The sequence below is a fragment of the Pipistrellus kuhlii genome, unplaced genomic scaffold, assembly GCF_014108245.1.
Source record: "Pipistrellus kuhlii isolate mPipKuh1 unplaced genomic scaffold, mPipKuh1.p scaffold_m20_p_2, whole genome shotgun sequence".
In the NCBI taxonomy this organism is placed as follows: domain Eukaryota; kingdom Metazoa; phylum Chordata; class Mammalia; order Chiroptera; family Vespertilionidae; genus Pipistrellus; species Pipistrellus kuhlii.
In genome coordinates this window covers 134,790,476-134,914,442 of record NW_023425515.1, presented here as the reverse complement: position 1 = coordinate 134,914,442, position 123,967 = coordinate 134,790,476, and the positions used below count along the sequence as shown (strand labels likewise).

Genomic DNA, 123,967 nt, shown 5'->3' with positions numbered 1-123,967 from the left:
GAAGCCTCTTGCCACCTGTACTTATTCTTAAAGTCCCATTACATTTCCCAAGTTATCTTTGAAATGCCCTACTCCAAATATTCTCCTTCAGAAATATAAGCATGAAAATAAGGTGAAAATTAAGTTTTCAAACTAAATGAGTTAGGCTTCTGTTACCTGGAAAAGTCAGTGACATTATCCTTGATTGATACCAGACAATCAAGGCCTCCATAAACCCATACAAACAATAACAAGGCATACCAGATTGGCTGAGACTGGTTATCCGAGAACAACCCACCTACCGGCCTAATGCATCTGCCAACCAGGGTGTCTTCACCTGGGACCATTTCAGGTTTTAGGAAATCATCCCCCCGGATAGTTTCTGAATCTGATCTAGATGGAAAAAGTTGCCAGTGAAACTGATCATCATTGGTTCCTGGGTAATCTGCAGTAGGACCGGTTCCTAGTTCTCTCCGGGGCCTACTTCCTGAAGGAGTAGCAGTTCAGCTGCCTCCAGTACATCTTTGGACCACATGGAAGTAGCCTTTGGCTACTCCAGTTTCATTACAATTCAAATGGATAGTTGTGGCTTTGGAAACAGTTCAGCCACATGTTCAGAAAAATGAAAGGAAAATGCTTCAACATAGACAAGAAGCCATATTCCTTAAAATTACTGTGCTACTAGAATAATAAGTCAATGAAATTGCAGGTCATGTAATAATAATAACAATCCCAGACAGTGTATTGATATCACCACAGGACTCTGCCTTAGAAGTTACCATGTTCAATGTCCAACAATTTAATAAAAATAATCTGGGGAAAACATAATGAGAGTGGGGAATAAGGAGGAAACAGGTCAGTGGTTTAGAAAATGAAAATTTCTAGGAGCTAGTAATCAGTGTTTGGGCTATGAAATAAGAATAGATAAACTTGTTATAAAATTGATGGGACAGTAAAGGAAATTGAAATGTCTATTCCCTTGCAAATGTGACAAACTATTCCAGAGAAAAATTATGCAACATTTGCTCAAAAATAAAATTCCAAAACTTTTTTAAAAAACATTATATTTTATGTTTTAAACATGTAAGATGATCTTGCAAATATTTCCTTGAAATGCTTTCTGCTACAACCTAAAACCAGGTCTAATTCTCCCAACCTCTGAAGAAATAGAGAACAATTGTCCCTGGTTAATGTGTCCCATGCTCCTCAAATTTGAGTGTGTACATAAGTCACCAGGGGTGCCAAAACTGGTTTGGCTCAGTGGATAGAGCGTCAGTCTGCGGACTGAAAGGTCCCAGGTTCGATTCCGGTCAAGGGCATGTACATTGGTTGCGGGCACATCCCCGGGGGGGGGGGGGGGTGCAAGAGGCAGCTGGTCGATGTATCTCTCTCATCGATGTTTCTAGCTCTCTATCCCTCTCCCTTCTTCTCTGTGAAAAATCAATAAAATTTATTTTAAAAAATAATAATAATAAAATAAATCACCTGGGGAACAAAATGCAGATTCTGGTTCAGTAGGTCCAGGGGCCCCAGGTTCTTAATTTCTATCAATCTCCACATGATCTGGAGGACCTCTGGGTGGCAAGGATTGAGACTGTACTCACTTCTCATGTCTTTGCTATTTGACCCTGCCCTCCTTGCTTTTGTGGATTCACCCAGGATAGGCACCTGACTCAGGCAGATCAGGGTGTTCTCCTGGCTGCAGATGACTCCTCACCTCAGGATGGCCACTTGACTCAGAACAAGCTCATCAGAGCTCTTCTCCAGGACTTTTGAACCCGAAGGAGGGAAGATGATTAACGTCTCTGTGGAAGCAAAGCTATCTGTTGTGAGGCTCATGACTGGTCTCTGTCCACCTTTTTTCCTGCTGAAAGAGGGAAGATGGTATGAGATGATGAGGCCAACAGGCCAAGAAATGAGGATATTCACATCCCTAGCATCCCTAGTTCCCAACTTCACCTTTGCAGTGTTATGTGAGGTTTGCCCTTCAAATAAATCCTTCAAATAAATAAGTAAATGAATATTTAAATAAACTTGAGTTGGTTTTCTGTCACATACAACCAGTGTTGCTTAAAATACTCATACAATACAATTAAAATTTAAAAATAATAATTTGTTTTATTTGACCCCCCCCTCCTTTTTTTTAAACTGGAAAAAAAAACAAAACACACTCATTGTAGACTTTATACACAGAACCTATGTTCTAAATTTTTGTTTCTTGCCTATTGGTCTGAATCTAGTATCGTCCAGTGCCTAGATGATATTTGTTGATATGGATGTTTAGTCATTATATTTTATTGTATCACAGGCATCATGCTGGAACCTGGGACCACATAGTTCCTGCTCTTTAGTGACATACAGTTTAGTCATGGAAACAGACAAAGTAATTTAATGTGACGTGATGAGATATGATATCCTATACATAATTATAGGAGAATAAGGGGGAAAGCACCATAGAAGAGATTACACCTTATCTAAGTCTTAACGGACAAGTAGAAAAGAAAGAAGGAAGTTCTAGTCAAAAATTGCCAATAGACCAAGCATACTGTTCAGTTTGGGAAAATGTGAACCCTTCTGTTTGCCTAAAGCAGGAATTGTTGGGGGCAGGTGCCTGTATTGGGAGGCAATGTGAAGGAAGGTCTTGAATAAAAGATTAGGACTTTACCCCATGGGGGAATGGTAGTAAAAAGTTACACCAGGACAATTTCATGCTTTATAATATATTAGGATCAATCAGAATAGAAACAAGTTCCGTAAAAACAGAGATTACAGTCTTTTAATTAGTGAGTTATTATGTAAAGTTATAATGAGGTAAAATAAAATCAGGGTCAACTGATTTTTTCTTTTTTATTACTTACTGTTACAAGTACCCTTTGTTAGATTTTCTTTTACACATACATAATGCAGGAATTGTTATAACATTACCATTTTACATGTGTCTCTGTGAATAGCATATAATTTCATCTTTTCAAAATCTAAGCTGAGAGTCTATCTTACCAAAAGAGTTTAACCAACTCACACAAGTTTAATGATTTGTTAGAAATTATTTGCCATCTTTTTCCATTTCACATACAGTATTTCTTTTTGTGTTTTCTGGTCCCCTTCTTTCCTAATTTCCATTGAATAGATTAAATTTGACACTGCTGGTTTAAAAATTATACATTATGATTTTTATCTTCTGATTATCTCAACTTATTAAGACCAATTCTTATATATACTATTCATTTATTTATTTCCCATAATAATATTCAAGCACTTATCTATATTCCCCTTATTCTCTTCACTTCCAATAGAAATGCCTTAGCAAGCTCTTATCTTTGGATTCTAACATCAACCTCCCTCAAGTTGGCATTTTCTAGTAAAAATTGTGAATTAATAAATGTTTGTTGTTTTATTTATTGCTTATTTAGATAATAAATTTTACTAACTTATTTCTTTTTCATATCTTTTTTTTTTTTTTTTTTTTTTTTTTTTTGCTTCTTGCTGGAGAATTTCCTTTAAGAGTGTTTTCAGAGTGTGCATTAGATGGTCTGAGCCTAACCTGAAATATTAAGTTTATATTTTTTCTTTCAACACTTTGAAAATATTATTCCATTTCTTCTTTCACCAAGGGTGGTTGTTGAGGAGTTTGGGCTGGATGTGTACTTGGTCATCATCAGTGTACAGAGGATAACTAAAGCCATGCTAAGAGTGAGATCCCCATATGGGACATAGAGAGAAAGAAGAGAAGGGAGCCAAAAATGAACTCTTGAGAAGAGTCAACACTCAAATAGGGGAAAAGAAAGAGGCATTGTGAACTAGACTGAGAAGGAACAGCCAGAGATTTACAAAGATGATGGGAAGTCTGTCGTGTAAACCAAGAAAAAAGACAGTTTCAAAGAAGAGGTAATGATCAACATCAAATATTACAAAGAGGTCAAGTAAGGTGAAGTACTCCAAACTGTTCACTGCAGGAACACTATATTTAAGTTACTAGATTCTCCTTTTCAAAATGAAAAAGGATTGGAGTAAGAAGGCATTAGAGAGGGAGATACAGAAAAGAGAGTGGACAAGTCACTAGTAGTAAGGAAAGAAAAACTGGTTTCCAGATCTACCTCTACAAGGCAGCACAGGAGACTTAGCACAAGGAAGCTAGGATAGATTAAACACACCATGGACAGGGAGATCCCATCAAGAAGGAGGAGGAAATGAAGTCTCACCTAATGAATCCCAACCTATTTATACCTCAGGTTCTGTATTAATAGTGAAATAAGTCAGTCAGAGAAAGACATGATCTCACTTATATGTGGAATCGAATGAACAAAATAAGTTGACGAACAAAATAGGTCCAGAGACATGAAAGCATGCAACATACTGGGGATCCTCAGAGGAAAGTGGGGGCGGGGATGGGGGGAGAAGAGATCAACTAAAGAACTTACATGCATATATGTATAACCCATGGACACAGATAACAGTGGGGTGAATGCCTGGGGAGAGGACAGAAGTGGGGGAAGGGGGGACATCTATAATACTTTAACAATAAAGACAAATTTTAAAAACTAGTTAATAACTCATAATAGAATTCAGTGTTGCCTTCAGAAAAGTATATAAGGATGAGTAACTGCTTTGCAATTCAAAATAAAGCTTTCATTTTTTAAAATGAAAATATTCCAAATACCATTTTTTTCCATGAAATCATAGACCATATTCCTGCCTCAATAATACTAATCCAAATACTTTTCTCATAAGAAAATAAAACTGGCTATTATTACTCTATTAGCATGTTACTGACCCATGATTTAAAAGTCCCATGATAAGAGCCCTCTGTGTTGTCATAGTAATCAGAAGTCTGACCGTCCCTGGAGAATTCAGTTATTCAGCTAAATTCTTTGAGTAGAGAAGAATCTGAGATGGGATGTTAAAAAGAATAAAACCAAAACATTAACTTCCAATTTTCTTGACTTGCTGTATTCATTCTCTCTGTGAGGAATACAAGATACTTCTTATGTTGATAAATTTAACAAGGGAAAGGACAAAGCTCATTTTGTGTGTGTGTGTGGCTCTTGAAAAAGTGTTACTCATTCACCTGTGAACTCTGCCCTTCCTTATCTCAGCAATAAAACATGCATTTGAGAAAAAAATATCCTCCTATTTGAATTTTTAGTTTAAAGGTATTTTCTTTCTATGATTCTATATTTTTGGTTAGTTCTCTTTTGAGTTTCTAATGAGTCCAGGCTAATTTTGCTTTAGGACTAGACATTCTTAATTCATCATCACAACTCCTATGTGATTCCCTTCCTCCTTTTTAAAAAAGTCTTATTATGTTATTTGTCATATAAAACAACATTGCCTTGTTATGAAGTAATTAAATCCATGGGTTCTGGGGTAGGAATTCTGGGTTCTGAGCCTGACTCTGCCATTTACGAGCTACCTGATCTTGGCAAGTTCCTGAAACTCTATGTGCCTCAGTTCCCCATGCTTAATGGAGATCACATTCAGGCTTAACCTTAGAGGGTTGTGGTGAGGATGAAATGAGAGAATCTCTGCCCTGCTTGGTACCAAATAAATATTAGCTATTAATGTTATTCATTCTGCTTTAAAAGAAACCAGCACACTACCAGGCTCTTTTGTTGTTGTTGTTGTTGTTTAATTATAGTCCACATTCTCCCAGACTTTTTTGACATGCTCATATGAAAGCAAATTTTATTCATTATTTTCTGGGTAGGAGTTGTTAACATTTTGCTCTGACTTTATCAAATCTTTAATTTCTCAAAGTACTTCAAGTTTTTTAACTTACATTTCAAAGACATCTTACCTAATTTAGTGTTATTTACATTTAATAATCTTACATTTTCTTCCATTATTTATACTTTTGGTAAATAATCATTAAATTGCTTTGTAAAACTGAAAAAAATACACATTAGCATTATTGCTTCTATTTGTTTCATTAATTTTATTAATTTTCACATTGTACTCTACAGAAAATACAAAGTATATGTCCATATTTAGGAAATTAAACAAAATTAGAAAATATAGAAAAAAAACTTCATTTTGTACTTTTTATACTATTGGATACTTATACTCAAAACTTTTACTAGGTTATTGAATAAATTTAGTCTTATTAGAAAATAAATTCAGAATGTATTTTATAAAATAAACTGATTACTTCTATTTTCTTATCACTTTTACAGTAATATACAATAAAATGATTACATAAATTCAGATATTTTCTCTCATATGTAAACTGATCTTTGTTCAGTCTGGAACAGAGATCAGTGTTACATATCAGCCACGCCTATAAAGACTAGGAGTAGATATATAGAGAGAAGGGGATGCTAGCAAAGCCTCTTGTGGCCAGGAACAACTGGAGAGGAACAATGGTGTTAGTCAGAAGTTCTATCTTCCTTCTACTCCTAAATCTGCTGCAGGGGTCTGATGCTTCCTTTATTCAGCTGAATAACAATGGCTATGAAGGCATTATCATAGCTATAAGCCCTGGTGTGCCAGAAAATGAAATGCTGATTGAAAAAATAAAGGTAAGAAAGAAATGGGATCTTCTTCTGTTGGAATTCTAGAAAAAGAAAAAAAAATTAGTAGTTAATAAATATTATGGAAACTTCTGAATACTCCAGAAAGTTTAAAAACAGCATGTGCAGTGAGGGTAGTGGGAATTGAAGGCTGTACCCAGGGTTCTCCACTGTCTCAATGTAAGACCAAAGACAAGGCGCAGGACCTCCCTGATCCTGCTACTTCATGTGTAGATGAGCTGTTGGACTTGTTTGTTCTGTTTATTTTTTTAACGTATTGATTTAAGAGAGAGAGAGAGAGAGAGAGAGAGAGAGAGAGAGAGAGAGAGAGAAGGAGGGAGGGAGAGGGAGGGGATGGGGAAACAAATATTCATATATTTGTTGTTCCACTTATTTATTCATTCATTGGTTGATTCTTATATGTGCACTGACTGGGGATTGAATCAGCAGCATTGGTGTATCTTGACAATGTTCTAATGAATTAAGCTACCCAGCCAGGGCTTGGAATTGTCTGTTCTTTAAACAATTATTGAATGCTTATAGCAAGACAACAGTGAATGAAAGAGCTCTTTCCCTTATGCAGTGTACATTCTTTTCAGATACAGATCATTAAACATGTAAATGGATAGCAGAACAGTTGGTGGTGAGTTGCTATGGCATAAAAATAAACCAGCAAAGTGGGGTAGGCCCTGTTGGTCGGGATGGGGTTATGGGGAGAATGTAGGGAAGACATGGAAAGCCTCACTGTTAATGTGACCTCCAAGGAGAGGCCTGAGATGAGTGGGGGAAGGAGCCCATTAAAAACCTTGGGCAGGGAATAGAGGGAGCAGCAGCATGGAGGTGGTAGCATGCTTATTTGGACCAAGGAAACAACTGTAAATGAGCAGGGGGAAGGGTGGGAAGAGATAAAGTTGGAGAGGTAGCAGGGCCCAGACCCATGGAAAAAACTTGGGCTTTTACTCTGCGTGGGATAGGAATCCATGGAAGGATTCTGAGCAGAAGAGAGGTGTGCTTTCTCATACATGTTCTAAAATCACACTGACTGTACTGTTGAGGAAACTCGGTAGAAAGCTTCCACTTATCACTAATACTATATAAGCTCTGCATAGCATGGAGGTGTAGAGGGACATAAGGTAGGAAGCTGTTGTAGGGGAGAAGTGATGGTGATTAGGAACAAGGATATTCTGGTAGAGATCTTGATATTCTGTGATGTGATGAGATTCTGAACATATTCTGATGGTGTCATAGACAAATTTGTTGATGATTTAAATGTATGTTGAGTAAAGGGAAAGTAGGAAGGAAAGATAGGAGTCAAAGAAGACTTCAAGGGTTTTGGCCTATACACTTGGAAAGATGGAATTATCATCAATAGGGAAAGAGAAGACCTCAGTGATCACCTGGCAGCTGAGATATCAGGAATTAGTTTGGGATACTTTGAACTGAGATGCTTATTAGACACCCTCATGGATGGAGATAGGAATCAGAGTTCAGGAAGAAAGGGTGCAGATAAAAATTTGGAGTCATCAGGTAGTAGGTGAGATTTAAAGCCAGGAGAACCAATGAGTTCATTAGGTAGTGTGGACAGTGAAGAGAAAGACAACAGAACTGAACCAAAAACTGTATTCCTAAAGATTCTTTCAACTGTAACATTCCTTATAATAGAGATTTGTGTTATAGCCATGTAATTTCCCCTGTCCCTGACTTCAACATCTACTAACTCCTTATATTTAATTCCTCCACTACTGTGTCCTTATGCTCACTGTTTTAGCTTTTTGTATGGGTACTGTTAACCAGCAAAAGCAGATAGGCATGACCTGAATTGTGAGTAGATGATTCTGTAGGTGCCATTTATGGCTCATTCTGTACAGACTCTTTAATCCACACTAATAAAAGAAAAATGCAAATTGACTGTACCTTCACAACGCCTACCAGCCAATCAGGACTGAGTATGCAAATTAAAACAACAAGGGTTGTGGTTCATTTGCATATGCAGGTGCCAAGTGGCCAAGAGTGGGGCAGGGGGGGGGGGGGGGGGACGACACAGGTGTTCCGAACTGCCCCAGCAGCTCTGGGCCTCTGGGCAGCATGGGAAGGCAGAAAGGTGGCTCTGGCCAGAGCGAAGACAGTGCCAGCATCCAGGAGAAGGAAGGCCCATTCTTGCATGAATCTTTGTGCTTTGGCCTCTAGTATATATATATATATATAATATTGATTTCAGAGAGGAAAGGAGAGGGAAAGAGAAATAGAAACATCAATGATACAGGCTTGAATAGCAGTTAATGCAGCTGATTCTGAATGATGGCTTCTTCATGTTCATGGACAGTAGATCAGTTTCAAATACTTCTGAACCTCAGAAATCAGTATCTGCAGGAGGCAGATGATCGATGTTTCTCTCTCATCCTTGTTTCTGATTCTCTATCCCTCTCTCTTCCTCTCTGTAAAAAATCAATAAAATGTATTTTTTTAAAAACTTTTGTTTTGTTATATAATTTCATGCCATCTTCAAATACTGATAGTTTTACATCCACCTTTCTGATTTTTATTACTTTTTCTGGCCTAACTGCTCTGGCTAGGACTTCCAATACTATGGCAAGAGTGGGCAGCCTTGTCTTGTTCCTGACCTTAGAGGGAAAGCTTTTATTTTTTCATCATTGAGTCTTATGTTAGCTGTGGACTTGTCATTCATGGCCTTTATTATTTTGAGGCACATTCCTTCTATACCACTTTGTGGGGATTTTTATCACAAATGGATGTTGAATTTTGTCAAATGCTTTATCTGCATCTATTGATATGCTTATATGATTCTTATCCTTTATTTTGTTAATCAGGTGTATCATGTTATTTGATTTGCAAATGTCAGACCACTCTTGTATCCCTGGAATAAATCCCAATTGATCATAGTGTATAATCATTTTAATGTATAGTTGTACTCAGTTTGCTAATAGTTTATTGAGAATTTTTGTATCTGTGTTCATTAGGAATATTAGCCTGTAATTTTCTTTTATGTGTGTCATCCTTATCTGGTTTCAGTATCAAAATAATGCTGGACTCATTAAAAAAGCATTCCCTCCTCCAATTCTTCTTTGAATGTTTAATATAATTTGCCAGTAAAGCTGTCTGGTCTTGGACTTCTGGGCAGAGATTCAATCTCCTTACTACTAATAGATTTTCTATTTCTTCATGATTCAGTTTTTGTATGTTGTAATTTCTAGGAATTGTTTCCATTTCTTCTAAGTAGTCCAAGTTGTTGGCATTTAATTGTCTCTATAATCCATTGTATTTTTGTGGTATCAGTTATAACATTTCCTCTTTCACTCTGGTTTTATTTCAGTCCTTTCCCTTTTCTTCCTGGTGAGTTAGACCACTACTTACACTTTTATCTCATTGGCTCAGAGAGAGCCATCACTTCAAGCAGAAGATAACAATCCATTGAGACCTAAATATCCAAAAACACAAGAAAAGCTGGGGAGGAGGGTGTTCTTAGGGAACAGGTAGAGAATTCCTTCATCTACTTTTGGCCAGTGATGAGGTAACTTCCAGCCTACTATGGGAGCTCTTCAAAGCTCTTTTCCAGACTGTCAGCTAGTCCTCTGGGCCTTCCTGAACTCATGGCTCTGGACCCAGTTTGCTATTCTTTTCAATACATATGAGTCAGCACCCTGGCCTGTCTTCCACAGAAAAGAAAATAGAGCCCTGGAATTTCTGAAGAAAGGCCGTGCTATCCTGGGCTTGTGCAAGGTCAGGAGTATCACAGAGGACACGATCCTGCCTTGAAGAAAACATCAATATAGACTGGGATGTTGCTAGCAAGATGAAGAGGTTGACATCATCATGTAACACCCAAGATTTCTTAATTATTCAATGGGTTTAATCATGCGGATTAAATTACCATAAATCCCTTTTATTCATCATCTATTTCCCCCACTATATTGTAAGCTCTAGAGTGGGGCTATTTCTCTTATTAATCACAAGAGGCCTGGTGCACAAAATTCGTGTATGGGGAGAGGGGATACCCTCAGCTCAGCCTGCACCCTCTCCAATCCTTTGGGGGATGTCTGACTGCTGGTTTGGCCCAATCCCAGGGATAAGGCTGAAACCAGCAGTCAAACATCCCTCTCACAATCCAGGACTGCTGGCTCCTAACTGCTCACCTGCCTGCCAGCCTGATCACTCCTAACTGCCCCCCACTGGTCTGGTCGCTCCTTTAGTGCCCCCCCTGCTTGCATGGTCATCCCCAACTGCCCCCCCTGCTGGCCTGGTCACCCCTCACTGCCCCCCTCTATCAGCCTGGTTGCCCCTCACAGCCTGCTGTTTGGTTGTTACTCTGAGGGTGTCATGACCAATTTGCACATTACCCTTTTAATTAGTATAGATTGCATTTTGAGGTTCAGAATACTGAACAATATGGGATGATATTATTTTCACCTTGATAACAGAGGAACAAGTTGTGTCTATGATCAAAAATCTCTACCTATAGAAAGAGTGGTTATGGGGATGGAGAGAGGAACCTAGAGAGCACAGCAGCTTGGAGAGGGTTGCCTTTGGAGGATGAATGTAGCCATGATGAATAAACACTACAACTTTATTCCACTCTGGTGCCTCAAGTGCCTCCTCCTGGCCAAATCCAACTGGAAATGAGCCATGTGAGCTTGTGGATGTGGTCTGTAGAGATACACAGATCAAGCTGGAGAAGGCTGGAGAGGGGTCAGGAGAAGCACACAGAAGATTGGCACAGAAGGCCAGTTCTCCTCCAACCAGGAATATCCACCGAAGGACATCTCTTTCCACAGAAGGACATTTCTCCTCCAACTAGAAATATCCACAAGATACTTCTCCTCAAACTAGAACCTAAGTTCCATGAGGGTTGGGATTTTTAACATTTCATTCTCTTCTGTATACTGAGCCTGGCTCATGATTGGTGCTCGATAAATATTGTTTGTGAATGAAGGAATAGCAGTTGTTTTTTAATGTTGTGTTTAACAACTCAACAAAGGTACTGCAATTATAGGCTATTTGTAATAATCATTATGGGAGACCCTTTTTAAGTTGGTTCTCTTTAAGTTGGTCTCCCCGACTTACATGAGTAATAAATGCTTGATATTTAATGAATTTTATATATAGATATTTTAGATATTTGTGTGTGTGCATACGTGTAGCCCCAAAATAATATATTTAAAATTGTTATGTTATTAACCCTTTTGAAATTATTTGCAACCAGATTTGGAGTGGTTCTACTTAGAAGACCTTCTTGCAAGGCATTTTCTGCATATTAATATTATTCAAATCATTAAATTATTTTTATTCCAAAAAAAAAAAGCTCTACCTATAAATTCTTCCATCATCCAACCCCCAGGCTCCAATTAAACCCAGCTGAATCTATAGGGGAATGGATGTCTAATGAAAAACCTTTTCTATCACTCATGCCTACACAGTGTTCTAAACTTGCATCAAATAAGGCTATTCTCTACTAGATTTATAAACAGTAATGATATCAACCAGTTTTATGACTGTGTGTAAAGCACTTATTTCATACTTATGCCAACCTAAAAGATAGGTAGTAAAAGTCTATTTGAGAGATAAGGAAACTAAGCTTCAAAGCATTATATAAGTGGTCCAAAATCGATCACCCAGAAAGTGCAAATGCCAGCATTGGAACCAAGTAGATGACCTAAAGTCTATCATAGTATGCAATTTCTTTTAACACCAAATAGAAACATTTGCCTTTCGATGCAGAATTATACTCAAAACCTTTAAATGTGCAGGATTAAGCTATAATTTTGGACTGATAGGTGGCAGGGTTGGAATTCTGAGGCAGAGACTCTGCTCACTAATCAGTGGCTTTTTCTACCCACTCTTGATCTGAGAAACCTCTGTTCATTCAGTACCTCTGTTCATTCCGTTCACTGCCATATATTCTTTTATAACAGGACATGGTAACTGCAGCTTCTACTTACCTATTTGAAGCCACAGAAAGAAGATTTTTTTTCAAAAATGTATCAATATTAATTCCTGATACTTGGAAAGAAAAGCCTGAATACAAGAGACCAAAACACGAAAGCTACACACATGTAAGAGCAAAAAAAAGTCTCTTAAAATATTATATATTCTGGTGTTCCTCCACTGAACTGCAAATTGATTGTCTTAGAGTTTTTCTGACTAAATGTTATCATTTCTATTTCTGATGTTTTAAAAATCTTTTTAAATATTCTCAGACTGATGTTTTAGTTGCACCACCTACCCTACCAGATAGAGATGAACCATACACCAACCAATTCGAACCCTGTGGAGAAAAAGGAAAATACATTCATCTCACCCCTGACTTTGTACTTGGAAAAAAAGAAAATGAATATGGACCAGCAGGTAAGAATTAGATTAACATATATTTTGCAACAATTCCAATAAGCAGATGTGTACCCAAGTTAAATGTACAAGCCCTAGAGCTAGAGTCTATAGGTTCAAATCCTGATTCCCCTATTTATCAGCTCTATGTGACCTTGGACAAGTGCTTATTTCCTGGAAAATGCTGAATAAAGGAGCTACTACTGTATAGAATTGTTGTGAATATTAAATTAGATAATCCATACAACTGTTCTCAGTAGAATGTCTACAGAAATTTGAACACATGGCAATAAAAAATAAATATTTTTCTTAAGCACACTTTTCAAATCTTAATATTCCAGTTCTCCACAGCTGGATATTAATCGACCACATGCCATCCTGGTGGAAGGCAGATGTGTGAAAAGCTGAAAAGAGACAAGATTACAGTTCCTGGCCAAAAGAAAACACTCAGGGGCTATAATTGCCGATATTATTATTTAACCTATTTGGTTGAACTAGATGTACTTGTCTGTTAGTGATCATTTTTACCTATAAAAGTGGCAGTTTCATCTAGTTCAGTCTCAAAGTTAAGGTTATTGGTTCAAATGAACTTAGAGAACATCATTTCACATGTCACTACCCAAGAAAACATTCCTGAATCCACATACCACAAGATCACCTCTCTTCCATTGTCCCTTCAATGAGCATTCATTAAGCCCCTTGTTTTTGTCAAACACTCAACCCTGATTCTCATTACCTATTTCCCAACCAGTCTTGAAAGCTCCATAATTTCATGCCATCTGAATCTTAACTCTCCCCCATACTTTATTTAGTCCAGGGGTCAGCAAACTCATTAGTCAACAGAACCAAATATCACAATACAACGACTGAAATTTCTTTTGAGAGCCAAATTTTTTAAACTTAAACTATCAATATATAGGTAGGTACATTGTTATTAACTTAATTAGGGTACTCCTAAGATGGCCTTTGCTAAAACTCAAGGGACCAAAGGGGTGCATGTGGCTCTCGAGCCACAGTTTGCCGACCACTGCTTTAGTCCAATCATGCTTGTTCTCCTTGGAACCTCTAACCTTTGCTCTCATCTAACTATATTTTTTTCTTTATATGGCAGGTCGAGCAAGGTGTAGATAGCTATAGTAAATTCACTCACCAATCTTATCCTTATGTTTCATTCAATTTGCCAAATCCTCTCTACTAAATTTCCAGCTAGTTTCCTTTTGCTCCTCTTAATGTTTTTAAGATTGTGAAAGAAAGTTACAAAGCTAACTGGTATCATTAAAAAAAAAAATACGTTTTGCAAACTCACAGCTACTCAACAATGTTGTACTTGCATCTTCCCAACTCTCTTCCTCATTCCTAAGCAGCTGTTCTAAAACTTGCACCATTTTTCTCAAGATCTCTAGCCACTTTTTTCAATCCCATTAATCAACAAATGCCTTGATTGAGAAATAGAACCCCTACCTTTTTCCCTACTTCCAAATTCATGTCTATCTGCACTTACATTAGACAAGAAGGCTTTTATCTAATTTTAAAGCTAACATCCCCACATGAGCTCTTGCTCTTTTATCATATCCCCATCTCAGTCCTATTCCGTAACTGGTATCTTTCCCCCTTGCTCTTAGACAGGAGCTTTTCCTAATGTGATACATGCGTTTGTGAAAATCTCACATGCTGAAAAACAATGTTCTAAAAACAACATGGCTCTTGAACAACAAGGTTAAGAAGAGGGTCCTCAAAATATATGCAATTTGTAATAAATATAATGACAATAATAATAATGTGTACCTGGAAATAACATTTAAATAATCTTGGCTATAGCTCACTTTGGCTGGAAGCTGCCATCATACTAGATATTAAAAGTACAGATACAAGCACACACATAAAGTGAAATGCTATTAGAAATGAGAACAGAGCTAGTAGGAACTGAGACAATGCTATAGATGTGAATGAAATTCTAAGTTAGAGGTGCTGCTTTTTTTGCAATAAAAAAAATTGTATATTAAGGTACACAGCATGTTGATTTGCTATACATATACATATTGAATGGTGAAATTATTACTATTGTCAAGCTAAGTAACATAACATCTCCTCACATAGTTGTGTGTGTGTGTGTGTGTGTGTGTAGTGAGATCTGAACTCTACTTTCTTAACAAATTAAGTGGGCTTGGGAGGCAGGACAACCTGCCATGAGCTGTGATGAAAGCAAGTGTAAGGGCCAAAACTGGTTTGGCTCAGTAGTAGAGCATCGGTCTGCAGACTGAAAGGTCCCGGGTTTGATTCCGGTCAAGGGCGTGTACCTTGGTTGCAGGCACATCCCTGGTAGGAGGTGTACAGGAGGCAGCTGGTCAATGTTTCTCTCTCATCGACATTTCTAGCTCTCTATCTCTCTCCCTTCCTCTCTGTAAAAAATCAATAAAATATATTTTAAGAAAGAAGGAAGGAAGGAAGGAAGGAAGGAAGGAAGGAAGGAAGGAAGGAAGGAGGGAAGGAGAGAGAGAGAGAGAGAGAGAGAGAGAGAGAGAGAGAGAGAGAGAGGACTGAAGGAAGGAAAGGAAGGAAGGAAGGAAGGAAGGAAGGAAGGAAGAAAGAAAGAAAGAAAGAAAGAAAGAAAGAAAGAAAGAAAGAAAGAAAGGGTAAGGAAAACATGGATGCAGGAAATTTTATGTTTTCTTAAAATTCACCAAATTTCTATGATCTGAGGAATTTAAGTGATATGAGGGATTTTTCACTCCTATACTGAAGGTTATACATAATTCCAAAATCACTAATCTGACTCCAGTTGCTTAGAAAATCTTACACCAGTGCTTTTAAAGTTTAATATGTAGAAGAATAACTTAGGGATCAGATTCTGATTCAATAGATCTAGAGTAGACCCAAGATTCTGCATTTCTTGTTAGCTTCTCCATGATGCTGATAGTGGTGGGTCAAAGAACATATTTTGAGTAGCAAAGACTTAACAAAGAAAAAATGACTTTTGCATAATACTGACATTTTGTTCTAATTTTCCGATTTCATGAATTCATTTGAGTTAGAGAAGCACATGGTAGCAGAACAGACTATATTTCCATCTTCTCCATTTCTATTTCCTTTGAAGTTTTTCTTAGTATTGATAAAGCAAAAAGTCTACTGTTTTTTCTTTCTGTATTTCAAGCTATGGGTGTACCTTTATTCTTCCATTTACCCTGAAATTATTAGAAAATTTCTTTATTATGACTCCTTCTCTCTAAGTCTATTCTAGTAAAGAAATACATCCTACTTATTTTATATTATATTTATAATTAGTGTTGAAAATATAATTAATAAAACTTAATTTCATATAATAAATTAATCACTTTATTTAGTTAGCCCCATTATATGTAATCTATAGCTATGTTTTCAATCTTTGTTTTTTCATTATCAAATCCCTAAGGAACATTTGTAGACATTTTGAAACATTTAATGTGCCCTCATGAAATTTTAGTACTGCAAATTTTACATATCTGTTTATGTTGTTAGTAGGAGTGAACTTTGTAGAACCAAAAAACTATTGTAATATGTAAAACTATTTGTTCCCCACCCCCATTAACCAAAACCTAAAGCCCAGTCTATTCTGTCCATAGCACATACATGCATACACAAAAAATGTTTCATTGATTTAATGCTGTAGAATAAAAAGATAATATACTATATATATGCCATATTATAATTCAATATAATGTTATATGCTTTTTTACAAACAAAAATATAAATATTGGCAGTTATTTAAAACATAAGTATAATTATTTTTTATTTAAAAAACCACTGCTTAAAATATTTGAAGGGCAAATTTTGTCACTTGAATTATGATCATATATTTGAAATATTTTCCCACAGGCAGACTACTTGTCCATGAATGGGCCCATCTCCGCTGGGGAGTGTTTGATGAGTACAATGACAATGAACCTTTCTACAGTGCTTCGTCTAAAAGAATTGAAGCAACAAGGTCTGATCATTTACATTTTCTTCAATTACTTCAGGCTGTAACTTCCTATTTTTCTTAGTTTGATTTATATTTGTTTGAAATGCCAATCATTCCTTTGTCCTAATGTAGATAATAAACACTATAACATAAAACAGTGTCCTTTTTAAAAAAAAGAAAATGTATCTCAAAGTGGCTGGTTTCCCATTTAAAATACACATAACTTCAAGAACATTTGGAAGCCAAGATGACATATTTTTATACCTCTCCACCATGGCCACCAGAACTCATTTACATTGAAGTTGGGCTCTGTGTAAAGGGTTGTACTATATACTGGGAGATCAAAACAAGAATGGGAAAATGGTTAATAAATAGTAATTTCAGGCTGAGTAAAAAATCAACCAGCTTCAAGGAACCATAACAGAAATTTTCAAGATTTATAAAATTCAATTTAAAAATATCAATTTAACATCACAGTTAATAACAGACAATTCTCTTGGTTCTGAGGTCAAGAGTGCAGAATGGGTGGAGAAAATCTATCTAAATTGTCTGCCATCAGTTTACTCAATCTTAAATGCCCTGCTGGGGCTTGGGACTTATCAAAAATGTATAAACTCGAAGATATTATTATTTCAGTGAAAGCCCTTTATCAGTCATAGCACAACTTTCAGGACACATATTTTAGAGAATATTACATTGACTATTTTTGTTTATATTATATTCCCCCTAAATGTCTAGTTTATACTGTGCAAAATTCATGATTGTTAGTAAAGATAACATCATTATAGTAGCATTCATATATATAGGAGACTCCCTAAATTACTGAATGAAAGCTAGTCATTGTTTCTTAAATATGAACTGGAAACACATTGAATAGATGGGATATATTCACATGCCAGTGGCACTTGTTGCCAATTCCATGCAATAAAATGTATGTATAAAATGCCTCCACTATTCTTTACTGTCCTAGGCAATACTTCGATCATTCCTTCAGGCCACATTTCACTTTGGATAAAAATGCTCCTTGAATAATCAAAATACTGATAGTTATGCCACATCCTATTGTTTCAGAGGTAGCTTTTTTGAAAAAAAAAAATCTATAAAGCACCTTAGTCTAAAGTGAAACCAAGAATAAATGGTTTCACAAGTTATCTTGCCCAGGTGCCTACAATTTACTTCCATAAGGCTACTAGGAGAGATGTTTGGAAAAGGGAAATCTCGAGTCATTAGTATTAACAGGTCAGCAGCAACTTTTTAATCTCAGCAGATAGCTCAGCCATTGCATATACAGGCAGTCTTCGGGTTACCTTGGACTTGACATATGTCATTTCATGGTTATATTGCCATTTCCCATTTATTTACATTTTAAAAATTCTGTCATTTCAATGTATGTACATATGTACTTTATGTTTTTTATTTACAGTATTTACCACAAGTAAAGGTCAGGAATTGTTATTGTTCTTTTAAAAAATTTTTATCATGTCACTTCATTACTGCTGTGTATGTGCTCCATATGAGTGACGTAGGTGCTTGTGTAGGTGGGTTCTAATTTACAGCAAAAATTGCGTTACATCGCACTGTAGGAACGGATCTCCAACGTAACCCTGGAACCTACTATACTGGGGATACCACTTAAAATTTCCCTCTGAAATTTCTTGGAGAACTGCTCTGGTAGAAATCCTTAAACTTGACTGTCAAGTAAGAATAAAAACCTTAATATAAGGATCATTGTGAATAGAAACACATTTTCAAAAAATTGTTAATGGTTAGGTCACCTCAAAGACTAACTGTCACTTATTTTCAGGTGTTCCTCAGGTATTACTGGTATGAATAGAGTTTATAAATGTCAAGGAAACAGCTGTGTATTTGATAGATGTAAAACTGATCCTAAGACAAAACTATATGAAAAAAACTGTCAATTTTTCCCTGACAAAGATCAAACTGAAGAGATATCCATAATGTTTATGCAAAGTATTACTTCTGTAAGTATGTTAATTATTTCTTCACATAGTATATTTATAACCAAAGGACATGTTATCATATTTATAAAATATCTGTGCAGATGACCTGAGGTATTAAATGTATTAATATAGAGTTCTTTGAACATTGACTAGCACATAGTAAGCACTCAACTAGTGTTATTTATTATTACTACCATTGAAAAATCTACCTTAGTATTTATGATTCCTCAATGAATCAAATTTCATTAAACAAAATGCCTTATTTACATAGATTTTTTTTATTTTTATCAAATTTTTGTTCAATGTTTAAATGTATCATATATAACACTTTTTCGTCTATTAACCTTTCAGGTTGTTAAATTCTGTAATGAAAAAAACCATAATAGAGAAGCTCCAAATCTACAAAACAAAATGTGCGAATCCAGAAGCACATGGGAGGTGATCAGCAACTCTGAGGATTTTAAAAACACCATACCTATGGTGGAATCACCCCCGTCACCTATCTTTTCATTGCTGAGGATCAGAGATAGAACTGTGTGCTTAGTTCTTGATAAATCTGGAAGCATGCAGGTATGTTCATGGGCCGATTTTTCCTGGATATAGTGACTAGTGGATGATTGAATGCCTAAGAACACTCTGAACAATACCTGGCTTGTTCTAAATTGCATGGTGGGATAAGTCCTCAGATGGGCAGTGAATATTATAATGAAAGCAGGATGACAATACAGTTAAAAAGACAACATAAAAGGCTCTTTCTTTTTTCTATAAAATGGAGGGTTTACTGAGGAGAACTTTTAGGCCCATTAGTAAAGATTTAGTTAGAAGATCAGAAGGAGAGATTGAAATATAGAAATATTTTCTGACCTGCCTCCTTTATCTACTGGAAATATTTGACAGACATGAGGATACAGTGGATTGCTGAACTCCATTCAGAGTTCATCTTATCATCTATGTAAGTGATTCTTTATGATACAAACATAAAGCATCACCATAAGGAAGTTATGTCAGATTCAGCCACTTGTTCCTTCTATGACTTAGTAAATGGTAGGCATTGTGCTAGGCTCTAGGAATAAAGATCCATATCCTTGAAAGTTCCACAAAGAAAACTTTTCCTTCCCCATTACCACATTAACTCACACTCCTCCTTTGAAATTTGGTTACAGGTGCCCACTTCCTGCAGGAGATGGACTGGTCTTCCAGGCTGGGCTAAAGGCTCTTCTGCTGGTTTCCCACAATAAACTGTGCAAACCGCTATTCTATATATTATATTGAAATTACACATTTCTCTCCCACTAAACTAGGAGCTCCTCTAGTACTTGGAACCATATCCTCTAGAAACCATGTCCTCTAGTACTTAAAACTATTTCTTATTCATCTTCATCTCCCTTTTGTCTAGAACAGGGTTTATCACATATAAATAAATAGGTGCTCAATAAATAATTATTGAAATGAATGGACTATTACAAGTAGGCATAATGTGATAAGGCATCCAGAAGAATAGCACATTTGAGACAGGACTGAGCATACTAGAGATAAAAAATAATAATAATGTATTCAAATGGGGGATTGCGTGGTTAAGGAAAGGGCAGAGAATCATGTTTAGCACAGTGTTTCAGAAAGAGCATCAGTGCTAGACACCAGCACATAGAAGTGTTCTAGGAGGTGTCATTGGGAAAAGATGACAGAGCCTGGCTTAAAGATAAAGCAAAGTAGCAAAGAGAGCCCTTAACGGTGGGGCTGAAGAAGTTTCTCACTGTGACTTGGATCTAGGGAGTTTAGAAGGAAATTTGGGCATGGGTCAAGGGGGAGGGGTGATGGTACTACAGATAAATTGGTCTTAAGGGACTGGAAAAGGCAAATGTATGAAGAGATTTACCTCCTGGGCATTCACCTAGATAAAAGGGATGTGAGTCTTAATGAGTTACCACAGAACCAATGCCAATTAATCTGTTGGTGGATAAATGTTGGGGAGAGGTTAGGAGCAGAAGAAAGAGCAGAGCCTCTCAGAAATTTGCTTTAACTCAAGAAACTTTTGAGTTGTCTAGTCTCCAGTGGGTAGGGAGATTTCAGTCTCTAGTTGGAGTCCATGACAGGCTGGTTTGATATTGTGGGACATGGGGAGTGGTTTCACGTTGATAACACCCCAGGAGTAATTAGGAAGTCTCTAAGATGTAAGTCATCACCCCTCAATTCCAACCCAAACCCCTGAACCTGCCCCTGTAATTTAAGGGCTAAGCAGCCAAGAATCACTTCTAGTTAAAAGCCTGTGTTCCTTACCATATGTTCCATAATAAATGTAACTATGTTTTTAAATTTTATCAATTAAAAAATTGCTTTCTTTAATGACACCAATTACTAATAGAAAATTCTTAATAAATTCTACTTACCCATTTTATGTAATCTACTATTATTTTCCAGTCAAAACTAATTGGTTGTTTTTCTTGTCCTTTTTCATTCAGGGTGAACGCCTAAATCGAATGAATCAAGCAGCAAAATATTTCCTGCTGCAAGCTATTGAAAATGGAACCTGGGTGGGGATGGTGCACTTTGATAGTTCTGCCTCCATTAAAAGTGAGCTAATTCAAATAATAAGCACCAGTGAAAGAAATCAGCTCTTGAACAGCTTGCCTACAGCAGCTGGTGGGGGAACTTCCATCTGTGCTGGAATTGATGTAGCATTTCAGGTGAACCTCATACTGCATTTATAGTTTGTTTTTTATCATTAGAACATTTTTCTATTAGTGCTGCTGCACATAGTTACTAATTTTAACATAACTAATTCTAAGAAATACAGAACTAAGAACTTTAAAAATTCACTTGATTTTTTTTAAATGGGTGGGTGAATCAATGAATAAACTGATATTCTATCTAATAAAAGAGCAATATGCAAATTGACCATCACTCCAAAGATGGCCACCCCAATGTGGACACAAGATGGTCACCACAAGATGGCCAGCAGAGGAGGGCAGTTGTGGGCAATCAAGCCAGCAGGAGAGGGCAGTTGGGAAAGATCAGGCCTATAAGGGAGGGCAGTTGAGGACAATCAGCCCTGCAGGGGAGGGCAGTTGGGGGGCACCAGGCCTGCAGGATAGGGCAGTTAGGGTGACCAGGCCAGCAGGAAAGGGAAGTTAGGGGCAATCGGGCCAGCAGGGGAGCAGTTACATGTCAATCAGGCTGGCAGGGGAGTGGTTAGTGGGTGATCAGGCTGGCAGACAGAAGTGGTTAGGGACAATCAGGCAGACAGGCAGGTGAGCAGTTGGGAGCCAGCAGTCTTGGATTGTGAGAGGGATATCCGGTGGAATTGGGCCTAAACGGGCAGTCAGACATCCCTTGAGGGGTCCCAGATTGGAGAGGGTGCATGCTGAGCTGAAGGATTCTTCTCCCCCCACCCCCACCCCCCGCCATGTATGATTTTGTGCACTGGGATTCTAGTATATTGATATAAAAATGCCAGTAGAATATAAGTCCAATAAAATCAGGAACTTGATGGTTTGTTTACACATTCTTTTACCTTGCAATAGTCAGTGCTCAATAAATGTTAGTTAAATAAATGAGTGATTGAGCATCAAAAGTCATCAACTTTTAAGGCAATTAAACAAGTTAAATGGTTTGATTCCACTTTGGCCAATCCTTGTTTCAGTCTCTGTGATATTCAGATAAACTGATGTTTACTTATTAATTAGATGTAGCAAAGACTGTTAGTAATAGAATAAGGAATACTGGTGAGAACATGAGTTTTGACATCAAAGTACTGACTGCTATTTACCAGTTTTGTGGTCTTAGGCAACATTTTCAGTATCTTTGGACTCTCAATGCCTTATCTATAAAATATAGGCAAATAAGAATGTCTACTTCATATAGTAATTATCATGAGAATGAAATGATATATATATATATGTGTGTGCATAGTACAATGTTCAAAATATTACATAGTAAATATATAATTTACTACTGTTATTGTGAACCTTATTTTCTTCCAAATTATATCTTTAGCTTATAATTAATATCAAATGTGTCACTTTCCTGCTTAAAAATCTATATGCTTCCCTCACAGTGTATAAAATTATATCTGAATTCCTCAGTCTGACGCTATTCAAAATGTCTATCATTCCCTCAGTAAAACTGCTCTCATTTCTTTCTCCAGCCCATATTTCTCAATTTTCTTTTCTGATACTCTATGCTTTAACCCAGTGGTTACCAACCCGTTTTTGGCCATGCGCCACCTAAGCATCTCTAAAAATCCTGATGCCCACCCTGTGACATATAATTCTTGTTCTTCAAAAAGTGAACTCATATTCATGTGGAGAAAGCTTAAATGGCCATTAACTTGGTCTAAACAAGCTTCCAAAGAATATGGCATTCATGAAAGAGAAAAATAAAAGAACAAAAGGACAGTTGAAGTACTGTGGAATAAATCACTAAGAAATTGTTTTAAAAATAATAATATGAAGTGATATGAAAAAAATAGCAAATAAAGTTTCAAAGCATATAATAGAGAACAGAAATGCATAAATCTATCACAATATATATTTACATGCCATTGGTTCAGGCAGAAAGAAAAGTGCAAAATCCCTTAAGAAAGAGGTGGAAAAAACTGGATTATCCTAAAAATTATTAGAGATAGTGGCACTGATGTTGGACAAATGAGGGCATGTGAAATGTAGTTGGCAGGTAGATAATGGCTAGATCTTTCAAAGCTTTAAAAAGTAAGACGTTTTATTTTATTTTAAGCACCACAAAATAGTTTTAAGTATCAGAAATTGATCATTGCCCTAGCCGGTTTCACTCAATGGATAGAGTGTCCGCCTGCAGACTGAAGGATCCCAGATTTGATTATGGTCAAAGGCACATGCCTGGGATGTAGTCTGGCCCAGTAAGGAGTCTACAGGAGGTGGCTGATCAATGATTCTCTCTCATCATTGATGTTTCTATTTCTCCATCCCTCTGCTTCCCTCTCTGAAATCAATAAAATTTTAAATTGGTCATCAATAATGACTTAGGAAAATTATTCTGATTGCTCTGTATAAAATGAACTGTAGGGAGTAAGAGCAATAGTAGGGTAGGTCTAATGACAGATTAGAAGCTTTGGATTAAATTACACATTATATAAAATACATTTAACACTTAGCAAATGTTCCAAAAAATGTAGCACTATAATATTGTTTTTTCTATTAACTATGGGATATATTGAGTCTTTATCAATTATCTCTATATCTCCTTAGTTGCTCATCTATGCCTCAATACGTATTTTTTTTAATTTAATTCTATTCTTTCCAGGAATGTAAGAATAATGTAGTTCCTGCTGAATCTCCAGCAGCCAGGACAGTGACTAACATACATTAAATGCTCAGTGAATAACTAATATAAGAAAGGGAGAGGTGAACAAGAGTAATCTGTTTCATCTTTGGATATTCATTTTTCAATGAAATGTGTAGGGGTAAAGTGATGAGGATGCTATATAAATATTGTAAATGTACAAAGAAAATTCCCTATTTCTCAGTTTTGTTTTAGTGCATGTCAAAGCATATTTCCCCCAAAATGCTGTGTGTGTGTATGAGTGTGTGTATGTGTGTGTGTGTGTGTGTGTGTGTGTGTGTGTGTGATTATTTGTCTTAAAACATGCAAAAATTTAAATGAGGATGTTCATATTATTCCCTGACCCCAAGTTTATTAGGGATTTCTATATTCCAAACCTTTTCTGCCAATCTACTCACATCTCCATTCCAAGTCCATGAAAGCCACTGATAAATCAGTCATATTTCTCTTGGCCTGCCCTCAGTTTCTCAAAACAGTACACCAAAAAGCCATTGCCAATTAAATGTGTCAGAGAAGATGAAATGTAGTTGCTAACCTGTGACAAATTCTCTTTATCCTTTTCTACAAGAGACTAGATTCAGAAATCTGAGTGTAAATTGATTGGCACTGTAGGAAAATGGATCAAGCTACCAAATAGAATTCCATCTCAATAAACATAATTCATGTATTCTCAGAACAACGATATACTTAGTTTTGTGTTTGTTAGATTTAGAAGTAAAATAAAAATTATATAACAAGATCCCTAATCTTGACCTGTTTAGGACTTCCTATACTCATTTTCTAAAAGTACATTAAGGGTTTCCTAATTTGAAATCATAATGTGTTGTTGTTGTTTTTAATATTGAAGTGGTTTTTTAATGCATTTAGCTGTCTATGCAACAGATTTTATACACTGAAACCTTGTGATAGGGAAGTTTAGTCAAAGAAGAGAAATATTTAATGCCACACTCTGCAATTATACTTTTGGTATCTGGTTGACCTGACTTCCCAGACTGAGATATCATTGATACTTAACCCAAGTACGATGTTCCAAAGCCCTGCTCCCTCATAGCTTCATTTGAGCAAACACTCCCTAAAGCAGAGAGACAGAAAATAGAGTAATGTTGAAGTTGCCTTGGGGGTTGCTGCCTACAGATCCCACAATTTTAAAACAGAAGCTTTCTATTCTTTTCTGGATACTTTTTTATTTTCTCTGTACACCTTTTCCTCATCTCCCATAAGTCTACTTGATTTAGGAACCTGTGGTAATTATGCTCTGATTATGCTTACAGGTAATAAGAAAAACATACTCCCAAATAGATGGATCTGAAATAGTGCTGCTGACTGATGGGGAGGATAGCTCTGCAAGAAATTGTCTTGATAAAGTAAAAGGAAGCGGGGCCATTATTCACTTCATTGCTTTGGGACCATCTGCTGATAAAGCAGTCATAGAGATGAGCAATGTAACAGGTAAAATATGACCTATATATTGTAGTTCTTTAATAGCAATGTGTAAGTGCAGAGACTGACAACTCAACCTTTCATGAGTTCTGAAGGCACTGTGCCAGGAACTAGGGAGCAGAATTAAACCAGACCTGACCTCTGTGTTCAAGATGCTCAAATTCCTGCTGACTAGAGAGACAAATAAAACTACTAATCAGGTACATATTCAGATAACATTCCTCCATAACAGGGGGAATCTATAGAACTCAAGCACTATGTGAGTTGAAGCCATTAATTCTTCCAGGGTTGTATAAAATCTGAGAAAGAAGGCATGAGAGACAAAGTGACTTCTGAGCTGGGCCTTGAACAAGTTGTTGAATTTCTCTGGAGAAAAAGGGGGTTAGAAAAGATGATCAGGTCATAGTCAAGAAATCATGTTGGGATGACAATGCAAGGCACTTGGAGGGATAGTAAGAAATCCATGAGAAGAGAGATTACTTTGGCTGCAAGGGTAGCGAGGGAATGGGATTCACAGAGGCTCAGAATGGATAGATGTTAACAAATAAGTTTTGGTTTTTTTTTATAAATCACATCCTTTATTTTATTTTTTTTAATAAATTTTTATTGTTCATATTATTACAAATGTTCCTTTCCCCCCCTTCTCACCCCACCCTCTGCCCTTTCCCCACCCCCCATTGTCCTCATCCATAGGTGCACAGTTTATGTTGTCTCTTCCCACATCCCCCTCTCCCCTTTTCCCCAAGAATAAACAGTTCATTCCCCTTCCATACCTCTGATTCTATTATATTCAACAGTTAATATTGTTCCTCAGATTTTTTTTTTTTTAGTTTCCTTGGTTTTTAGATTCACTTGTTGATAGTTACGTATTTGTTGTTCATAATTTTTATCTTTATTTACTTTCTCTTCTGAAAGAACCCCCTTCAGCAATTCATATAATTCTGGTTTGGTGGTGATGAACTCCTTTAGCTTTTTTTTATTCGTGAAGCTCTTTATCTGACCTTTGAATCTGAGTGATAGCTTTGCTGGATAGATTATCTTTGGCTGTAGGTTCTTGCTATTCATCACCTTGAATATTTCTTGCCATTCCCATCTGGCCTGCATGGTTTCTGTTGAAAAATCAGCTGACAATCATATAGGTGCTCCTTTATAGGTAACTATCTTCTTTGCTCTTGCTTCTTTTAATATTCTCTCTTTGTCTTTTGCTCTTGGAATCTTAATTATGATTTGTCTTGGTGTGGTCCTCTTTGGATTCCTTTTGTTTGGAGTTCTGTGCGCTTCCTGGACTTGTAAGTCTAATTCTTTCACCAGGTGGGGGAAGTTTTCTGTCACTATTTCTTTCAGTATGTTTTCGATATCTTGCTCTCTCTCATCTTCTGGGACTCCCATAATTCTGATGTTGGTTCGCTTGAAGTTGTCCCAGAGGTTTCTTACACTATCTTCAACTTTCTGGATTCTCTGGCCTTCTTGCGTCTGCGGAGGAGTGTCTTCTGGCTCTTTATGTTCCAAATTTTTTACTTGATTCTTGCGATCTTCCATTCTGTTTTTAGGACTCCATAAAATATTTTTTATTTCAGACAATGTATTCTTTATTTCTTGTTGATCCCTTATTATTTCTAGTTGATCCCTTTTCATATCCTCATAGGTCTTGTTTATTTTATCGGCCTTTTCTAGGAGATTCTTGAACAACCTTATAAGTGTGGTTTTGAACTCTATATCCAGTCGCTTTTTGTCCTCCATTTCTTTCGTTTGTGATCTATTTGGTTTAGGCATTTTTGCAGGCAGCTTTCCTGATGGGGCGGGGCTTCAGGGTGGAGCCTACAGCCTTGGCTTCCATCAGCCCCGCCCTATGCGACTCCTGAGACTCAGGGTCCTTCAGTACTCGCTGCAAAGCGCCTCTGAGAGAAAGGTGCCTTCGATTTTCGCCTGCTGCCAAACAGTCTATGCTCTCCCCCAATGAGCCCGGTATTGGGGTTCAGTTCAGTTGGTAGTGGGATTGGAGGTGGCATTCAGAGCAGTCTGGAGCCCCTGTCTCCTTCCCGTCAGGGCAATCCCGCGGCACAGCCGGCCGGCCCTTCTCTGCGCGGAGAAGGACCTCCTTTCGCCGCTTCCCCGGAGTCCCGCCTTACAGCCCGGCTCCCTATGGATGAGCCTGGGTCCCAGGGGTCTGGCCTAGAATTGGGGTTCAGAGCAGTTTGAGCTGGGTCCAGCACAGTCGGAGCTTTTCTCTCCTTCTTGCTTGGGACCGTCAGCCAGGCACTCGGCCTCCCTCCTCTCTGGCTCCATCCTCTCTGCGCGCGCCGCGTGTCTCCGTACCTTGGGCTTTTACAACGCCTCCACGCTTCCTTCTGGTTTTCTCCTTGCTTCTTGTTGTAGAATTTCCAGTCAGTTGACTTTCCTGTAGTTCTGGGTAATGTCCATTTTATATTTTAGTTGTATTTTATTGAAATTGTTGTGTGCGGCTGCGGCTAGTTGCCTACCCGAGCAGCCATCTTGGATTCTCCCAACAAATAAGTTTTTAGATAAACATTTACACTGGTAGCTGTCATCTTAGATACAGAGATAGCTGATGAAAATGGACTACATGTGCCTTCTTAAATATAGTAGAGAACACGTAATTTACAACTTTATGAACATCAATATTGAGTTGGCTTCTATTGTTACCAAGTACACACATGCTTTTATAAAAATTATTTATTGTTTAAAGTATTTCATGTTTCCTTCCCCCCATTAACCACTCCCCGGCCATTCCCACACACCAGCACATATCCTCACCCCTCTACTGTCTGTGTCCATTGGTTAGGCTTATGTGCATGCATATAAGTCCTTTGGTTGCTCTTTTCCTCACCTCCCGCCCCACTGACTTCCTTCTGAGGTTTGAGGGTCTGTTTGATGTTTCTTTGACTCTAGGTCAATTTGTGTTCATCAATTTATGTTGATTCATTATATTCCACAAGTGAGTGAGATCATGTGATACTTACCTTTCACTGACTGCTTTATTTTGCTTAGCGTAATGCTTTCCAGGTCCATCCATGCTGCTGCACATGGAAAAAGTTCCTTTTTTTTTTTTTTTTTTTTTTTTTTTTTTTTTTTTTTTTTTTTACTGCAGTGTAGAAATCTATTGTATAGATGTAGCACAGGTTTTTAATCCATTCATCTGCTGATGGGCACTTACCAGTAAATTGTGCTGCTATGAACATAGGGGTGCATATATCCTTTCTGACTAGTGTTTCTGATTTCTTGGGATATATTCCTGGAAGTAAAATTACTTGGTCAAATGGGAGTTCCATTTTTAGTTTTTTGAGGAAACTCCATTCTGTTTTCCACAGTGGCTGCACCAGTCTGCATTCCCACCAACAGTGCATGGGGGTTCCTTTTTCTCCACATCCTTGCCAGCACCTGTTGTTTGTTGATTTGTTGAGAATAGCCATTCTGACAGGTGTGAGATGGTATCTCATTTGTCATTTTTATTTTAATCATCTCTCAGATGATTAGTGATTTTGAGCTTGTTTTCATATGTCTCTAGGCCTTCTGTATGTCCTCTTCCTAAAAGTGTCTATTTAAGTTCTTTGCCCATTTTTTTATTGGATTGTGTTTATCTTCCATTTGTTAAGTTGTATGAGTTCCCTATAAATTTTAGAGATTAAACCCTTATCGGAGATAACATTGGCAACATGATCTCCCATGCAGTGGGCTGTCTTATTGTTTTGTTGATGGTTTCTTGTGCTGTGCAGAGGCTTTTTATTTTGATGTAGTCCCATTTGTTTATTTTCTCCTTAGTTTCCATTGTCCTAGGAGCTGTATCTGTAAAGATATTGCTATGACATATGTCTGCTATTTTGCTGCTATGAATTCTTCTAAGATTTTTATGATTCCCTGTCTTACGTTTAAGTCCTTTATCTATTATGGTGTAAGTTGGTGGTCTAGTTTCTTTTTTTTTTTTTTTTTTTTTTTTTTTTTTTTGCATGTGGCTGTCCAATTTTCTCAACACCATTTATTGAAGAGACTGTCTTCACTCCATTGTGTGCTCTTGCCGCCTTTGTCAAATATTAATTCAGCATAATGTCTTGGGTTGAACTCTGGGTTCTCTATTCTGTTCCATTGGTCTTTATGTCTGTTCTTGTGCTGATACCAGGAAGTTTTGAGCACTGTGGCTTTGTATTGAATAATATTGCTTTATATTTGATCCCTCCAACTTTGTTCTTCTTTCTCAAGATTAATGCAGTTATTGGAGTCTTTTTTTATCCCATACTAGAAGCCAAGCTTACCACTGAAATTGCGCGTGAGGAGGCGCCCCGCCTCCCGCCATGTGAAGAGACACTCCTCAGGCCACCGCTGGACAGGCACCACAGGCAGTCTGGACCCACATCTCACTTCCACCCCAGGCCTCCCTGTCCGCCCCCTCTCCCGCCGTCCTATGTCTGCTCCAGGGCTGCCCGAGACAGTTTGGCCAGCCCCAGACCCCCCCTAACTGTGTCTGCTCTGGGCTGCCAGAGCTGCCACCCTGGGCCAGGCAGGCCCCCATCTCTGTCTCCGCTCCAGTCCTCACCTGTGCATACAACCTCCTCCTGTTCGGTAGTTCTGTTATGGTGTCTTGGCCTAATTTACATGTTACCCCTTTATATATTAAGATGAATTTTTGGAAAGTTTGTTCTAGGTCTGTGAAATACTCCATTGGTATTTTCATAGGGATTACATTGAATCTATAGATGGCTTTGGGTAGTGTGGACATTTTAATGTTGTTGATTCTACCAATCCATGAACACAGTATATTCTTCCATTTGTTTATATCTTCATCTATCTCTTTTTTCAACATTCTATAGTTTTCCAAGTACATGTCTTTTACCTCCTTAGTTAAGTTTACTCCTGGTATCTTAATTTTTTTGTTGCAATGGTAAATGAGGTGGGGTTTGTTTTTTGTTTTGTTTTTCAGTTTCTCTTTCTGTGAGTTCATTATTGGTGTATAAAACAGCCATTGATTTTTGGGGTGTTAATTTTGTATCCTGCTACATTGCCAAATTCATTTATTAATTCTAATAGTTTTTTAATGGTATCTTTAGGGTTTTCTATGTATAATATCATGTCATCTGTGAATAATGACAGTTTTATTTCTTCCTTTCCAGTTTAGATGCCTTTATTTCTTCTTTTTGTCTGATTGCTATAGCTAGCACTTCCAGTACTATGTCTAACAGGAGTTTTGAAAGTGGGCATCCCATAATACTGAAAGTGCAACCATTGCGATCAGACAAGAAGAAGAAATAAAAGGCATACAAATTAGAAAAGAAAAAGTAAAACCCTAAAGACTCCATCAAAAAATATTATATTTAATAAATGAGTTTGACAATGTAGCGGGATACAAAATTAACACCAAGAAATCTATGGCATTTCTATACACCAATAGTGAATTTACAGGAAGAGAAACTAAAAAAGCAATCCCATCTACACAACAGAACACTATGCTTGGTAAAAATAAAAATAAAAATAAAAAAATAAAAAAAGAAGGAATTCTTACCATTTGCAACAGCATGGATGGAACTGGAGAGCATTATACTAAGCGAAATAAGCCAGTCAGAGAAAGATAAATATCACACGATCTCACTCATTTGTGGAATATAATGAGCAACATAAACTGATAAACAAAAACAGATCCAGAGACAGAGAAGCATTGATCAGACCATCAAACATAATGTAGAGCTAAACTAATTAAACAATTAGGAGAAGAGATAAGAGAGGAGAGAAAAAACAAAAGCATTAAAAAAATTGATTAGCAAAGAAAGAGAAAAGAGAAGGGTGCATGGACTTGGAGCAGGGAAGGGGAAATTAGATATATGAGTAATCTAACAAAGACCACAATAATAATAGCACGTCAATAAAGCAGATAAAGAAGACCAATTTTTAACAAGGGGTTAAAAGAAAGGAGAAAGGAAAAACTAAAGTGGGGACAGGAACAGAGAAAACAGGATGAAAAAGGGAGACATGAGGAAGAAAAAGGGTGGGTAAAAAACATAAAATAATTATAAAAGTTAAAATAGAATAAATAAAAAGTAATACAAAAAAAATATAACAAAACTAAAAAAAAATTAATAAAGGATAAAAAATTGAAGGGTTGTTCTCTTTGCTAAGCTTTATTGTCGTATGGGGGTTGGTTTAAGACCCCACTCTTCTATTCCGTCTGCCACTTCTCAGTTTCTTGCTGGGTAGTCAGCACCGCGTTGAATTTTCAAGAGATCCACTGCTCCTCTGTGTCTGTCTCCACAGCCTTGGTTGCAGGCAGGCAGGACCAATATGCCCGTTTTGCCTGTCTGCCTAATGTCAGTCTTAATCACTCAAGCATCTTATACACTTGCTTTTTAAATGTCTAGTTGTACAAAACTTACGTAGTTTCAAAGTGCTTTCATGGCCACTGTAAAATTTATTTCTGCCTCAAGTCCCCAAAAGTAGTAAATCTTTTAGGCTTGTCTCCATTGCTTACTGTTTTTCTGTCTCCTCATTGCCAGCTATTGTCAGGATACTTTAATATGGCATCTCTTGAACCACCCTCGTTTTCTGATTCTGGTCCACTGTGACTGGAATACCTGAAAGTCAACATTGTTAAGAACCATATCAAAAATTAAAATGAGTAATTCCCTTAAAGGGCTTTGTGAAGTCTGTGAGCTTTAATGTATGAAGTTGTAACATCTTTATTATTATTATTATTATTATTATTATTATTTGATTATTTTATGTATTTCAACCAGCTGAAATTTCTATAAGTAAGGTATAAAGTTAGCTTACACTTTCTGGTTTTAAGTTAATGTTTCAGAGTTAATCTTTACACTTATCTGGTTTGGGTCTATTTTAGTAATATACGCTGAAACTTTTATTTTGTGTACTGTTACATTAAAAATCACTAAATTGTGATAAGTACTTATTATCTATAAAGCAACCTAATAAATATATTTACATTTTAGGAGGAATGCATTTGTTTGCCTCAGATATAGCCCAGAACAATGGCCTCATTGATGCTTTCGGAGCCCTTACATCAGGAAACGCTGATATTTCCCAGAAGTCTATTCAGGTCTGAGTTCTAATTCCTCATGTTTTTGTGTTTGTATTTAGCCATACCAAGAAAAATACTTTGGTTATTATAAGTTTTGAGTTCTATATTTTCTCTAAGTTATTAATTAAAATCAAAACTAAGTATGTAATAGAAATTCATGGCCATTCTTCAGATAATTAAAATCAAATAAAATCAAATAATTAAAATCAAAACTAAGTATGTAATAGAAATTCATGGCCATTCTTCAGAATAGTAAAATAGTAATGAAATAGAAGTTTTTTTCTTTTTCTTACATAGAATTTGGCTAAAGAATAACATCAAAATGTTAAATTTTGCCCTAGTCGGTTTGGCTCAGTGAACAGAGTGTCAGCCTGCAAACTGAAGGGTCCCAGCTTCGATTCTGGTCAAGGGCACATACAGCTGATCAATGATCCTCTCATCATTTATGTTTTTATCTCTCTCTCCCTCTCCCTTCCTCTCTGAAATAAGTATATTTTTAAATGTTAAATTTTTCATAAAATATAGATTTTGCCCAATAATACAGCATCCATTTTTCTACAAATACATAAAAATGTACCATACTTTCAAGATTTCTCTCACCCTTCACTGCTGTGAAATAAATTTAGGTTAGGTGAATGAACTCAAGAACCTGGATTAGAAATGGAAGGAAAGTATCTTGGAAAGAATTTTATCTGAAATAAGAGAATGAATAATCATTACAGATCAAAAAATTAGGGTTTCCTTTATGTGTTCAACCACTTTTTTCACTGGCTTTCTATTTTATTCACCTCTCTTCTGAACTCAACTTTTTTCACCTGTGTTTAAATAACACCCTCATTTTCTGTTAATTAGATTCAAAAACTTTGACTAAATTTTGATTCTTCATTCATGTCCAATGTAAAATGTCAATGCAAATTATTTCCTTGAAAGTATTTTTTTTTATAAAATTCTGTTTTTATCCCTATCCTTTCCCACCAAATCTACATCATGTCACCTTATGTGAAAACTTGTCTTCCATCTCCCAGTTCATTAGGTGGGAAAGGATACATTCTTTCTGATCACGTGGGTAAAACAGCAGCCCATTATTTCTCTCTTATGCCTATATTAAAACTTGACATGATCAACTAAACAAACTTATTTTCCTCTGGTCTCCAATAGTGAAGAGCACATAAATTATAGGATGCAGGATTGGGATTGCATGGGCAGATTGCTGTCAAAATCTGGTTTGCAGCTTCACCTTGCAAACAGATTAAAAATTCATCTTGGATCTAGCTTGGTAATGTATGGAGAACAAACTGAAGTAGACTAAGACTAATTCCTGGAATGACACATCTGTAGGAAGCACTTTCTTGGTCAGTAGATAAAATTTGCTGTACTTTACTATGAGCCATCCTCAAAAACTTGAATAACTTCCTTTGAGGCTCCTCTCAAAGAAAGATCCTAACATGCACTTCTCAATATTCCAACCTTCATAAATATCCTTTTGCCCTATTTGCTCTCTTGTTGAACATGTTTATTGTTCGGGGCTACTAACTCTAGGTGTAAAAGAGTGTGAAAAAGTATGTGAAGTTTTCACAGCAGGAAAATATTCATGAGTGTTTGTCTCATTACTTGCTGGTCCTTACCTAACTATGTCTCTACTCAAATACTAGTACTGTAGCCACCATCATGAAGATGGGTAAACTGAGGCTCTCTCTCTCTCTCTCTCTCTCTCTCACACACACACACACACACACACACACAAATACACACTATAGCTTATTCTTCTTTGATATTGTAGCATCCTTTAAGGCTAAAACCTCAGGTAGATGCATATCAAAATGACTAGGAAAAAAATAATACAGCCACTTCTCAACTGTAAAACCCATTCTCCTGCTCTAACAGTCTTAACTCAGACCTTATATGTCCATACTTTCTGACTAACAACTGTCACATCCCAATCAGCTTTCAGAGAGATCACAAGGCTATGGAGATATGCCTTATATAAACTTGTTCTCAGGCCAGAAATTAAGAACTATGGTGTTTTGGGTTTTTTTTTTAAGAAAAAAGAATAAAATTTCTCTTTTCTCCAGTCACTAATTTTAAAATATATATTTATACAGATTGAAAGTAAGGGACTCACACTCATGAATGGTCTCTGGATGAATGGAACTGTAATAATTGATAGCACTGTGGGAAAGGATACATTCTTTCTGATCACGTGGGTAAGACAGCAGCCCATTATTTTTCTCTTGGATCCCAATGGAACACCAATGAAAAATTTCACAATGGATGCTGCTTCCAAAATGGCCTATTTCAGTGTTCCAGGAACTGCAAAGGTAAGCAATCAGCTTTTTTATTCCCACATAAATCTGTTTCATAGCTAAAAATACATTGTTTAATATCATAAATATGAGTACCAATACTTGTATCATCTTCAAAATTTAGATAAAATAAAATGTGCTTTCTATGCCTGTATGGTCCTGAAAATTATGGTGGCAGGAAAAGGAAAGAAGAATGCATGCATTAGGAGGAAGGAAGAGAAGGGGGAAATTATATAGGCTAAAAATAACTTTAAGAAGGCAATGTAGTGAATCTGTACAGCTTATTATTATTACCAGATCATAGAATAAAGAATTAAAAATCATTAAAAAAAAATGGGCAATGGAACTAAATAGAATTTTTTCAAAAGAAGACAGAAGGAAGGTCAAGAAACACATGAAAACATGCTCAAAGTCACTAATTATCCAAGAGATGCAAATCAAAACAACAATGTGGTACCATCTCACACATATCAGAATGGCTGTCATCAACAAATGACAAGTGCAGGCGAGGATGTGGAGTACACTGATGATGGGAATACAAACTGATGCAGCCACTGTGGAAAATAGTGTGGAGATTTCTAAAAATTAAAAATGGAACTCCCATTCAACCCAGTAATCCCACTTCTAGGAATATATCCCAAGAAACCAGAAAAACCAATCAGAAAGGATATATGCACCCCTACATTCATAGCAGCACAATTTACAATAGCTAAGATTTGGAAACAGCCTAGGTACCTGTCAGCAGATTACTAAATCAGAAAATTATGGTATATCTACACAATGGCATACTATGCTGCCATAAAAAAAGAAGGACTTCTTACCATTTGCAGCAACCTGGATGGAACTGGAGACCATTATGCTAAGTGAAATAAGCCAGTCAATGAAAGAAAAATACCACTTGATCTCATTAATTTGTGGATAATAAAGAATATTATAAACTGATGAACAGAAAGATAGATACAGAGGCAGTAAAGCATCAGACTGTCAAATTACAGCAGGAAGGTTAGGAAGAGGTGGAGGAGATAAGAAATAAATCGAATGACTTGTATGCATGCATATAAGCATAATCAATGGATGCAAGACACTGGGGATGAAGGCATGTATGAGAGTGGGAGGGGGGGGGCGCAATGGGAAGATATGTACACATGTAATACCTTAATTTAAAAAATAGGGGGAAAGAATTTAAAAATCTCCGAACTCCTTAAGGCCAAGACCAAGAGAAACTTTCTAAAACTTATTTTTCCCAGCTGAGTTTTCACAAAGTTTGGACACCATGCATGACACTAGCCAGGATGCCCTGTCCAAATTGCCTTGATTTTTATCCATTTACTTTAAGAAAAAAATCTCAAAAATTTCAAAGCCCTGTTTATTCTACAATATATTTCTAAGATTTATTTTAGAGTTAGATAATGGAAACACAGAAAATAGCTTGATCTGATACTCTACTTCCATTGAATTTTTAGGTGGGTGTTTGGACTTACAGTCTTCAAGCCAAAGAAAACTCAGAAACATTAACTATAACAGTTAATTCTCGAGCAGCAAATTCTTCTGTGCCCCCAATCACAGTGAATGCTAAAATGAATAAAGACACAAACAGCTTCCCCAGCCCAATGATTGTTTACGCAGAAATTCTACAAGGGTATACACCCATTATTGGAGCCAGTGTGACTGCATTCATTGAATCAAATAGTGGAAAAACAGAAGTTTTGGAACTTTTTGATAATGGTGCAGGTAATTCACAGTGTTTTTCTTCTTTAAAGAATAAGCCTATATTTTCATAATTCGGGATATGTTATGGGTTCTGTGGCAGTGTCGGGGAGTGAGAAACACCAAAAAAATTGATGCAGATTATGAACAACAGGGACAGCAGGAAATTCTATTCAGGTAAAACCTACAAAGTAATTAGCAAGTGTCTTGCACATAGTAATACTCAATAAATGTTATTTGCTGTCATTATTGTTCATCACCTAGACAACCAATGTCTATCACCAGATAGAAAGGTCTCACTCAACAGAGGACAGCATCAAGAATTCTGAACAAGTGTTTCTTTGGAGCATATCATCAAGAAAGTCTAGCCAGAAAGAGTGAAACACAGCTGCCATAAAGGGTGAAGGGGTAGAACCTGGGCCCCCAGCAGGGAAGAGGGACAGACAAGAGTAATTCCCAAGCTGCAAATACTGAAAAAGTTCCTGGGAACTGAGGCCCAAGGGCAGGCAGAAATGCCACAAGACAAGAGGGTACATTACAACAGCATCAGATACCATGTTTGACTAGCATGAAACAAGACACAGTGTGGGCCATGCTCTTTCTTGGTGTGCATGGGTGAGCAGTACTTAAAAGATCTTTTTCACAGACTCTGGGTTATTCTGGGAACTGTTCCTTCTTTTGAGAATTCAGTGAGCAAGGAAAAAAAAAACAACAACAACACCCATTTGATAGACATCTGGATTACCACGGATTTCTATCAGTATCATATGCAATGTAATTAATTCAGACTATTTATAACCTATCATCAAGAGGTGGCCCCGTGAAAAATAGGGAGCTCATTCTAAGGGATATGCTTACAAAGTATATATGCTTGCTTTGGAAAATGTATAAATTTCTCTTTTTCTTTATAATAATAATTCATTCCTTAATTTCTATAACAAGGTGCTGACACTTTCAAGGATGATGGAGTCTACTCCAGATATTTTACAGCTTATTCAGAAAATGGCAGATATAGTTTAAAAGTACGAGCTCACGGAGGAGCAAACACTGCCACACGAAACTTAAGGCTCCCATCAAATAGAGCTATGTACATACCAGGCTGGGTAGTGGATGGTGAGTAATTCATGATAACTGAAACTCAGTGCTGGCTGGAATATTTGTGAGTTGATATGGTTAAAGCTTCAAACATTTTACAACTCAGAGTTTAGCTTTTCCCATTTCTGGAATGAAGTTCTCAGTCATACTGAGATTTGCCTTTAAATTAACCTTTGCTTTGGTACAGTGTCTGGCATATGGTAAGCATTCAAAAAATGTCAGCCATTAAATTAATTTGAAGCATCTTACCTCAGCAACAATAATATGCCATATTTTCAACTAAGGGTGAAGGAAACAGGGTAATATGTAATGTACCTAAGCATAAACCAGTGAGTAAAACATTTATTTCGAATATTTTTATTAAGTCAAAAGAAAAATGTATTGAGAAAGGTGATATAAGGATTAAGAATTTATTCCTTATTAATTTTCCTGTTTTGCCTCTTCTCTTGTGGCTTTTCATGGGCTTTCTGTTGACAATTGGAATATAACCTGAAGTATTATCCCTTAGCACTTGCAACAGGGAGAAAGGGAAGAATGTGGTACAGTGGTTAGAGGAAAGCCAGAAATAATTTCCCCAGGTTTATCCCCAACTTAAAGATAAATTGAGAAACAAAGAATTCCCATTAAAAGTATATATTGAATTTTATAGTATTATTTCTATTCAGGGAAGCCTTAATTCCTTAGCAATTCATTATCCTACAATATCCTGGTCAGGATACTAAAGAAAACAAGTTCTCCCACCAATTGATGCTTATTACTTTGTCACTAAACTTAGTAAAACACAGATATAGTGGGGCAAACAACTTACAGTTGTTCTTGTGGAAAATAAGCCAATAATAAATAAGAATAAACTCTGTTTCAATTAATCAAATATATATATATGTAGTGGGGCACAAGTAGATTTACAGTTGTTCATGTGAAAAATAAGACAATAATAAATAATATAAGAACTCTGTTTCATATACTCACAACTGTAAAATTACTTTTGTCCAGTATATATACTAGAGGCCTGGTGCATGGATTCGTGCACTGGTAGAGTCCCTCAGCCTGGCCTGCACCTTCTCACAATCTGGGAGTGCTCAGCGGATGTTGGTGAGCCAGTTTTGGCTCAATCCCTGAAGGCCAGGCCGAGGGACCCTGCCTGTGCACGAATCTCTGCACCAGGCCTCTAGTATGCATATAAGATCTTTGGTTAATCCCTTCCTGCCCTCTCCCCTCCCCGCTTCCCTCTGAGATTCATCAGTCTGTTCTACATTTCCATGCCTGTGTGTTGAGTATCTTCCCCCTGGTGGTCAGTGTGTGTCATAGCTACTGGTCAAACTGTCACTTAGGCTTTTATATATACAGATAAAAGGAGAGAACAAGTAGGATGGGGATTCAATTGAAAATACTAGTAGTTCTGTGCTTGTTATAAACAAGGAAATGTTTAATGCAGGGAAAATTGAAGGGAATCCACCAAGACCTGAAAGTAATGAGGATACTCAGCCAAATTTGGAGAGTTTTACCCGAACAGCAATTGGAAGTGCATTTGTGGTTTCAAATATTCCAACACATCCCTTGCCTGACCTGTACCCACCAAGTCAAATCACAGACCTTGAGGCCACAACTGATGGGGATATGATTAATCTAACATGGACAGCACCAGGAGACAATTTTGATGTTGGAAAAGGTAAGGATGAAGTGTCATGCAGCATTGATTATGTGAAATATGCTCATTCAAAAACAAAAGTATAAGGGTGGATGGGAGAACAATTTTTATTTAATAAGTCAGAAAGTATTAATTTTATAATCTGATTAGAGGCCTGGTGCATGAAATTCATGCAAGGAGAGGTGTCCCTCAGCTCTGCCTGCACCCTCTCCAATATGGGACCCCTTGGGAGATCTCCAACTGCCAGTTTAGGCCCTATCCCACAGGCAGTTGGACATCCCTCTCACAATCTGGGACCACTGGCTCCTAACCACTCACCTGCCTGTCTGCTTGATCACCCCTAACCACCTCTGCTACCAGCCTGATCACCTCTCAACTGCCCTCCCCTGCTGGCCTGATCACCCCCAACTGCTCTCTCCTGCCAGCCTGATTGTCCACAACTTCCCTCCTCTGCCAGTCTTATCACCCCCTAACTGCTTGCTCCCTGTGCTGGCCTGATCTTGCCCCTAACTTCTTGCTCTCCTGCCGGCCTGATCACCCCTAACTGCCTCTGCCTTAGCCCCTGCCACCATGGTTTTGTCCAGAAGGAAGTCGCATGTCCGGAAGATGTCTGGTCGACTTGGTCAAATTAGCATGTTACCCTTTTATTACTATAGATATTCTAAATCAATCAAATATAACACATGTAAGTGGTCCCATTTTCAAACAAAAAAGGTAGCAATGGCAGTTTAAAGGTAAGAATTCAGTTTATATTAAAAATTATTAAAGCTTTGGATATGAGTATAACTTGGAATAACTAAACAATATTTTGAGAATGAATAAAAAGGAATTTAACATGGTATGATCTAGTTTCTAAACTGCATGTACCTTTTTTTTTTTTAGTTAAACAATATATCATAAGAATAAGTGAAAGTATCCTGGATCTAAGAGACAAATTTGATGATGCTCTGCAAGTAAACACTACTGATCTGCTACCAAATGAGGCCAATTCCAAGGAAACATTTACTTTTAAACCAGAAAATATCTCAGAAGAAAATGCAACCCACATATTCATTGCCATTCAAAGTATGGATAATAGCAGTTTGACATCAAAAATATCCAACATTGCACAAGTAGCTTTGTTTATTCCTCAAGGAGATGCTGATGAAATAGATCCAAATCCTAATCCTGGAATTAGCATTTCTTCTTTGGTGTTGATAGTGGTTGGATGTGTGGTCCTTGTTAGTATTATTTTAAGTGTCACTATTTATATCTTAAACAAGAAAAAGAATTCGAGCCGATCTAGAACAGCATTTTAAAACACATCAACAACAAAAGTGAAGGATGTTTCTGAATTTTTTAAGTTCATCTTGTGTGATCATGAACTCCTAAAAATAATTTCAGAAGTTCTAGAAGGAATAGTTTAGGTATAAACACTCAAGGGTATTTGAAAAATTGTAAGTCAGTGCTAAAGTTTAATAACTTTACTTAATCATTATTTTGTTTATCAGAAAAAGTGATAAATAATAACAGTTTTTAAATTAATGCCAGATTGTTTATTATTTGATACAACAGCTGTCTAGAATAATACTTCAAATTTCATGAAAAGGTTAAAATTGCCTGTGTGAATAGCCAAATACAAATGTAAGAAAGCAAATAAACTATATTTGAGTAAAAATGAATTTAGTCTTGGAAGTTTTAAGTGTAAATTGATGTTATTGTATTTGCCCAAAGTTTCCAATTATATTCTACTATAAACAAATGAGCCAAGACCGGTTTGGCTCAGTGGATAGAGCATCGGCCTGCGGACTGAAAGTCCCGGGTTCGATTCCGGTCAAGGGCATGTACTTTGGTTGCGGGCACATCCCCATTAGGGGGTGTGCAAGAGGCAGCTGATTGGTGACTCTCTCTCATCAATGTTTCTAACTCTCTATCCCTCTCTCTTCCTCTCTGTAATAAATCAATAAAATATATATTTTTTTAAAACCAATATGAATAAGGTCATGTTTACTGCCATTCACTGACACAGAGGATACTAAAAAAATAAGTTACCATCTGTCAAACCATAGTCTCCCTTATTTTAGTTCAGTATAATCATATATACTTCAAATAAAGAAAACTAAATTTTTAAAAATATTTAATTATTACTGCATCATAACCTAAGTTTCACAACCATAGTAATGAATGGGATCGATGAAAGAGAGAAAGTAGGTTGAGATGAGCAGGCTCACATGGTAGGCCACGGCCAACCCTGCCAGAGTTCCTAAAGATGCAAACAAAATGAAACATAACCATGGGCCTATGCTGGTACTGAAAGAATTTTCATCATGAAGTAGGTGGATTTATGAGTCCAAGTTGACAAGAATATGGTTACCTTGTTCCTCCAAATGATGATTTTTTTCACTTTGCAAATAGTTTTGCCACCAGAACAGGCACAAAGATCAGCATCTTCACTTGTATCCTTGTCTACTGTAGCCTTGGCAGGAATTTTTTGGAAGTAAAGCAAAATGAGAGCCATATAAACTGAGACGGGGGGTCACTTTTAACAATCTTTAAACATTGAACAAACTTTTTAACCTGACATAATTAATTTGGTATAATTAGCAGGGCTGACAAAAAAGGGCTGTATGGTTTAAATTGAAGTAGTAAAGCAAGGGAAGAGGAAATCAGTGGGAGACCTTTAATTATTGCACAGTTTGAATTACTCTCAAAGCAATCTTTGGAAAAGAAGCTGTGCAGTAGGGCACTGGGACACGGTGCTGATGAAGCAAAAAGTCTATTAGCCCTTTAGTTCCTTTTGTGGGCTGGCACCTACTCAGCCAGTGCTAATGGTTACAGATGTACAGATGAACCTGAAGAAAATGTAGAAAAGGGGTAAGCTTAGGACACCTGTACTTTTACTGAGAGGGGACTAAAAGCCTGTAATTCTGTGTTGGCAACAGAAATAATACACAACAGCTACACTTCCCTTGTGTCCTTCCCACCCACCCCATAGCACTAGCAAAGCTTTCCAGCCTGATTATTATTACCCTCTCATATGCTCTGGTGCAATAACTATGCTCAGATGAGTCTCAGTAGTGGGCTCTCCCCTTCCAGGTCAGGCGTTGGTTTAGATCTATTTCCAGGATTGCATCCAGTAGCTAATTGTGAATTAGTAAGATTCAGAAAAAACAATGACTATCATTGTTGTAGCCCCTGTTCAACTAAGAAACTAAGACTCCACATTCAAAAATCAGTAAGACTTTTAAGGCAGCAACAGCAAAGTATTAAACCAAGTACAGGTACCTTCTAAGCACAGGATTCTGCACAAGTGCATGGATCATGCCCACTAAGCCACCCTCGCTCACTATATCACAGGATCTCTCATTGCTAGGATGTGAGGTACATTTCAATTCCAGGAAAACCCCTTGCCACCACCCTACCCACTTCTAATTTCTACAGACACATGGGTGATACATGTTCATCCTTCAGTTCTTAGAAGAGGTATCACTTTTCTGGGAAGCATTACTTAACTCATCCAGTCCCCCTCTGCCCAGGTTAAATTTCTTTCACAATGTTGCCAGTGGAAATGGGGTCCTTTTATGGGGTTGCTAAAAAAGATTTCAGGAAACTCACACATGGGAGGTTGAGGTTTCATGGTAAGATTCATTGTAGAAGCTAAATCAAAGGACTACCCCTGGGTTCCAGTGTCTCATCTCTGTCTCACCATGGAAAAAGTTCATCCTTGTCTTCATCAGGCCCAGAAATAGGGCCAGTGTCCAGACATTTTACGCCCAGAAATAAATCTAAGCTTACATAATTAATATTTGACAAAGAAAACAAGAATATACAATGGAATAAAGACAGTCTAGTCAATAAACAGTATTGGGAAAACTTGACAGATACATGTAAAAATAAAACTATACCATCTTCTTATACAAAAATAAACTTAAAATGGATTAAAGACTTAACTGCATAGTTAATGGAAATATAACTCTGGAAAAGGCAGACATGCTCATGAAGGTTGATGGAAAAGAGCACTGAATACACCACTTTATTGTATACAGTGTTTTGTGTGCTTATATCAGGCAGAAGTAACCTAACCTAAGGGTCATAGAAAGTCTCTCTGGGAATGTAAAAGTTTATTTAAAATTTAAGAGATGAGTGGAAAGTCACCAACAGGTTAGAAAGTAGTCTCTAGCACATGTGTCAAACACAAGGCCCGCGGGCCAAATCCGTTCCGCCAGGCCTTGCAATGTGGCCCGCACCGCGCTGTCATCACTGCACTCTGCTGCGTTTCCATCACAATGACAGTTTATGACTGTTCAGTAAACCATTCGGCCCGCGATTTAGGCTGGATTTTAGATTTTGGCCCCTTCTCTGATTGAGTTCGACACCCCTACTCTAAGGCAAAGGGAACAGTATGTGCAAAAAGTTTGGGAAAAAAGCCCAGACCATTGAGAAACAAAAAGACTAGTCTGATCAGAGTGGGTGATGAGGCTAAAGAATTGAGTATGTTAGGTTTTAGTGGGGTGGGGACCTTGCAAGCCTCACTAGGGATTCTGAAATTTATCACAAAGTGATACAATCATAACTTGTTTTCAAAAGCCCACTATTGTAGGTGGTTTAATATATCATTAAAAGTGTCTGTGGGAACACAGAAATGGGAAAGATCAACTGATTTGGTAGCCTTCCCAGAGAAGAAACATTAGAGTTGAGCTTTGAAACATTCTTGAGATTCTACCAGGCAGCAAAAAGAGAAAGGACATTGCAAAAAGAGGGAACAATAACAAAGGCAGCAGCATATAAAAAGAGCTGGGCTGCTGGGGAACCGGAAGCAGCTGTGCAGCACTATGGTAGAAAGTAGAGAGAAGACAGTGGAAAATAAGTCTAACAGGCACATCCATAACATTTATGTATAAATGGTACAATATGGAACAAATACCATACGTTTAAATATTTAAAAGTTAAAATCATGCTAACAAATTATATGAAATTTGTTGTCCCTACATACTGTCATATTCAAAAGATGGTGAATGAGAGTCTGTATCATGTAGGTAAATATGGTAAATTTACTTTCATATATAGGCCTTTATTTATACTTAACAGTCTAAGTATTATTATATTTTAATGGGAGATTTGCCAAGTCATACAGTTCTAAAGCAAAAGTTCATCAACTTTATGACTAAGAAAATTACATAAATCTCATCAGATCACAATGATTAAGAGCCATCTACCAGATTCTACAGCTAGTTGTTTGTGGGGTTTGTTTTTGTTTTTGTTTTGTGGTGGTGCTTTGTTTGTTTTTCAAATAATTCCAGTAATCACTGCATAGCTGTCAAGAATAATTGGATACAGATATGAAATACTGAAAAGTTTGTGAAACTGTTTATTAAATGTAAAAATAAAAAACTGTTCTTGAGTGAGGTTAGCCTCACTCGAATCTTAGAGTCTTGCAAGATATCTAAACAAATTATATACTATGCAAATCCAAGTGTTTATTTTTTATAAGTCTAACAGTTTCACAGTTTCATCACTTCTGTTGATTCTTCCTCAAATTCTCTCATATCTACCTCTTGCTTTCCTTCCTTATTCCTCTATTTCATTTACACCTCACTGATTACAATAGGCTTAAGTCTGATGTTTCTGTTGCCTAATACTCCACATCTATATTGTAGCTCATATATCTTTCCTAAAACATAATTTTTATCATGTCACATCTCTGTTGAAAATCAGTAAGCTTACCCTTTCCATATGATAAAATTCAAACCCCTCACTAAATGTCCATCTTATCTTTTTTTTTCCCTCCTTGTACTAGATATTTCCATAGCAAAATTAGGTATCCCTCTTTCAAGCCTTAATTTCAGTCATATCTTCTTACCTTATCCCTGAGTCCAAATCCATCTGTTCCCTTCTTTGAATACTATCTGAATCACACATTTTATCATTTAAATATACAACATATGGAGTGATATGTACATATATTAGAATTTAGAAAGTTGTAGATACAAAAAGTATAAAGGAACTAAATTGCAGAGAGAAACATTTCCTGTTTCAGGCAGAGGGACTGTGCTGAGGTAAGGCAAAGCCACCAGAGCTTTTAATAGCCAGGTAGGCTGGTGTGATCATTGGGAATCTGTAGGAGCACAAATACAGAGGTCATTCTCCAGAAAAATATCTTTCAGGAGAAAAAGGCAGCAGAGAGAGCATAACAAAATCACATTTAATAAAGCTCATTTAAAGAAAGTTGGTTAGAGATTAAGTTTCTGATATTTTATGACAATAACATTTTAACCCTGATGTCCACTTCAATTTTAAATACAACTTAAAAATGATTTGCCCTAACCGGTTGGCTCAGTGGATAGAACAGGGTTAGATTCCGGTCAAGGGCATGTACCTTGGTTGCTGGCACATCCCCAGTAAGGTATGTGCAGGAGGGGAGGCAGTTGATAGATGTTTTTCTCTCATCTATGTTTCTAACTCGCTATCCCTCCCTCCTCCTCTCTGTAAAAAGTCAATAAAATATATTTTTTAAAAGAATGATTTATTGAGCCCTACTTGGTTTGGCTCAGTAGATAAAGCGTTGCCCTGCAAACTGAGGGGTTTCAGGTTTTATTTCGGCCAAGGGCCCAAGCCCAGGTTGTGGCTCAATCCCCAATAAGGGGCGTGCAGGAGACAGCCAATCAATGATTCTCTCTCATCATTGATGTTTCTATCTCTCCTCCCTCTCCCTTCTTCTCTGAAATCAATAAAGAAATATATTTTTAAAAATAAAATAAATATGTTTTAAAAAGAATGACTTATTGAAAGGTTTTCTGTCCTCAAAATTATCAAAAAATAAATAGCAATTAAATTCTGAAAAGAACTGTATGGTACTTATCTCTAAGTTTTCATGGCTAAATAACCAAAAGAAAATGCAATTATTCAACCTAAAATTGAAAAAAGATTTTAAGAAATTATATTGATTCACAAAAGCTGATAATAGAAATCCACATTCTCTTGGATCTTCTGCCAACAACTAGTCTAAAATAGAAATAAAATAAATTTCTTACACAATAATTTTCAGAGGTGACACTGATTCACTTTCTTAAGAAGTAGTATGGCCAAAAGGTTGGGAGTTTGATTCCCAATCAGGACACATACCTAGGTTGCAGGTTTGATCCCCAGTTAAATCATATGTGAGAGGCAATCAATTTATATTTATCTCTCACATAGATGTTTCTCAACGTCTATGTTTCTTTCTTCCTTTTTCTCTCTCTCTCTCCCATCTTCTCTCTCTAAAATCAATTTTAAAAAAAAAGCAAAAAATCCTTGGGTGAGGAATTTTTATTTTTATTTTTAAAAGGTAGTATATGTCACATATACTTAAATACATAGATTCTGAAACTGGATGACATGAGTTCAAATCCTACATTGTCCCTTCCTGAAAGTGTGATTGAGGGCAAATTAATTTTTTTTTTTCTCAGCTTCACGAAGAATGGTCTTTTTCTAAAACCTTTGCTAATTCCCTCTATCATATATAATCTATTCCTCAACTTTTGTCTCCTTAACACTGTATTTGTTACTCTCTTATAGAACTTTCTTACTTTACCTTGTATTTCATTCTTTTTTAGTCTAATGTAATTCGTGCAATGAGTCTGCAGGTTCTTAGAGGCAGTGTTCGTGTTTTACTCATTTCTATTCTTCAAAGGTCAGAGCACTGGACCTGGCACATAGAAGCACTTGTATATTATTTCATATAAATTGAAAGGGATAAGGAAAAACAAGGATAAACATCACCCAAGGGACCACTATGCACAGGCCCTATGTAAGTGCTTCCACACATGTTATTTCACTTAACCTCCACAACTTTCCACCCAAATAGGTATTACTGTCTATATTTTACAGTTGAGGGAATTCAGGTTGAAAGAATTTAAACTCAGAAAAAATACTCTGATGGGGAGTATTTGATGAATACAATGTGGATCAGCTATTCTATATTTCCAAAAAGAAAACTATTAAAGTAACAAGGTATTGTTATATCAAGCAAATCTGTTTTTAAAATTTCACCTATGACTTTTTATTTTTATACTCAGCAAAGAAAGGTTATCTCCAGTGGCTTAATGTTCATACAGTCAATTGCAATATCAAACCTATCCATTTTATATTTCTATTTTTATTTCCACTGGAAACAAATATAACACTATGATTAAAGGTATTTTTAAGAGAGAGAAATACATATTAATTAATATCTTTGTTTGGAAATATACAAGTTATTTTCAACCTAATATTTATTTTTCAATATGTATATAATAATATTAGTCACTTATTGATAATAACCTATTTTAACTTTTTTGGTTTAATGAAAGTTGTCCATTTCTAGAATTCCTTGACTCAATTAGGTTGGGGATAAGAAGGAAGACTTAAAACATAAGAACTTGAATTAAAGTATCTACACTAATAAAAGAGAAAAATGCTAATTGACCATACCTTCTCTACACCCACAGCCAATCAGAGCAAGTATGTAAATTAACCCAACAAAGATAGTGGTTAATTTGCATATGCTGAGGGAGGGAGGAGTGAAGATTGTAGACAGCATAGAAGGAAGAGGGAGAAAAAGCAGAAAGCAAGGCAGCTGCCAGAAGGAAAACACGGATGTGGTGGGCAGGGCAAGCAAGGTGGGGCAGGCAGCCCCAGTGGCCACAACAGAATTATACCCAAATATAATTCTGGGTAAATTTAGACAGGTCCTATTTATAGATAAATGAGATATTTAAATTAAAAATACCAAGCACATGGACTATTTAAAGAATATCCAAGAACAATTAAATCAGTGTAATAGAAAATAAGTCTTTGGGATAAAAACCATATTGGAGGAAAGTACTGTAATTTAAAAAAAATGTCTCTCCTCACTTTCTTTGTGTTTGCTTTACTTCTATGGAGTTGCTTAGAGTAACTAAACTCTCAATCCAGGACACTCATTCATCTGACTTCATCCCATAAAACTTCTCCCGGCACCACGTGCCTTATCCAAACAACATTGTTCAGCCTTCAAGACTCAGTTTAAACGTGTCATTCCTCTCCATTTGGGGCTAGATATCCTGGAGGGTATTCCCAAAGGAATACGTATGAGCTTCTCTCACACTGGGCAGGAATTTTATTTTCCTCAATTGTCTTTAAGATCCTTGAGGGCTGATTTTTTATTTTTTTTTAATCTTCTGGCTTTGACCTGGCATAAAGTAAGTAAAAGTTAAACAAATAATGTATCAAACAACAAATTTTTAATAAATCAATGAAAAATGAAAGAGTTTATCAGGCATGTTATTAAAAAGTAGCTAAAATAACATTTATTGAGCTCCTACTGTGTGCCAGGCATTGTTTGAGTTAGTATAAGTTTAACTTTCAGCCTAACTTTAGAGCTAACCCTCTGGAAAATATGACCACCATCTCCTTTAATCCTTTTTATACAAATAAATGTATAAAAGTGGATTAATGATAAGAAGTGTTTTATAATTTTTTAAATATATTTTTATTGCTTTCAGAGAAGAAGGGAGAGGGAGAGGGAGAAACATCAATGATGAGAGAGAATCATTGATTGGCTGCTTAATGCACACCCCCTAAGCCAGCAACCTGGGCATGTGCCTCAATAGGGAATCGAACCATGACCTCCTGGTTCATAGGTCGATGCTCAGCCACTGAGCCACGCTGGCCAGGCAATGTTATGAAGTTTAATATTAACACAGAATGGAAGTAAATTCTGCAGATAAATAGGAACTTTTTATACATACCACACCCCATTCCCTGCCAGGTAGTTGATAATTATCATGAAGACCAAATGATTGAATGCACAAGCACTTCCATGCAAGGCTTATTTTTATTTCTTCCTTCAATCTAGCTCAGTAGGTATTTTTCAAATTATAAACTGAAAAATGCTTAAACCACACATGATTTTAGATTATATATATAATATCTGTTTGTGTGTATGTTTGTATGTGTGTACCATCCATACAAATCAAAGAAGCTTTTAATCATAATGTTGGTTCTTCCCTCCCAACTAGGAAGCAACTCCTCTGTATCTCTTAACTAATTTAATCCTCACAACCATCCCTCTGAGTTGGGCATTATCATCTTTAGCTTAACATAACAAGAAAAATAGATTTATTGTTCACAGTAGTAAACAATTAATATTAATAAATATGAACTGACATCATTATTCTTGTTGAAATTGATGGTAAATATGGGTAGGACAGTGAGCCTACTTCTGTCAAAATATTTGGTACATGACCTATAGCAATATTAAGGGGATAAAATTAGGACATTAGTCTTTATTCATGATTTGTCTGGTCCTCATATGTAAATGTAATCTAATTCTTTCATTCTAGATGTTCAACTCAGATAACTGGAATTAATGTGGTTTTCAATAAATGCCAAGGAGGCAGTTGTATAACAAAGTCTTGTGAATGTGATTCACGGTGAGGGCTGTATGAAGCAAAATGTACATTCATCCCAGAAAAATCCCAGACTGCAAGGGAATCCATAATATTTATGCAAAGTCTTGATTCTGTAAGTACATTGTCTTTCAAGGATCACAAAAAAAATCTTTGGGAAAAAAAACTAATTGGAAAAGCTGGATTTTCTACCATGAAATTATGTAAACCAATAGAAATGAGGAAAATTACTCAGTTAACAGCCATTTTCTCCAGCCTGGGTCAGGTGTGTCTGGAAAATATTCCACTCTTCCTTGTTAACCTATTTCTTTTCTTTAGACTTGGAACTGTACCCTTATCATTGGTGTCACAAACTTTCTTATAACACCTCTTCCTTCATTTGATTCTGTAGGCTTGTGTTTAAAACTACAACCTTACTTTTAATTATCTCTTACTTTTCCAAAGTAATTTATTCTGTAGTTTAGAAAGAAATAACACCCTAGAGTTTCCATTATCTTCATATTAAAGCATACCAACTTATTGCAAATGACATTGTGAAAACATATATGGCTCTGTCTCTACAGAACAGACTTTAAAAAGTTCACAATTACATATCTGACCAATTGAAAATTAACACAGTAATTCAAGTTCCAAAGCGAATACTGAACTGAAATATCTGGTTTAAATATATAAAGCTCAGTACAAAAGAAAAGGTGTCTCAGAATCAGATAAATTTGATATAAAAACTGGGTCTGTCATTTTCAAGCTGTATCATTATGAGCAAACTGCTAAATCCGAGATTTAGTAATTACATTTTATATGTTTTTTAATATAAATTTTTTACTTACTATACCTTAAACACTCCCCCCAGGGAAAAATGATTCCATGACATAAATTTTAATGGTTGTATCATATGCATATATCGTAATTTAAATAACTTCTTATTATTGAACATTATGGAGATTTTCAAATTATTACTAAAATTCATGTGGCAAAAACATTTTTGCAGGCATTTTAAAAATATTTTCCTTAGCAGAAATTCCTGAATATAAAACTGTTAAATAAAAAGTATATATTTTAAGGCTTTTCTTAATAGAACATGCCTGATTCTTAAATTTTTTCTTTAACATTACTTCTTTTTAATAAAATGAAAGAATTAAATTCTAAAATGCAGTAATCAATTGTTATCATGATCTTTGACCCCTACACTTTCTTTCAATATGTCAAGATTTGAGGAGACTCAGGAATTGTTTAGACATCTTTTTCTTATAGGAAAACCATCTCTTTCTAATGAATCAAGCATCAGAACTATTCTTGATTCAAATTATTGAAATGGGATCATTGGTTGGGATGGTCACATTTCACAGTTGGACTACAATCCAAAATTATTTTACAAAAATGTCTGATGAGAATGCTTACCAACACATCACTGCAAGTCTGCCTCAAGTAGCTAATGGTGGAACTTCAATTTGCAATGGATTCAAAGAAGGATTCCAGGTAAATTTTTAAAAATGTTTTTCTAGTCCAAATGGTGTGGAGTGACAACCCATGAACCCAGAGGTCATGGTTGGATTCTGGGAAAGGAGGTTAGGGGGTTATAGTCTCTATCCCCAGTAAGGGGGCATGCAGAAGGCAGCCAATTGATGATTCTCTGTCATCATTGATGTTTCTCTCTCTCTCACACTGGCTCTCCCTTTTTCTCTGAAATCAATTTAAAACACCATATTTATCACACAAAAAAATGCTTTTCTAAACATCATTTGTCATTTACCATGGTTTATATTTTTGTCCAGCCATCTTTGTACAAGGGTCAAGAACTCATTTAAATATTTTTTAAAGCATTTTATCTTTTTTTTTTTTTTAATATATTTTATTGATTTTGTACAGAGAGGAAGGGAGAGAGATAGAGAGCCAGAAACATCGATGAGAGAGAGTCATCGATCAGTTGCCTCTTGCACACCCCCACTGGGGATATGCCCGCAACCAAGGTACATGCCCTTGACCGGAGTCGAACCCGGGTCCCCTCTGTCCCCAAGCCGACGCTCTATCCATTGAGCCAAACCGGTCTCGGCTGAGTGGAGATTTCTCTGATTCTATTATATTCAACAGTTAATATTGTTTCTCAGATTTTTTTTTTTTTTTTAGTTTCCTTGGTTTTTAGATTCACTTGTTGATAGTTACGTATTTGTTGTTCATAATTTTTATCTTTATTTACTTTCTCTTCTGAAAGAACCCCCTTCAGCAATTCATATAATTCTGGTTTGGTGGTGATGAACTCCTTTAGCTTTTTTTTTATTAGTGAAGCTCTTTATCTGACCTTTGATTCTGAGTGATAGCTTTGCTGGATAGATTATCTTTGGCTGTAGGTTCTTGCTATTCATAACCTTGAATATTTCTTGCCATTCCCGTCTGGCATGCATGGTTTCTGTTGAGAAATCAGCTGACAATCGTATAGGTGCTCCTTTATAGGTAACTACCTTCTTTGCTCTTGCTTCTTTTAATATTCTCTCTTTGTCTCTTGCTCTTGGAATCTTAATTATGATTTGTCTTGGTGTGGTCCTCTTTGGGTTCCTTTTGTTTGAAGTTCTGTGTGCTTCCTGGACTTGTAAGTCTAATTCTTTCACCAGGTGGGGAAAGTTTTCTGTCACTATTTCTTTCAGTATGTTTTAAGTATCTTGCTCTCTCTCTTCTGCTGGGACCCCCCATAATTCTGATGTTGGTTCACTTGAAGTTGTCCCAGAGGTTTCTTCAACTTTCTGGATTCTCTGGCCTTCTTGCGTCTGCGGAGGAGTGTCTTCTGGCTCTTTATGTTCCAAATCTTTGACTTGATTCTTGCGATCTTCCAATCTGTTTTTAGGACTCCATAAAACATTTTTTATTTCAGACAATGTATTCTTTATTTCTTGTTGATCCCTTATTATTTCTAGTTGATCCCTTTTCATATCCTCATAGGTCTTGTTTATTTTATCGGCCTTTTCTAGGAGATTCTTGAACAACCTTATAAGTGTGGTTTTGAACTCTATATCCAGTCGCTTTTTGTCCTCCATTTCTTTCGTTTGTGATCTATTTGGTTTAGGCATTTTCGCAGGCAGCTTTCCTGATGGGGCGGGGTTTCAGGGTGGAGCCTACAGCCTTGGCTTCCGTCAGCCACGCCCTATGCGACTCCTGAGACTCAGGGTCCTTCAGTACTTGTTGCGAGCGCCTCTGAGAGAAAGGTGCCCTTGATTTTCGCCTGCTGCCAAACTGTCTATGCTCTCCCCCAATGAGTCCGGTATTGGGGTTCAGTTCAGTTGGTAGTGGGATTGGAAGTGGCGTTCAGAGCAGTCTGGAGCCCCTGTCTCCTTCCCGTCAGGGCAATCCCGCGGCACAGCCGGCCGGCCCTTCTCTGCGCGCAGTGTACGCGCCTCCGGGACCTCCTTTCGCCGCTTCCCTGGAGTCCCGCCTTACAGCCCGGCTCCCTATGGATGAGCCTGGGTCCCCGGGGTCTGGCTTAGAAATGGGGTTCAGAGCAGTTGGAGCTGGGCCCAGCACAGTCGGAGCTTTTCTCTCCTTCCCGCTTGGGACCGCCAGCCAGGCACTCAGCCTCCCTCCTCTCCGGCTCTGTCCTCTCCGCGCGCGCGCGCCTCGTGTCTCCGTACCTTGGGCTTTTACAGCTCCTCCGCGCTTCCTTCTGGTTTTCTCCTTGCTTCTTGTTGTAGAATTTCCAGTCAGTCGACTTTCCTGTAGTTCTGGGTAATTTCCATTTTATATTTTAGTTGTATTTTGTTGAAATTGTTGTGTGCGGCTGCGGCTAGTTGCCTACCCGAGCAGCCATCTTGGATTCTCTCTTAAATATTTTTTTAAAAGACTCTCCTAAATCTGCTGTTTAAAGCTGGAGCCTCTTGAGTTGCATTGGGAGTAGTTAAGTAAGGAAGGAAAATCTAGTGCATACATAATCACCATGATTTTATTGAGGAGCTCTCCATTTCTTTCTCACTCCCATCTCCCACACTCATAATTTCTATGAGTAGAAAATAATGCTGTTAAGGGAATTGTGAAAGAAAAAAGTTAGTAATATTTCTGTATTATGGGATAAAAAAAAAAAAACAGTTCTTCAAATTAAATGGATATCTGACAATAACAAATATAGAGGTAGTTACTAAGCAGTATAATACCAAACTCAAGACATATAGGTGGAAGTTTAATGAAATAAAATTGTAAAGTCAAAATTTGGAGTGACTTTTGAGCCTCTGGTACTCATTTGCATTTCTTCCAATCTAAAGTTAGTCTATATTTAAGCCTATTTATTGTCATTCTTTAAGTCCCAAAAATAATAAAATGCTTTCTTTCACTGCCTCAGCTAAAATGTAGAGATTGTTACCTTTATCTAGACCACTAATTAATAACACTTCTTAGCTTTCTTCATGATGTCTATTTGTTGTAAAGCCTATTAGTTTAAGAAGGCACTCAGGCTCTGGATTCAGACAAACCTGAAATTCTGGCTCTACTATTTCTTAGCTAAATAACCTTGAAGTTACCCAACTCAGAAACTCTGTTTTCTCAACCAAGGAAATGTGGAAAATAATAGTACCTATCTCATTTAATTGTGAGAATTAAGTAAGATAGATAAGTCTCAAGAAAGAATTGCTATTATTATAATAACCATAATTCTTAATACATATAAACTGTCTATTCACTTCTAAAATATGACAGTACTATATATGAAATGCATCATATTTGCACATATTGGTTCACACATATTTTCTTAATATATTTTTATATATATACTTTGACCACAGAGTCTATTGCTGAATAGATCAGTCAAATCATATTCAAGCTATAAATACCTTTGAATCACTTATGTAATAAAACCATATCAACATATAAGCATTTTACTTACATAATCATTACAGTAATAATTAAAATTTATAGTGTGTATACTATATTCTTAACTACTAGAGGCCTGGTGATAATCACTTATGTAATAAAACCATATCAACATATAAGCATTTTACTTACATAATAATTACAGTAATAATTAAAATTTATAATGTGAATAGAATACTACATTATTAACTACTAGAGGCCTGGTGAATGAAATTAGTGCACTGGGTGGGGGGAGGGGTGTCTCTCAGCCTGGCCTGTGCCCTCTCACAGTCCAGGAGCCCTTGCTTCTTACTGCCCACACTCTGCTCGCTGCTCCTTAGCACTGCTGCAGAGACGGGAGAGTCACCAGCCACGAGCCCAGCTTCTGGCTGAGTGGCACACTCCCATGGGAGCATACTGACCACAAGGGGCAGCTCCTACATTGAGCTGCATTGAGCATCTGCCCCCTGGTGGTCAGTGCGCATCATAGTGAGTCTTTCTGGTTTTTCCACCATAAAAGCTTAGGCTTTTATTATATAGATATTAAATGTTTTACATAGATGATCTGATTTTACCTCATCATTACTTTTTCAGTTGGTTACCATTATTATGCCCATTTTGTACCTTAGGAAACTAAGGTTCAGAGTAACTAAATATCTTTATCAAGATCATATAGTCAGTAATTGGCAAATCTAATATTCAAAACCTAGTCTTCCTTACTCCAAAGTCCAAAAAGTTAATCACTACACAGAGCTATAATAGAACTCTATTATGTATCAGAGAGAGAAAGAGGCAGAGAGTGAGAAAGAGAAACAGAGAGTGAGATTAACACTAGCTATTCTATTTAGCAAAAGGCCAAGCTGGACCTTACTCTCAATGTGTCTGATTAAAGATCTTGGCCAATATGCTTGGTAGAACTCAGGAAAAGATTTAAAAAAAAAACAAAAAGCAATATTTGATATATTTATGAACTTCCTTCTCCATGGAAAGTCAATGTCATTTTCCAGGAAAAAATGAGATTCTTCAATGATCTACTAACATGTCTAAAAGGCTCACATCATATCATTTAACCTTGCTCACCTACCTCTAGTCATGAATTTGCAAGTGCTATCTAATCTAGTCAGCAGCCTTCTAAAACTGCCTGAGTCATATACCTCCAAACCAAAAATCTTCTGGGATAATAACAGCTAACATTCACTGAGTACTTACTATGTGTTAAGCATTTCTCTAAGTGTTTTACTCTTCCTCTTTTCTGTAGTTTGACTATAATGGAAAGGAATAAAACCATTAATATCTTATCTCTGAAAGTAAACAAGATCATTGTACTTTTTTTTTCCCCCATGCCAACTCAGCCTGGAGTGGCAATGCAAAACAATTTTCTTTGGCTGACTCTGATGCAAAGGCCTGAAGACTTTTCTAAATAACAAGTTTATTCTTAGTTTGAATTTATCTAGATATGTTCTGTAATTAATAGTTTGGTTTTTCACTATCAAGCAATTATCCAAAGTAACCAGAGGACTTCTGGTTCTGAAATCCTATTACTAACAGATGGGGAAGATGATGAAATAAGCTCAGGCTTCAAAGAGGTGAGGCAAAGCGGGGCGATCATCCACTCCATTTCTCTGGGACCTTCTGCTGCCAAAGAACCGGAGACCCTGTCATATATGACTGGTAAAACTTTAGAACACAGTTTGAATAGAAAATACAATACATTGTAGTCTCTCCTACTCCAGGGGGCTTTCTCCTTAAACTACAAAACTGCTCAAAAATTTCCTATTCTAAAAATTAATCTTTGTTGCTTTCTTGTCCCTGATCTTCAAATCAATAGCTTTCCTTTTCACCCCCTCACTTCTCTCCATTTCTACCTATACTGAATTCTTCTATTAGTCAACATTTTCTGTCTTTATTCATTTCTTACCATTTTTTTACCCATCCAAATTGAAACTTTTTTCTAAATGGTTTCTAAGGGCTTACTCAACTGCAATTCCAAAATTCTTCCTCAATATCTGTCCTGCTCAATCCTTGTTATATATGTTGATATATAACATCTATTCAGCAATAGACTCTGTGGTCAAACGTGTTGGTGGTTTTTCTGTTGCTGGTAGGAGTGGGGGTCTTGGAGTACTGCTGGAATAAGCATTTCTGGAGGCCCCCACAGGAGGATGAAATGTGGTAGAAAGCTTTATTTTCATGAAATTATGTCTCTCAGTTTTCAAAATCTCTACTTCCTTTATTATCATAACCAAGTACCAAAGGTACTTGAAAAATATTGACTAGGTATGAGTTATATAGACTTAATTCTTAGCGCCTCAATGGAAATATTCTCTCAAATTTTGAAAGTTAACTAATTAATATTTGTATGTAAACAGTCTATAGAGAAATTTTAAGTCATTGAAGTATGAACTTGACATTGCTATTTTGCATAGTCATCTATCATGATCAAAATATGAGGCTTTTCTACCCATGGTATTCACAAAATTAATATTTTTCTTAAACTGAGACATTTATAACAAAAGTAATAAAAACTATGATTTATTGAACTGTAATTTATTACATGCCAGGGACTATAGTAGGCACTTTCCATATATTTTCCCATTTAAACTTTACTTCAGCACTGTGAAGCAGGAATTTTATTACATCTCCACTTAAAACTAATAGAGAACTAAGGTTCAAAGATATGTAATAATTTGCCCCTAATCAGACTAAAGCTAGTAAATGGTGATATTGAGATGCAAACCCAGGTGTACCCAATTCCAAATCTATGCTCTTTCCATCACCATCCTAATCCTTTCTATTAAACAACATCATTTATTTAGCTGTCACATAAACAAAACCCTGAGTTCCAAGTGGCAGTGAATTGACAAGTCTTCCTTTGACAAGTCTCCAATGCTTTTAATTTATTTTTCTAAATAGAGGCCCAGTGCATGAAATTCATGCATGGGAAGGGTCCCTAGGCCTGGCCAGGAATCAGGGCTGATCTGTGGGGTGGGGCGATTAGGGGGTCCATGCTGGCACCCACTTTGGTTGGCCTGAGACCTTTGGGCAGGGCGCTGCTCCTGCATAGAGCATCTGCTCCCTGGCTGTCAGTGCACTTCAGTGATCAGTCATTTCACCATTCTGCTAATCGGTCAATTTGCATATTAGGCTTTAATTACATAGGACTAGAGGCCCAGTGCATGAAATTCGTGCACGGAGGGGTTCTTCAGCCAGGTCTGCACCCTCTCCAATCTGGGACCCCTTGGGGAATGTCCAACTGCCAGTTTAGGCCAAATTCTGGCAGTCAGACATCCCTCTCGCAATCTGGGATAACTGGCTCCTAATCATTTGCCTGCCTGCCTGCCTGACTGCCCCTAACCCTTCTGCCTGCTGGCCTGATCGCCCCTACTTTCCCCCTCTACCTACCTGATTGCCCCTATCTTGCCCACCTCCCCACCCACCCTCTTCCGCCTGATCACCCCTAACTGCCCTCGCCTGCTGGCCTGATCTCACCACCAAATGCCCTCCATGCTGGCCTCATCTTGCCCCCAAATGCCCTCCCCTGTCAGCCAGCCTGATTACCCCTAACTTATTCTACCTCAGCCCCCACCACCATGGCTTTATCCAGAAGAAATTCAACTGGTCTAATTAGCATATTACCCTTTTATTAGTATAGATAGATTATATAGGATAGGATTGTTTAAATGGGGGAAGAGGAGCCTTTTCTGCTCTTGGCAGAAAAAAAAAAAAAACAACACATAATCCCTATATCTGGATTTATAGCCAGCCATATGGACTATATGCCAAACTGGTCATTAAAAAATTGAATCACTTTCTTACACCTTACACCAAACAGCTGTTGCCCTTAAACCCTTCCTCAGCCCCCACCTTAGGTTCTGCCTTCCCAGTTTACCCAAAATAAGTTCTGATTGGTCTGTTTCTATGCCAGTCAGTGTCAAAAGCTCTGCCTCAGAGAAACTAAGATGGCAGCATAGGTAAATGCCTAACTGTAGCCTCACAAAACAATTTCAAAATATACAACTAAAATATAAAGTGCACATCATCCAGAACTACAGGAAAGTTGACTGACTAGAAATTCTACAACTAGAAGGAAAGAGAAAACCAGAAGGAAAATCAGAGGAGCTGTAAAAGCTCACTGGAGACACGGTGAGCACGTGGGGAGAGGACAGAGCCAGAGAGGAAGGGCAGCCGAGAGCCTGGTTGGCATTCCCTAGCAGAAAGGAGATAAAAGCTCCAGACTGAGCTGAGCCCCAGTTCCGACTACACTGAACCCCAGTTCTGGGCAAGACCCTGGGAACCCAGGCTCATTCAGAGGGATTCTAAGCTGTAAGGTGGAAACTCAGGGGAGCTGCAAGAAGCAGAGCCCCGGAGTCGTGCACATTGTACACAGAGGAAGAACTGTTGACTGTGCTGCTGGATTGCCCTAGCAGGAAGGAGACAAAAGCTCCAAACTGTGCTGAGCTCCACTTCCAACTGCACTGAACCCCAATTCTAGACCAGACCCTGGGGACCAAAGCTCATACAGAGGAAATCTGGGCTGTAAGGCAGAAACTCGGGAGCTGCGAAAGGAAGTCCAGGAGGTGCGCACATTGCACGCAGAGGACAGACTGTAGACTGTGCCACTGGATTGCCCTAGCAGGAAATAGACAAAAACTCCAGACTGCACTGAACCCTACTTCCAACTGCACTGAACCCCAGTTCTGGGCTCATTGGGGGAGAACTAGACTGTCTGGTAGTAGGCGAAAATCAAGGGCACCTTTCTCTCAGAGGTGCTTGCAGCAAGTACCAAAGCAGCGAGTACCAAAAGTCACTGAGGAACACTGAGACTCAGGAACCTCATAGGGTGGGCTGACAGAAAGCCAAGGCTGTAGGCTCCATCCTGAAGCTCCGCCAACATCTAAGCTGGGCATAGAGGCTCTTGAATAAGGCTGTCTCCCAGCATTGATCCTCACAGCCAATTATCCTGGAGATAAATTCCTCCCAGTGATACCAACAACAATTACCGTATTTTCCGCTGTATAAGATGACCCCCTAATTTTACAGTTAAAACATAGGTTTAGGCCTATATTCGCTGTATGAGACTACCCCCCACTTCCGAGGCAACACCAGTTCTTTTTTTAATAAACCGCCTCTCTGACTCTGGCCAATCTGAGCAGGCTTTTTACTAGAACACAGTGTACATGTTCTATACCCAAAGCTACAGGCAGTCTATTAAAAGAAGAACTGGTGTTGCCTAGGAAGTGGGGGGTAGTCTTATACAGCGAATATAGGCTTAAACCTTATACGCCGGAAAATACGGTAAGACTTAACTACAAAAGGCTGTACACACAGTCCACAAAGGGGTGCACCAAGATAACTGGGAGGCTGACCCACTGAACCATATAGGACACCTTAACACACAAAGCCGCCCTACCAACTCAGGGAAGCAGCGAAAATGCCAAGACAAGGAAACAGATCACAAACAAAAGAAATGGAGGACAAGAAGCAACTGGATATAGAGTTCAAAACCACGCTTATAAGGTTTTTCAAGAGTTCCTAGAAAAGGCCGATAAAATAAATGAGATCTATGAGAATATGAAAAGGGATCAACTAGAAATAAAGAATACATTGTCTGAAATAAAAAAATATTATACAGAGTCCTAAAAACAGAATGGAAGATCGCAAGAATCAAGTCAAAGATTTGGAACACAAAGAGTCAGAGGACACTCCTCCACAGAAGCAAGAAGACAAGAGAATCCAGAAAGTTGAAGATAGTGTAAGAAACCTCTGGGACAACTTTAAGCAAACCAATATCAGAATTATGGGGGTCCCAGAAGAAGAGAGAGAGCAAGATACCTAAAACATACTGAAAGAAATAGTGACAGAAGACTTCCCCCACCTAGGGAAAGAAATAGACTTACAAGTCCAGGAAGCACCATAGGACCCCAAGCAAAAGGAACCCAAAGAGGAACACACCAAGACACATCATAATTAAAATTCCAAGAGCAAAAGACAAAGAGAGAATATTATTGTAAAAGCAGCAAGAGAAAAGCAGGTAGTTACCTATAAAGGAGCACCTATACGACTGTCAGCTGATTTCTCAACAGAAACCATGCAGGCCAGACAGGAATGGCAAGAAATATTCAAGGTGATGAATAACAAGAACCTACAGCCAAAAATACTGTACCCAGCAAAGCTATCACTCAGAATCGAAGGCCAGATAAAGAGCTTCACGAATAAAAAAAAGCTAAAGGAGTTCATCACTGCCAAACCAGAATTATATGAATTGCTGAAGGGGGTTCTTTAGGAAGAGGAAGAAAATAAAGATAAAAATTGTGAACAACAAATATGTAACTATCAACAAGTGAATCTAAAAAAAAAAAAAAAAAAAAAACCTGATGAACAATATTAACTGTTGAATATAATAGAATCAGAGGTATGGACTGATGATTCTTAGAGAAAAGAGGAGTGGGGGGTGCGGGAAGAGACTGAACATCAACTGTGCACCTATGGATGAGGACAATGGGGAATGGGGAAAGGGCAGAGGGTGGGGTGGGAACCTGGTGGAGAGGGGGGGGGAAATGAGGAACATTTGTAATAATATGAACAAAAAAGATTTATTAATTAAAAAAAAAAAAAGCTCTGCCTCCTAGGCAGCCATTGGCAACTCACCCAGATTTGGTTCTAATTGGTTGGTTTCTATGATAGTCAGCATCTCCTGGCCTATCTCCATACCTGATCATAGAGACAGGGCTGATCAGCAGCCACCAAAAGCTGCTGTCAAGCAGGCTGAACTGCTAACCTCTGAGAGAGACAGAGGCTTGGCTGCTGCTGCTGATCAACCCCATCCTCTCTCTCCAAGAGGTCAGCATGTCAGCCTGCTCACCTCCTGCACCTGCAGCTTGGCATTCAGTTGAGCCTTCTGTTGTTTTGGATGTTACAACTCTGGCTCTTTATATCCTACCTTATAAAAGAGTAATATGCAAATTAACCATCACTCTGCTCAGGCCACACCCACCATCCAATCAGAGAGAGTATGTAAATTAACCCCAACCAACATGGCTTCAGCCACAGAGAGCAGTTGAGAAAGGCTTAGGTTTCCCAGCAACAGAAGCCAAGCTTTCCACACACCCTGGCCTGCCTAAGCCTCCACTCAAGGATACAAAGTTTCAATTATATAAGGTATATAAGTCCCAACAGAAATGGCTAACGGCCACAGATCAAGCAGGGGGCTTGGCTCCATTCCAGGCTATAAAGTTTCAATTGTAGAAGGTAAATAAATTCCAGATACCAGGGCCTCCACTTGGGTCACCAGAGGGCGTAGTGGGCCTGCAAACCACCACAGGCCCCTCACCCAGGTCACCCCACACCCCATGAGAACCCCCACCCTGATCTGGGACACCCTTCAGGCAAACCAGCTGGCCCCCACCCTTGCACCAGGCCTCTATCCTATCTAATAAAATACAATAGTAATATGCAGATAGACCATCACTCCAACACACAAGATAGCTGCCCCCCTGTGGTCAAAGATCCTGCCCCTATGTGGACACAAGATAGCCAGCAGGGAAGGGCAGTTAGGAGGCACCAGGCCTGCAAGGGCTGGCAGTTGAGAGGGACCAGGTCTGCAAGGGAGGGCAGTTGGAGGCAATCAACCTTGCAGGGGAGGGCAGTTAGGGGTGACCAGACTGGCAGAGGAGGGAAGTTTGAGGCAACAGGCTGGCAGGGGAGAGTTAGACATCAATCAGGCTAGCATGGGAGTGGTTAGGGGTGATCAGGCTGGCAGCAGAATGGTTATGGGAAATCAGGAAGGCAGGCAGGCGAGCAGTTGGGAGCCAGCAGTCCTGGATTATGAGAGGGATGTCCAGGCAGTTTAATATCCCTGGAGGTGTCCCAGATTGGAGAGGGTGCAGGCTGGGCTGAGGGACAACCCCCCACCCCGTGCACAATTTCTTGCACTGGGCCTCTAGTATATAGATAATTGTGATATGTTATGCTATTTCTTTTAGAGTTTTTAAAACAGCTATTTTAACTCTTTAAATTTGACTCTCTGAAATGAGGTTAGTAATACTATTATTTATTTCACAGGACTAGAGTCTCAGTGCACAAAATTCGTGGACTGGTAGGGTCCCTAGCAGCTGCTGGCTGCCAGCCAGGGCCTCCCTTCCCTGGCTGACAGCTGCCAGCCTGGGCCTCCCTTCATTCCACACCACACCCTAGTGGTCAGCACACATCATAGCAAGCAATCGAACTCCCAAGATTGGTCAAACTCCCAAGGGGACACTTTGAATATTAGGCTTATATATATATAGATTATTTTAATGAGATACTTTTAGTTACTGTACTAACTTATTAATTGAGATTAAATCAGATCAAACATTTAAGCATTTAACAAGTTATCTAGCATGTACTTAGTGCTTAAATATCAGCAGTTTTATTAAGTAAATATCAGCAGTTACTTACTGCTAAGTAAATATCAGCAGTTTTATTATTATATTATTATATTTCATAAATATTTTATTACTGATAGTCCAATTTTTTGACTAAGAACCCAAAATCTCTATTACCTGCAGCACAAGATAATTATATCCTTGGTTCTCAATAAACAATTATGGAGCACCTACAATCTTAATTTCAAAGGTTTAAAAAGTATCTATCTCCATTACATTAAAAATGAGGAAATTAACAGCTCAACTGATTACTGATATTCCAGAGTGCTTAATTTTATAGCAATTAATTTTTTAGGTTAGCCTGACATCTAGTGGAATGACTATAGCTATCCAAAACATTAAAATACATACTTTTTTTTAAAAAAACTTGACATTGCATTAAAAGAAAGGGCAGTATCTTATGTAAAATGTTTAAAATAAAAAGTAAAATCAGCATGAGTATTGCCTATGTCAGGCATTGTACTAAATGCTTTCGTACACATTTCTCAATCATTTATTTGTTCAAAATCAGTTTTTAGTACCTGCTATGTGGTAGGCACTTAGACAGAATTTTTAAAAAGCAGATATGATCCCTGTTTTTTTGGAGTTCATTGACTAGTGGAGAATAAGTTATTAAACTAATCATTATATAAATTAATAAAATTATAAATTGTGTTTGAATCTAAGAAGCACTTTAGAAGAGAATCTTAAATTTAGTAGGGAGTTTGTTTTAGGAAGGGCCTCTCTGATGAAGTGATGTGAACCAATGTCTAAAGAATAAATAGGAATGGGCATTTAAGACAGAGGGAATAACATATATGAAGTTCCTGGGGTGGAAAAAGGTTTGTTGAGCAAATAATTAAAAGGACAGTAGGGCTATAGTTGCAAGGGAGACAGCAGGAGCAGATGAGCTTAGAGAGGTATAAGCAGGGCCTGTTTTGTTTGTTTCTTTAAGCAGGTCAATGGCCCTGGCCCGGTGGCTCAGTCAGTTAGAGCATTGTCCCATGCACTGAAAGGTTGCCAGTTCCCTTCCAGATCAGGGCACATACTTAGGTTTCAGATTTGATTCCCTAACTGGGGTGCTTATGGGAGACAACCAAGTGATGTTCCGCTTGCTTGCTTTTTTCTCTCTCTCTCTCTCTCTCTCTCTCTCTCTCTCTCTCTCTCTCTCTCTCTCTCTCTCTTTCTCCCTCCCTCCCTCCCTCCCTTTTCCTCTTCCCCTTCCTCTCCCTCTTTTCCTTGCTCTGAAATCAGTAAAAAAAATATCGTTGGGTAAGGATTATTTTTTTTAAGTTAGGTCAATGTTAAGGACCCAGGATTTATCACTTTATCATAGGTATAAATGAAGCCATTTGAAGTATTTAAACAGGGCGAGATATATGATGAAATATATGGTTATAAAAGAACACTCTGGATCCAATTGTGAAATGAATAGAAAGGAGGTGAATGTGAATGTAAGAACAATTAGGACCAATTGGGAAAATATTTCAATAGTTAATAGATGGTTAGAGCTCAGACGAAGGTGGTTGCTGTCAAGTTATAAACAGGGTGTGGTAAAAGTAAGTTTACACTTTATTTTTCTATTATTACTTATTGTATTATTTTTCCATACAAATAACTGTAAACTTACTTTTGCCTCACCCTGTATTTTTTTTTTTTTTTTTTACTAATAATTGGCACTTTTGATTGTGTGCTAGGCATTTACATTCATTATCTCATTTAATCCTCACAGCGGCCATATGAAGTAAGTATTGTTAATATCTTGGTTCTACAGATTAAAAAACTGAGGCTCGCCTTTCCGGCCGGAACCGCCATCTTCCAGGTCAGCCCTGCGCGTGGCTCCCGGCGGCCGTGGTTGTACAGATTCAGTAATTCGCCAAAATGACTAACACAAAGGGAAAGAGGAGAGGCACCCGCTATATGTTCTCTAGGCCTTTTAGAAAACATGGAGTCGTTCCTTTGGCCACATACATGCGAATCTATAAGAAAGGTGATATTGTGGACATCAAGGGAATGGGCACTGTTCAAAAAGGAATGCCCCACAAATGTTACCATGGCAAAACTGGAAGAGTCTACAATGTCACCCAGCATGCAGTGGGCATTATTGTGAACAAGCAAGTTAAGGGCAAGATTCTTGCTAAGAGAATTAATGTACGTATTGAGCATATTAAGCACTCTAAGAGCCGAGATAGCTTCCTGAAACGTGTGAAGGAAAATGATCAGAAAAAGAAGGAAGCCAAAGAGAAAGGTACCTGGGTTCAATTGAAGCGTCAGCATGCTCCACCCAGAGAAGCACACTTTGTGAGAACCAATGGAAAGGAGCCTGAGCTGCTGGAACCCATTCCCTATGAATTCATGGCATAAGTGGGAAAAAATAAAGACTTCTGTGCTGATAAAAAAAATTAATTAATTAATTAATTAATTAATTAAAAAATAAATAAATAAATAAAAAATAAAAAACTGAGGCTCATAGTCAAAGACAAGTACAATATGATTTCCCTCACGTGTGTAATTTAATGAACAAAATGAACTACTAAACAAAATAGAGACATACTCAGAGCAGGCAGCTTTGGAAGGGAGAGAAAGGGTAGGTGGAGGGATTAAGAAAAAAAGAGAGAGAACTCACGGACGAGGACAGCAGTGTGGTGATTGCTGGGGGGAGAGAGGTAGGTGTGGAAGAGGGTTTAGAGGGGATAGATAGTGATGGGAAAAAATAAAATGACAGGAGCAGATGTAGGCAGGCTGGAAAGGATGTTTCCATTCTCCCTTCTCCAGGAAAACAGTTCTCTGGAGTGTATTAGTGGTCTTTCAGTACCTAAATCTGTGGAATTTTCTGTTCCCATTTTCTGGTGGAATATTTAGTACTGTAGATCATTTCCTTCTTTAAAACTCTCTAGTCCCTTTTTAAAGTAGGGGGGTAGGGGAAGTCTAAAAAAAATAATATAATGAATTCCCATACACACTAGCTTAAGTAATCCAAATAAAACTCCAAATCCACTTATTCCCTTATCCCATATAGACAATCACTATTTTTAATTAGGTGTTTCTGTGTTTTATGCTTTCTTTTATCATTTTACCACTTATGTATATTGTACAGGTATCATATGAATACATGTATAACGTGTATGAATAAATATTTAAACAATGTATACTACTGATGTGAATATTTTAGTCTTTCAATGACAATTTGTGATAGATAATTGTTTTCAGTCTGTTCAAAAGTGCTAATTTGGAAACTCCTAAGGGATAGTTTAGTTGCATATAAATTCTAAATTTATTGATTTCTTTTCTCCCTCAGCTCTTTGAAGAAAGGTACTATTTAATCAACTTCTGGCTTCCACTATCATTCTTGAGAACTCTGTTGCTGCTCTATTTAATAGTTATTTGTAGGTAATCTGTCTTTTATATTTTACTAGAGGCTCAGTGCACAAAATTCGTGCACTTGGAGGAGTCCCTCAGCTCAGCCTGTGCCCTCTCATAGTCTGGGATTCCTTGGGGGACATCTGATTGATGGCTTAGACACATGGGTAGCAGGCTTAAGCCAGCAGTCAGACATCCTTAATACTGCTGCAGAGGCGGAAGAGACTCCTGCCACTGCCTGCCGCTGTACTTGCCAGCCATGAGCCCAGCTTTTGGCTGAGTGGCACTCCCCCTGTGGAAGTACACTGACCACCAGAGGCAGCTCCTGCATTGAGCATTTGCCCCCTGGTGGTCAGTGTGCATCATAGTGATCAGTCATTCAACTGGTTGGTCAATTTGCATATTTTCCTTCTAAGCCTGTCAGACTGGGCCAAAACTGGCTCTCCAACATCCTCCGAAGGGTCCCAGATTGTGAGAGGGTGCAGGCCAGGCCGAGGGACTCCACCAGTGCATGACTGACTCCAGGGAGGGATATAGGAGATTGGCCAGTTGGGGAGGGACGTAGGAGGGCTCCAGGGCATGTCCAGCCCATCTCACTCAGTCCCAATCAGCCAGGCCCCACAGCAAGTTAACCTACTGGTCAGAGCATCTGCCCCCTGGCACTCAGTGCATATTATAGTGACTGGTCAACTGACTGACTGTCTGTCTCCTGGTGGTCAGTGCACATCATAGAAAGCAGTTGATCTGCCTTAGCATATTATTAGCATATTATGCTTTGATTGGTTGAATGGACAACCAGACACTTAGCATATTAGGCTTTTATTATATAGGATTCATTTTTAGATTTTACCTTTGTCTTTGCAGTAGTACCATTTCATGCCCATCATGTACTTCTTTTTATTTATTTTGCTGTGACTCCTGATTATTGACTTTGAGACATAATTTTATCAATCCTAGAAAATTATCAACCATTCTATCATCAAATTTATCCCTCTTCTTTCTTATCTTGCTTTCTGAAAATCGTATTGGATAATATTCTGAACTTTCTCTCTCTTCGTTCTTCTTAATTCATGTTTTGTTTTTGTTTTTGTTTTTTGTTTTGTTTTTTTTTTATAATAAAGTTCTGGCTTTATTTAAGAATGTGATTAGATAGTAGAGTCACTGTCTGAAGTAGTCAATGAAAGCACTCATACATTAAAAGGAAACATATATTCAAATTAGGAGAATACAATAATATACAATGACAGGGAATAGAGAAGGGGCTATTGACCAGTTTAACCAGTGAGACTGAAGAACATTTCATAGTGGTAATCTTTGAACAGGGTTCTTAAGCTTTTGTGTGTGTGTGTGTAGGACTGTAGGCAAAACAGGAATATGTGAAAAAACATGTGGCATATTTAAGAAAAATAAATAGTTAAGTATTTGTAATATAAGATGTCTTAGGAGAAGTCTATGGACATGAGCTAGATGTGGATCAGCAAGTCTAGGCATTATATGCCAGAAATAAGAATTTTAACATCATCCCACAAGCAATAAAAAAAAACAAAAACATTAAAAGTTTTAAACAATGAATAATTTAACTAAATTTGTGTTAATTCTTAGGGTAGAGGCAGAGGTGGAGGTGGAAAAATCTGGAAAGACAATAGACCAGGTAGAACATCAATCTTTTGGGCATAAATTTCCAAAATAATCTGGAAGATATACTGCAATCTGTAAATATTTGTTGAACATGCATGTGGTTAAAGATAAAACTGACACAGGACGAGTCTTTCAAATAAGCAAATTTGGTACATGATGGTATAATTGATAAAACAAGATTAAATAGAATCTGTGTTAATGTATATGGCACAAAAATAGGAGAAAGTAGGAAGAGAGAGTGAATAAACACTAAAGTAATATGTTTTGTTTTGTTTTGTTTTGTTTTAAGATACTTTTGATAAATTTCCTAATTTATAAGTAGTAGGGTAAATTTTGATTATGAGACCTAATTTATAAGGAGTAGGGTAAATTTTGTTTAATAGTAAAATATTGCTCAATAAAATCTATTATAGTATTTATCAATACATCTATCATAGCATTCTTTAGATACAAGCACAGAGCTGTCGAATTTGTAATTAAATGAAAATTTAAAGAGATAATAAGGTTATATCAGCATTTGAGTTATACGGCCACCACATGCAATCTCTGTGTTAATTCATGCTTTTCATTTCCTATTTCTCCATGCTGCCTTCTATATAATTATCTCAGAACTATCTACCATTTACTAGTACTTTTCATCTGTACCTAATAAACTATTAATCAGGCCATAATATTTTATTTTAATGACTGTATTTTAATTTTTTAATATGTGTTCTTAGTTTCACAGTCTTACTATTTTCTTTAGATATTAATCTTCCTTTCCTTCTCACTCTGTATATCTCCTAATGGAAATCTTACCTATTATATCTATGCAAATGCTCCAAAGTCTATCTCTAACTCAGTATTCTCTCCCAAGGTTTAATTACATATTCCAATTAACTTCTAAAAGTTACCAAATGTTTCATGTCTTATGCTATAAATTCTACCTGACTACTCTATGAGTAGTGGAGTAATAATGTGCCCTTTCAGTGACTTTCTACAGCCCTTATTTGTTCTATTCAATTAATACTTGACAATATACAGCCTCAGAGTTGGTTTTATTTGCATATGAATAAAATTATATTATATCCCTCAAAGAATAAGGACCATATTTAGTGCTTTTTAGCAAAACTTTAAATATCTTTAACTCTAACCACAACCACTTGAATGCCTTCAAAGCTAGACCTTCTTAGATTTGACTTCCCATACCTTATTTGTACCTGTCCTTTAATAGAAGAAACAATCTTACATTGGTTGATGTCCTCCATCAAATTTACCATAGGGTAGGGGTGTCGAACTCAATCAGAGAAGGGGCCAAAATCTAAAATCCAGCCTAAATCGCGGGGCCGAATGGTTTACTGAACAGTCATAAACTGTCATTGTGATGGAAACGCAGCGGAGTGCAGTGATGACAGCGCACAGCGAGGTGCGGGCCACATTGCAAGGCCTGGCGGGACGGATTTGGCCCACGGGCCTTGTGTTTGACACATGTGCCATAGGGATTGTTCATAATATGTATTTGATTGTTGATGTAATTGGTAAATAACACATAAGTGGGATCTTTTGAAATTTCCTTGGAAATATAAGAGTTTAAATTTATACCACTTCCATGCTCAAACCATCAGTGAATGACTGATATGTACCTTTCAATGTAGAAAGCTTATTGCTAACACAAGTTATATTAACCTAAATTAAAACAATGTGGCTTAACCTATTATTTTACTCTTCCTTTTAGTCTTCATCCCAAGTTACAAAGTAATATGACTATCTAAAATATAAAACAAGGAGAAACCAAGATGTCGGCATAGGGTAGACACCTGAATGCAGCCTACCACAACAAATTTGAATTTAGAGCTGGAAAACAGGGAAAACATCACCCCGAAGCACCGGATGGCTGGCTGAAAGGAGGCCCTACCATCTGGGAAGGAGAGAGAAGGTCCTCTGAACCTCGGGAACTGAGAAGGTGCGGAGAACTGTGCGCGCGAAAAGGTGGCTGCCAGACTTCGCTGCTGGCTTTCTTGCGGAGCGCAAAGAGGGCGGGCTGAGTTCGCTACTGACAATGCTCTGCTGGCTTTCTTGTGTGGAAGGAAATGCTCTGCTGGACAGCTAATGCTCTGCTGGCTTTCTTGTGTGGAAGGAAAACAGAACCACCCTATTGCTCTGATAGATGGCCCCAGAAAGAGAGAGGCCAGACTGTCAGGCAGTGGGCAGAGATCTCTCGGAGGTGTGTGAAGCCAGCAGCCATTACTGCGGGACTCAGAAACCAAACCCTCGTAGGGAGGGGCTCACCAAAGCTTGTCTGCACCACCTAGAGACTCCGTCCCATCCAAGCTGAGCACAGAAGCCCTTCCAGTGGCTAGCTTTCTCGTTCACCGTGAATAGGACTCTCTTAGGGAGGGACAGACAGGAATCCAAAGCTTGTCTGCGCCTATACCAAAGAGGTGCACAAGCCTGCAACCAATCTTGCGGGATTCACCAAAGCTAGGCTGTGCCACCCCATCCAAGCGGAATACAGAAACCCTCCTAGCTGAGACACTTCTGATCCTCATAGCCAATTGGCTTAGAGATCAACGCTTCCCAGTGATACCAACAACAAGCAAGGCTTAACAGCAAGATTGCACACACAGCCCACAAAGGGCTACACCAAGACTGTCCACCTCAGATAACTGGGAGACTGACCTACTGAACCATATAGGACACCTTAACACACAAAGCCACCTTACCAACTCAGGGAAGCAGAGAAAATGCTGAGAAAAGGAAACAGATCACAAACAAGAAATGGAGGACAAGAAGCAACTGGATATAGAGTTCAAAACCACGTTTATAAGGTTTTTCAAGAGTTTCCTAGAAATGGCCGATAAAATAAACGAAACCTATGAGGTTATGAAAAGGAATCAACTAGAAATAAAGAATGCATTGTCTGAAATAAAAAATATTATACAGAGTCCTAAAAACAGAATGGAAGATCGCAAGAATCAAGTCAAAGATTTGGAACACAAAGAGTCAGAGGACACTCCTCCACAGAAGCAAGAAGACAAGAGAATCCAGAAAGTTGAAGATAGTGTAAGAAACCTCTGGGACAATTTCAAACAAACCAACATCAGAATTATGGGGGTCCCAGCAGAAGAGAGAGAGCAAGATACCTAAAACATACTGAAAGAAATAGTGACAGAAAACTTCCCCCACCTAGGGAAAGAAATAGACTTACAAGTTCAGGAAGCGCCATAGGACCCCAAGCAAAAGGAACCCAAAGAGGAACACACCAAGACACATCATAATTAAAATTCCAAGAGCAAAAGACAAAGAGAGAATATTAAAAGCAGCAAGAGCAAAGCAGGTAATTACCTATAAAGGAGCACCCATACGATTGTCAGCTGATTTCTCAACAGAAACCATGCAGGCCAGACAGGAATGGCAAGAAATATTCAAGGTGATGAATAACAAGAACCTACAGCCAAAAATACTGTACCCAGCAAAGCTATCACTCAGAATCGAAGGCCAGATAAAGAGCTTCACGAATAAAAAAAAGCTAACGGAGTTCATCACCACCAAACCAGAATTATATGAATTGATGAAAGGGGTTCTTTAGGAAGAGGAAGAAGATATAGATAAAAATTATGATCAACAAATATGTAACTATCAACAAGTGAAACTAAAAGCCAAGGGAATTAAAAAAAAACAATATTAACTGTTGAATATAATAGAATCAGAGGTATGGAAGGGGAGTGGACTGATAAACAATATTAACTGTTGAATAATAATAGAATCAGAGGTATGGAAGGGGAGTGGACTGATGATTCTTAGAGAAAAGAGGAGTGGGGGGTGCAAGAAGAGCCTGAACAAAAACTGTGCACCTATGGATGAGGACAATGGGGGATGGGGAAAGGGCAGAGGGTGGGGTGGGAACCTGGTGGAGGGGAGCAACAGAGGGGGGGGGGAAATGAGGAACATTTGTAATAATATGAACAATAAAGATTTATTTTTTAAAAATAAAATAAAATATAAAGCAAAATTATAATCAAGCTTCATTTTACAGTGGATTCAGTACTCCCAGTGAAAACATGGGCATAAAAGGCAAGATAATTTTAGAAACTTTGAAAGAGAATACTATAGCCAGTAACCTAGGACTTTTTCTTGGGATCAAAGGTTAGGGTGAACTAAATTATTCCAAGATTCTAAGCATAATAAGAAAGAAATTATGTCTTCCTGAAGTAAGCTTGTTAGGGAGTATCTATGGCAAGTAAGGTGGATTTGTGTCAAAAGCTAATTTGTTTAGTTTTTTTGTTTAAAACTAGAGGCCTGATGCATAAAATTCGTGAAAGAGCAGGCCTTCCTTTCCCCGGCTGCCATCACCGGCTCCCCTCTGGCACCAGGGTCCTGGGCTTCCCTCTGGCCTCCAGCAAGCAGGCACCCAGGACCCAGGCTTCCCTCCAGACTCAGGCTTCCCTCATAGCCCTGGCTTCATCCAAAAGGTCTTCCAAAAGGACTTCTGGTCTAACTGGCATATTACACTTTTATTATTATAGATGTAATGAAGATTTTATCATTATATTAATTCTTTTTTTTAAATATATTTTATTGATTTTATACAGAGAGGAAGGGAGAGAGATAGAGTGTTAGAAACATCGATGAGAGAGAGTCATCGATCAGCTGCCTCTTGCACACCCCCTACTGGGGATATGCCCACAACAAAGGTACATGCCCTTGACTGGAATCGAACCCGGGACCCTTCAGTCCCCAAGCCAACGCTCTATCCATTGAGCCAAACCGGTTAAGAATGAGGCATGGGATTGCAGGCCTTGATGAGGATAAGAACACACTGAGTAAAAGAGAAACAGATGTCCATGAGAGGGAATTTTGGTAAAAAAAAAAAAAAAATACTTCCAATTTTAAGATAACAAGATAGCAGAGTACATGGTGAATAACAGCAACAGACTCCTAATCGGTCTTTCTGCCTGTCTTTGCCTCCTCTACAGTGCATTATCCACACTGCCCAAAATGTGATCTTTCTAAATTAAAGTCTACTCATCTGTCCCCACTGAGATTAATTCAGTCAGAAGCCAGTTCAAAAAAGTCTTCGTTATCACCTCCCCTATCCTGCTGGTTAATACCCAATTCCTCCACAAATCAATCCGGCCCAATCTTATACAAGCTTTTCTAGTTATAGTTCTCATACTATGTTTCACTTTACAAGTCTATTTCCCACATTAGATTCTGAGTGCCTTAAAAGCCAGAACCAAGTTTTAATCACTTTTAAATCCATATTTCAATGTCTTTCTGATAAATTCAACATTTAGAAGTATCAGCTCTGACATTTCCATTTCGGGTTTGCTTGTGCTTCTGTTATTACCTATTTTTACATATATATATATATATAAAATTATATATATATACATACACACACACACACATATATATATATATACATATATATATATTTCAGAGAGGAAAGGAGAGGGAGAGAGACAGAAACATCAATCATGAAAGAGAATCATTGACGGCTGCCTCCTGTACCATCTGAATAAACCTGCAACCTGGGCATGTGCCCTGACCAGGAATCAAACGATGACCTCAAGGTTAAATCGCTGTATGTTTCTTTGGTGATAACTCTTTAGGCAACTTGTCCATTTTTGTGAATATTTATTTAGTTAAAACTAGGTAGATAATATAATCTACAAATACACTTAGTCATGCTGTATTATGTGATCATATGCTGAAGCAAATATTATAGCTATAGAAGGCTCAACAGGAAGAAGTAAGTTTTTTTTTTCAAGTTAGGTAGGTCTATACCTTTGAGGCAGAGGATCCAGAGTTTTCTTCTCTAACAGTGGATGTGGTGTTGTGAGATTTCTGTAGAAACAAACATAGATTACAGCAAATACACCTATTGTGAAGGTAGGCATCTACAAAGATAATGCTTAAAAATCTAAATATGGACAATTAATGGGGGAAAAAACAAGATTCCTAATTACATATTTCCTTTTCCATATTTCTCAAATAATTAAAGATATGTGTAGTATTTTGCATCTAGGAGATTCATTCTACTGGAGTTATCTTAGAAAAAAGTGGTTGTGTCGTCACCACCACCAAGAATAACCGAACACAAAGAAATCTTTGTTATCTGCTGTTCCTTAAAATGTCTTTAGAGCTAACCTTTCAGACTTAAACAACAGCCACTGCTTCTGTTTACTGCTGGTATAGTAAAACACTGAATGAGTTGTGTGGGCTCATTTCATTGCCTGCAGGGCTGCATTTTCCCAGCCCTAATGTAACAAAAGGGCACAGCCCACACAAAAAACACACACTGTTTTCTTGAAATACTAAGGTCTCTCTCTCTCCTTGCTTGCACCTGTCTTAACTTAATTCAAACATAGGCTATATCACGAAGACTGCATAAGAAATTACTCAGAATCATGGTGTGTGTGTGTGTGTGTGTGTGTGTGTGTGTGTGTTTTAACAAATTTCACATCATATTCTCATTTGTTATTAAGATTCGCCACGTTGAATCTTTTAAGGATTGTTCTGTCTCACTCACCATTTTCTACTTCTTTGTGACCTCCGCTTGGCACTCTGTGTCCTGGGCATCATACTTCGCACACAGTGGGCACCTAGGGTGGACCCTGTGAGGCAATCACAAAGTCCTTGGAGGCAGCCGATAGTTACAGAGCTTCTGCTGGGGGTGAAGTCCTCAAGGTGTTCAAATTAAAGAACTGAGAGCATCTTCCAAAACCGGTTTTGGCTCAGTGGTAGAGTGTTGGTCTGCGGACTGAAAGGTCCCAGGTTCGATTCGGGGGTCAAGGGCATGTATGTTGGTAGTGGGCACATCCCCGGTATGGGGTGTGAAAGAGGCAGCTGGTCGAAGTTTCTCTCTCATCTATGTTTCTAGCTCTCTCCCTTTTTCTCTGTAAAAAAATCAATTAAATATATTTAAATCTGTAAAAAATCAATAAAATATATTTTTTTAAAAAGAACTGACAGCATCTTGACGGCAAAGACGGTCTTTTTAAAGCATGGTATCTCTAGCACCTGATTCAGCTCTGGTACACAGTAGATATTCAATAATGCTGAATGAATGAATGAAAACCGGCTCTGCGGGACACTAAATCAACCCCATTCTGCCACTTCAGAGACCAGCGGGCGCGGGTACAAGATGACGGGGAGCTGTTGATTCTAATCACACAGCTACTGCATGCAATTCTATGTTCCTACATCCAAATTTTTTTTTTTCTCCAAATTAGAGGAAGGGTCAGAGTTGTCTGCTTTTGGTCCTCTGGGACTAAAAACAACGCTGCAGTCTTGCTGTGACCCCCGCGGCGCGCCCCTCCCAGCGACACCGACCTTCCCTCGGGGCGGAGCGAGCCGAGTTCCCGGCGCGCCCCGCGGCAGCGCCGCGACGGTCCTGAAGGGGTCGCTGTTCCCGCGAGAACCTCCACACAGGCCCCGCCCCGCGGCCCCGCCCGCTTCCTCCGCCGGGAGCCGGACCCACGGGCCGGTACGCCGCTCCGCTTCCGGCTCGCCCGCCGCGGCCAGCGCCGACGTTGGCGGCCGCGCTCCGGAAGGGACGGGCCCTGCGTCCCGGCTGCGGCGCCTGGGCTCGGGGTGGGGGCCGCTGGGAGGCGCTCGTTCTCTCCTCGTCGCCCCACCCTCTCTCCCCTCCCCCCCCACCTCCCTGGACGGAAACGACAGCTGCGGCCGCGGGGCTGGCGCCGCCCCGCTCCACTCCCCACGTCAGCCCCCGCCCCTCCCGCCCGGCGCCCCAGCCCGGCCGCGGCGCCCCCGCCTACCCGCTAGGTCAGCCGCCGGCAGCTCCGCCCGGCTGCCGCGCAGCATGAACATTATGGACTTCAACGTCAAGAAGTTCGCGGCCGACGCGGGCACTTTCCTCAGCCGTGCGGTGCAGGTAGGGGGTGAGGAATGGGGGCAGGGGGCGTATCCCCCAGGACCAGGCCGGGGGAGATGCGGGGGGAGATGCGAGAGCATCCGAGCCCGATGGTCGGTGCCCTCGCTCCCGGCCTCGCCGATTCCAGGGCCTGTGTGGCCTGCGGCGGCCCGAGCCCCGGGAGATGGGCGCGGCCTGGCGCCCCTGCGGGCCTGGCCGCCGCCCCCTGCCCCCCTCCAGCCCAGCCGCCGCCCCCTGCCCCCCTCCAGCCCAGCCGCCGCCCCCTGCCCCCCTCCAGCCCAGCCGCCGCCCCCTGCCCCCCTCCAGCCCAGCCGCCGCCCCCTGCCCCCCTCCAGCCCAGCCGCCGCCCCCTGGGGGACGAAGGGAGGCGGCGGGGTGTGGAGACGGGCCCCCCCGGAGGACACCTTGAGTTCGGCCTCGGGCCGGGACTCCGCCAGCACCTCCTGCCTGGCTGACACCCCCCTCCCCCTCTCCCGCCCCGGACGCGGGTGCTCGTGTGACCTCCCTCCCGGGCGGGCGGAGGCCTGGCGAGCCCCGCTGGGGAGCCCGGAGACGGACTCTCCTGACCCCACCCCCGCCCTTTCTTCTCCTTTCTCGCACCCTCCCCGCCGAGGCTTGGAAGGAAGTGTCCCTTTCCTGCCCCTCTGCCCGGAGCGCGGCCGGCGCCGTTCCCTCCGGCGCCTCTCCCTCCTTCCCCACCCCCCCACCCCCTCAAAGGCCGTCCCGGGCTCGGCAGCCGCCGGAGACCTGGAGGTCGCCTTTGCTGAGGCCTCGGGGAGGCTGGGGCGTGGGGCTTCCCGCACATTTGCAAAACGGGAAGCACCGGCTGCAGGGCCGGGAGCCTGGAGGGGGGGGGGGGGGTGGGGAGGGGAGAGACTCGTGTTGTGCCTGTGGTCACGGGGGTGATGTTCCACATACACTCTATGGGGGCAAAGTAGCCATCCCCCGGTTACTCCGCAATCAAGGAAGTGTCAGTCCGAGGGACCCTGGACGATTTTCTGCTGTCGTCACCCACACGATGGCAGCTCGGTTAAAAATCTGCGAACAGATGTACATTCTACCACAACATGGGTTAGAAACAGTCTGGTGTTTAAGTTAATGACATAGCCACAGTAGCAACAGCGTGCTCTTTTGTAAAAGAGAAAAACAAAAATGGTTTTCTAATGTGCGTATCAAATTGATAAACTGAGATGTAAAGCAGTTGTCTTGCTTTGCCACTTTACCCCAATTTTACTGACACCGTCGATCTTACATTATTGCACTGTTCTTGGCAAAAGGATGGTAGAACTAGGGGCAATAGCTGCCTTATATTGTGTGTGTGTGGGGGGGGGAGTGAGACACTATGTCAGACATTTCACTTGACAGATTATCTTCAGTCCTTTCTGTAACTTTGCCAGGTAGATGTTATTAACCCCCTTTCTATATGAGGAAGCAGCCTCAAAGAGGTGAGTAACTGGCTTAACTTGCACGGCTAGTAAATAGCAAGTGCTGTCTGACCTACTATTTATTGCAAGCTGCTCCTCTCTTCTTGGATAAGCATGGCAAAGTTCAGGATATATAGAATGTTACAGCCTAGAAAGGGATTAAGCATCATCTAGGACACATGTGTCAAACACAAGGCCCGCGGGCCAAATCCGTCCCTCCAGGCCTTGCAATGTGGCCCGCACCGCGCTGTCATCACTTCACTCCGCTGCGTTTCCATCACAATGACAGTTTATGACTGTTCAGTAAACCATTCGGCCCCGCGATTTAGGCTGGATTTTAGATTTTGGCCCCTTCTCTGATTGAGTTCGACACCCCTAATCTAAGACATGCCGAGCATTTCAATAACTCTTAGGGCAAGTAAACCCGTAAAGGATGGGAAATTCCTTCTAAGTCTTGATTTCCAAATTACAGACTCTGCATGGTGAGTAATAAGCTAGCCACCTTAACCCTCTTCTCCCCTTCCTCCACTAAAATATGAGGTATATTGAAAAGGCATTGAATCTTATAGTTAGAGTAAGTTTTTTAATTTAAATTAGCCTAGTACCCATAGTTCAAAGACTCGTTGCAAGAAGAATGTAGTGAGTGAAGGTCTGAAATGAATTTTGATTTATAAGACTTAATGTTAACTGCAAAAGAGGCAGAGACTTTGGTATTGTTTCAGTGCTGATTCCCTATGAAGATGCTGAATGCAAATATGACACCACATAATGCCACTCTTTTAAATACAATTAGCTATAATTCAGGTGCATAATCCACACTGCTTAAATATAGGACACATAAATGGTCAATAGATACTAGATTTTAAAAATTTGTCAAAGCCTTCAAAAGATGTATTATTTTCTAAATGAATTTTAATTACTGATTGTTTCAGATTCTTTAGGAACGAATTCTGTTCTCTGTTAACTATCAAATAATTTTCAGTATTAAATACTTAATTGCATACGACATGACTGTCACTACTATTTTGAACACTGGTGATACAGTAAAGAATAAAATCAAGAAAATATCTGCCCTCCTGGAGCTCACAATCTAGCAGAAGACAAACCAGTAAATAATACATCAGGTGGTGATGGAGAAATAGGCCAGTGAGGACTGGTTAATGGTAGAAGTGATGGTGTTGCCCTGTTGTGTAGACACGGTGGTTAGGGCAAGCCTTTCTAATAGGATCAAATTCAGAGGCCTCAAGGAAGTGACAGTTTCCAGTTTTTTGAACAAAAAAGCATTTCAGTCATAGGGAACAAGAATAGACTGCAGTTGCAGGGCGTACTAGGGAGACCCGTTAGGGAGCTGTGGACTTAAGCTAGGCAAAAAGTAAAAGGTGATGTGACATAAGAGTGATAGCAGGGGAAATTCACAATCTAGCCAGTATTGCTTGTTATATTGGCTTTGTGCTGTGAGAGAAAATGAGTCAAAGGATGACTCTGGTGTTTTGGCTTGAACCATTTACTAAGAAAGGAAATATTTCAGGAGGAGCAGGCTCCTTATGTTGAGTCTGTATATTTTAAAGATATATTCTGAAATTTGTTTAAATTGTATCATGTCTGAGAATTATTTTAAAATATTTCAGAAGAAAAAATGGGAGCAGTTAAAACAACATTTGCAGAATGTTGATAGTTTGAAGCTGGGTTATGGGTTCATGTGATTTCATTATACTATTAGGCTTTTGTATATGTTTGACATTTCTATAATACTTAAAAAAAAAAAAAATATATATATATATATATATATATATATATATATGAAAATATGGTTCCAAAATGTAACATGTGAAGTTTGAAATGCTGTCTGGTAATTTTCAACAAAACATTGCTTCTCAGTATTTAGTCAGTGACTGAGTTCTTGCTCTAAAGTGAACTGACATCAGTACAGTGCCACAGTGCCAAGTTTCATGCTAAGAATGGAGTAAGAGTTATGTATGCCAGTTACTCATTATAAGTAATGAGAAGAATAGGAATGGAATTCAAGTTCATTTTTCTACCTTAAAGAATATAATTCTCTGGTTAGTCAGCTGCCATACATTTTTTCATTTTACTTAAAAAAATGTTTAATTAAGAATTGAAATGGCCTCTATTTTTTAAAAAGTAAAATCAAACTATTAAAGCATATAAATGGATCTCATCACTCCATTCTCACCCTTCTAAATGTATGTTCCTTAGTACTTTAAAATAGTATTTATGGTAAAATGTATAAATGAATATAAATATTCATTCTTTAATAGTCCATTTGGGTGGTTTTGTTGTTCTTAACTCCCTCTAAACAATAGAATACAAGTTATTTATCTTCCATCAGTTGTTACTTCATTAGTGTCTTTAAAAACATTTATTAATTCATGGAATCTGTGTCTTCAATCCAAACTCCTTTGTTGAGCATTAAATACTCCCAGCTTTATTTTTTCTTTTACTCATATATAGATATTATTCCTATTAAATTATTTTCTAATTTTAAAAATATCTTATACTTTCTAATTCTAGACTTTTGTTCTTAAGTAAATTGAATGCTCTCTGCTGCCTCTCTGTAGTCTTTTCTTGCTCTCAAGATACAACTTCAAGTCCATCTCAGACCATAGGTGCTTAGTGTGAAATCCTCTGTCATTTATCAGTTCTGTATATGGCAATTTTCTCCTAATGCGCTGTTATGTAAGACCCCTTGGAGATCTAAAATCTGTTATTCTGTGGCTTTCATATTTTTAATAAGATTGTATGTCTGAAAGAATTCTTTCTTATTCCTTTCTCTCAGCATATAACATTAGTTTTTAATTATTTATGTCATTTTCTCCAAACAAGATCCATAACTAAAATTTACTCTTTTGAATCATTTAGCATGTTAAATAATTTTGTTATTTTCATTAGTATTTTTCTAATAGTATCTGCTGACCTTGAAGTTGATTAATTCTAAAATATTAAACTTCAACTCAACTTATATTTATTGAATACCTCTTAAGGTGTTTGGCATTGAAGAATTCAAAGATGAATAAGACCTAGTTGCTGCCTTCAAAAGACTTCATAGTCTAGTCCTAATTTGTCATAATTAAATATTTTACTCTTTTTAGTAAATATCCATTTTACTTGGTTTAATAAATATTTCAAGTGTGCATATTTTAAATTTAGAATTGATATTGAAGCAAAACTTTGCTCACCATCTGTAAAATAAGAGTGTATACTGTCTAAAAAAATTTCTCAAGCTAAATTACATAGGGAGGAGGTTATATTAATTTCCTTTGAACTGACATTATGAACTTGATGATTGCCAGGTATTTTCTGATAGGGGGGAAATGTCTATAAAATTTAGTTGTACGCTTGACCTCAGTCTCCCACTTAATTTACCAAGCACTAATGGTGGGACTGAGCTGGTGATATAAATATGAGTATGATGTACCCTCAACTAGCTCCTGTCAGTTTTAATTTGGATGGAATTCCAACTTTGCCAAATACTTTATCTGAAGCCCTTCTGAAATTCCATTTCCTTCATAGAATTTAAACTGCAAATAACTTTACTGTGTCTTTCAAATTCTAATATATAATACATGTGACATTCAAAGACCATATGTTTACTCATTATGTAAAAATTCTGTGTATTTAGTGCTACCCAAAACTGTGTTTACATCCTTTGGTGCTATTGACATTAACTTAACAGACTACAAGTAGAAGATGGTTTCTTAACTTGATGTTAAAATAATTATGTATAAGTTTAGAACAGTGGTACTCAGTTTTAACTGCAATTAAAATTAACTGAGGATCTTTACAAGCCGCACCCTAGTCCAATTAAATTAGAATCTTTAGGGTTGGATTCAGCATCAGTATTTTTGAAAGCTCCCCCAAGTAATTCCAAAGTGCAGCCAAAATTGAGTACCAGTTGAGAAGAATCTACTTTATAGTTTACTAATACATTATATTCAAAATTTGTTATACATCCCCCACCCAAAGAACTTTGTTACTTTTAAAATATTACTTTAACCAGAGAATTGATGGTTAGACTTTATATGAGATAGATGTCTTTGATCACACAGCCTTTTTACTTATAAGAAAAAAGTTCTTTTTTCTTTCTAATAAAGCAGAATAGGGAATCCAGGCTCTCTGTGTTATACTGTAGGCTACATTCCTGTCCTGTAGTGAAGGAAGGATTACAGGGCCTGGCAATATGGCTGAGTCAGAGACAATCCTTTACAGTAAATACTTGCTGTCAAAAAAATTAATACTTTAAATTAATACTTTTTACTACCATGGTCCAAACATATTCTATGGTTCCTTGTCCCTGTGTTTTTATTCACAGCACTCATATCTTACAATCTCCCTCTGCCTCCTACATGGTAGTCAGTAATCAAATTAAAGGTAACCTTAATCCTACATAGAACAAACAAAGAGTGGAGAGAGACATTACCCTATTGCTAATGTTACATATTTAGGTTGAAATCATAAATTTAAATTATTATTACTTAAATGTCCAATTGTAGAAGGCTTGATCATTCCCATGACTTTATTATGATGGTGTAAGGATTTTTCTCATTGTTAATCAGAAGGTATGACATATTAAAATAACAAAATAGTACAATATTTAATAGATACATTTTTCTCTAAAACATTTTTAAGAATGCACCTACTACAGAAAATGAGTTATATCAAAAATTAAAAAGGTTTAGATATTAATGAAAATATGTATGGAGAACATAGTATATATTTTTTTCTACTGTATATGAGATGTATAATCAACATATGACATGTTTCTTGCTCTCAAGGCTTTCATGATCTTAACAGTATTACCTAAAGGTAAACATAAAATTATAATGGTTCCTTTTTCATAAGGACAAAAAAAAAAAAAAACCTATTCTTTAAAAAAAAAAAAAAATTCCTAATTACCTAAAATTTTGAATTTTACCCTTAAAAATTTTAGTTTTCAACATCTTTCAACCAAAATTAATAACTTCATAGAATTTAATGGTAATAGTTGTAATTACAAACTACAGTTGATTTTATTTCTCAATAAGATCTTTTACTAGATCCTTTTTATACTTCTGTATTTTTAACAGTGACAGGGTTTTGATATATGTTAGAAAATGCCATTTACTAAGCTGTGCATTTTATATCAAACAGTCCAAAATTCATTATATAGGTAAGTAACATAATTTCAGTGATGAAGAAGTTGAGGATCAGGCTGTTTTAATATTTTTTCCAAGGTGTCATACTCATACAAATAAATGATTTGTTGTAAATATTCATCTTTGCTCTAGTACACTTTCACACTTAAAAAAAAAAAAGTATAGTTAGAGGTACCTGTAAGATAGTATATGAGAATCATAAGAAAATCCTACCTAATAAAAGAATAGTATGCAAATTAACCATCACTCAGCTACACTCACAAGCCATACCCACCAGCCAATCAGAGCAAGTATACAGATAAACCTAACCAAGATGGCTACAGCCACAGAGAGCAAGAGAGAGGCTTGGGTTTCCCAGGCAATGGAAGAAGCCAAGCTTTCTGCCCAACCTTGCGCCTAAGCCTCCACTCAAGGCTACAAAGTTTCAACTATAGAAGGTAAACAAAACCAAACAGAAATGGCGGCAGCCACAGAACAAGCAGAAGGCTTGGCTCCACTCCAGGCTACAAAGTTTCAATTGTAGAAGGTAAATAAATTTCAGATACCAGGGCCTCCGCTTGGGTCACCAAAGGACATGTGGCTGGCCTGAAAACCACCACAGGCCTCTTGCTCAGGCCGCCCCACGCCCCAAGGGAACCCCCACCCTGATCCAGGACACCCTTCAGGGCAAACAAGCTAGTCCCCACCCATGCACTAGGCCTCTATCCTCCTATCTAATAAAAGAGTAATATGCAGATTGACCCTCACTCCAACACACAAGATGGCTACCCCCATGTGATCAAAGATCCTGCCCCCATGTGGACACAAGATGGCCATCACAAGATGGTCAGCAGGGGAGGACAGTTGGGAGGCACCAGGCCTGCAAGGGAGGGCAGTTGGAGGTGATCAACCTTGCAGGAAAGGGCAGTTAGGGGTGACCAAGCCAGCAGAGGAGGAAAGTTGGGGACTGGCAGGGGAGCAATTAGTTATCAATCGGGCTGGTAGTGGAATGGTTAGGGGGTGATCATGCTGGCAGGCAGAAACAGGGGCAATCAGGAAGGCAGGCAGGCAGGTGAGCAGTTGGAGCCAGCAGTCCTAGATTGTGAGAGGGATGTGTGGGATCAGGCCTAAACGGGCAGTCGAATATCCCTCAAGGAGTTCCAGATTGAAGAGAGTGCAGGCTGGGCTGAGGGACACCCCTCTCCATGCATGAATTTTGTGCACCGGGTCTCTAGTATTAAATAATTAAGCAAACAAGCCTTTTGATCTGAAGATTGAAATGTTTTGTTTTTCAAATAATTAACTTTCTAATTGTTGGTTCTCTGAGATATTGGGGGGAAACTTGCCCTGAAACCTAACCTGTATCAGGTAAACTAAATGACTTACTTAAATCACTTTTTATAAACATTTTTTAGTAATTTCTAGCCTATTTGTTTTAATTCTAGTGTGTTTCTAAAAACCTTAGCTGGTTTGGTTCTGTGGATAGAGCATCGGTCCGTGGACAGAAGGGTCCCGAATTTGATTCTGGTCAAGGGCACATACCTTACTTGGTTGCAGGCTTCTCCCCACCAGGGCGTGTGTGAGGCAACCAATAGATGTATTTCTCTCACATCGATATTTCTCTCTTTTTTTCCCCTCTCTCTTACACTCTTTCTAAAAATAAATAGAAAAATAACTTCTGGTGCGTATTTTTTTAAAAATCAATAAAGTTTAACATGATTTTATGTATTGAAAAAAATAGGCCTGCAGGTTTATAATGTTTGGGTAATATTTTTCATTTAGCTCTCTTAAAATAGTTCTTAGCAGAGTGCTTCGCACAAAGACTAACCTAATAAATACTGGTTCTTAATTATGGATCTGTTTATTGCCATTTTAATCTAGTCTTGATTTTTAAGTATAAATTAAAGGCTTCTACAAAATATATATATTTAGAACCACTAATGATCCTCCATAAATGCAACTGGAAGATAAATCATCAGAGAAATGTATACTCTTCCCTTGGGTCTTTACATAGCTCATTTGTTAACATCCCATCTCAGTTGTTGCCAGTTCAGAGAGGCTATTTTTCTTACCATTCACATCTGGCAATCCTCAAACTTCTGCTCCCTCTTCCAGGTTAAGCTTGCATATCCTTCTGCCTTTTAAACCTTCTGATTCTCCTACCCTCCCTCTCCCTGAAGAATGAATTCTTCAGTTCTCTACTCTTGAATCCATTAATTCAAGCAGTTAATCATTTAGTAACTTACTTAAGGAGTAATAGGACTATCATGCTGGTCCTCTCTCTACCTTCTTTTTATCTTTGTATCCTTATTATCAAAGTATTTAATTACTTGTTTATCGTCTGGATGATCTACTGGTAGATGATCCTTTGTAGATAATGTTCACCTAGGTGTATTATCTTGTAAAGTTCTAATCTCTATCTCTACAGTAGGTCTGGGATCTGAAAAGACTAGAGTTCTCTCTCAAGATCGAGATTGCATAGTTACCCAGCTGATTTTGGGAAACTTTTGATTTTTGCCTAATGCCTCTCTTATCCTCAGTTACAATATAGTCAAGTTACTGGCTTAGGCAATACCTTTGGAACTGCTTTTCTCAGTCCCACCTATTGGGTGAGAGCTTGATTAAGGCCAATCTCAATAAGGCGTAAGACTTGACAAAAGCTATTAAAGCTGTTATTTCTAGCACCTGAACAAAACCTTGGTGAGGGTTGTAAAGTTTAAAAATAGCATTCTAATAATAGATCAACTGAAGGACTTGTATCCATGCATATAAGTACAACCAATGGACATAAAACTCTAGGGAGGGAGGGGGGGAAATCAATAAAATATGTAAAAATAAATAAATAAAGGTTTAAAAAAATAAAAATAGCATTCTAGAGGACCTTTCAGCTAAAAATGCTAAGTGATAATCAACTGAAAGTATCAGACCAAAAACAAGGATGCTGCCTGAAACATAATAAAACTCAAGACAAGTGGAGCAGGAGAAGATATTTTAAGAAATGAGAATGGCGCCAAAACCGGTTTGGCTCAGTGGATAGAGCATCGGCCTGCGGACTGAAATGTCCCAGGTTCGATTCTGGTCAAGGGCATGTACCTCGGTTGCGGGCACATCTCCAGTAGGGGGTGTGCAAAAGGCAGCTGATCGATGTTTCTCTCATCGACGTTTCTAACTCTCTATCCCTCTCTCTTCCTCTCTGTAAAAAATCAATAAAATATATTTTAAAAGGAAGGAAGGAAGGAGAGAGGGAGAGAGGAGAAAAAGCAAGGTGAACATTATATTTTGTTACCCGGAAATGAGTCATGATTAATGAGCATAGAATTAGTGCTAGTGATATGCCTGTGTTATGATGGGAAAAGCAACATCATATTCTAGGAAAAAAATTATTCATGATAAGCAGGCTGAGTCATCACTTCTAGTATTTAATGAAAAATATCCAGAAGTCTTCATAAAATCTAAAGAGAAGAAAATCTTTTTACTTCTTCGTTACTGTATGTGCAATGCTGCCTTTCCTGAAAAACCAACACGAGATAATATACATTGAGTATATTTAACTACACTTTATGATCTTTAAAAGATATCTTCATAGTATGAATAGGATATATTCCAAAAGTTAGTGTACCCATCAATTGCTAGAACATACCCTGAAGAAACAACTTAAATTATTGTTTTTCAGAACATTTCATAAAAGCCTATCTAACTAGGTATGAGTGAAGTGCCAATAATATAATGCCACATTAAACATAAACAGCCCTTTTTAAATTCATTAACAATGATCAGGCATTGAACAATGTGATTTACATACATACTCTTAATTAACTTTCAAAGTACTATAAGATATAATTGGCTCTTTTTTATGATAGAGGATACCTAAGGAAAAAATTTTCAGAAGCTTGCTCAGGTCACACAACATTGCAGTCAGGGTATGAATTCATATCCATCTGACTCAAAGCTCTTACTCCTTACTATTATGATACCTATATCAGTCAGAAATATTTATATACTCTATATATCAAACAGTGTGTTCGTTTTTTTAGGGGTTTTTTAGAATTCATATCCTGCATTTTAGCAGAACTGAGAATGCATGTTAACAATAAGATAGGATTATAAGTGCTACAAAAAAAGGTATAGATAAGGGCAAAATTATTGTAGAAGCAAAAACAGTAACATTTACATGCAATGGTTTACAAATAATTGTATGTTTGGGATTGTTTGGATTTGTTTTTAATCATTAATATAGGTTGCTAAAATGTATTTGCAGTATATTTAATATTGTCTTAAAATAATTACTAACAGTTCACAGAAGAAAAGCTTGGCCAGGCAGAGAAGACAGAATTGGATGCTCACTTAGAGAACCTTCTTAGCAAAGCTGAATGTACCAAAATATGGACAGAAAAAATAATGAAACAAACTGAAGTGTTATTGCAGCCAAATCCAAGTAAGAAACTTTTTACCTTTTGTCTACCTTATTGACTATTCCTATTTAAAAAATTCTGTTAGTAGGGTTTTTAATGTTAAAAAAAAAGGTTTTAATTTCTATTGGAAAACAAAATTTTTTGTTTATAGCTTTGAGATTATGGTTATTTTTTATGTGTCTTGCTTAAGAAGACATTTTTTTGTGTATCACCTAACAAACTGACAACATTTTTAGGCTTTTGTAAAATCTTCTTGAAAATTCAATTTCAGGCAGTGACTTTGAATTTTAAGAGATATAAAGGTCTATGAAAAGAAATTAAATTGCTCTTCCTGTTTCATCCAAGGGAGAATTATCCCTAAACAATTAAAGGGAAAGTTATACCACTTGTTTATGTTAAGTTTTACGTTTTTACATAAATTATTCCATTTGATTTTCTGACAACCCTAAGCAGATCACTATCTAAATAACTTTGCAAATAAAAGGCACCATACTTGTTTATTAATTGAAACTCACAAGGTAGCATTTTATATAATTTACCATAGCTAATTAGAAGGGGAACTTGAACTAGAACCAAGCACATTGACAGTCTTTTCACTGGAAACTTACATATCAAAATTGAAGGACAAAGACAACAATGCATGCTTTCCTTCCTCTTTTCCTCCAATGTTATTGTGACCGCCTTGTGAGTGCCATAAACTTGTTTTTAAGTACTTAAAATTCCAACTTTGTTGCTATTGCATAAAAACTCAAGCACTGTGCAAACTATTAGTAATTATTTGCAGTTTTATGTAAATTGCAGTGACTTTTTAAACTAAGTTTTTTATACTTTGAGGCCTAGTCTTTGTTATTCATTTAAGGCTACTTAAATTATATACCGTGGCACCAAAAAAAAAAAAAAAAGTAGAATGTTTTCCTCTTATTCCTTGCTCTATCCAGAGTTCCTTGGCACACATAGTCTGTTCTAAAACATGTTTTCCAGAATGGCAAATAAAGTCATGCATGACTAGTAAACAGGAATGGTGTTCTTATAAAGAACTTATAATGGCTCATAAGTATTATTTTATATTAGTGTTTTAATTCAAAAGTAGTAACAATTCTTTTTATTTTTTTATTTGTGCTCTGGTTATAAAGTTACTTAGGTTTTGTGTGGTTAAACCCAGCTATTTTTCTGTAAGTCCTGTCATTTTTAGTGTATGATTTTTTAGAACTTAGTGTTTTTCAGAAATATATATTAAATTATAACAGAGTTGCCTAAATGTGTTTTAAGACTTAGTGAAATGAAACATTTATTTTAAATTAACTGAATGAAATCAACATGGGATTTATACTTTTTACCAAATAGGTAGAAAATAGCAAAGCTAAGAATTTTTGTGGTGGTCAGAAAATAAGATTCTAAAACTTAGGTAACATCATCAAAATGATTCATTTTAAACTGACTCATTTTGGTTTTAATTCATTTAATGTTTTTTAAAATCACTGCTTAAAAACTCTCCTGATACTGTACCAGTGTCTACCACAAAAGTGTATTTTATGTTTTTATAATTAACACTTTTGCCAACTCTTAGAAGTGTTTCTGTATTGGTTTAGCTTATTTTTGAAATTTCAGTGCACTGTGTAAAACTTACACTTGTGGAGGAATTATGTGAGATGCTTAAAAGGAACATATTTAACTTCTTTTTGGATTATAATTTTAATTTCTATTTAATCATAGTTTCTGGAAATTTGAACTTTTTCTCATTTGTCTCTGAAATACTTGCCACTGTTAGGCAGCAATGTAAATGTGAGTTTCTTGAATATTACACTAAAATGTTTATTCATATTTTTCCCTTTCCCATTTATACTAATGTTCTATAATTGCCTTTAACCTTTTCTCTTGTATTTTAATCTTATTTATAATGGTGAAATCTTGAGTGAATACATGCTCAGAGGTATCTATGTATCTACAAGTACATACTTTAAATATAATTAAATACAATTAAGCCAAGGCATCATATTGCTGATTTCTGTCTGCAAACTATTCCAAGCCTGGATTACTCTATTCTTAAACCACTATGCCTATATTTAGACGCTAGGAAGGAGAGTCAACTTTGAGCAAGCAAAAGCCAAAAAAAGGTGTCAGAAATATGTGACTCTTTGGTTCTTAAAGGTACCTTATATCCATATTTTCATAGTTGAAAAATCCTGCTTTTAAAATTGAAAACATATATCCAGAGTTAAAAGTTAGCCATTATATGAATGGGGCAAATGCAATTTCACTAAATATAAAGTGAAATTTAAGTTCCAGCCCTTTTTTGGAACTTAAAATCCCATAAAATACTCATAATGGTTTTACTGTACTTTAAAATATTTTTGTTCCAAAATATTTTTCATACAGTATTTCTAAAATAGTAAGTTTCTTAGAGCTATATAATACTCAACATATAAATAAAAAATTATTTTATGTAATAAACGGCTATTATGCAAATGGACAGAACAGCGGAATAACTGGTGGGTGTTATGTGCACTGACCACCAGGACCACCAGGGGGCAGACACTCAACGCAGGAGCTGCCCCCTGGTGGTCAATGCTCTCCCACAGGGGGAACGCCACAAGCCAGGCTGATGCCTGGAGCGCAGCAGCGGTGGCAGGAGCCCCTCTCCCCAGGAGCCTCTCAGGCCTCCACGGCAGCACTAAGGATGTCCAACTGCGATTTAGGCCCGCTTTCCAATGCCCTACTGCAGTTTAGGCCCGCTCCCCGTGAATATCCCCTGAGGGCTCCTGAGCTGTGAAAGTGCACAGGCCAGGCTGAGGGACCCTCCCACCCCCACCCCCACCCCCACCCCTTGGTACACGAATGTCATGCACGAGGCCGCCGCTAGGATATTAATATAAGTACTTGAAAGCATGCTAATTTCATGTTAATTTTACAGGACGATAAATGGCTGGTAGTGGAACAAAAGAGTCTTTTAAATAGTTATATTGTTTTGAAATTGGTAATTTTAAACTTTTCATGTAGATGCCAGGATAGAAGAATTTGTTTATGAGAAACTGGATAGAAAAGCTCCAAGTCGTGTAAACAACCCAGAACTTTTGGGACAATATATGATTGATGCAGGGACTGAGTTTGGCCCTGGAACAGCTTATGGTAAGTGAGAAGCAAAAGGTCTATTTATCTTTACTTGTAGATTTTTACTACTTAAGAGACATCATTAACATTTACCTAATATTCGTGGAATCACTTTTAACTTCAAAATTTTTATGTTAAAATTTTCAATGAAGTGAGAACTATTGGTAAGAAATAAGTATGTTCATTTCAATTTAATTTAATATATTTAAGCATATATTATTCTGAGCTTTCATATGATCTTTTTATGTTTAAAATGTTAAGTGGATTCTTCACTTGCACTCTTGCAATATCTCTGTTGTGGTACTTAAGATACATTGTAGTTTTTGTTAATATAAGTCTCCTCTTTTTTTTTTTTTAAAGCTTTCCTGAGGGCTTATTTATTTCTATAAAAAAGTACCTGACACATTGAAAGTGTTGGAATCACTATTGCTTTCATTACACATAATGTCATTAATACAAAAATGTTAACAATGGTTACCTCTGGATGTTTGGATTACATTTCATTTCCATTTTCTTCATATAGTTTCATTTTTTTATGATCATGTTTTACAGTTTCTTCAGCTTTGTTGTTGTGCTGACTCTTTTAATGTATTACTCTGGAACTCAAAGTTATATATTACTATTCTTCAAATCTAATTTTCTCAGAATATACGGCAATTTTGGATTTCTATAGCTTTTTTCCTTTTTCTCTTTCTTTTTTTTATGTTTTATTGATTTTTTACAGAGAGGAAGGGAGAAGGATAGAAAGTTGGAAACATTGCTGAGAGAGAAATATCCATCAGCTGCCTCCTGCACACGTTCCACCAGGGATGTGCCCATAACCAAGACACATGCACCCGACCAGAATCAAACCTGGGACCTTTCAGTCCACAGACCGACACTCTATCTACTGAGCCAAACCAGTTAGGGCTATAGTTTTTTTCCTGTTGTTCAAGTCTTTTAAGACTTCTGCAAGAAATTGGTTTTAAAAATTGATATGAAATTCTAGGTAAAATAAATGATTTTTATATGTAGTCCTGATTTATGAAATAGCTCATAAATTCTGGAACTAAATAAACTTTACCCTGTTTCCCCGAAAATAAGACAGTGTTTTATTGGGTCTAGTAATAATTAATGTCGTTTTTAAACATTCGTTTAAAATCTTGCTTGGCGTTGACTTGTATTGACATAACCTTCAAACACGTGGTATCTACAGAACGTGTGAAGTGCAATTAATAAGTTTTGCTTGAAAAAGTTTGTGTTTGGTTTGGTTTTTGTTGCAAAACTAGGGCTAAGAAGATGGCGGATAAAGAGCATATTCAGCACTGCATGCTTTACGAGTTCCAATTAGGAAGAAAAGCAAGTGAGGCTGCAAAAAACATCTGTAGTGCTCTTGGTCAAGATGCAGTTAGCGCCAGAAAATGCCAGCGTTGGTTTGAGAAATTTCGCAAGGGAAATTTTTCGTTAGATAACAAGTGTGGTCGAGGCCGTGTGTCCAATTTTGATCAAGAAGCTCTTCAAGCTCCTTTGGTGCAAAATCCTCAAATTACCCAACAAGCTTGCAACAACTTTAAATTGTTCACAAAAAACAATTTCCAATCAATTGCGTGCACTTGGCAAAGTCCAAAAGTTTGGAGAATGGGTTCCTCATGAGTTGACCGACAACAACCGTAATCAAAGAGTCACAATTTGCAGTTCGCTCCTCTCTCGTCAAAACCGTTTGCCGTTTTTAGAGCAAATTGTTACCGGAGATGAAAAATGGGTGCTGTATGTTAATTTGAAAAGGCGGCCTCAATGGTTGGACAAAAATGAGGCTCCGCAGCCCACGCCAAAACCTGACTTGCATGCGAAAAAAGTGATGTTGTGTGTTTGGTGGAATTTTAAAGGAATTCTTCATTATGAACTTTTACCATCTAACCAAACCATTACAAGTGCAGTGTATAGTGCCCAATTGGAAAGGTTAGCCCAAGCTTTAACAGAAAAAGAACCCGCGCTGATTAATCGGAAGGGTGTAATTCTTCACCACGATAACGCACGACCGCATACTGTAAGAATCACTGCTGAAAAACTGTGCCAGTTGGAATGGGAAGTTCTCCCTCAACCTGCATATTCTCCTGATATTGCCCCTTCCGATTACCATTTGTTTCGTTCTTTGCAAAACTTTCTTCTTGGAAAAAAATTTAATAATGAAGAATGCCTCAAAAATGCATTGACCGAATTTTTTGCATCAAAATCACAAGAATTTTACAACAGAGGGATTAAAATGCTTCCTGAGCGTTGGGCACAAGTAGTAGAAAACAACGGCAACTATATTGTTGATTAAATTTTGTTGTATTGTTTAAATAAATTCGATTTAAAAAAGTATTAGAAAACGACATTAATTATTACTAGACCTAATATATTGAGTATATATATATATAAAAGCTTAAGCTGCTGGGCAGCTATTCGACTGTTCAACTGGTAGCTATGACGTGCACTGACCACCAGGGGGCAGATGCTCTGGTGGGTAGGTCAACTTGCTGCTGGGGTCAGGCCAATCAAGACTGGGCGAGATGGGCTGGACATGCCTTGGAGCCCTCCTGCAGTCCCTCCCTGGCCCCAGTCGTGCACTGGTGGGGTCCCTCGGCCTGGCCTGTGCCCTCTTGCAATCTGGGACCCCTCTGGGGATGTGTGCAGGCCAGGCCAAGGCACCCCACCAGTGCACAAATCCGTGCACCAGGCCTCTAGTACTTTTATAAACAAATCTACACTATTTGAGCTGTGATAGTACATACTTTTCATTGTATCCATCCTCTTTTGTCGCATTGATGGAATTAGTACAATTAAATGATGAATTTATCTTTGTCATTTTTACTAAGATATTTATAATCTTACTAGAAGCCCAATGCATGAAATTCGTGCATGCAGGAGAGGGCGGAGTGGGAAGGGTATCCCTTAGCTCAGCCTGCAGTCTCCAATCTGGGACCCCTTGGGGGATAACCAGCAGTCTGACATCCCTCTCACAATCCAGAACTGCTGGCTCCTAACCACTCGCCTGCCTGCCTGATTGCCCCTAACTGCTTCAGCCTGCCAGCCTGATCTTCCCTAACTGCTCCACTGCTGGCTTGATTGACCCTAACCACCTCTGCCTTAGCCCCACATCCAAGACCCAGGATTCCCTTCACCAGCCGACCACAGGCACCTGGGATCTGGGCTTCCCTCTCTCTGGTCAGCCATAGACACCCAGGCTGGCTGTAGCTTCGGGATGGTGGGCAGATGGTTTCTCCAGTGCTGCAGCCGCAAATGCTGGCTCTCAGGACCACAGGGTGGGCAGCGTCTCCATCTCTCAGGCCACAGTCAGACGCAGGTACTGGTGCCTGGTACTACAGGGTGGGTGGTTTTTCCATCTACCAGACTGTAGCCAGCCGCAGTAGCTGGCACCTGGGCCATAGGCGGGCAGCTTCTCCATCTTCCTTAGAATGCAGTATGGATGACTTCTCCAGCTGGCTGCGGCCTGGGATCACAGGGCAGGTGGCTTCTTCATCTCCTGGGCTATAGCCAGCCTCAGTTGCTGGCACCTGGTTTCTGTCTCCACCAGGATGTGGGCCGGGCAGACATGAGGCTTCTGCTGCTGGCTGAGCCCTGGGATCATGGGGCAGGCGGCGGCTTCATTTCCTGGGCTGCAGCCAGCCTCAGGCACTGGGGCCCCGTTTATCTGTCTTCTCCAGGACATGCGGCGGGCAGCTTCTCCAGCTGACTGCGGCCTGGAATCATGGGGCAGGCAGCTTTTTGGTCTCCCTGGCCGCAGCCAGCCTCAGGTGCTGGCGCCCAACTTCTTGGCTTCCTACAGGCTCAGAGCAGCTGGGGGGGGGCAGGGCCCTGCCATCTTTTCAAGTTAATTTGCATACTCTGGATTGGCTGGTGGGTGTAGCGGAGATACAGTCAATTTGCATCTTCCTCTTTTATTAGTGTAGATTACTTAAAATAAAACTGCCTTAACTACAGTTATTTCTGTTTGTTTTTTTACTTAAGTAAACAAGTGACAGATCACATTGCTGATTCATGTTGACATGATTCTGTTTTCGACATTAACAGACAATGGTTTAAAAAAAATGTTTTTTTCCTTTTCAGGTAATGCTCTTATTAAGTGTGGAGAAACACAAAAACGAATTGGAACCGCAGACAGAGAGCTGATTCATACATCAGCTTTAAATTTTCTCACTCCTTTAAGAAACTTTATAGAAGGAGATTATAAAACAATTGCTGTGAGTTGAAAAGTGCTTTAATTTTTAGTAAAATATTTATATATATATATATATATTTATAGTTTTTAATGAATAATTTGCCATCTTAACTGTATAGATGTCACAGATTAGAAATTTCAAATAACTTAGGTAGGTATGTATTTAACAACACAAAGCTAATCAAAATGAAGGACTATTGATGATATGGACTCCATTTTTGTGTCCCTGTTGTGTTATTGAGATACTCTTATATCATTCTTATTTATTATCAACGTTAAAATATAGAGAGAGAGGTTCCTGGAATGATTATTAAAATATGGCACAAAATATCACCATATTATAGCCATATAACTATTCATTTAAAGTGGAAGCCAGAAACCAATTATTAGAAGCTATATTTCTGGCTATTAGACTTCCTGTCCTTTTGCATCGCTAGAAGTCTGTTATTTTCTTTTCACATAACTGTGTTTTTTCCTGACATGTAAGAAATAAATATTACCATTTTCCCAAACCTAATGTATTAGTCTATTATTAAGTGATGGAGGATGGAGATTTAGGTAGCTATTGTTTTCTAAGATTATTGCAAGACTGCTCTAATTTAAATATTAGGTCAAACATTACTTACAGATTTCTTATTATAAAATATTACAGGAAACATATTTATAATGAATTTGTCTCTAAGTAAAAGTATTTGGCCTGAGATAAAGGAAAAATCAAGTTGAAATACAATTTAAAAGATACTAGATTGTCAATGGGATGAAATTTGATAAATGAAATCTGTCTAAAAATTAATAAAACAAACACTGCCTATTTTACAGAAGCTTGAAGTTCCCATGAGGAATTCTATGTTTATTCATTATTTATTCTGTAAGCTGGAATAGTAGAGTTGCTCTCCATGCTATGGTACGTGTGATCACAGAAGATATCAAGCAGCTTTATACTAGGCCTATACTTCCTTTATCATAGGCACTTTCTAGATAAACTAATGCTGTGAAAAGTTTTTCATACCAGTCTGGCTGGTGTGGCTCAGTGGTTGAGCGTTGACCCATGTACCAAGAGGTTATGGTTCGATACCTGGTCAGGGCACATGCCCTGTTGCAAGCTTGATCCCCAATGTGGGGTGTGCAAGAGGCTGCCAATCGATGTTTCTCTCTCATTGATGTTTCTCTCCCTCTCTCTGATTTCAGTAAAAATATTTAAATTTTTTTTTTTTTAATTTTTTCATCTTGGACACTACTGACATTTTAGACTGAATAATTCTTTGTTGTGGAAGCTATACTGCATTGTGGGATGTTTAGCAGCATTCTTGGCTTCTACCATTCAATACTAATAATATTCCTCCCCCAATTGTGATAACTAAGAAGATATTACCAAATTTTTCCTGGGGAGCAAAATCCCTAAGTATTAAGAATAATATTTCTTTGTATTCACTGTCACCTGCCATCTTGCCCAGATATCTAGAATGTCTCTATTGCTTTAAAATTGAGAACAGTAAGAAAAGGGAGTTAAATACTGGATAGGCAATTTTGTAATTATAGATCTCAGTTTATCAGATGATTCATATATTTTATGGAAAATAATACTTTAAATACTAATGTAAAATAATATTTTTAAAGTATGCTCTTACTGGATTTTAACATCATTAGCCTTTATATTTTTCTTATAGAAAGAAAGGAAGCTACTACAAAATAAGAGACTGGACTTGGATGCTGCAAAAACCAGACTAAAAAAGGCAAAAGCTGCAGAAGCTAGAGCTTCAGTAAGAAGTGTTCTTTAATTTAAAAAACATTTTAAGTTAATAATTTTCAAACTTGTAAAATATTTTACTCATATACAGTATAAGCTACAATTTGTCAGTAAGACTAGAATATGACTTTAGGATGTTGTTTTTGTTATCAGAACTAAATACATCCAAATCAGTGCAAAGTACTTATATCAGCAGGCAAGGTTCTTATTTCAGTGATACCCTTGTTGCTAAAAAACAAAAATTATGAGAATTATGAGCTCCTCAAGCAGTGTAATGTTACTTAAATATCCTCAGGCACTGGTGATGCAAATAGGTTTTTTGGAGATAGATTTATTATATTTGAAATAGAAAAACAAATAGTAATTAAGATGAGAATGAATCACACTAGAGAATGCTTATATGTGGCTTAAAAGGTAGATGTAATGCCCCTTCCACGTGTGACTCAAACTGATTAAAGGAGTTGTCACCAAGAATAGTTCCAAAAACATTCAAACAGTGGCAACATGAACTGACGGGTGACTGCTTTGCAGGGAAGGAAGCCTATTTGGATAAATAAGTTCTTGTATACTTTTCATAAAAACCATCTCAGATAAAACCGAGTGGGTATATTAAATATAGTAATTCAATTATATATATGTATATATACACACACATATATATAAAACTTTGTAGAAAGGTTTTATTTATAAGCTTCTTATTTAACCTAACATTTATATTGTTTAAATCTTTATTCCAAAGTTTGAAGAGATGAATCAGATTTGAATTAGAACAACTTTGTGATAGTACAATATAAACAAATCTGGATTTTTTTAGAGGACGCTAATAAGTTAATTCTTAATTTGAGCTAAGAGATATGTTTTGTTAAGAGCCTTACATTCCCACTGCCCTCTGTTCACAATTCATTACCACTACCATCACTTTGGGAAAGAAAAGACTGAGACTTGATTTTGAATGAAATTTAAAACTGATAACTTGGTATTAGACAGTGATAACTTATGAGATTAATCCAGTACCTTGTATATGTGAAATAAATTATTTTCTCCTATACTGTTCCCCTTTTGGAGATTCTATATTAGTTATTGCAGGAAAAGAGCTATCTTTGACAGGACAGTAATTCCAAATTCATTGTCAATTTTACCTCAGAATTATTCTGACATCATCTTCAGGAACAGCCTAACTTCCTTAAATAGGCTTTTTGTGTTTACTTAGAGCAGTGGTCGGCAAACTGCAGCTTGTAAGCCACATGCGGCTCTTTGGCCCCTTGAGTTTTTAACAAAGGCCAGCTTAGGAGTACCCTAATCCTATCTAATAAAAGAGTAATATGCAAATTAATCATCACTCTGCTACACCCATAAGCCATGCTCACCAGCCAATCAGGAGCGAATATGCAGATAAACCCAACCAAGATGACTACAGCTTTGGAGAGCAGGAGGGAGACTTGGGTTTCCCCAGCAATGGAGGAAGCCAAGCTTTCCGCCTGCCCTTGCCAGCCTAGGCCTCCAGTCAAGGCTACAAAGTTTCAATGATGGAAGATACATAAATCCAAACAGAAATGGCAGCAGCCACGGAGCTGGAAAGAGCAGGAGGTTAAGGTTGCCCCCAGTGATGGAGGAAGCCAAGCTTTCCGCACATCCTGGCCAGCCCAGGCCTCCGCTTAAGGCTACAAGTTTCAATTGTAGAAGATAAACCCCAGATACCAGGGCCTCCGCTCGGGTTGCCAGGGGGCATGGCCGGCCTGCAAACCACCACAGGCCCCTCACCCAGGCTGCCCCAGGCCCCAAGGAACCCCCATGCTGATCCGGGACATCCTTCAGGCAAACCAGCCAACCCCCACCCATGCACCAGGCCACTATCCCATCTAATTAAAGAGTAATATGCAAATTGACCATCACTCCAACACACAAGATGGCTGCCCCCATGTAGTCAAAGATCCTGCCCCCATGTGGACACAAGATGGCCAACAGGGGAGGGCAGTTGGGAGGGACCAGGCCTGCAAGGGAGGGCAGTTGTGGGCAATTAAACCTGCATGGGAGGGCAGTTAGGGGTGACAAAGCTGGCAGAGGAGGGAGGTTGGGGTGACCAGGCCTGCAGGGAAAGACAGTTGGGGGGAACCAGGCCTGCAGGGGAGGACAGTTAGGGACAAACAGGCTGGCAGGGGAGCAGTTAAGAATCAATCAAACTGGCAGGGGAGTGGTTAGGAGGTGATCAGGCTGGCAAGTAGAAGCTGTTAGGGGCAGTCAGGAAGGCAGGCAGGCAAGCAGTTGGGAGCCAGCAGTCCTGGATTGTGAGAGGGATATCTGACTGCCCATTTAGGCCTGATCCTACCAGGCCTAAACCGGCAGTTTGACATTCTTCAAGGGGTCTCAAATTGAGAGGATGCAAGCTGGGTTGAGGGACACCTCCCCTCCTGTGCACAAATTTTGTGCACCGGGCCTCTAAGTTGGTAACAAATGTACCTACCTATATAGTTTAAGTTTTAAAAATTCAGCTCTCAAAAGAAATTTCAATCATTGTACTGTTGATATTTGGCTCTGTTGACTAATGAGTTTGCCGACCACTGACACAGAAAAATAGAAACTGTCAGAAATTTGGGTTTGTTTTATTTTTTCTTCTTTGACACATTTCCTAGTTCTAAGTGGCAGCTGAAGAGGTTACTCTAACCTCAGACTTTCTTTGGTTTTACTTATTTATAAATTTCCATAGATTGTTTTATGACTAGTTATTTCTTTGAATGGGAAAGCTGTGGGTAATCAGAAGGGCTTTCATAGTGAACATTTTAATGAAAATTATAGATAATGGCAGCAGTTTTTAAAGTGATGCATTTTCCCTAAGTGATTTTAATTTTAAATCAGGCATCAGCCATATTTTTTTTATCTTTGAATATTTGAATCTTTTGGAAAAGTAGAATAGGTACCACTGAAATTCCATAGAACAAATAGAGGGTTTTTTTTTAAAGTAATAATACCTGTTTGTGTGTGCTTTATTGTGCAGAAATAACTTGTTTCACTGTGTTCATTGGTATGTGTTCTTTGTCTCTTACCTATGTATTTAAGCAACTAAACTCAGCTCACCTTGAAGGAGATAACATGGTAAATTTCTCTTACATGCTCAATTTCCTGCATGTAAAATGGCTAAAGGTTTGTTGGCCTACTGTGTTCTCTACATCTAGAAAAAAGTGCCTTCTCCTGCTATCATCTGCATTTAATGGTCTAAAATATTCAAAGCCATGCATTCATTAGTTTAACAAAATATATGTGGGATAATAGCTTAAGTAATATTGAAACTAAAAAGAAAGAATGTATTCTAATTGCCAAATATATTAGCTATGCCAAATTCAGATTTTACAGTTTGAATTTACACACAAATTTATTGTGCCTTTTATGCCCTATAAAAGATCTTAATTTAGCTGGCACTTTATATGTTTACTTTTGGCAAAGAAAATTAACAAAAGTAATTTGTTAATTTTCTTAACAAATTTTAAATTTACTTAACTTAGAGAAAGGTATAAGATATACATATTTACTTTGTTTCTCAGTACCTTCAACGTCCCCTTAATTTTCACCCAAACTCAACACAGAATGAATTTGTTTTGCAATTCCAGGCCAAGACAAACCCCAATAGTAACTCCAATAGTTTAGGTATTTATGTAGTGGCAAGGCCCATTCCTCCATATGATAATTTACTTAAGAAAATTGCAGAATAGAGATAATGGTAGACAAGAATTAAAAGTGAGAATTGTTATATGTAGTATCCAGAGTATATATTGAGCTTGATTTGAGGAAATTTTAGAGATGCTAGGATTTTTTTAAAATATATTTTTATTGATTTCAGAGAGGAGGGGAGAGGGAAAGAGATAGAAACATCAATGATGAGAGAGAGTCATTGATTGGCTGCCTTCTGCACTCCCCCTACTGGGGATTGAGCCCGCAACCCAGGCATATACCTTAACTTGGAATCAAACCGGTGACCTCTTGGTTCCTGGGTCAATGGTCAACTGCTGAGCCACACTTGGCCAGTTGGGAATTTTTTATTTTTTAACATAATAGAAATATGAAAAATCTGAACACTGCCCAAATCTTAAAAATGTTATCTAGTAAAGATTTATGAGTATTTGATACATTATACTCCTAGATACATTACTTCCACAGAAGTAACAGGGAAATTGTAATAAAGTTGATAAATTGGCAATTAAACTAACTGCTTTCATTTTCAATATTAGCATTGAACTAAAAATAGGAGGCGAGGGTAAGGTAGGAGTGGGGGGTGGAATCCATGAATTCCTGACTAAATGAGGGCTTTCCTGAAATAGCAAGAGAATGCATTTATTTATTTTCATTGTCCTATCTGTATGAAAATGAAAAGTGTGAAACTTTCTTTCTGTCATTGGTAAGTTAGTATATAAATCATAGGTTTTCTTTTGTAAAAATATCCTTACCAGTTAGCAAGACTGTTTCATTTATCAGGCATCTGTCTTATTACTAATACCATCTACTTATAGTAAGATGTATTTAACTCTGGTAATTTTAAATTCATTATTTAGTATCTCTAGTTTATTGCCCTCCCTCCCATCCCAATGACTTTATCAGTGTTCAGTGTACATTTACCTTTGCTTTATTTTAATTTCCTAAAGTTGTAGAATTTTAAGCCTAATGAGGAACTAAAAATCATTTGGTCCAAACTTCTCATTTTATAAATAAGAAAACTAGAATTAAGAGGGGTTAAATATTCCATTTTAGAAAATTGTTATTCTTATTAATTTATAGAATTAGTATAAGATTCAAAAATTGATAGTATTTATACATATAAAGACATACTTTCACAGTATATTAAGCTGCACTAATTTAGTTACTGCTATACTTCATCTAATAATGTGATGCTGAGAAAAGGAGTATGCCATTTGAATTAAAAATATTTGCATTTCTCTATACTAAGTTGTAGAAAATGTTAAATTCCAACTTTCATGTTGTATATTTTTTTCTAATTTTTAATGCTGGCTAGATTTGGGCAGAGGAAGTGACAAAAGTAAGTAAATTATTAAACTACAGAATTATGAAACAAATTTAATTGTCATTCACTCAGAATATTGGATGATAACTGTGGGCCTAGACACAGTCTTTGTTACTGTGTCTTATAAAATCTGAAAATGATTATGGAACACTCAGGACCACAGAGCAATAGAACAGTGCTGCAGAGATATTGTTTGCGCACACTATTGATACCTGATAGATTACGTGGTAATTTTTATAGTGCCTTCCCAGAGACATTTAAATACTTGGTTTATTCATATGGCAATTATGTAAAATATAGCTAACATCATATTCTCTGTGTTCATGTCACACAAATACATTTTTTAGGTAACTGAATCTTGTTCTCTCCAACACCAAAGCTTATTTTTCTGTCACTTTAGTTGAAAATTTTCGTAAAAAAAGTATTTTGATGCTTCATTAAACAGAATAGCATATATTGAATTCTACTTAAAGTTATGGTCTTTATTATGAATATTCATTGTTATACTGTGTAACAATTAGGTCTTTTGTTTTTGAAGTGTGTTGTCTTCTTGTCAAACTATCACTTTTAGAAGTTGTCCATATGTCTGCTACTAGCCTGTTGTCAGTTCTAATATTTCTGGCCTGGGAAATCAAATAACTAAGCAAGAATTTAATAAATAAAATCATGACTTTAGTGCAAATTTGTTTCAAATGCTATTGGAAATCTTTCGAAGCATTTTTTATTTTTATTTTTTTTGTTTATTTTTTGACTGAAGGATTGCTGACTATATGGTCTGTTTTGTGCATAGGTTATGGAGCTGTTGATTCTATGACTTGGCAATCCACTGTGAAATTCTTAACTTATGCTCTCATCCCCCTTTGTGGAATCTACTCATCAGTTTAGCTAGAGTTCCAGCCTGGACTCTGATTTCTTTTAGAACTTCTAGCATGAAAATATGGCAGAGTAATATAGAAGAGAATATAGGTTAAACAAGAAAACCAGGGTCTCTTCCACTTTGATTAGCATGCAAGTATACGTAAAAATTTTATTTGATTCATTATCTTACAACTTTGGGAAATATCTGACATAATGGGAAACAACTCATGAAACAAATATTTATATTACGTATACATGAGAGGAACTTAAATATATCAAAATTGATTTTCTTCTGTAAATCTCAATTTTTTTCATAATTTAAAAGTGTTTATATTTCTGTAATATTTTAAGATTTAACCCCATAGGATAAAGTAAGTAACACTGACCAAAAGTTTATCACAGAAAATACATGATCTAAATTTCTAGCTGATATTACAAATCAACAAATTCTTGCCCTTTTCCCAAGTTACATCTTAAAAGAACTCTTCTTGCTTTTCTGATCCAAGTTATGCTGTCATATACTCTAGATCAGTGGTCTGCAAATTCATTAGTCAGCAGATCCAAATATCAACAGTACACAACTAAAATTTCTTTTGATAGCCAAATTTTCAAAATTAAACTATATAGGTAGATACATTGTTATTAACTTAATTGGGGTACTCCTTATATATAAATATATATAATGTCATATTTATGCATTTCAGTTCTCTATTATGTGTTTTGAAATTTTATTTGCTATTTTTTCATATCATTTCATATTACTATATTTTTAATAGTTTCTTGGTTATTTCTTCCTCAGTATTTGAGCTGTCCTTTTGTTCTTTCACTTTTCTCTTTCATGAATGCCATATTCTTTGGAAGCTTGTTTAGTCCAAGTTAATGGCCTTGTAGACCTCCTCCACGTGAATAGGAGTTCAACTTTTTGAATAATAAGAATTATAAATCACAGCAGGGGCATTGGAATTTTAGAAATGCTTCGGTGGGGCATGGCCAAAAAAGATTGGGAACCACTGCTCTAAATCAGTTAGTAGTATAGTAATTCTAAGCAGTAAGCCTTTTCCCTAGAACTCTACCTTTTAATTGTAAAGTTAAGTCAGGGAATGAGATCTGGAGGACAGAATAAAAACCTTTTAAGTTTATTGTCTTTCTTTAAACCCTTTTTACCTGTCTAGTATGGATCATTTTCTTCCTAAGTAAATTGATTATGTTGAACCTAATTTCAGTTAACCTCTGCCTCTCAGATTCAATTATATGTGTAGAAATAGAAATTATTTGGGACTTCCATCTGCTTGCAACTACCCCAGTACACACTTAAACTTGTTTTTGTTTAATGAGATTTTTTTTTCTTCCTATCATTTACCTTTTCTAAATATAAAGTCTAGGCTGCTCAAACCTGGAAGAAAGGTTTCTTCTAAGGATTGTTATCCCTTATCCTTAAGATTATGTTATTTTTTTTTATTCATTGTTTTAGCTTTAATACACTAGTGCCACATCTCCACACCAAATCATCAAAACCAAGTTCTTTAATTTGTGAACCTTGAAGCCTTCTTAACAACCTCACTCTTTGGAATCCGGTGTCATCACTAACTCTGGTTATGCTTGTGTAAGGCAATCAGGGTAGCATCCCCTTAAAGGAAATAAGTTTGAATCCTCTTTTCATATTTGACTCACTGCCAGGTTATTAAAATTATTTGAAAGAGAAAAACAAAACAAAACAGTGTTTCTACTTCAGACTCAAGCTTCCAGGACACTTTTAATCTGCTTAAGCATACTTGTTTATACCTTGTACAAAAATATTGTCAGTTAGTAGGCTTTCTGCTATTTCTACTAAAGGTTATTAATTCAAGTTGTACATGGAACTAGTCTCATGTTTTTATTTTTGATTTGTTATGGTTACTTCTATTAATCAAAACTTTGCATTCAAGCAAGTAGAACAATAGTGCAAAAGCAGCTGGTCGATGTTTCTCTCTCATCGACGTTTCTAGCTCTCTATATCTCTCCCTTCCTCTCTGTAAAAAAATCAATAAAATATATTTAAAAAATAAATAAATAAATAAATAAATAGTGCAAAAGCAACACTGAAGTCATTTTCTTTAAGAGCATTGATTATTTTCTTCTCCTGGGACTTTTTTCCACTTCTTACTAGCTTGCATATGAAGGTTACTTCAGCCCTGCATCAAAGCAGTGTGTCTTCATTCTGGTTTTAGTCAAGTAAATTTAATTTTAGCACTTGATTTATTAAGTAATGTAAGCTTATTTCTATAAATCCAATCTAATGGTCAGTTCTTAGTTCCCTCTGCCAGGCCTGTTGCCAGTGAAATTAGCATACTTAAGCAACTGATTTTCTATTTTGCTGCTACTTCCTTGTTAATTGGCTCAATAGGCTAACTGTTGCCACCAAGACCGAAAGAGAGGGAGATGGGGTATGAAACGGGGAAAGTTCAGACCTTGTTTTTATACTTAGAGTAGTATTACATAATCCTGGAAATAATTGCACTTATTTGGCTGAGTGTGGGAAGCTATTTATTCTGGAGAATATCATTATAATAACACTAGAGACCAATGTATGAAGAGTCGTGCCAGAACAGACCTTCCTTCTTTTGGCTGTCAGCACCACCTTTTTGCTCCAGTCCGGACTTGCCTTTCTGCCTTCCCACTCTTCCCATAGGCCCAGAGCGGCTGGGGTGGTGCAGAACACCTACACAGTAGCCATGGCAACTGTGCAAGTGTCCCACCCTGCCCCCAACTGCTCAGAGTCTGTATATGCAAATTAACCCACCATATTTGTTGGGTTAATTTACATACTCTTGATTGGGCATCGTAAAGATATGGTCAATTTGCATGTTACTCTTTTATTAATGTAGATTATTAGTAATGATGTTTCCCAGTGAGAATGCTATATTTTGAGAGATCTCCTCTCTTACTACCAACCAACTCTTGCTAAAAGTTTGAGAAGATGGTTTTGCCAGAATTTACTGTTTTTATATTATGTTGACTTTTTAGTGAACTGTTCTGTCCCAGTGCTAAACCTATATCAGTGGTTGAAGCTAGGAGTAGAGTTCTATTATACAAACACCTCTTTCCAATTCCAAGTTTAGGGACTTCAGCGTGGTAGCTTGAAATCAACTGTGTAGGAATATTTATAACATGAAAACAACACATTAGTGCTTTTTTATTTCCACTAATTAAAGGTCACCCATTACTTACAGAAAAACCCTAGCATTTCTCTTGGGTAATATTTCATGCAAAGTTTGGAAAGAAAACTTAAAGACATTTATGTAGGGAAAAAAATCCTTAGAAGAAACCTAAAAACTATGTTCTAGAAACAAGAATATGTTTGGTAACTAAACACCAGAGGGGTTAAAATCCTATGGTTTTGTTCTGAAGTAGTTCTTTTAATATTAAAGACTATCTTTAAGTTCAAAGAAAAGTAACTATAGAAGTAGTTGAGGACTTTTTGAAATATTTTATGCATGTAAACTAGTGATTTTAAGATTTTGTAAAATGGCAGATTTGGTACTTGGAAATATATTGATTGTCCCATAGTAGTTTTTCTAGACTTTATGTGTATGCCATTAAGCTTTGGCATTAATAGATTCTTTTTAGCCCAGTACTGGAAAGAATCAGTTCTGTCTAGATTGAGTAATATAGAAACACTGTTTAGAAACCAGGGACCAATTTAGATATAAAAGCAGAATCAGAGAATTACCAGATTATCATTTAGGATCTGTTTGGGGATTTTCTTAGACAGTCTGCATAAATGTATGTAAAATGGACCAAGTCCTCTTAATGAGGTTCTAAAACTATGTTCCAATTTAAGTCTGAACAGGAATTAAGAATAACTCAAAGTGAATTTGATCGTCAGGCAGAGATAACCAGACTTCTGCTAGAAGGAATTAGCAGTACACACGTGAGTATTCATTTATTGGAAATTCATTTGGAACAAAAAATTTTGATAGTCCTCTGGCAATTTGGGGAAGAAAACATGAACTCCCTTTTTAGTTATTTATGAGGAAATTTTAACTATGACACTTTAAGATATATGAAGAAATATTTTAAATTTTTATTTACACCCTATCACCTAGTTCTCCCACCATAATCAACCATTTGTTGTTTTTTGTTGGCTAACCAGTTTGTTGTTATACTGTTGGCCATGGTCAGTTTTAATAAGCCTTGAAGTAAAGTGCTAGATACTAGTGATTCTCCCTGAGTACAGTGTTGTATTCTGTTTCCCTTATGATTTACCACTGTAAGTAGATTATAGAGCTAAGAAGTGACTGTAACTTTTCTTTACAGGCCCATCACCTCCGCTGTCTGAATGACTTTGTAGAATCCCAGATGACTTACTATGCACAATGTTACCAGTACATGTTAGACCTTCAGAAACAACTGGGAAGGTGGTAATTTTCTTTTCACATGAAAATCCTGATAAGAAAAGAAATTCAGGTTTTTACTTATAAAGTAGTATTAGTGGTGAAGATTAGAAAAATTAAAGGCTTTTATTAGTGTGCTTAAAGTCAGATTTTTTATTTTTGTAATTTTTTTTTTAATCCTCAAGGATATTTTTCCATTGATATTTGGAGAGAATGGAGGAGAAAGGGAGAAATAGAAAGAAGAATCGGTGTGAGAGAAGCACAACTGTTAGTTGCCTCCTGCATGAGCCCAACCAGGGCCCGGGCCTGGAAGGAGCCTACAGCCAAAGTACATGCCCTTGACCTGAATTGAACCCAGGACTCTTGAGTCCACAGGCCGACACTCTATCCACTGAACCAAACTGTCTAAGGCAAAATCAATTAAAAAAAAAAAAAGTAATTATCAGACTTCTGAGATTATAAAAAACATTTTGAGCTCTTCTAGCACAGAGGAATGTTAACAGGGATGAGAAGATAATTGAAGTGAATACCTTTATAGCTCTATATAAAAATAGCTTTAAGATTGTTTGAAGTTTACTTTTCAAGGAATAAGGCCAAAAAAAAATGTCCTCAACACTTTGAGGTTCCTTTCTGCATATTAATCTTTCAAAACTAGACTTAGAACAAAATTAAGCACATTTATAAAGCCAATTTTAGATCTTAATGAATTGTAGTCTTATACCATTAGTTATTCTAATAGGATTTATAGAACGATTTACACCCCTTTCATATTTAAAGTTTTGTTAGTGATATTAATATCTGAAATCAGAATACCATTTTCTTTCCCACATCACTATAACTATTTTAAGCCCAAGAAGCTTTAGTACTTCCTATTCGCTTTGTTGTAATACTCTGGAAGTGCAACAGAGGAGCTGCTATTGTTACCATTCATACTTGCTTTCTGCTTAAAACCACACAAATGCTTGGAATTCAGCCATTCAAACAAAATGTAGTTTGCTTGCTGCACTTTAGGATAACCTCAAACATTACAAAATGAAAATAGTGCTATTATTCTGAGAAAGAATGTCTAGCCTGTCTCTCTGCCCCCAATGAATTATATTAGTGGTAATGACCAATGATTGAGAGTGGGAAAATTTGTACGTCTTTAAATGTAGAATTTGAAAGTCATCCAAATCCATAGTAACAAATTCAAGAGCGATTTCTGAAGAATATATACAGGTTGTAACGCTAATGGCTAAAATAGCAATGTTGTTAGTAGAAACGGAAAAGCAGCAATCACTTAGGAAGGGCTCCAATGTCCCCAGACACTCTTTTAGACAGCTCATATGTAATAATGTCATAATCCTCACACCAGCGAGGTAGGTACTATTATATTCACATTTCACAGATGAGAAAACAGAAGCATTTCTCACAAGATTAGTAAATGTATTTTATTCTTAAATAATTTGGAGGTTTTAACTTATCAGCTTACTTCAGGAAGTCTTGTTTTGTTTTGTTTTTATTGTGTCATTAAAGTTCCTAGAAGGTGAAAAGGTCTTTCAGGTTTTTTGGTTGGTTAGTGTTTTGTTTTTTTCCATTAATTCCCCAAAATTGACATAGGTAGACTTTAATGGCTAAACAAAAGCTAAACATACTAATACATTTGAAAGTAAAATTCCATGGTTAGTTTTAAAACCTCATAGGTGGAGAGAGAGGGCTTTATTTCTATCTTCAAAAATGTGTATATTTAATCACTGCTGAGGACTGAGTTCACTCAGAAAGGGTTGCTAGGAAATGTATTCTTAACTTTAGAGGGAAATCTAAATTAGAAATGGAACCTACCTTCTATTTGGGGGAAGAGAGAAGTAGAAAAATATGTATATGTGAATTTCATCATATTTTAGAAGGTGATAAATGCTATAGAGAAAACTACAGCAAGCTAATACCTTGGTTAGGATAGTGTTTGTCAGGGAAGGCAGCGACTTAGAAGATGTAAGGAAGCAAAATATGCAGCTTCTGAACGGCAGCGCTCCAGGAAGGGTACAGCAGGAACAGGGCTGTTATATTAAAGCAACAGCAAGGAGGGCTTGGTTGGAGATGAATTGAGATGGAGCTAGAACACACAGAGCTCTGGAAGCCACTGTTTGGACTTAAGCCTGTATTCAGATAGGAGAACTCTCTATAGGGTTTTGATCTGAAGGGTGACATGATTTGATTTTAGCCTTTTAGAGAATCATTCTTGCTGCTCTGTTGAGGATAGTTGTTAGAGGGCATGGGATGGAAGCTGACAGACCTCGTTGGAACCTGTTGGAATGATTTAGTCAGTCAGGAGATGATGGTGGCTTGAATGTGGTGAAAGTGGTCAAACTCTGGTTGTGAATTTTAAAAGTAGAGGCAGTAGGATTTGTTGACAGACTTCATGTGCATGAGGCTTAGAGGAGTCAAGAATTACTGCAAGAGGCATAGTAGACTAGACAGCACACTTTGTCATTAAAATATCAACATCTATAAGTCTCTATTCACAGTGAAAGTTGGTAGAAAATAAACACTGCCATCAAGTGGTGGTATTCAGGAGCTTTGGTTGCTTGAAAATAGTCAATTAGCCATTTTCTTTTCAACAGTTTTCCGTCCAGTTATCATTGTAACAACAATCAGACTTCCGTGGTACCTGTACCAGCTGCTTCATCAAATGTGATTGGTTCTTCTGCCATGACTTCAAGTGGCCTAGTAATGACCTCTCCTTCCAATCTTACTGACCTTAAGGAGGGCAGTGGCAGCAGGAAGGCCAGGGTTCTGTACGATTATGATGCTGCAAACAGTAGTGAATTATCACTTCTTGCAGATGAGGTGAGTAATGTGGATATAAGAAGAAAACTGTATTGTAGATGGACCTATCTTCTAGTATTATAACAAAATGCATATTCCTCATTAATCATTTGGAAATAGTTTATCATGAATGCTTTCATAGATTTCAGATGGTTATAGTATTTTATAGAATTTTAATTACTATTCTTTAACAAACTATAATATCACATAAATATTTAAAGCTTTAACTGCTAAATAACTGGAAGATTTCTAAAACTGCCTCTAAAAATATCCTTTAACTTTTAGCAAAATTGACAATAATGTTTAAAGTCCTTTGATAGTGAATAGTTAAATACAAATCTGATTAATTTTCTCTGTGTTTGTTTTTTAACATAGTAACTGGAAATATTTTTATTTTGTAGGTGATCACTGTGTACAGTGTCGTTGGAATGGATTCAGACTGGCTAATGGGAGAAAGGGGAAATCAGAAGGGCAGGGTGCCAATTACCTACTTAGAACTGCTCAATTAAATAGGTGGACTATGGAAAGATTATCCATCTTGACACCGTATTTATATACAATTAACTCTAAGTAAAGCAGGTTTAGTATCTTCCATGTTAATGTCTTAAAGAGACTGAAAAGAAAATACCAGCGATCGGAAACCGGCTTCCTGCCAATAAAATTGCATGGTAACTATTTCATTACAAAATTTATGTTAGAGCTTTCCTGCCAAGAATGTTTTCTTACAAAATTCTCTTTCTACTGAGGTTTCACTAATAAGCAGCTTCTACTTTTGAGCCCCAACTTAAAACAGAAGAACTGTTTTCTACTGAATTTTTCATTAATGGCAAACTTTTTCTTTTCTGTAAAATAAATTTATTGTGAATTGATATCAGTGACTCATTTATTAGGTATAGCCAAAGAATAAAATTAAAATTTGCTTTTAACTTTTGGTTTCAAAAGAGATCTAGGATATAAACCTCTTTTGTGAAGAATGTTTCTGAATGTTTCCTCGAACAAAAAATGCAATTATATCATGTTTACCTTGTTTTCCAACAGAAGGTGAATGATTTCAATATCATATTTTGATGGGGTATTTTGAGAGGGTTTTGTTTATTTTATTAAACACTACTGAATGATTTAAATTTAAGAACAACTAGTCTTTGAAAAGCACTATCATATTTCTCTGGTATATTTGCAGTGAAGGTTCTAAAATATCTGAGGCAAGTTCAATTCACTAAGGAATGTTTTAAGATTGTTTATTGGCGTAGTTTAATGCATGATCAGAATTGGATTCATTAAGAACATATTGCAGTACAATACAGAGAATTTGTTCTTATTGAACAACAAATCATCTTAAAAATACAGACTAGTGCAACTACGTTCATCATAAAGTATATATAAACAATCCACTTGGTTACTCTGAGCTTACTAATAAAAATTTTGAAATTTATTAATAAACTTAGTTTATCTTGATCAGGATCTGTAGTTATCAAAAACACACTACTGAAATTATTAGTGACACAGTTTGAGTCAGAAAATTGTTATTTAGACCATTGCTGTGAATCAACAGATTGTTTCCATGGTAGAACTTCTGTCATTCTTATTTTATCATTATTTGTTGAGGTCCAGGTACTGTGTTAATAACAAAATGCAAAATCAGTGTCATTGTCAAGATAGGATAAGGTACTATGTTTTGATGCTTTGGGAGTCACCTGATTGAGATTTGGTGAGTGGGAAGTGGTTTGAAGAGGAAGTGCTTTAGAGAGGAAAAGATGTGCCAGGCCTGGAACCAAAAGAGTATATAAAACAATTCTGACAACGGACAGTAAGTCAGGCTAACTTACACAAGAAGTGCAAAGATGTAGCTCATTTCTTCAGGGAATGTTAATGTATCAAAATGATTCTTTTTGGGTACTTTAAAAAATGATAAATACTTAACACAAAAGAATATTTCAATATGGTGTTTAAGAGTTCCTAATAACTTGGTAAACATGTTAATTTAGCTCATTCTGAACTTTAACAGTAGTTGTTACCCTTTTATTTTGGTGCTATGAGACAAATTACTCTGAGATTTTATAGTTGTACAAGACACTTTGATTCACACTGTGAATTGCCATACTCAAGTCAAAAGCTGCTCAAGCTGGTTACTTAGTGATAGAAGCAAGTGAGCAAAGCTTCCCCCCCGCCCCCCCAGAAAGAAAGTTCTAGACAGCGTAGAGTACTACCTATTATGTTTTATAAAGTCAATATTTAGGCTTTAAAGATCATTAAAAAAAAAAATGCAGGCCAACTTAAAACAACTGTAAATCCAGTTTTTAGGAAGTAGAGTGATTAAGGGGGGAGAGCATGACCACTGGATTGGAATGGTCCCTGGATTCAAACCCAGTCTTCCTTACCCACTGTGCTCTTGAACTTAAACTCAGATGATGCATGAACTGCCATTTCCTTATTAGTAAAATGGAGATAATTATGCCACCTTAAGGTTATGACCATCTTATATGTTAGGCGATTTTTAGGGAAAGTTTTGGCACATAGGAAATTCTCTAAATACCAGTTTTCGCTTTTTAGCCCTTGTAGCTTCCTGACCTATCAAGACTGGAGACCTCATTTATGATGAACCAGAGATACCTCTTTTATATACATGATCTGATCTGTTCTACTCTTGTCCTATCCTCCACCCTCTTTGAATCAGACTCAGATCTAAGTTTAACCTCACCACAGTCAGTGTAAAATTTTATTTGAACCTTCTGCCTTCCTCTAAATGAGTATTGACTATAGTAACCCAGTGATGTACATTAGCCTTCAGTGATATTATGGTTCAAAGGCTTCTTGTGCCTTTGTTTACCACAAATCTACTACAACATGTGGGCTTGTTCTTCTGTTTATTACTTTTTATTTTATTGGGTTTCTGTGTGATTGATTGTTGGGCATGGGGGTTAGTTTTATTTTGGTTTTGTCTTATTTTGTAAAGTCATAGGTTTAATTTTTACTCAAGTAAAGGCCCATATAGGTTCTTTAGGCATAGAAGAAAAACTTGGGAAATCTATTAATTTACGGTGCAATTCAGAATTATTTAAATAAACTTTGTGCCCCTGAGCGTAGATATAGTAACATGTGAAGGATACACACGAATAAAAAATAAACGTGTCGATAATTGTAGGCTCTCTTACAAACAAAGATAAGTGGTTGGATTGTCTCTACATTTGTCCTCAAAGTAATCTAACCTAAAAGTCCATGGTGTTAAATCATTTTTTATGGTGCTAATTAAAAGAATTCATGTTATAGGAGATTAGGGAACTGGGAATGTGCCTCACTCTGGGTAACATGAGAAATAAACCTGAATCTGGTGGGTTAGAGTCCATCCTCCTAGGCCGCTGTTACTTTCCCCCAGAACAAGTGAACGGAATGTGAATGTAGGAGCTGGTGTTGGGAGGACATTTTCTGAGATTAAGTTGCGGGGAGGGTGATGGAGTGTTGGGGGAGGGTGATGGAGTGCCGGACAAGAAGCTACAGCTTTGTTTACTTAGGCTCAGCTTTGTTGACAGGAGTCCTCAAAAATCTGTACCTCCCAGATGCCTGAACTTTTGAAATACATTGTCATACTATGTAGCACTTCAAGCCTGGGTGAGGAGCCATAATAAATAGATGGCTTTGCAGTTTGACCTACAGCCAGCTTTGTTTCAACCCCTTCTCCACCTCTTGGGACTCAAAAGGGAAGAGGGGTTGTGAAAGCATACTAGCCCTTTTCCCCACATTGTCCTAATTAGGAATCAAACTCAGTAGAGCAGTGGTTCTCAGTGTGAGGCCCCAAGATTGACAATAGCAGCATACTTAGGTACTTGTCAGAAATGTTAATTCATATTTCCAAGTACTTTCTACATTAATTTGTACTGATTTTTTTTTTCTTCAAGGGGCTGTAGAACTAGTCTTAGTTCTTCATGTAACATTTTAAGACAAAAATTGTCTTCTAGTGTTAATCAAAATTATAGTTACTTTTATAATTTATTTGTTTAGTATATATTGATCACTTCAGAATGCAGGCTTTCTGAGATGCAGACCATAATTCTTTTGATCACAGTTGTTAGCTTAAGGCCAGCACATAATGTGTACTAAATATTTGTTGTATAGGGGGGGGAAACAAAAGCTGTTTCTAAGCCATATCCAAGATCTACTGAATCAAACTCTGAGGTAGGGCCTAGCAATCTGTTTTTACAAACCACATGGTGATTGTCCTGGTAAGGTAGAGAACCACTTCAGTAGAACAAAGAAAACTTCCCTGTCACCTTCAAGCCTATTACCTGACATCACTTGAGAAATTTCTGCCTTCTGCACCTGTATCAACAGTGCTGTCTTCAGTGGAGAGGAGTCTTGCTGGGCTATGGTAAACAGTGGTGTGAAGGTAGAGAGTATGGAATGCCGGTACTTGGTTGCTGTAGAAGTTAGTGGGATAGTCTGAGAAGGGTAAACCCACCACCCTGTTCTCATCAGTGCAGTGGCAGTTAGACATCATAGCACCTCAACAAACCATTATAGCGGTGTTGGACTAACATTTGCCTCTCTGACTGAGGTTGCTAAACTCTGCTCTCATTCCCACTTCAAAGGAGGCTTGTTTAGGAATTGTTAATGCTTTCTAAAAGTCAGATGTGTTGGTAAAAAGGAAAAAAAAAATGTGAAAATATAGCTTAAAAGATAAAAATAACCTACAATAACCACCATCCCATGAGAACTGTTACTTAGGTGCATAGCCTTCCAGACTCTTCCATGCTTTTGTAGATATTTTTTAAGTGGGATCAACTTGTACATACTGTTTTGTAACTTTTTCACTTGACAACATCATGACCATCCTGCTGTGTCAAATGTATTGCTGCATCTTTTTTAATGGCTGCATGGTATTCCATCATATGTGCCACATTTTATTAAACGACTGTCGATTTCTAGGATGTTTCTAATTTTTCACTAATAAACTGCTTTAAAGAACATCGTGTTACTAATCTTTTATGTGTTCTTAATATTTCCTTAAGATGAGTATGTGGAAGTGTAATTGCTAGTGAAGAGAATTTGCCAGTTTTTAAAGGCTTTTGTTATTGCCACTTTGACCCCTAGAAAATTTTATCAATTTATACATTTTTATTAGCAATTAGAGGAAACAAAATTGTTTCCTTTTGGAGGGCTTCCCACTGAATGTTCTTATAACCTTCTATTTAGAAGTAAAGGGTAAGAGTAAGATAAAAGAACTCTGCAGCCCTAGACAGTGTGTTGAGTGGTTGGAGCGTCAGCCTACACACCATAGGCCGGCGGGTTTGACCTGGTCCCAGTCAGGGTGCCTGCAGGAGGCAACCAATCGATGTGTCTCACATTGACGTTTCAACTCCCCAACTCCCCACTCCACTCTGTCTCTCAAAAGCAATGGAAAAAATACCCTCCAGAGAGGATTAAAATAAGGACTCTTCAAAATTGAAACCAAGATTGATCTTAAATTATAATGACATTACATAGTTTACTGCTCTACATTCTATTATGTATTTTGTCATTCTTTGGGAATGTTTGTAGTATTAGTTTGCCTCTTGCTTTTATTCAATCTGGAACCACTATCCCCTTTCTGACTTTTGCTGAAATGGTAGGAACACAATCTTCAGTAGACTGGAATCTTGTAAATTTGATGCAGGCTTATTGTTGGCTTGGGGAAGCATGGCTATAATAGAGAAAAGAGAAACTCTGGAGGGCAGACAGAACCCTGGCTCTCCTACTTGGTTTTCGGGCTTTGTGTTAGTCAACCGCTTTGAGTTTGCTTATCTCTAGAAATATAAGCCTCTGTAAGGTTGAAAGGAGTAGCCACATTATAGATAAAGTGCCTAGCACTTACTAGTAGTAGATAATAACCTATTAGGGTTTCCAGCTGAGTATGTGAGATCATTTGCTACTACCAGTCTCTGTGGGGTAAACACCACTGCCATTGCCAAATCTACTACCTTAAAAGCTGTCACAATAAGTGGACATTGCCTCGTACACCCTGTACCTACAAAATCTAGTTCTTAAAGGTTTTTCCACACTCCAGTATTCAAGTACCCTAACTAGATAAAACTCTCCAACAAGGTGTCTTAATGGAAGATTTCAACTCCTTTGCTTTTATAGTAGTGGATCAAGGTGATAATCATTCTAAAATGGTGAGCTCGCACGTCAGCCATGCCTTCTAATTGAGACTGCCCCACCTTCGCCCACAGCTGCTCTTTGTGCTTTGGAGGGCTTGTCCTCCACCTGTGAGAACCTGACACGGCTCAGCTTAATCAAGGTCATGGTAATTAGCCAAGTCCCAGCCGCATCTCCAGAGCTGGAGAACACAATGAATTAGTCCATTATGAAATAATTTTATTTAGAAAGTATCTGAATTCTAAAATTTGCTCAGCAAAACTTCCAAAAGATTAACAGCTAAGTAATCATCGCAGACAAAAGCCCCACTATCAATCCATTTTCACATTGGAATGAATGCCTGTAACTATATTAGCACTGGTTTGTTGGTTATAACTTGGAACTACTCACCCGATAAAAAGTGATTAGTAAGAAAACTTTAAAGGGGTGAAAACCAGGAAGGTTTCAGGTTTGTGAGACTAAAAATTAAGTGACTGATTATGAGGTAAAAGAAGATAGCTATTATGCAAGCAACTTGTCTGGAAGCATTATGACTACAGTTTGGGGCACGTGTTTCTACCTACCCCCACGTTCTAATGGAACTTGAGCTGTAGTAGGTAGGCTCCAACACCCACTTACCTTGATGCCTACTTGCCTTTTGTATGCAATTTCCTCTTCTGAGTAAGTTCACAGGCTCCCTCTTCTGTGAAGATCTTCTGGATCCACTCAAGCAGAATTAATTTTGCATAAATATATGCATGTAACAACTACGGCACTTATAGCTTTGAATCGCAATTGCTGACCAGAGTTCAAAGAGAGGAACTTGGTGTCCTCTAACTGCTATCATACCTAAAGTGAAGTTACAGCGATCCCCATGGCTGCTTGTAGCATTCTAATTCCTACCAATGATCTATTAATGATTCAGACTTGATGCTGTATTGTATGTTTCCCCAAAGAAATATTGCCCCTTTTGAACATCAATATCATAGAAACACATGTTTACTTCTCTTTGATAGTAAATCCCAGAATCTGTCATTATTTTATTGATGCTTATTCATGTATATATATATATTTTTTTAATTGATTTCAAAGAGGAAAAGAAAGGGAGAGAGAGAAACATCAATGATGAAAGAGAATTATTGATTAGCTACCTCCTGCACATCCCCTACTGTGGATTGAGCCCGCAACCAGGCATAGGCCTGACAAGGAATTGAACCATGACCTCCTGGTTCATAGATTGATGTTTAACCACTGAGCCACACCAGCTGGATTGTCATCATTATTACTTCCCATTGACTGATTCATTTACACTGACTTGTATTTTACAGAATAAGTTGATAGGGAATGGGATTTTTGCTGGTTATAGCTATACTTCAAGTTAATTTAGGATCAGTCACTTCTATGAAGTCAGGATTGGGTTATTTACATTGTTGAAGATGTTCTATGTCAGTGGTCGGCAAACTCATTAGTCAACAGAGCCAAATATCAACAGTACAATGATTAAAGTTTCTTTTGAGAGCCAAATTTTTTAAACTTAAACTTCTTCTAATGCCACTTCTTCGAAATAGACTTGCCCAGGCCATGGTATTTTGTGGAAGAGTCATACTCAAGGGGATAAAGAACCGCATGTGTCTCGAGAGCCACAGTTTGCCAACCACGGTTCTATGTAAATGTCCTCTGTAAAATGAGTTAATTTTCCTTTCTTTCTCTATACATCTTTTTTTAACTTTTTTTTTCTGTTTTTCTGGGCATACTCCCTTCTTTCAAAAAAAGTAGATGGTTAGGAAAATATAAACCATACTAGAGGCCTGGTGCATGAAAATTCATGCACTGGAGGGGGGTGGTCCCTCAGCCCAGCCTGCCCCCTCTCACAGTCTGGGAGCCCTCAAGGGCAGGAGGAAACCCAGAGATGAGGGGAAGGCAACACCCCCATCACACCTCTGCTGCTGCCACTGCTGGTAGCACAAGCCTCGGCCAGCCCTGGTTACCTGAGCCTCAGGCTGGTCCTGGGCAGCTGGGGAGCTGAGGAGACTGGGGGACTCCAGAGGCAGGCTGTAAATTGGTGTTGCTCGCCTGCTGCCCTGGCAGGGCTGAGGGAACCAGGCACTGCCATCTTGTGGCTGTGGGCACCACCATCTTTAAGGGTGTGGCAGTCAATTAGCATATTCCATTCTTATTGGCTGTGAGCACCATCTTTGTGAGGGTATGACAGTCAATTAGCATATTCCCTCTTTATTAGATAGGATAACCGGGAAAAGGTAAATGTGCAAAGAAAAAAATGGCCAAAACCAGTTAGGCTCAGTGGATAGAGGGTCGGCCTGTGGACTGAAAGGACCCAGGTTCAATTCCGGTCAAGGGCATGTACCTTGCCTGTGGGTACATCCCCAGTGGGGGGCATGCAGAAGGCAGCTGATCGATGTTTCTGACTATCTCTCTCTCTCTTCCTCTCTGTAAAAAAATCAATAAAATATATTATTTTTAAAAAGAAAAAATGGAAAAAAAAAAGTCAAAACTGCACAATAGATCTTGCTCAATTATCATGCATGTGACAAACGACTCAGACTCTAGTAGCTAAAGAAGGAAGGAAAGCGTGATCAAGCTTCAAACAGGAGAAGTCCCCTCACTAGGGCAGATAGACAATGTCAAGCACCAAAGCAGAGCTAACTTTCCAGACCAGAGCTCTTGCCCTGATTCAGGATTCAATGTTATGCAACTGCTGTATTGCAGCTTTCACCAACCTGGGAGCACAAAATGCCTCACTCTAACGCCCTGAAATACAATGACTCTGAAGCCTCACCTGTCAGAGCAAAAGGAAGTGGAGGCTTCCCCTTCCCTACAGATTACTCCAGGATACTTATGTCCTCAAATCAATCCTCCTCCTTTCTACCTCCTGGTGGGACTCAAGGGCCACCCTCCTGCCTCATTCCAGGACAGTTTTGGCCTCCTCACCATCTCACACTCCTATCCCAGTTGCCTTGCAAACTTTCCATATCCACTGCCAGTGAAGCAGGGTTTAGCAGGCTGCAAATTAGTTAAAATCAGAAGGTCATCACTGGCCTCTGAGGCAGCATTCTACAGAAGCATGCATGGAATGCTGTTTAATATGGTTCCATTATAGGCAGTAAAGTTGCTCATGATGACTCAAAGTCTTACAGCAGTTGCATGATAGAGCTCGTTTTGTCTCCTACACAACTCATGGGGACAGGGATCTTACCCAGGCACCTGTGCTTCTTGCTAACCTTTACCCCACCCCCTCCTTCAATGCCATCTACAGTCCCCTGTGTCTGCTGCTTCAGACAGATATGGAAGTCAGAGCACTATGGCATGGTAGCAGGTCATTTCCTCCTGCCCTGCTATGGGCCTCTCAAAGCACAACCCCCTACGCACAAGAGCTCTTCTATGTACGCACACACAATTCTTTCAGATGAGCACTGTGGTGGAAGACAAATTGCAGTACTAGTCACTTTGCAGACATGAAAAAAAAATGTTCTTAACATGAAGTGGCTATAAACTACTGCTTAACCAACTAAAAAAATCTACAGAGTTCATTAAGCCAAGTAGAGATCTTCCAGCCCCAGTGCCACCACAGCTGAAAGTGCAGAGAAGTCAGCCTTGGCTTACAGCAGGTGCTCTCCACCGCAGCCTGAGAGTCTCTGGGCGTGGGATCCAGCCGGCTTGTGTTTCAAAAAGCCCTCCAGCTGACACTGATGCTGATGCACATGTTTGAGAACCACCTTTTAAAAACAAAACAAAACAAAACAGAGAGATTAAAGATACCTTTTTTGTCTTTCACTTTAAAGCTGACCTACCCACAGGAACAATAAAAAAAATGACAAGCCCACAAAATACTGATGCAAGCTACTAAATTAAGCTTAAATAATACCATTTTACTGATTCTGTTAAATAGGTCATTCCTGATGAGTAATTTGGTGAGCAAGTGAAAATGCTTAGAATATAATTTTGCCAGGAAGAAGGGAAAGAGCCCATAGATTAAAAGAGTTTTGTATTTTGTGTGTTTTTTCAAAATTCAGCCATAATTGAATATATGCTCTATAAATTTGTCTCTTTTAAAGGTAACAAATCTATATAATCTTTATTTTTCTTTTTAGCCAGAGTCATAGTTTCCATTGAGCGGCTCATATGCCCTCTTTGGTAGGACAAGAGAACACCATTAAAGTAAAATAAAGTAATAATAGTATTAATAATAATGGGTGCCCAGCTGGAGTGAAGTGGCTCAGTTAGTTGAGCATTATCCTATGCACCAAAAGGTTGCCAGTTTGATTCCTGTCAGAACACAGTCCTGAGTTTCTGGTTTGATCCTAAGTAGGGACACATACAGAAGGCAACCTTTCGCTTTCAATGTTTCTCTCTTTTCTCTTCCTCTCTCTCTCTCTCCCTCTCTCCCTCCCTCCCTCCCTCCCTGCCTTTCTTCCTCTCTGTAAGCATGTCCTCAGATGAGGATTTTTTTAAAAGTGCCATTCATTGGCATTTACAATATGCCAGTAATTGTGTGGAGTTCTGTACACACATTCTCTAATTTCATTCTTACAACAACACTATGAGATAGAGATTGTTGTCCTCACTAAGCTTTCCTCTCCTTCTCTCACCCTTATCCCTCCCATATCTTCAGTCCCAACACCATCAGGCACTGGAAGCCAGTGCTCTCTGTTCCTTTACCTCCCTACATAACACCCACTGTGGCTGCTTGTACGCCTAATTTCTGCAAACTCTAGCCTTAGAGCTCCCAGGCAGCATAATTCCTGTCTCCATTCCCAGCAGACCTCTTACCAGCACCACCACCAAGACCCACAATGAATTGGCTTGAGTCCTTCCTCTTTGTTTCTGCTTCTGTGCGCTCAGAGGCAAGAGCCAAGAAGCTATGAGATGGGGGGATGCAGGTTGGCAGGAGGAAGAGGCGGTCAAGCCAGGCAGACTCAGAACAATCAGGCTGGAGAACAGGCCATAATGTACTCCGAAATGGTCTCTAATGGTAAAGGTGGGGAAGGGAGGAGAACAGAGAAGGGAAAGCAGATGCCCCTTGAAGTTTTTCATCAAAAAGCTAATGAACCATACTTCATGAATGCAATGGAGTTTTATGATCTGCTGTGTGATTCTTTAAAATGTCTAGGTCCAGAGCCAGCCAATGAGTCTGCTTACCTGAATGTGTTTCTGCAAAAAGGTTAGAGAAAGCTGGCAATAGTAAAGACATGTTATAAGCCTTAAAGATATTCAAGTCATTAAGGAACCTGAAAATGGCTATAAAAAATAAACCATAAAAAAAATAATAATAAGCCGAAACCGGTTTGGCTCAGTGGATACAGTGTTGGCCTGGGGACTGAAAGGTCCCGGGTTCGATTCCGGTCAGGGGCATGTACCTTGGTTGCAGGCATATCCCCAGTAGGGGGTGTGCAAGAGGCAGCTGATAGATGATTCTCTCTCTCATCTGTGTTTCTAACTTTCTATCCCCTCTCTTCCTCTCTGTAAAAAATCAATAAAATATTTTTTAATAATAATTTATAATAATAATAATAAAATCCCCAATGCCTTCCAAAGCTTGTTCGAGCCTGAGGGCCTAGCATTCTCTGGAATAGTCAACCAAAGAATCTTTACTTTGCTGCCTTTTCTATCCACCCAGTTCTCAGCCAGTGTCAACTCCCACCTTTTCAGAGGACTGTCCAGATCACTGTAGCTAAAAAAAGCACACCTTTATATTAAAAATTTCTATATCACTCTGGTTCCTTTCTGAATAACACTCATCACCTGAAATCATCTCTCTTACTTGTTCACTTCCTCCATGAGAACAGGACCTTGTTTATCTCGTTAATCACTGTATCTTCTTTACTTAAAAAAGTGAGAACAGTGCCTGACCCACAGTAGATATAATAAATATGAAATATTGAAGGAATTTCCCATTGCTGTTACACTCAAAGATTTGTTTTTCCTGGTAGATTGATCTCAAAGGAAAAGCAAGATGTTTATCATACATCTATAAATGTTACAGAATATTAGAGGTGATCTAGTCCTAAAGTTTCCAAAGCAAATTAATAGGCAAGCCAACATACAGAGCTATTCTCTGTATCAAATTTTACAATTTATCTTGACTTTTGTACTGGAAAGGGACTCCATTTTCAATTTTGCTTTTCTTAAACTCACTAACATCTATTAACAATGTTATTCTGAAGTACATATGCTTTTCCAACAGTGCTTAAAGATTTATATAAATGTGAATATGCTAATTAGACTGGGAGACCTTCTGGGCATCCTTCCAGACAAAGCCATTGGTGGCAGGCCAGAGGCGGTTAGGGGCGATCAGGCCAGGAGGGGAGGGCAGTTGGGGGTGAACAGGTTGGCAGAAGGGCCAGTTGGGGACAAGCAGGTCGGCAGAGGGGTGCAGTGGGAGCAATCAGGCGGACGGCAGGGGGAACAGAAGGAGCAATCAGTTCAGCAAAGGGGGGCAGTTGGGGGCAAGCAGGCTGGCAGGCAGAGTGGTTAGGGGCAATCAGGCAGGCAGGCAGATGAGTGGTTAGGAGCCAGGTTCCCAGATTTCGAGAGGGATGTCCGACTGCCAGTTTAGGCCTGATCCCAGTGGGCCTAAACCAGCAGTCAGACATCCCCCAAAGGGTCCCAGATTGGAGAGGGTACAGGCCGGGCTAAGGGACACTCCCCCCACATATACACACTGCATGAATTTCATATACCAGACCACTAGTATATAGATATTCTGGTGAGAAATTGTAACCAATTAAGATTATTCTGGCACATAGCAGTATCTCAATAAATATTTATTCAATGACTGAAATTTCAATGTTTTCTATCTGTGCAGTATTACTAAACAAATATTCTTCTCTGACTTCAAATAAGGCAATACCTTTAAAGTAACAAAATTAATTCTTGCCCTGGCTGCTTTGCTGAGTGGATTGGAGCATTGTCCCATACACCAAAAGTTGGTGGATTTGACTCACGGTGAGAGCACATACCTAAGTTGCAGGTTCAGTCCTTGGCCGGGGCACCTATGGGATGTTTCTCTATCTCTCTCCCTTCCTCTCTCTCTAAAATCAATTTATTTTTTTTAAATCCTCAAGTGAGGATTAAAATTTTTTAAAATTCTTACAAAAAAAAAGAGTAAACAATCTTTTATTAGTGAAACAAGTCGGTTTGTTATATTTCCAATGAGGCCTTTCCCCCTATCAATGTGGCACTACTTTACAACAACTTAATTTACTTTTTAATATTTTTAAGAAGGAAAGATTTCTTTGCGAATTTAGGAAAGTAAAAATTAGAAAAGAGCCAAGACCGATTTGGCTCAGTGGATAGAGCGTCGGCCTGCGGACTGAAGGGTCCCAGGTTCGATTCCAGTCAGGCGCATGTACCTTGGTTGTGGTCACATCCCCAGTGGGGTGGGGGAGTGTAAGAGACAGCTGATTGATGTTTCTCTCTCTTCCATGTTTCTAACTCTCTATTCTATCTGTTAAAAAATCAATAAAATATATATTTTTAAAGTAGAAAAGAATAACTATAGGAAGTTACTTTTTCAATTTTAATATAATAACAGGCCTGTCTACCAGGTATATTACCCAGCATTTTTCCTCTTAAAGGTTTCATCAAGTACTAAACAACAAAGAACCTTCCTTTAGAAAATGACACCGGAAAGGTTTATATTTAAATAGGAAATAAGCAATCTAAAATACCAAACACATGTCACTTTAAAAAGGCAATTTATAGAATTACATGTAAATTATTAATTTTCTTTATGTTGATAAAGATCCTAGCAAAAACTCAATTGGTCTGGCTATACCTCAAGTTCAAACTGCACTCATCTGGCTATAAAAGTAAGCATCACGATGGGCTCGGTCTGGGTAGCTCGGTCCGCCCGTGCACTGAAAGGTTACAAAGGCCGCGGCTGGATTTCCGGTCAGGACACATGCCCAGTTGGTGGGTTCCAGTTGATGTTTCTCTCTCTCTCTCTCTTTCTCTCTCCTTTTCTCTTCCTCCCTTTCTTCCTCCCTCCCTCCCTCTTCCTTTCTTTTTCTCTAAGAGCAATAAAAACATATTTAAAAAAAATAAAAGTGTCACAATGAAATTGGACCCCTTTGACTAATACCACACATTTTCTTTTGTTAAAATAAGGGTTTTAAGTCAGGGTCATGAGGGCAGGGATTTGTTTTGCTCACTCCTGTATAGCCAGCACCTGTAACAGTGCCTGGCACATAGTAGGCCTTTAGTGCATACATTGAATAAACAAACTGTAGTTTCATGAGAGAATTTGGTCCTATTGCCCATCACCCACTGAATGAATTAACTTCTCTCCCATGCATCAATAATGTCACTGCCTATGACCCATTCTTGGGAGGAGAAGATGGTCAATCAAATCAACCTTCTGTGTGCTGTGGTTTAGATGGAGAACTCTGGTTGAGAAAGGCAGAGTTCATGAGTGAATGCATGGATGCAAGTCCCACTGCCTTCTCTGGCCAAGCCATTTCAGTCAGTTAATATGTTAACAGAATTAACAAAACCTTTTAGTAACTCTCCTTTCCTCCACTAAGTGTGCATTGGGTTGGAAATGGTTAAGAGTGAAAGGCTCCTGCCTAGTGACTGGTGTGCACTTAGGAGAAGGTTGCTCAACCATTTCTGTAAGGTGACTTTTGGGACCCCATCGTTAATGGCCCTGTAAGCAGATCCAGCCTTTTAAAGATTTCACAAAAGGGCACACATACAATCAGGGCTGGAGTTCTAAGTACTGTCTGGTCCTGATAAGGCTGGCTGGGAACGCCCTGTTCTATCCTTTCCCCAAATCAAATGCTCTTTGAGAGCCAGCCAAGCATTTGAGACCAACCGAGCAGTACTAAGTGCATTATCTTGTCTAAGCAAAGCAGGAGAAATAAATTAAGATTCTTGCTGACCTCACCAGCTTAAAAAAAAAAAAAAAAAAAAAAAAAAATCTGCTCTTACCTAATGTCTGGTCAATGTCCTAAAGAGACTCTTCCTCCTTCCCTTAAAATTGTATTTAGGTTGAAGGGATTAGGGTTTTTTATG

The 123,967-nt window shown here is 37.9% G+C and overlaps 3 protein-coding genes, 2 long non-coding RNA genes and 1 other non-coding gene across 11 annotated transcripts; 5 read left to right on the top strand and 1 right to left on the bottom strand.

The window, feature by feature from the left end:
- Window positions 1-6,289: 6,289 nt before the first annotated feature.
- CLCA4 (chloride channel accessory 4) lies at window positions 6,290-41,057 on the top strand. Of its 2 annotated transcripts, XR_004989246.2 has the most exons (15): window positions 6,290-6,494; window positions 12,413-12,553; window positions 12,698-12,845; window positions 16,677-16,785; window positions 18,566-18,743; window positions 19,074-19,292; window positions 21,182-21,406; window positions 25,310-25,487; window positions 32,429-32,535; window positions 34,620-34,835; window positions 36,284-36,551; window positions 37,470-37,640; window positions 39,058-39,291; window positions 40,153-40,871; window positions 41,016-41,057. XR_004989246.2 is itself a non-coding variant. In XM_036445637.2 (14 exons), exons 1-14 carry the CDS (start codon window positions 6,291-6,293, stop codon window positions 40,566-40,568), a joined length of 2,814 nt encoding a protein of 937 aa, XP_036301530.1. In that variant the 5' UTR covers window position 6,290; the 3' UTR covers window positions 40,569-40,931. The 2 variants fall into 2 exon arrangements, 1 of the variants encoding a protein (XP_036301530.1); XM_036445637.2 differs by lacking the exon at window positions 41,016-41,057 and having other exon boundaries at window positions 40,153-40,931.
- A 12,413-nt stretch (window positions 41,058-53,470) lies between these two features.
- On the bottom strand, window positions 53,471-74,674 carry LOC123652703. The gene is made up of 3 exons (XR_006742171.1): window positions 74,394-74,674; window positions 73,649-73,708; window positions 53,471-53,653 (listed from the first exon to the last, which is right to left on the bottom strand). It is a non-coding gene; the product is annotated as an uncharacterized LOC123652703 (long non-coding RNA).
- Window positions 64,664-65,283, top strand: LOC118722304 (60S ribosomal protein L21-like). The gene is made up of 2 exons (XM_036443665.2): window positions 64,664-64,703; window positions 64,751-65,283. The coding sequence occupies exon 2, from the start codon at window positions 64,763-64,765 to the stop codon at window positions 65,243-65,245; it is 483 nt and encodes a 160-aa protein (XP_036299558.1). The 5' UTR covers window positions 64,664-64,703; window positions 64,751-64,762; the 3' UTR covers window positions 65,246-65,283.
- An 826-nt stretch (window positions 74,675-75,500) lies between the features above and the next one.
- On the top strand, window positions 75,501-109,695 carry SH3GLB1 (SH3 domain containing GRB2 like, endophilin B1). 5 transcript variants are annotated; one of them, XM_036443657.2, is made up of 11 exons: window positions 75,501-75,758; window positions 86,608-86,749; window positions 89,724-89,852; window positions 93,924-94,057; window positions 95,703-95,795; window positions 98,837-98,872; window positions 100,782-100,805; window positions 105,469-105,558; window positions 105,945-106,045; window positions 108,622-108,847; window positions 109,228-109,695. In XM_036443657.2, the coding sequence occupies exons 1-11, from the start codon at window positions 75,687-75,689 to the stop codon at window positions 109,333-109,335; spliced, it is 1,155 nt and encodes a 384-aa protein (XP_036299550.1). In that variant the 5' UTR covers window positions 75,501-75,686; the 3' UTR covers window positions 109,336-109,695. The 5 variants fall into 5 exon arrangements, with proteins under 5 accessions (XP_036299550.1, XP_036299552.1, XP_036299549.1 ...); XM_036443656.2 differs by having other exon boundaries at window positions 75,535-75,758; window positions 98,837-98,920; XM_036443660.2 differs by lacking the exon at window positions 75,501-75,758 and adding an exon at window positions 77,131-77,155 and having other exon boundaries at window positions 98,837-98,920.
- LOC118722305 lies at window positions 83,935-85,258 on the top strand. The gene is made up of 2 exons (XR_004988964.2): window positions 83,935-85,020; window positions 85,163-85,258. It is a non-coding gene; the product is annotated as an uncharacterized LOC118722305 (long non-coding RNA).
- Window positions 109,696-120,067: 10,372 nt separating the features above from the next.
- On the top strand, window positions 120,068-120,198 carry LOC118725154. Its single transcript, XR_004989894.1, has one exon. It is a non-coding gene; the product is annotated as a small nucleolar RNA SNORA33 (small nucleolar RNA).
- Window positions 120,199-123,967: the final 3,769 nt, after the last annotated feature.

Bases quoted from the DNA above. Each gene is read 5' to 3' on its own strand.
- CLCA4 (XM_036445637.2), top strand. From the start codon at position 6,291: ATGCTAGCAAAGCCTCTTGTGGCCAGGAACAACTGGAGAGGAACAATG. The intron at 34,836-36,283 runs GTAAGCAATCAG...TTGAATTTTTAG, and splicing joins GTGTTCCAGGAACTGCAAAG to GTGGGTGTTTGGACTTACAG. The intron at 36,552-37,469 runs GTAATTCACAGT...TTCTATAACAAG, and splicing joins ACTTTTTGATAATGGTGCAG to GTGCTGACACTTTCAAGGAT.
- SH3GLB1 (XM_036443656.2), top strand. From the start codon at position 75,687: ATGAACATTATGGACTTCAACGTCAAGAAGTTCGCGGCCGACGCGGGC. The intron at 86,750-89,723 runs GTAAGAAACTTT...CTTTTCATGTAG, and splicing joins GTTATTGCAGCCAAATCCAA to ATGCCAGGATAGAAGAATTT. The intron at 108,848-109,227 runs GTGAGTAATGTG...TTTATTTTGTAG, and splicing joins TATCACTTCTTGCAGATGAG to GTGATCACTGTGTACAGTGT.
- LOC118722304 (XM_036443665.2), top strand. From the start codon at position 64,763: ATGACTAACACAAAGGGAAAGAGGAGAGGCACCCGCTATATGTTCTCT.